General features: G+C 41.8%; 3 protein-coding genes and 4 long non-coding RNA genes across 9 annotated transcripts; 4 read left to right on the top strand and 3 right to left on the bottom strand.

Annotated features, from left to right (window-relative positions):
* Positions 1 to 18,431: 18,431 nt before the first annotated feature.
* On the bottom strand, positions 18,432 to 89,250 carry LOC309699832. Its single transcript, XR_014274500.1, has 3 exons — positions 88,964 to 89,250; positions 65,052 to 65,171; positions 18,432 to 18,515 (listed from the first exon to the last, which is right to left on the bottom strand). It is a non-coding gene; the product is annotated as an uncharacterized lncRNA (long non-coding RNA).
* On the bottom strand, positions 24,305 to 24,687 carry LOC309699796. Its single transcript, XR_014274474.1, has 2 exons — positions 24,595 to 24,687; positions 24,305 to 24,513 (listed from the first exon to the last, which is right to left on the bottom strand). It is a non-coding gene; the product is annotated as an uncharacterized lncRNA (long non-coding RNA).
* On the top strand, positions 29,290 to 32,004 carry LOC309699714 (uncharacterized protein). Of its 2 annotated transcripts, none has more exons than XM_082522859.1 (5): positions 29,290 to 29,795; positions 30,654 to 30,755; positions 31,163 to 31,337; positions 31,482 to 31,647; positions 31,800 to 32,004. In XM_082522859.1, exons 2-4 carry the CDS (start codon positions 30,701 to 30,703, stop codon positions 31,645 to 31,647), a joined length of 396 nt encoding a protein of 131 aa, XP_082378985.1. In that variant the 5' UTR covers positions 29,290 to 29,795; positions 30,654 to 30,700; the 3' UTR covers positions 31,800 to 32,004. The 2 variants fall into 2 exon arrangements, with proteins under 2 accessions (XP_082378985.1, XP_082378984.1); XM_082522858.1 differs by having other exon boundaries at positions 29,291 to 29,795; positions 30,609 to 30,755.
* Positions 56,145 to 58,767, top strand: LOC309699790. Its single transcript, XR_014274473.1, has 3 exons — positions 56,145 to 56,344; positions 57,288 to 57,345; positions 58,283 to 58,767. It is a non-coding gene; the product is annotated as an uncharacterized lncRNA (long non-coding RNA).
* Positions 61,910 to 63,950, bottom strand: LOC309699778. Of its 2 annotated transcripts, XR_014274468.1 has the most exons (5): positions 63,874 to 63,930; positions 63,420 to 63,600; positions 62,829 to 63,321; positions 62,227 to 62,352; positions 61,910 to 61,985 (listed from the first exon to the last, which is right to left on the bottom strand). It is a non-coding gene; the product is annotated as an uncharacterized lncRNA (long non-coding RNA). The 2 variants fall into 2 exon arrangements; XR_014274467.1 differs by having other exon boundaries at positions 63,420 to 63,950.
* Positions 89,251 to 97,495: 8,245 nt separating the features above from the next.
* LOC309703128 (NLR family CARD domain-containing protein 3-like) lies at positions 97,496 to 110,387 on the top strand (the record flags this gene model as incomplete). Its single annotated transcript, XM_082527838.1, has 8 exons — positions 97,496 to 97,500; positions 97,934 to 98,012; positions 99,141 to 99,336; positions 99,481 to 101,329; positions 102,618 to 102,794; positions 103,842 to 104,015; positions 109,642 to 109,688; positions 109,864 to 110,387. 8 exons carry the CDS (start codon positions 97,496 to 97,498, stop codon positions 110,385 to 110,387), a joined length of 3,051 nt encoding a protein of 1,016 aa, XP_082383964.1.
* Positions 110,388 to 122,644: 12,257 nt separating this feature from the next.
* LOC309703127 (E3 SUMO-protein ligase ZBED1-like) lies at positions 122,645 to 124,951 on the top strand (the record flags this gene model as incomplete). Its single annotated transcript, XM_082527837.1, has 3 exons — positions 122,645 to 124,043; positions 124,324 to 124,474; positions 124,580 to 124,951. The coding sequence occupies exons 1-3, from the start codon at positions 122,773 to 122,775 to the stop codon at positions 124,949 to 124,951; spliced, it is 1,794 nt and encodes a 597-aa protein (XP_082383963.1). The 5' UTR covers positions 122,645 to 122,772.
* Between the last annotated feature and the right edge of the window lie 3,442 nt (positions 124,952 to 128,393).

Here is a 128,393-nt window from a genome sequence, read left to right as displayed (position 1 = left end):
AGCAACCACAGCCTCCCAGACACTGTTCAGAGAGGTGTACTGTTTTCCCTCCTTGTAAATCTCACATTTGATGATGGACCACAGCTTCTCAATGGGGTTCAGATCAGGTGAACAAGGAGGCCATGTCATTAGTTTTTCTTCTTTTATACCCTTTCTTGCCAGCCACGCTGTGGAGTACTTGGACGCGTGTGATGGAGCATTGTCCTGCATGAAAATCATGTTTTTCTTGAAGGATGCAGACTTCTTCCTGTACCACTGCTTGAAGGAGGTGTCTTCCAGAAACTGGCAGTAGGACTGGGAGTTGAGCTTGACTCCATCCTCAACCCGAAAAGGCCCCACAAGCTCATCTTTGATGATACCAGCCCAAACCAGTACTCCACCTCCACCTTGCTGGCGTCTGAGTCGGACTGGAGCTCTCTGCCCTTTACCAATCCAGCCACGGGCCCATCCATCTGGCCCATCAAGACTCACTCTCATTTCATCAGTCCATAAAACCTTAGAAAAACCAGTCTTGAGATATTTCTTGGCCCAGTCTTGACGTTTCAGCTTGTGTGTCTTGTTCAGTGGTGGTCGTCTTTCAGCCTTTCTTACCTTGGCCATGTCTCTGAGTATTGCACACCTTGTGCTTTTGGGCACTCCAGTGATGTTGCAGCTCTGAAATATGGCCAAACTGGTGGCAAGTGGCATCTTGGCAGCTGCACGCTTGACTTTTCTCAGTTCATGGGCAGTTATTTTGCGACCCTGTTGACTATTTTGAATGAAACGCTTGATTGTTCGATGATCACGCTTCAGAAGCTTTGCAATTTTGAGACTGCTGCATCCCTCTGCAAGATATCTCACTATTTTTGACTTTTCTGAGCCTGTCAAGTCCTCCTTTTGACCCATTTTGCCAAAGGAAAGGAAGTTGCCTAATAATTATGCACACCTGATATAGGGTGTTGATGTCATTAGACCACACCCCTTCTCATTACAGAGATGCACATCACCTAATATGCTTAATTGGTAGTAGGCTTTCGAGCCTATACAGCTTGGAGTAAGACAACATGCATGAAGAGGATGATGTGGACAAAATACTCATTTGCCTAATAATTCTGCACTCCCTGTGAAATGACTTTATTTAAAGATGTTTCAGAGTTTTACACTTGTTAACACAATCCTTCATCATTTCAAGAAATACACACAATATTGAATCTGTTGGTTTATTTCTGGAAATGAATTAGTCCTCCCTATGATATCAGGCTGCTTTTGAATTCTTTGAAAATTTAAAAGAACCAACAAGAGAAAAACACACAAACACCAAAAAGACAAGCAAATAAACAATTCCTCTAAATTAAAACATGGTAATGCATATACTTTAAAACCTATATTTTAATCAAATATAACAGCTTATGTAGTTTATAAGATATACAAACTGGGTGTTTTACATTAAATCGCTATGCAGATCGATCACTTATAAAGTACAAATTTTTTACAGAATTTAAAAGAGGCTGTATTTTTCTCTGTTCAGTGAATGGCACGTTTCCTGAGTTGAACAGATACATTGAAATGTAATTACAGATTTCTTTTTTAAAACAAAACAAATCATTAACTAGAAAACAAATAATAACATGTCAAAGTAGGACCCATAAAGTTTTACTGACAGGTGAAGAAACAGCACATCAATGATCTCTGAGTAACAACAATGTTGACCGAAGATAGTGGTAACTAAAAAAACAAAAAAACCCGTGTTAACCATCTGTCCTTCAATAATTTCCATCTATTTCAGTTTAATGAACTCTGCGGTGTCATTGTCATAATAAAAGAACCGAAGTCCAGCATAGAGCGGCTGAGTGAATGTGGTCTGGACTCTGTGGAGGAGAGTCATGGTTTCAGAGACGCTGTAGAAAGACAGAATACCTGCTCTGTGATCCAGGTACACTCCTACTCTGGAGGACCGAGGACCTGAGAGGACAGTTTGGACTTCATTGTGCCAAAACTGAAAACCATTTGAATCATAACGTAAAGACCAAGATTTGTCATTGAATCCAAATTTACATTCATCTAAGCTCCCTTTTCTGTCAATATCTTTGTATGCAACTGCAAGACCAACCCCTCCCCCTCTCCACTCCACCTCCCAGTAACAACATCCAGTCAGACTCTCTCTACTCAGAACCTGAAGCCATCCAGTGAATCTGTCTGGATGATCATAGTAAGACTGCTTTTGTCTCATTATTGTTACTTTTCTGCTGTCCTCAGATAGTAACAGATGTGTTTGTGCTGTGTTTGGATCCAGTGTGATTTCATGCGAGTATTTTAAGAATCCAGCTCTGGTCTTTGGCTCTGGTGGTGACAGTAAAACATCCTCTTCAGTGACTGTCTGTGAGATATTTGTCCATTTCTCTTGTATCTCTGAAACCATGCAGATGTTCTCCTTGAGCTTCTTGTGGGAACCTGCAGCTTGGGGTCCAGTCTTCTTCAGCTGCTCCACTAAAGCTGCTAACATGGCGTTTTTCTCTAGGACAGGCCTCGATTGGAAAGTCATCCTGCACTGAGGGCAGCTGTGGATTCCTGTCTTGTCCTCTTCATCAAAGTGACTTTTGATACAGTTCATGCAGTAGCTGTGTCCACAGGGAATAGTCACTGGATCCTTGAGTAGATCCAAACAGCTTAAACAAGAAAGTATTTCATAATTCATTTTAATTTCCTTCTTCGCCATTTCTCTTCTTAGTAACAATGACTTGCAGTTTTGTCTTTTGTAGAAGTGAAACTAGTCTGAGCTCTGATCTAATCAGCAGGTGTTTATGTAGTAAATGGAGGCTTTCCGCTCGGACATGTCACCAGATGTTGGTTACGCCCATCTTCAAACTGTAGGCTGAATGGGAGGGAACAAGGAGGCAGGGACAAAGCTGAGGTGCTGCCTTTCAGGTAGTAGGGGGAACAGGTCAAGGTCAAGGTAACTTTATTTATACCCAAAGGCAAGGTAAATTTGCTTTACAGAAAAATGACAGCATTTGGCATCCCTTTAAAAAACACACATACCTAGTAAATATATACCCAGTTACCCATATCTGATCTATTCTAGGAAAAGGAGTGGTTTGAAGCAGACTCTGTTTTTATTTTTATACACACTACATTAAAAAGTGCTGGTATGTTTTTAGGTGGTAAATTCTTATCAGTCATTATGGAATCATTGAAAAACTTGTAAAATCATCACTAAATGGAATCACAATTGGCTCTCTGATAGGAGACTTAAATTAGTTAAATAAACCCATCAGTGCAACATATTACAGTAACACCTTCAAATAAACAAATAACTGACTCCTGAATGAAACTACAAAAACATCTACAACCACTGCAACAAACACTAATCAGAACAACATCTGCAACTAAATTTGCCACTGAATTTTCAAAAACTACTTTTCAACAATGCCTACAGCTACACAAGGCAACTCCCACAACCAATACAACACTATAGCTAAACTAATCTGTGTAACTAATGCAACACCTACAATGAAGAATACAACCACTGACAGAATATGTCACGGCCAGACAGTCCTTGCTGGTCGACCTGCTGGTTTTGTATGTCACCTCAACAGCTGCTGCTAATCAGCTGCCATCTTGGGCAGACCTACTTAACAGTGCGGACGGGTAACAGTTAATGCTGGATCAGAGGAACAGGCAAGTGACCGTGTGTGTTTCTGTGTGCACTTCTCACTAGGAATCGGGATGGAGAAGGAACAGGAAAAAAGGAGCACTGAGTTTTTGGGACATTGGTGGTAACAGGAATGAAAGGTATGTTGCAGCCACCACTGGGGGCAAACGGGCATGCTCCACCATCATCACCAGCCTCACCACCTCCAATTCAGCAAGAACACAATGCCAGGGTCAGAGACATTTTATGGGGATCTGGATAAAAGTAGAGGGTTCTTAACACAATGTGCGTTGATCTTTAGGCAACAGACTCAGGCATACGCCACTGACAGGGCTAAGATAATGCTGATGGTGGAGCTAATGACTGGACGAGTTTTGCAGTGGGCACAGGCAGTATTAAACACCCAACCACTAATTTCTTACAATGACGTTTTGAGCAAATTTTGGTGTGTCTTTGATAAAGCACATCGCATGCTCACTTTAAACCAGGGTTGGAGGAGTGTAGCTGACTTTTCTGTGGATTTTTGGATCTTCACCGAGTTAGCAACAGAAAAATTACCAAAGACACTGAACGCTTTAATTAATATGCGTTTAAGACTGATCAATATTAATATACTGCTGCATGGGCTGAGCTGTAGTTACATCGTAAGGTTTTAAAAACTGAGATTCAGCAGTAATAAAAACTGAGAGAGGCTGACAGTAGGGGCTTGTTGAGATTAAATAGAACAAGAATAGAACAAGATACAAACATAACCAGGATTCATCACGTCATCGCTTAAAGACTGGTTTCAGGGAACCAGACATTCTACTAGTTTGGGGTTTTCCATGGATCAGGCAACATCATCCCCAAATTGGACTCAGGGACGTGTGACAGGCTGGAGCGAGTGGTATCATGAACATTGTTTGCATTAAGCAGTTTCTAGCTTAGCCTCTTCAGACATTGCGGAGTCGGCTGAGACACCAGACCCTTTAGCTGTTCTGATAGAATACTTTGCCCAAGTGTTTAGCAAAGACAGCGCTCGGTCGCTTCCACGCCATCATCCGTATGACTGCGGGATTGAATTACTCCCTGGCACCTCCTTTCCTACAAGTAGGCTGTACAGTACTTCTAGACCAGAGCGTGAGGCAATGGAGCCCTATATTACTGAGTCACTGGCTGCTGGGATAATTCGGGGAAAGGTCATACACTAGGCTCACACAGCAAAGTTCTCTTGTCACCCAGGTAAGAACCACACAATCATTTTTGTTTTGGTGGCTTTCTCTTAAGGATGTTCAGGAGGACGTCGCAGCCTGTCTGACACGTGCTCAGAACAGGGTTTCCAGCTTGCCTCCTACAGGCCTCCTTTCACTGCTGCCCATCCCTAAGCATCCCTGGTCATATATCGCTCACATTTTGTCACTGGCCTCCGCCCTCATCAGGTAACACCACAATACTCACCATCAATGATCGCTTCTCCAAGGCTGCTAACTTCGTGGCACGGAGCATGCTGTGCATATACATATAGCATAAGATAAGATAAGATATGATAAATAAGTAAATTAAAAAGAAATGTTAAAACAAATTGAGTCAACCCCTTAAAGAGTGCCAAAGGCTTCAGGAAATAAGTATTTTTTTTTAAAATGTATTTATTTATGCAAGTTTCAAACTTTTTACACAGTCACAAACAGCGGGACAGAAGAACTCAGACAATAAAGACCAAAACCAAAAACAGACCAAAATAAAGGGCACCAAACCCAACAACAGCATACATGGCCAGCACTTATTAAGAACAGCAGAGAAGGAAAAAGCAAGTGGTATAACATGTCAGACAACTCATAATCCAGTGAGTCCAATCCACATTGAAGGTCGAATCCAGAGATCCAACACTAGGAGGAGCCAATTCATAGCAGATATGGGCAACAGTGCAGGATAATAATAGTTAAAACAACGTAGTCAGGACCCAGGGTGTGGACTGTCTTTCTTAATGTGATATATAAAGGGACCCCATATGTTCTTGAACTTCTCCATGGAGTCAAATGTAGAAAACCGAATTTCTTCCAGGTATAAACAGGAGGCCATCTCTTTGAGCCACCTCTTGAAGCAAGGGGGGAGGCCAATTTCCACTACTGAAGGATTAGACGTTTGGCAATAACCATACCGAACATGAGGGCCTGTTGCACAGCAAAGGGAAGTGCCAAGGAGTTGCTGGAGCAGCCCAGGATCACTATAAGACAGTCAGGATACAGTTGCCTTTTGTAAAAAATGCTATAGAGACTAAAAATATGAGTCCAAAAGGCTGTAAGCTTAGAGCAGGACCAAAAAAGGTGGCCAAGAGTTCCGTCCACAAGTTTGCATTCATCACATTTGGGGGAAACGGTAGGAAAGATTTTGTTCAATTTGGTTTTGGAATAATGCAGCCTATGGACTACTTTAAATTAAGAGGGGGCTGCTGAAGAAAAAAAGGTTAACAAGTTGAGAGATCAAGTGAGGTGGGAGGTTCATTCATTATATTGTAAAAGACATGATGTATGGTGATAGTATCTACATTTGAGAATGCTTGCTTGACATAATTCCCAATTTGTAAGTACCGAAAAAAAAAAAGTCCTGTAGGGAGGTTGTACTTGGTCTGAAGTTGAGCGAAAGAGGCAAAATGATTGTCAATATAAAGATCCTTGATAGCAGTTAACCCTTTAACAGGCCATTGTTTGAAGGCAGCATCCATTGTGCTTGGCCTAAAACTAGGATTTTGGCAGATCGGGAGAAAGTTGGCATTTCCGGGAGGTTCAAGATTCTCTTGATTTGATTCAATTTTTTTTTAATTCTGTTGCAAAGAAAAAAGTTATCACATAATGGTATGCTTTTAATAACCGGTTTTGAAGTGTGCTCAATAGCGTTGCTGAGCTCCATTTCGAGCCATTTAGGGCTGGGCCCGCATTCCACAGCATCACCAACTATAGGCTGATTCCAGAAAACCGAGGATCTGGCATTACAGGCCCAGTAATAATGCTTAAAAACTGGAAGGCCCAGACCTCCCTCGTCCGTGGGCTTTGAGAGGCAGGGGGGCTTGTAGGCCCAAACAAAAGGCATGATAATAGTATCCAGCCCTTTGAAAAAGGAAGACCTGAGAAAGACGGCAACATTCTGAAATAGGTACGTGAATTTAGTGAGCACGACCATTTTAATTATATTGATACAGCCAATCATTGAAAGTGGGAGAAGTTTCCATTTATCTATCATACACTTGAGCGTATCAATTAGAACCGTATAATTAAGTCTGAAGAGGAGTTTTGAATTCATAGGGATGTTAATTCCCAGGTATGAAAAATAATCATGGGTGACCTTAAAGGGCCAACTAGAGAGGAAATCGGGGTCCAGACCGGACGACAGCGGCATAAGTACAGACTTCTTCCAATTTATAGTGAACCCTGATAGGTGGCCAAAGCTGTCAATCAGTTTAAGACGTGGTGGAAGGGAGATCTATAAATCTGAAAGCCAATATGATATCATCTGCATAAAGACCGATGGTGTACTCTGATGTGCCGCAATTTATACCAGAGATATGGGAGTCGGCTCTGATGGCAATGGCCAACAGCTCAACAGCTAAAGCAAAAAGCATTGGAGAGAGGCAACAACCCTGCCTGGTCCTACGGTGTAAGAGGAATGGGAGCGACCTCTCATGGTTGGTAAGGACTGAGGAACGCGTAAAGCGTAAAGCCACTTTACTATATTCAAAAACTTTGACCCAAATCCAAGTTTGTCAAGAGTAGCAAACAAATAACTCCACTGGTGAAAAGTCTGCTGGGCATCAAGTGAAATCACAGCAGAATTGGGCAGTGTTGTTGAGTACTTTGCATTTAACAGACATCTAGTATTTAAGAAAGAAAATCTATTGGGGATAAAAACCCGATTGATCAGGATGAATTAAAGAGCCTATATGCTTATTTAACCGGTTGGTTAGGACTTTAGCAATTATTCAGAAGGACACATATATGGGCATCGTGGAAAGAGTGAGGGAATGTGCTATTTAACACTGCAGAGTTTTCCATCCGAAGTAAAAGGGGAGCGATAACACGCTTCACCGTTAGGAAAGGAGCAAATTGCATTTCTAATTTCCGTAAAGTCTGCATTGAGTGAGCCTCGCACAGTCTCCGATAGAGTTGGGATGTCTGAAGCATTAAGAAAGTTAGTGATAAGGGCTAGGAGGAGTTGGCCGTCCGACTGCGGTCTGGGGTGTGGGGCCTCCCTGCTGCTACGGAGTCGGGGTGGTCTGCCTCTCCCCACCGCAGGGAAAAGGGTAACACCACCTGGGTCTGGGTGCAGTTCCCCCCTCCAGGGGCAAGGGTACCTAGACCTGGTTTGTAGAGTACGTGTGGCGCCCTGAGTATTTTGAGCATTAAGAACAAGTCTCAGATGTGTTCCTTATGTGTTCGTGCCCACCCCCCATCATCATTTTTTGCTATTTGTTGTGACAATAGTTTGCATCATAACACAGAGCGAAAAGCTCATTTGCTCCCACCTGATGTGATGTTAGGGCGATATTTAGTTTCGCCAGTGGGTGGCAGTGGCGGCTCAGCCAAACGGGTAACTGGCAAAATAATCCTTCACAAAAGTAACGCAGGCCAGTTATTACAATGGAAGCCGCCAGTAACACTGAATTGTTTTGCTGTGTTTCAGGTGAGAGCAATATACGAGAAGTACATACATTTATGTAAAGTTGATGCTTATTTAACATGTTTGGAGTGTAATTCTTGTTTATATGGTGTTTAATGTGAGCGAATAAGGGAGTTGTTTCACGTTATCTGTGGGTAATCCTAGTAACATTTGTGCGCTAGCTAAGTCATGTTAGCCTCCTGCATTAATCTCTGTAACCGTGTTGTTCCATCAGTAAGGTGAAAGGAAACTGTTAGCGGGTTTCAGTTAAAGTTATAGGAAATAGACCAGCCAGTACATGTCATGTTGTCTATTGTTTACTGGTCATTTTCTCTGTGTGTTAAGGGCTGATTAATACGTGGCCATTACACGTAATGCCACAAAAGTAACGCAGGCCAGTTATTACAATGGAAGCCGCCAGTAACACTGAATTGTTTTGCTGTGTTTCAGCGCAATAAATCTTCATGTGCACCTGAATGAACCCTGTCGTCCTTCAGTGTGTAACATACGCTTGGGGAGTGTGATCGTGTGTACAGCATCTCTTTATGTCTGTCTCCACGTTGGTTGAGTGTGGAGTAAGTGCACATGAGAGCATGAGGGTGGGAATGAATGTTTGTGTCTGTGTGTGCCTGTATGTCTGTGTCTATATGTCAGGTTGGGTATCAGACGCCACCTCTCTGGGGACACCTCAGGCCCTCCAAGGTTTGGAGGCCTATCTCCACCCACCACCACTTCCCCTGCCGGTGGCGGACTCCCTCAGGTGTCGGTGCGTTGGTGGTTCTTTGTGTCTGGGGGTGGGTGTCCAGGTACACACCGGCTCACTCCTTGGCGGCCGCTTATCGGGGCCTGGAGCCTGGGGCTCGCTCGGGCCCCTTCGGAGGTGGGGTGCCCCCGGCCTCTCGGCCTGGGGCTCGGTCACTCAGGCACAGCTGGGGGCCGGCGGAGCTCATGGGCGCGTCACTGCAACTCCCCCTGGCTTCTGCTCCGCGGCTGCTGAGTGAACCCTCATCTGGGACTCTCCTCAGCTCTTACTGGAACAGTGGCGCGGCTGCCCCTCTGTTGGTCTTCCATGGTCTCTTGTGTTCTGGGGGCCTCTGGATGTCTGGAGTTTTGATCTCCTCCATACCCGCTTCACACCCTGGAGGACGGGGCTGTGGCCCCCCCACACTCCCTAGCAGATCGTTACATGGAGAAACCTTTGGAATACAAGCGCGCTGATCCACACAGGTATGCACACGGGTGTTCACTGCTCGTAGACCCAAATTACACCCTTCTTGGCCACTACTTCGAAGCACATCTGTCCTGCGTGCTGCACAACAACATTGAATATTTAGTATTTACTGCTGTTTACACTTAGCTAGATTAATGCGATGGTGTTGTGTTTAGTATGTTGCTTTGTTTTTTTTTGCTTGTTTTCTATTTTTCTCTCAACAGGTGATCCAGGAGATTTTTTTTTCTCCCCCCCTTTCTCACTGTCCCTCTCCCCTTCTGTTTTTCCTTTCCTTCCTCTTTCTTTCTTCCTTTCCTATCCCTCACTCATGTCTGTCCCGTCTGTAACATCTGAAAATAAAATATAATAAATAATAGAAACAAAGATTGACCAAATGGACCAATACGGCAATGCCACGATGATCCATTTGGCAAAGTAAATCCATTGGGTATCCTTGTTGGTCTTCAGACAACAATTCTGATGGCTAAAGAACCAAATGGGACAGGCAAAAAAAAAAAAAAAAAAAGAAAGTTAGTGATACCGGTAACTGTGGCTGTGGTACTAAATGTATATAACTGACTGTAAAAACTACGAAATCTGTCATTTATCAGTTTGTGATCAGATAGCAACTGACGAGTCGAAGAGAGAATTCTGTGTATCGCCCTATCAGCTTGAATGCCTTTCAGTTGTCTGGAAAGCACCTTGTCAGTCTTTTCACCAAACTTCTGTTTTAATCTCCGAATATAATTCATGACCTGGTCCCCCAACATATGGTGTAGTCATATCTCAGTTTCAGAATGGTATTAAGTGTGTTAACAGCCCCAGTATCGCGATACTTCTCCTCTAACACAGCCAGTTCTGCCTCAATATTAGTACACAGCCTGAGTTTGTCCCTTTTATGAGAAGCTGGATAAGCAATGATATGTCCTCTAATAACGACTTTAAAGGACTCCCACAAAACAGTCTGAAACCGCACCGTTATCATTGAATTGTAAAAATTCTGTAATTTTAGTAGATAAGTAATCCGTGAAAGAGTCATTTGGATATAAAGAGGGGTTGAATTTCCAATTGTATTGGGGTGTGTATAGATTAAAGTCCATTACCGTTGAGAGAGGTGTGTGGTCCGAAATAAAAATACTGTGATAAGTGGAACTAATCACTTTCGAAATGAGCCTGGAATCAATAAGACAATATTAAATTCTACTGAAACTGCCATGGACGTGGGAGAAAAAAAAGAGTATTGCTTTTCTAATGCTAATGCTGGTGCCTCCATATGTCAACCAAGTCTAAAGATTTAGTGTCATGGTCCTGGGTCGGTGACCCAGCACTTTTAGTTTGTTATCATTTTCTAGATGATTGTTTAAAGTTCTGTGTTATTTTCGATCTGCCTCTGAGTCTGCGTCTGTATCTGTCTGTCTATGGTGTCTCCCCATCTGTTTGTGAATCTGTCTGTTTAGTTCAATGTCTTGTCTGGTTCCATGTATCTGAGTTTCCTGTTTTATTGTGAAGGTCCGTGTCATATGTGAGTGTGATCAGTTTACGTTTCCCCTTTCCCGTCAGCCCAGATTCCTCCCAGCTGTGTTGCCCTCCTGTCTCTCATCCCCTGATTACTGCTGTGTGTATTTAAGCCCTGTGTGTTCTCCTGCCTGTTGCCGGTTCGTCTGTGTTCCTCCGTGTCAGTCCGTGTAACTCCGTGTCAGTCTGTTACCCTGTGTTCCACGGTGTCCCGTTCCTCGTCTGCGTCTCTCTGCTATTCATCATCCGTTGTCATATGCTCCCAGGTCTGTTATTTTTAGTTCTCCCAGTTTAGGTGTCTTTAGTTGTTTGTTATGCCCCACTGTTTGTTTGCCACTACACCTCTGTAAATAAAACCACCGGTATCTCATCCACTGCCTGCATCTTGGGTCCTCCTTCTAAATCCACACAGCTCGCCTCGGCAGCCGTGACATTTAGTAAGAATTTTGAGTACAGAAACAGCTTTCAAAGTTGGGGCCATGGACGCAGAGGACCTATCCAACAATGGATCGAAATAACACTTAATATCTCCACTGATAATGATATTACGGTCATTGTATTGTGAGATTGAATATTTTACTAAAGAAGTCAGGATTGTCAAAAGGCATAGATGTTCAAGAGGACTACGAGGATGGAGTTGACCGTACCTGTAACAAGTATGAACCTCCCACTTGGATCACATGTCTGAGATTTGAATGTAAAAGGAATGGTTCTGCGAACAAGAATAGCAACCTCTCTCACCCTGGAAGAGAAGGTGGACTGGTACACCTGTGACACACACACTGCTCTCAATCGCCTATATCAGGAGACAGAGATAAATGGTCTGTATTTGTATAGCGCTTTACTTGGTCCTAAGGACGCTTTACACTATACACAATCATCCACCCATTCACACACACATTCACACACTGGTGATGGCAAGCTACAGTGTAGCCACAGCCGCCCTGGGGCGCACTGACAGAGGCGAGGCTGCCAGACTCTGGACCTCTGACCACCACCAGTAGGCAACGGGTGAAGTGTCTTGCCCAAGGACACAACAACCGAGACTGTCGGAGCCAGGGCTCGAACCGGCAACCTTCTGATTACAAGACAAACACCCAACTCTTGAGCCACGATTGCTCCCGATCGAGATTTTAAATGAGAAAATACTTTAATACTTTTAAGAGTCTTGCCCATACCCCGACAATTCCAGGTCGTAAAATTAATGTGGCTCATCCCCAGTTTAAGTGAGTGGATGGCGTAAGACTATGTAGAAGGACAAAGTAAAGGATTTGACATTTTACAAATAAAGAGCTGGCACTTACAACAAAAAACGAAAACGACACATAATTAGAAACATGTAGACCCCTCAACAAACCGTGGAGAGAAGAAAGCGGAACACCCCCAATATCCACAGGGAGCCTCCCTGTGGATAGTGGGAACCAGGGCCAGCCTAACTGAACACTAATACTCCAAAATACAGTAGAGCCCTGTACGCACCTCTTATAATCTATTTAACCATTTAAGACCTATCATAGAACCAAGTCCGCCAGAGCTAATATTATACTTTTACATGCTGTAGTGCCATTTTTGGGAGCATTTCAAGTTGCTATACATCAATACAACCATTATAGCCCAAATTTTAATAATATGTATGCATTAAGTGCATAGTAATTACATAAATTGCAAAAAAGTGCAATAAACTACAAAAAAATTTAAAATCGTTTTTGTTTTTTTAACATATATTTCTAATTAGAGAAATTGAATTGGCTTATCCCTCAAAACTGTAAATCCAAAAAAAGTTGCACAAAATAGTATCCTACCACAAGAAATTTATTTTGAGAGTCTTCATAGTTTTATTTTTGAAATACACCAATTTTCATATACTGCAGGAAAAACGAAAATAAATATTATACTGATAATTTGCAAAAAAGCAGCATATGCATCAAAATAAACTATTTCCAGCAGTGCAATATGACTCCTAAGCATCCCAGAAACGACACAGAAAGTCATAAAGTCAAAGATAACTTTTAAAAACACAATTATAGGCTCATGAGGTCCTGATGGTAAAAAACTACATTTCCGCGAAAATGAAGTCACTTCCGGTTTCGGGCAGGTAATGGCGGACTTGCGAAAGTTCGCTCTGACGTCTATTCCAACGTAGAAAACCTTTATATTGCACATTAATCAACTGAGGACAAAGATGTTGGATCTAAACGGGTGCAGCCGAAGATAGCGTAGGCCCCACTAGCTGTTCCCCGGCAGACCCCAAGCAGCTGGGGAAAAAGGGCGGCTGGGTGACGGTGAGGAGGAAGCATAGTCTTAATGTATACTTTATTGATCCCCGTGGGGAAATTCCTCTCTACATTTAACCCATTCACTCAGTGAAGAAGCCCCAAGTACACCACCAACCTGTCCATGTGTCTAACCGTTTTTGCCCACTCGGCGAAACACCCGCTGGGGGTCAAACTCTGGTAATTGGGGATTCTGTTCTGAGACATGTGAAGCTAGAGACACCGGCAGCCATAGTCAATTGTCTTCCAGGGGCCAGAGCAGGCGACATTGAGGGAAATTTAAAACTGCTGGCTAAGGGTAAACGTAAATTCAGTAAAATCATAATTCACGTCGGCAGTGATGACACCCGGTTACGCCAATCGGAGGTCACTAAAATCAATATCGAATCGGTGTGTAACTTTGCCAAAACAATGTTGGACTCTGTAGTTTTCTCTGGTCCCCTCCCCAATCAGACCAGGAGTGACATGTTTAGCCGCATGTTCTCCTTAAATTGCTGGCTGTCTGAGTGGTGCCCAAAAAATAATGTGGGTTTCATAGATAATTGGCAAACCTTCTGGAGGAAACCTGGTCTTGTTAGGAGAGACGGCATCCATCTCACTTTGGATGGAGCAGCTCTCATTTCTAGAAATATGGACAAATTTATTAAACCCCCCAAAATATGACTATCCAGAGTTGGGACCAGGAAGCAGAGTTGCAGTCTTACACGCCTCTCTGCAGCTTCTCTCCTCCTGCTACCCCCCCAAAACCCCATTTCCATTGAGACTGTGTCAGCTCCCAAACAGACAAAAAATAAACTAAAAACCAGCAACAAACAACTTAAACATAAAAAATCACAAAGAAAGAACAATACAGTATCCACATCTGAACCAAAGAGTAAAACAGTGAAATGTGGATTATTAAATATTAGGTCTCTCTCCTCCAAGTCTCTGTTACTACATGACTTAATAATTGATCGACAAATTTACTCTGCCTTACAGAAACCTGGTTGCAGCAGGATGATTATGTTAGTTTTAATGAATCAACACCCCCGAGTCATTCTAACTACCAGAAATCTCGAAGTACGGGCCGAGGGGGGTGGCGTGATAGCAATTTTTCACACCAGCCTACTAATAAACGAAAGACCAAGACAGACTTTTAATTCATTTGAAAGCATGATGCTTAGCCTCGTCCACCCCAGCTGTAAAACTTAACCAGTCTTACTTGTTATCATCTATCGTCCACCTGGGCCTTACACAGAGTTTCTCTCTGATTTTTCAGACTTTTTATCTGATTTAGTTCTCAGCTCAGATAAAATAATTATTGTGGGTGATTTTAACATCCATGTAGATGCTAAAAATGACAGCCTCAACATGGCATTTAATCTGTTATTAGACTCAATTGGCTTCTCTCAAAATGTAAAAGAACCCACCCACCACTTTAATCACACTCTACATCTTGTTTTAACGTCTGTGAAGGTTCTCAGTCATCCAGGTCATCGTAGTCAAAGGAGCTTGCAAAGAAAAGCGTCTGGACTTCTTTAAGTTACTTGAAGACGTTTCACCTCTCATCCGAGAAGCTTCTTCAGTTCTAAGGTCAAATGGTGGAGAGTCCCAGATATAAACCTAGTGGGAGTAACCCCCCACAGAGGGACAAAAGGACCCCCTGATGATCCTCTAGTCGCCTGAGGGGTTAGTCTCTCTCTTCACTTGCATACCCACCACGCAGGCCGTGGAGACTGTCAGAAAACGACTACAAGAAGACAGCTCCTTGGAGGACAGGACCAACTTCACACCCGATCAGATCTGCACACTGTTAGACCTCTGCCTCACCACTACATATTTCAAGTACAACGAAGGCTTTTACAGATAAAAACATGGCTGTGCCATGGGCTCCCCCGTGTCACCTATTGTAGCCAACCTTTACATGGAGGAAGTGGAAAGGAAGGCTCTTGGCTCTTTCAAAGGAAGAGTACCCAGCCACTGGTGCAGATATGTAGACGACACCTGGGTCAAAATGTTTGCCTTTCCTGGACTGCGCCGTGCACATTGAAGAGAATGGCAAACTCAACATCGAAGTTTACCGGAAGCCCACACACACGGACCAGTACCTCCTCTTTGACTCCCATCACCCTTTGGAACACAAACTTGGAGTAATTAGGACCCTACACCACCGGGCAGAACATGTTCCCTCTAAGCCTGAAGGAAAAAAGAAGGAACACACACATGTAAAGGAAGCACTCAAAACGTGCGGCTATCCTAAATGGGCGTTCTTAAAGTCAGCAAAGAGGCAGAGAAAAGAAGACCAGACACCAGCGAGGGAGGATAAGAAGGACAGACGCAACAACATTGTCATCCCCTATGTAGCCGGTGTATCAGAAAAACTCAGGAGAGTTTTCTTCAAGCATGACATCCCAGTGTATTTCAGACCCAGCAACATGCTCAGACAGAAACTGGTTCACCCGAAAGACAAAACGCCAAGACACAAACTTAACAATGTGGTGTATGCTGTACAGTGCAGCGAGGAATGCCCAGACCTCTACATTGGAGAGACCAAACAGCCACTTCACAAGCGCATGGCACAACACAGAAGAGCCACCTCCACAGGACAAGACTCAGCAGTCCATCTGCATCTTAAGGATAAAGGACACTCTTTCGAGGATGCCAATGTTCACATTTTGGACAGAGAGGGCAGATGGTTTGAAAGAGGAGTGAAAGAAGCCATCTATGTCCACTGTGAGTGACCATCTTTGAACAGAGGCGGTGGTTTACGACACCAACTCTCTGCCATCTATAATCCAGTTTTGAGATCCCTTCCCAGACGCCTTAACGCCCACTCACATCCTGGGCCATCTGACCTCAGGAATTCGCATGATAAGGTGGGTCCAGGTTTCACAATGAACACACCCGAAACTCTGGCTGATTTGGACCCACACCCAGTTTCACACCTTGGCTCAGGCGACTAGAGGATCATCCTGGGGTCCTTTTGTCCCTCTGTGGGGGGATACTCCCACTAGGTTTATATCTGGGACTCTCCACTATTTGACCTTAGAACTGAAGAAGCTTCTCGGATGAGAGGTGAAACGTCTTCAAGTAACTTAAAGAAGTCCAGACGCTTTTCTTTGCAAGCTCCTTTGACTACGATGACCTGGATGACTGAGAACCTTCACAGACATCCCTTAGTTATGCTGCAATAGACGTAGGCTGTAGGGGGATTCCCATGATGCATTGAGTTTTTCCTTTCTCACTTAGTATGTGTTAATAGACCTCTCTGCATTGAATCATATCTGTTATTAATCTCTTTCTCTCTTCCACAGCATGTCTTTATCCTGTTTTCCTTCTCCCACCCCAACTGATCGCAACAGATGGCCCCGCCCCTCCCTGAGTCTGGTTCTGCCGGAGGTTTCTTCCTGTTAAAAGGGAGTTTTTCCTTCCAACTGTCGCCAAAGTGCTTGCTCATAGGGGGTCATATGATTGTTGGGTTTTTCTCTGTATCTATTATTATACTCTCTACAGTACAATATAAAGCGCCTTGAGGTGACTGGTGTTGTGATTTGGTGCTATATAAATAAAATTGAATTGAATTGAATTAAGTAATTGACTTTCAAAAACAGGTCTGTTGTAGATACTGCACTCCATGCTGAGGTATGGCACGTTTGTGGCTAATAGCTCATTGGGAATAACTGTGCTGATCCAAAATGCTCATAACCCCGTCAAACTGTTTTATTATTGTCGTACTTTTTAGATTAACCTACAAAATTCTTCCAATAGTAGACTGAATGAGAGGGAACGAAGCGACATGGACAAAGAGGAGGTGCTGTCTTTCAGATGGAAGGGGGAGGAGTTTTCAGTTTCTGATCTATTCCAGGAAGAGGAGTGGTTTGAAGCAGACTTTGTGTTAAACTTTTTTCATGCTTTGTCCCCCTGGAGTTTGAGCCTGCACATAAAGATGTATTAGAACTAACAAAACAAATGTTTAGTTCCCTTGTTTTTCCCCACACTGCACCACTACACTCAAGCTTAGTTCCCACAAGATTCAAATTTTACTTCAACTCTTAGTTATGATCACAATCGATAGAAAAATATCAGTTACAAGTAGCACACCGACATCAATAAAAACCTTGTTAACATTTGTCAAACAATCTCAAATGTCTTCAAGTACATGACTTCAAGTAAATGACTTTACTTGAAGACGTTTCAAAATGTTACACTTGTTAACACAATCTTGCATCATTTCAAGAAATACCAACAATATTTAATCTGTTGGTTAATTTCTGTAGATGAATTAGTCCTGCCAATGATATCAGTCTGCTTTCATCAGACGGGTCCATACATGTATCTACTGCAGTGATGGGTTGGTCGCAAACAAAACGGCTCTTAGAGCCTGCTCTATGAAGTGAACGACAGGAGCTGGCTCCGTATTGGGAGCTTTGTTTTTTTTCCTTTTCTTTCTCTCACCCTCTCTCACTTTTTTCTCTTACTTGTGCTGAGCAGAGGGGGGAGGGGCGGTATATACTTTCGCAGCATTACACAAACACAGCAGGAGGGAGCAAGAGAAAGAGAGCTAGGGGCAACAACAAGAGACAACATCGACACATTAGAAAGATATAGTAAAGAAAATTACTCACCAAGAAGCAAAATCTGGAACCATTTCAATTTTATTGACAATACAAAGGCAGAGTGTAGAGTCTGCAAGAAAAGTATATTGTATAGAGCTGGCTCCACAAACAATCTCCACAGGCACCTGAAAACTGTCCACCCATCAGTGCAATGGGAAAATAAAACAGTCAGTGGAGTGTGATATTAATGAAGGTGCCAGTGTGTCTATTGCAACTGTTGCTGCTGCTGCATAATCATGCAGTATACCACAATAACCACTTAAACCAACCCAGAGCTCTATGAGACAGTTTTTGCAGGAGTCTATGACCTCAGCAAGACACAACTCAATCGACGAAGAACAGGTAAGAACGGTTGCACTTGATTTCCAACTACTTTTAGTTGTGGACAGTGTTGGGAATAGGGATGGGTATCGTTTAGGTTTTATCCGATACCGGTGCCAAACCGGTACTTTTGAAACGGTGCCGATGCTTAAACGGTGCTCAAACCGGTGCTTAAAGAATGGAGAACACAAAATCAGTCCAAAAACCTCTCATGTTCAGCTGTTTTTTTGTAAAAAGATAACAATGTTAGCCTTTTCTGCAGCTATGGGGCATATATGGTATCACTCTTGGCTGGAAGCAGTGCTTAAACAATGGAAAAAACACAAACTTTGTCCAAAAACCTCTCATGTTTAGCTGTTTTCTGTCAGGGTTCCTGGGTTGGTAACCCAGTGTTTTCAGTTTTGTTCATGTTCAGTTTATTTTGCCACTTCCATGTTCTCACTTCCTGCTTTTCCTGTGTCAGTTCGTCTCGTGTCTGTTAGCGTTTGTATTTTTGATTGTCATTTATGCTTAGAAATATTTACTTATATATGCTTGGAGTTTATAATTAGTTGTAGATTGGTAGAGGTTTGATCATACTTAATAATCTGCAAACTTTGTGTGTATTAGACAGCACTTTGGGAGCATGAGAGGTCATACCGTGTCTTATTGTTTTATGGTAGGATTAACGTAGTTACGTCTGTTCTAGTCTAAGTGCTCTTTGTTTAGATGAATTGCAGGACTTCCTCACCGTGTTATCTAGGATGAACCATCTAGGGTGAGGGGGAGGCTACCCTCTTCCTGACCAAGGATATTTGACCCTTTGATCAGCAGTCCACACACACACACACACACACACACACACACACACACACACACACAGGCAAGGTACTCTTTGTTTGTATGTAGACGTCATATGTTAATGAACCTATGCATATTCATGTAACCTCAATAAAAGGGCAGTGGTACGGGAGAACGGACGAGAGCAACTGGGGTCAAGTGAAGGAACGGCACTCTGTCCGGTCTCTCCCGTGCACGAGTAACATGAAGAGCTTTGCCTACTTGTGTCTTGCTTTGCAGTGTAATTAATTCAACGTTCCAGCGGATGGGTTCAAGCTACAAACCTATCAGTGTCATTAGCCAGATTATGTTCAGCTGTGTACTCACCGGTCTCTCATTATCATCCTCATCAGTCTGTGTATTTAAGCCCTCTGTTTCTACTCGTTCACTGTCGTGTCATTGATGTTATGTTGTCGTTTCCGCCTGCGTTCAGTCAGCCAGCCATTCAGTCAGTCAGTCCTTTGTTCATTCAGTCAGCCGTCCAGCCAGCCATTTCCTACCTCTGTTCTGTTTGTTCACTCCATCGGCAATAAACACCCACCTTTACCTACCTACCTGTGAGTCCACGACACAAATCCTGACAGAATGACACGACCCCGCGTTGTGGACCCAGCAGACTCGGACCTTTTTGAGCGGCAGGAAGGCAGTGCTCTCCTTGTGGGCGGAAAAGCTTAAGGAGAGACAAGTTTGAGAGCACGTATTCGAGGGTACTTGCTTGGCTCTGGGCGGGCCTCGGAGACGCCATGTTCACCCACCTGCTACCTCCCATGCACCGGAGCATCTGCCGCGGAGAGTGGGCGTTTCGCGCCGTGCTTTGGCGGCTCCCTCCCTTCGTGGGTCCGCTCCTCGCTCACACGCCACCTGCCTCATTCACTGGACCTTCAACCTCGCCATGGCGCAGCGGCTCCGCCCCCCACCTCGGCTCAACAGAGACTCCCGCGCCAGAGGCTCGGCTGTGTACCCCGCCCGCTTCCTCTTCCCGGAAAAAGCGGCGCACACGCCGCCATAACAAGGACTATTTTCAGCAACTCCCGGTGGTGAGTTCTAGTGACTGTTTTCCACCCTCCTCATTTGATTTTTCACCTCAAATAACTAATAGACTCATCTCTGATTCATGGGGAGTCTCCCTCCTAGACGAGGACGTGAACTGGGAAGAGTTTTTCTGCTCTGCTCCCCCAAAGACTGTAAATAGTGGTGGCAGAAAAACCAGAACAATCCCCGATAAACCTGCCAGTATCACACACCCAGTCACAATTTCCACACCCATTACTCAGCCATTTCCCACCAGCACGGCGGCCCAGATTCGGCCTTCCCCTTCAGCCCTTTCACCTCCTCAGATGGCTAGGGCCCAGTCTACACCCACACCAGTGCCAGCTCCCAGGAGGAGGGCAGCTGCGACCCAGTCTACCTCCACACCCGCTTCTGTTTCTCGGGTGGGGGTGACTGGTGTCCAGCCACCTCCGGTGCCTGTCCCAGCGCCCAGGCTGAGGGCAGCCAGAACCCAGCCTGACCCCCCTAGAGGCTTGGAAGAGCTAACCGGTTCACCTGCTACTTCACCACTTCATCTACCTCCTGACCCAGCCTTTCACGCCCTCGCACTATCCCTAGTTAGATTAGCTGACCTGTCCCCTGCCCAGGCACCTGCTGTAGCTGTAGCTTTATCTCTGTCACTAGCTCAGTCTGTAGCTCAGCCATTAGCCACACCAACCTCAGCTCCGTCGTCAGCCTCGCCTACTTCTGTTCAGCCCTTAGCATCTCCACTCCAGTCAGTTCCCTCATCTGCTGTTCAGCTTCCACTCCAGTCAGTTCACTCACCTGCTGTTCAGCCTTCACTCCAGTCCCCTGTAGCTCAGTCTCCTCCTGTCCTCCTGTCCACTCTAGTTCAGTCTCCTCCTGTCCTCCAGTCCATCCAGTCTGCCCCTGTCCAGTCTGTCCAGTCAGTCCAGTCTGTCCCCGTCCAGTCAGTCCAGTCTGACCCTGTCCAGTCAGTCCAGTCAGTCCAGTCGGCCCCTGTCCAGCGTGTCCAGTCTGTCCAGTCAGTCCAGTCTGCCCCTGTCCAGTCTGTAGTCCAGTCGCCTCCTGTGTCCCAGTCGCCCGTCCACCATCTTGTTCAGTTCCCGGACCTGCAGCCACAGCACCCGGAGCCAGCTGTGAGCTCTCCTGCTCCTCAGCCAGGGGTTTTCGCGCCCGCTGGCCCGGCCGCTCCTCAGCCAGGGGTTTCCGCGCCCGCTGGCCCTACCTGTCTCCAGCCAGGGGCTTCCGCGCCCACTGGCCCTGCCTGTCTCCAGCCAAGGGTTTCCGCGCCCGCTGGCCCTGCCTGTCTTCTTTTGGCCGTCGGGTGCCAGCCTTTGAAGGGGGGGGGGGGGGGGGGGGGGGGGGGTACTGTCAGGGTTCCTGGGTCGGTGACCCAGTGTTTTCAGTTTTGTTCATGTTCAGGTTATTTTGCCACTTCCATGTTCTCACTTCCTGCTTTTCCTGTGTCAGCTCGTCTCGTGTCATTAGCCAGATTATGTTCAGCTGTGTACTCACCGGTCTCTCATTATCATCCTCATCAGTCTGTGTATTTAAGCCCTCTGTTTCTACTCGTTCATTGTCGTGTCATTGATGTTATGTTGTCGTTTCCGCCTGCGTTCAGTCAGCCAGCCATTCAGTCAGCCAGCCATTCAGTCAGTCAGTCCTTTGTTCATTCAGTCAGCCGTCCAGCCAGCCATTTCCTACCTCTGTTCTGTTTGTTCACTCCATCGGCAATAAACACCCACCTTCACCTACCTACCTGTGAGTCCAGCGTTTGGGAAATCCTCCTCCTCTCATCCACGACACAAATCCTGACATTTTCCACTTTTTCTTTGGTCATTTTAGCCTTTTTGGCCAGGGTGAAGGGAGTATCTGCCATCAAACAAGAAGACAGCCGCATGTAGCTATGATGATGTTTGCTAGTTTACCTTACATGCATTAATGTAATAACGTGGTTAGCCTACTCAACGTAAATTACACACGAACAACATTAAGCTACTCACGCAGAGAAGAACGGCTGCTGCTGCCATCATCATCCGTCATCATTTCTGCTACACTGGCAGGGCTAGGGGCCAGGACTCTCCTCTTCGGGTTTTTGGGGGATGTTGCTAACTCCGGGTCCAATAATAGGCACAACACCCGCAGTAGATGTGCCGGTGTGAGGTCTCGCAGCAAGCTATCAAATACGGCGCATTTCTTGGCTTTTAAAAAAAACGCTATGCGTCGCCAGGTGTTTCATCGGATTTGAGGTGTCACCTCCTTTGACTGTATCACAGTATCACCTTAAAGCACTTGTTGCAGGCTGCTGAGTTTGCATCTTTTGCTGTAAAGTACAGCCAGACTTTTGACCGCTTCGCCTTGGGCATTTTTAATCTTTAGCTCTGCTCTAAAAGAACATACGTACTTGGACCCGCCTACTATCCTCGGAAACGTAAAATGATTGCCTAGAATCTAAAGTGTATCACAGCTCAGGGAAAAAAAGCACCGAAATAAAGCACCGAAATGTCACGGGTAATGGGGAAATACAGACTCAGTCGCGGAGCTCTGGATGCGAAGCAAACAGTGCGTTTATTTACAGTGCTCAAAAACAGTCTCAAAACACAAAGCGAAGTACAAAAATCCAACGGTGATCATCTCCAAATTCCCAGTGGTGTGCAGGTGAGTCTCCCAAGTGATTATCTGAGTGTGTTTCTCCTCCGAGGGCTTAATCCAGCGGACTCCTTCTCTCCAACCTTCTGCTCCGTATCACATCCTCCTATAAACAAGTGACGACAGCTACAGGTGAGAAGGGTAGCCGGCTAAGGCTATGTTAAAAGTAAGAAAACACTCTTTACTACCGAGCCTCCAGTACAATCCAGCGTCGACTGCCATCCGGACACATAGTTAAGTACCTCAGTCCACAACGAGGATGATCAGTGACAGCTGGATGGCAAATTAGGTGCAGGTGTGTCAGCCACTGGGTGGAGGAGGAGAGAGAGAGACACACACATATACACACAGACAGGTCGCTCCGGGAAGGACCGTCCGACCATGACACGAAATGTGCAATGCTTTTCGGTCTGGTTACTACCAGTACCCATCCCTAGTTGGGAAGGTTACTTTTAAAATGTATTCCACTACAGATTACAGAATACATGCCCCAAAACGTATTTTGTAACGTATTCCGTTACGTTACTCAATGAGAGTAACGTATTCTGAATAATTTGGATTACTTAATATATTATCATGCTTTTTACAACTACATGAATGTACTATTGCTGTGTGATCTATTACTATTACTGAAGGTCCGCAGCTCCGAACTGTAGTAAAGGGACCTCTGGCTAAAACATCGGGTTCCGTGTCGGGCTCGTAGCCGAAAACTAGCTTTACTTTGTTGTCTGGGTCAAGTTTGCTAGCGAGAGACAGAGAGAGGCGTTGAAAGGCTGCTCCAACGGAACTTATTGTTTTCGGAGGAAAACACGAACACAGTGTACAGTCGAGTCTTAATAGCTTACTTACAACTGGGCTTGTCAAGCACTCTTCTTGGCTGCAGTGGTTATTATTATATTTACATGCTTCCAGCTCCCGTTTTTGCTCAATGATAACTCGTACTTTTCCACTCTCCTTTTTCTCCCTCCTCGCGCTCACAGACACATAACGTGTATGGCAGTCCATTCTCCCTGCAGCACGGACTACACTGCCCATGAGGCTACATTCTTTAGGGCTATGTCTGTAACACTCTGCCTATTAGCTTAGCACAACAACAACAAAAAGGCGCTCTCTCACCCAGGAAATACACTCGCAAAGAGAGCGCACGTCACCATCTAACCATGGCAACCGTAACGCTGCTGCCTGGAACAACAGAGCATAGCTGTCAAACAAAACCCAAATAATCCTGACAGTACCGCCGTGTAATCCATTTATTTCAACAAAGTAACTGTATTCTAAATACCACCTTTTTAAACGGTAACTGTAACGGAATTCCGTTACTCCCCAACACTGGTTGTGGAGGATAAAGGATTCATGAAGTTTATTAATGTACTGAATCATATGTACGCAATTCCAAGCAGGAAAACACTCTCCCAGAAAAATTATCCCAGATCTAGCAGCTCGTCTTCTGACACGTACTAAAAGATGTGAACACATTTCCCCAGTGCTTGCCTCTCTTCATTGGCTCCCTGTCCGCTTCAGAATTAACTTTAAAATTTTATTGTTGACTTACAAAGCACTGAATGGACAGACTCCCGGGTATTTGTCTGACCTCTTGCAGACTTATACCCCCTTTGTCACGGTTCGCTTGAGGACTCACACGCAGGACTCAGAGGCACAGTCAGTATTTATTACAGTTCCACCAGGTGTATATACAAACAGTGCAGGGGATAGTGCTATATACAAAGCGGTGACAGGGAAAAGGCTCCGGGGAAATCTAGGTAGGGAAAAGACACTTGCTCCTCTTCTGATTCTCTCTCCAAACACTCACACAAAAAGGGAATCCGCTCGGGGAATGCAGAGTCGGGTCCAGGGGATCTATGTACAGAAGGAAACACACGTTAGAGGTTTTGCACAGGGAAGCAAAAGAGAACTTGCTCAGAGCCGGGCTGCACTGACGCGAGTCACACACAACGATCCAGCGATGAGTAGAAGCCACTCCCTGGCTTAAATGCTGGCTGCACTGATGAGGCCCAGGTGTTTCCTCTTCAGAGGGGCATGGGCCGAGGGTGTGAACCCACCATGAGTTCCGCCTTGGCGAGAGAGAGAGCAAGAGAGAGAGAGAGAGAGCAAGAGAGAGAACACTACTAGTCAGCGGCCTGCTGATCCCCTGGCCGTGACACCCTTTAGATCTCTTAGATCAAGTGATCTTTTGCTTTTAGCTGTACCAAGGTCGAGGCTGGTTCATATAGGGAGTGCAGAATTATTAGGCAAGTTGTATTTTTGAGGAATAATTTTATTATTGAACAACAACCATGTTCTCAATGAACCCAAAAAACTCATTAATATCAAAGCTGAATGTTTGTGGAAGTAATTTTTAGTTTTAGCCATTTTAGGGGGATATCTGTGTGTGCAGGTGACTATTACTGTGCATAATTATTAGGCAACTTAACAAAAAACAAATATATACCCATTTCAATTATTTATTTTTACCAGTGAAACCAATATAACATCTCCACATTCACAAATAGACATTTCTGACATTCAAAAACAAAACAAAAACAAATCAGCGACCAATATAGCCACCTTTCTTTGCAAGGACACTCAAAAGCCTGCCATCCATGGATTCTGTCAGTGTTTTGATCTGTTCACCATCAACATAGCGTGCAACAGCAACCACAGCCTCCCAGACACTGTTCAGAGAGGTGTACTGTTTTCCCTCCTTGTAAATCTCACATTTGATGATGGACCACAGGTTCTCAATGGGGTTCAGATCAGGTGAACAAGGTGGCCATGTCATTAGTTTTTCTTCTTTTATACCCTTTCTTGCCAGCCACGCTGTGGAGTACTTGGACGCATGTGATGGAGCATTGTCCTGCATGAAAATCATGTTTTTCTTGAAGGATGCAGACTTCTTCCTGTACCACTGCTTGAAGGAGGTGTCTTCCAGAAACTGGCAGTAGGACTGGGAGTTGAGCTTGACTCCATCCTCAACCCGAAAAGGCCCCACAAGCTCATCTTTGATGATACCAGCCCAAACCAGTACTCCACCTCCACCTTGCTGGCATCTGAGTCGGACTGGAGCTCTCTGCCCTTGACCAATCCTTTACCAATCCAGCCACAGGCCCATCCATCTGGCCCATCAAGACTCACTCTCATTTCATCAGTCCATAAAACCTTAGAAAAATCAGTCTTGAGATATTTCTTGGCCCAGTCTTGACGTTTCAGCTTGTGTGTCTTGTTCAGTGGTGGTCGTCTTTCAGCCTTTCTTACCTTGGCCATGTCTCTGAGTATTGCACACCTTGTGCTTTTGGGCACTCCAGTGATGTTGCAGCTCTGAAATATGGCCAAACTGGTGGCAAGTGGCATCTTGGCAGCTGCACGCTTGATTTTTCTCAGTTCATGGGCAGTTATTTTGCGCCTTGGTTTTTCCACACGCTTCTTGCGACCCTGTTGACTATTTTGAATGAAACGCTTGATTGTTTGATGATCACGCTTCAGAAGCTTTGCAATTTTGAGACTGCTGCATCCCTCTGCAAGATATCTCACTATTTTTGACTTTTCTGAGCCTGTCAAGTCCTTCTTTTGACCCATTTTGCCAAAGGAAAGGACGTTGCCTAATAATTATGCACACCTGATATAGGGTGTTGATGTCATTAGACCACACCCCTTCTCATTACAGAGATGCACATCACCTAATATGCTTAATTGGTAGTAGGCTTTCGAGCCTATACAGCTTGGAGTAAGACAACATGCATGAAGAGGATGATGTGGACAAAATACTCATTTGCCTAATAATTCTGCACTTCCTGTAGAGGCGATCGAGCATTTGCAGTCGTAGCGCCTAAGCTGTGGAATAATTTACCCCTATACATCGGACAGGCTCCCACTGTCAATCTTTTTAAATCTTCAAACGCATTTTTATTTACTGGCTTTTAATACAGCATGAGAGTTATTTCTTAATTCATATTTGGTGTTTGCTATCAATACTCTAAAGTTAGTTTATTAGGTATGTTGTATTCTTGTACAGTTATTTTATTATGTATGTTGTATTCTTGTACAGCACTTTGGTCAACGCTCCTGTTGTAATTAAATGTGCTATATAAATAATTAAACCATTAAACCATATGACAGAGACGTGCATCACTGCAAGAGAGAGTTAACAAAGCCACAGCAGTCTGTCTAACAATCAACAGCTAGACATCCCAAACCATCACATCCTTCTTGTCAGTTACATGTCACTTTATTGAAAATTATATAATGGTATCGTGTCTTCTGGATTGTTTTGAATACAGCGACAGAAACACTTCTGAGAACTTAGCAGAAGAGCTGCTCAAAGTGGCAAAAGAGTGGGATGTGGTAAAACAAAGTGGTTTGCTGTGTTACTGACACTGCAGCTAACATAACAAAAGCAATTAAAATCCTGAAATGGATCCATCACCCATGTGTTGCACACACAACTAACCTGGTTGTAAGAGATGCTTTGAAGGTGATGAAGCCTCACAAGTGAGGTGATAGCGGAATTTTTCCCCAGGAGCAAAACAGCCTCACACAAGCTCAAATCTACCCAACAACTGATGGACATGCCTGAGCTGAAGCTCAAACAAGAATGTATCACAAGGTGGAACTCCACCTTTCACAAGCTAAAATGCATTCTGGAGTCCAAGGATGCAGTCATCTCTACCCTGGCAGTTATCAATGCACCAATCGACCCTGTGAGCCAAGAGGAATGGGAGGTACTGCAGGAGGCATACACTGTTCTGGAGCCATTTGAGCAGGTCACTGTGGAGATCACTGCAGACAGGTGAGAGTGCAAATGTTATTGCATTATTATTATTATGATTATTATTAACATTATTAGTAGTAGTAGTTCCTTTTCTTGTTCCCTTTGCTTTAAGGTATGAAAAGCAGATTAGACATGATCATAAATAATAATATACTGCTGATTGTTAAAAAAGCATAATTTTGAAACTTGTTATTTACTCTTTTTCAACCATGTCACAGCCTCTAAAATGTTAATCCTGTGCAAGGGTCTGCAGAGAGTGACAGCTGAGCACCAAACCAGAGTAACTACAGGAAAAGTGAAAGAATTGGTGAATGCTCTCTGTGCATCAATGGACAGAAAGTTCCACAAAACGGAATATAACGCTCTTCTCTCTGAAACCACCATTCTTGATCCAATATTCAAGAAGTTGGTATTTAATCACAACAGAGCGGTGGCACAGTGGTTAGCACTGTTGCCGCACAGCAAGAAGGTTCTGAGTTCAATCCACCATCAGGCCGGGGTCTTTCTGTGTGGAGTTTGCATGTTCTCCCCGTGTTTGCGTGGGTTCTCTCCGGGTACTCTGGCTTCCTCCCACCGTCCAAAGACATGCAGCTTGTGGGGATAGGTTAATTGGATAATCCAAATAGCCACTAGGTGTGAATGTGAGCGTGAATGGTTGTCTGTCCCTGTGTGTTAGCCCTGCGACAGACTGGCGACCTGTCCAGGGTGTACCCTGCCTCTCGCCCTATGACAGCTGGGATAGGCTCCAGCACCCCCCGCGACCCTGAAAAGGATAAGCGGAAGCGAATGGATGGATGGATGGATGGATGGAGAGCGGTGGATGAAGCTCTTCAGAGAAGAGCTTCATCCACCAAAGATCGAGCCAACCAACTCCACTGCCAGGGGACCAGAGAGAAGAGGCAGAAGAGGGTGAAGAAAAGGAGCAGCAAGCATCTGCTGTTTTGAGGTTCTTTGAAGAACGAGCAAGTAGAGACACTACCAGAAGGAATCCCTCAGCAGATGTAATACTGGAAGTGAGATCCTAAATAGATAACGTGCAGACCCACTGAGCTGGTGGGAGACCTGGGCACGTCTTACCCAGGTGATGACACGGAGACTGTGCATTGTGGCAACATCTGTCCCCTCTGACAGAGTGTTCTCCAAAACAGGGCAGATAATTACTCACAGAAGAAACCGGAACAGCTCCTCAAAGCTCAGGCACTTGGTATTTCTAAATGTCAACCTTTACCTTAATGAAAGACCTGGGTGTTCATTTTTTTCTTTTTGTTTTGCATATTTTGATCTATATTTTATTGTGTTGTGGTTTGCAGTGTTTGGTGTTGTTTCACTTTAAATGCTTTTAGAAGGAAAAAGCTGAAAATTTAAATAGTTAAAAGCTGAACTGTAAATAGTTTTTTATTTTTTTTATTTTATATGTTTAAATAATATATATATATATATATATATATATATATAAAATCACCAAAAAGACAAGCAAATAAACAATTCCTCTAAATTAAAACATGGCAATGCATATACTTTAAAAGCTACACTGTTAACCTTTGCTGTATTTTTCACAGTAAAATACCACAAAATGCCCAGTAACTTACCTGAAAACATTTCTACAGTTAATTACTGTAATTTGCTTTGCATTATGGGTATATTAAGGTTATTTACATTTACTTACTGTATTTCTTAAAATTGCGGTACTGTTATACCTACCGTTAACACATTAGCAGTAGTGCTACTGTATTATGTGATTTGAATGGTTCATCATACTGTTTGTGTATTTTTACTCTTTGAGTGGTCGGTTGCAATAGTGCATTACATTTTAACTCTTTCACTGCCACCCATTTCCAGATTTTCCTCCAACCTATGCCATTTGTCAGTATGATACCAGTGAAAGTATTATGGTTTTGACTTTTTAGGGGACTTGCCTGTGTGTAAGGTTCAAGAATTCTGATCATCTAATCTGCTGCATGCAGTTGTATGCACATGCACAGCTGCTGCAAGTGTGTGCTTGCCACTGCGTTGCCAAAGGCGAACTTCAGTCAGTGGAGAATATTGTAATAATTTGGCGGAGGCTTCTCAGTCGAGCAGTAACTGAATTGCTCATTTACTGAACGTGCAACATGTACAGAACTCTTCTGGGAACTAGTCAACCCAACTTAGTGAAACACACACTGAATGCTTGCTGGCCCCGCCCACCCAACCACCTCTACCAACCACCACTCCATATCCTGACTGACATGACCTGTGATCCAGTGATTGACAGGAGAGGAAAGACAGGCCAACTTTGTTAACTCTTCGTTACGATATGCTCGAGAGGACAAAAGATTTTGCACCTCGTTATTGTTGGACCTCTGTGTGGAAACTGCAAACGGGACGTCATAAGGTAATGCAAAGGACTCTCCTACCTAACATACTCGTTTATTAATTCTTAAGAGCATATATATTTTTTGTGTGTGGGAGGGAGGGGGGGCTTAAAATCGGTGTTAGCTTGGTCGGAATAGCACATTAGCTGAATTATTCTGGAAAAAATAGGTTGTGTGTGTTTTTTTCTTTTCTTATTTAAATATATATTTAGATATATATATTTTCCACGGGGAGGGGCGAGGAACACAGGCTCAACGACAGTCTTTGTCTTTTTCCCGCCGAGTGTGGTGCATTGTTCTCCTGCGCTTCTGTTCTATGACTATTGAGAAGCTGGCCACGCTAACAGTGGGACATTTAGCTTCAGCTAAAGCAGCAGGTAAAAATACACATTTAATAAGAATAAAGAAAGACAACTTTTTTTTTGGAAATTTAGAGACTGCTAAAACAATCTTATCCAGTTTTGAGCTTGCTCATGTAGGTTAGCCTGCTTTATTGAATTTTGTGTGAGCTGCAGTACACAACATTAAAAAGTTAATATAACATTAGGTTGGTGGCGCGAGGAACTCCAACCTAAGTTTAATATTTATTATTTTTTTAAGTGGGAAGGGGAGCATGTTTTTTTTCCTTTAATACAACGTCTTCCAGGGTCTTTTTCATAGGAAAACCATGTAACGTCTGTGTTAGGTTGGTCAAAAGAGCAATTAGTTGAATTATTCTTGAAAAGATGGGTTGTGTGTTTTTTTTCTTTTATTTACTTATGTAAATATATTTTTCAAGGGTTAAATAAATGCAACATTAAATTAACAATGTCTCTCTGTCTTTTCCCGCCCAGTGTGGTGCATTGCTGTTCTCCTGCCCTTGCTGGCTGCGCTGACAGTGTGATGTAGCCTCAGTGTTTGTGTTTTAAAGGCTTTTTCCACCAAGATGTCTGTTGAGAGAGAGATGACCTTACCTATCACACCAAGGGTAATAGCGCTTGGTAAGTAAATAGTTTCAATCCTCTTGTAATATTTTTGTAAAAAATCTATGTAATTATTGTGGTATTTGTACCCACAACAACTTACTTAACAGGGGTTTGTCTGTTTTATATTGTATAAAAATAGAATCCACACAGTTTGCTGCTGTTTCTCTTATTATTTATTATACACAATGACCAACAGGAAAAAACAGCCTAACATTTCAGCACAGGCCAAAATGCCAAAACATTAGGCAGTTTTTTCCTGTAATTGATCATAATTTTCATTACATAATAAATAATAAGAGAAACAGCAGCAAACTGTGTGGATTCTATTTTTTACAGTGTGAGGCCTGCTATCCAGCATTCTTGTGGAAACCTTATTTGTAAGGGTGAGCACATTGTCTTATTGGACTCTTGTCTGTTTTTAGGGAATAATTTCATGTCTGCAAGCCGCTGGATGATCAGTTTGGAGGGCAAGGTATTTTATGAGCCTGAGCAGATGCATGACTTTGCCAGCACCCTTGCTGTCTTCTTTGCGTCATACTACGTTTTCAACCTTGAGTATCAGGAGTCAGCGTCCATCACACAGGAGATGATACAGAGGTAAATACTTTACACCATTAAAGCTTACACCATTTAAGAATGAAATATATGTGATAGCTTGACTACAGTTGCAGAAACATATAGGCGATTGCTGTAATGTATGTTTTAATTTTGAAATTAAAGCAGCCTTTTTTCCGTTAAAAGGTTCTTTGTGAGGATCAATCCAGACATGGGAACAAAATGCCCTGCAAAACTTGGTACAAGCTGCAAGACAGGTCGTGTCGTAAAGAGGAAGGTTACAAGCATCAGCCCTCGGATCACCACCTTCCTCCAGCGGCTCTCTGAGTTTGAATGGAGAACTTCCAACTAGGTAAGAATACAGAGATGATAATATCTTTTACATAGCTGATAATTATATACATACTGTACACACATCCATACAACAGTATGAATGATCTCAGACAGATGTGAACAAGTGAATAACCTGAGCAAACATGAATATTGATGATGTGTCTTTGACAGGTGGTGATAAAGACTACGCTGAACCCGACCATCCTGGTAACGGAAATCTAAATCCCATGTCACATTCTATTTCCTGGGACCCACTGATAATTATTACATTTTGTAAATGATTTTTGTTTTACAATTGTAATAGTTTATTTAATGTTCATGCTGGTGGGTTTGTCCTGTTTTTAGTGGAATGAAAAACTGTTTTCCTTAAAAAAATCAGACAAAGTGGTTGAACTGTAAAACATCACAACAGTAAAGATACTGTAGATCAGTAATTACAGTAACTTACTGGCAATAGTGTTGCCAGTAAGTTGCTGTAAAAATACAATAAAATGTCTAACAGTGTATATTTTAATCAAACATAACAGCTTGTGTAGTTTATAAGATATACAAACTGGATGTTTTACATTAAATCGCTATTCAGATCGATCCCTTATAAAGTACAAATATTTTACAGAGTTTAAAACAGTCTGTATTTTTTCTCTGTTCAGTGAATGGCACTTTTCCTGAGTTGAACAGATACATGTAAATGTAATTACAGATTTCTTTTTTAAAACAAAACAAATCATTTACTAGAAAACAAATAATAACATGTCAAAGTAGGACCCATAAAGTTTTACTGACAGATGAAGAAACAGCACATCAATGATCTCTGAGTAACAACAATGTTGACCGAAGATAGTGGAAACTAAAAAACTAAAAAAAACCTGTGTTAACCATCTGTCCTTCAATAATTTCCGTCTATTTCAGTTTAATGAACTCTGCGGTGTCATTGTCATAATAAAAGAACCGAAGTCCAGCATAGAGTGGCTGAGTGAATGTGGTCTGGACTCTGTGGAGGAGAGTCATGGTTTCAGAGACGCTGTAGAAAGACAGAATACCTGCTCTGTGATCCAGGTACACTCCTACTCTGGAGGACCGAGGACCTGAGAGGACAGTTTGGACTTCATTGTGCCAAAACTGAAAACCATTTGTATCATAACGTAAAGACCAAGATTTGTCGTTGAATCCAAATTTACATTCACTGAGGCTCCCTGTTCTGCTGATATTCTTGTATGCAACTGCAACACCAACCCCTCCCCCTCTCCACTTCACCTCCCAGTAACAACGTCCAGTCAGACTCTCTCTACTCAGGACCTGAAGCCATCCAGTGAATCTGCCTGGATTATCAGAATATGACTGTTGTTGTTTCATTATTGTTACTTCTCTGTTCCCCTCAGATAGTAACAGATGTGTGTGTGCTGTGTTTGGATCCAGTGTGATTTCATGTGAATATTTTAAGAATCCAGTTCTGGTCTTTGGCTCTGGTGGTGACAGTAAAACATCCACTTCAGCAACTCTCGGTGAGATATTTGTCCATTTCTCTTGCATCCCTGCAACTGTGCAGATGTTCTCCTTGAGCTTCTTGTGGGAACCTGCAGCTTGGGGTTCAGTCTTCTTCTGTTTCTCTACTAACTCTGCTAACAAGGCGTTTTTCTCCAGGACAGGCTTTGGCATGAAGTTCGTCCTGCACTGAGGGCAGCTGTGGATTCCCGTCTTGTCCTCTTCATCAAAGTGACTTTTGATACAGTCCATGCAGTAGCTGTGTCCACAGGGAATAGTCACTGGATCCTTGAGTAGATCCAAACAGCTTAAACAAAGTATTTCATAATCCATTTTAATTTCCTTCTGCGCCAATTTTCTTCTTAGTAACAATGACTTGCAGCTTTGTCCTTTGTAGAAGTGAAACTAGTCTGAGCTCTGATTTAATCAACAGGAAACAGAGGCTGTTAGCTCTTACATGTCACCACATGTCGGTAACGCCCTTCTTCAAACTGTTGACTGAATGGGAGGGAACGAGGAGTGTCTACAACCACTGTAACAAACAAACACAAACACACTCAGAACAAGTCCTAGAACTAAATTTGTCACTGGAAGTTCAAAAACGACAAAAAACATGTTTAGAACAATGCCTACAGCTACACAACACAACCCCCACAAGTAATACAACACTATAGCTAAACTAACCTGTGACAATAATGCAACACCTACAATGAAACAAGCAATCACTGACAGTACACCTGCAACTAACAATGGCAATGGCAGCATTAGAAACAGAAGCGCTGCACAAAAAAAAAGATCACTTTTCCAATTGAGATGTAGCAACTTTGAAAAAAATGCAACCAAAGACTGCAACTTGTATAAGAAATGTAAGAATTTTTAATCTGTAGCTCTGCTCTAAAAGAATGTATGTACCTGGGCTCGCCTACTACGCTCGCAAAGCGTAAAAATGATTGGCTAGAATCCAAAGTGTATGACATCTCAGGAAAAAAAGCACCGAAATAAAGCACCGAAATGTGCGCTGCTTTTCAGTCTGGTTACTACCGTTTGTGTCAGAACCGGTGCCATAATGGCACCAGATACCGGTACCCATCCCTAGTCGCAACTACACAACCTTCAAACTACAGCGGCATTTTCTACTAAACATGGTTGTTAGAGTTTGTATTGTTGATTGTCATTTATGCTTACAAATATTCAACCATGTATACTTAGAGGCATATAATTAATTGTGTGTGATCTTTAACAGGCTGTAAAGGCTTGGTGTGTATTCCACACTAGAATGCACACCCACATCCTGGGAGCACGAGAGAGGTCATACCTTCTCTTATTGTTTTATGGTAAGATTAACGTAGTTACGTCTGTTCTAGTCTAAGTGCTTTTTGTGTATAAATGAACTGCTGGACTTCCTCACGGTGTTATCTAGGATGAGGGGGGGTCTACCCTCTTCCTGACCAAGGATGTTTGCTTGTGTGCTTTTATGACCCTTTGATCAGCAGTACCCACACACACACACACACACACACACACACACACACACACACATTCAACACACACACATCCAACACACACACACATCCACCACATAGGCCAACACACACACAGGCAAGGTACTCTTTGTTTGTATGTAGACGTCATATGTTAATGAACCTATGCATATTCATGTAACCTCAATAAAAGGGCAGTGGTACGGGAGAACGGACGAGAGCAACTGGGGTCAAGCGAAGGAATGGCGCCTGTCCGGTCTCTCCCGTGCACGAGTAACATGAAGAACTTTGCCTACTTGTGTCTTGCTTTGTAGTGTAATTATATTGTCTTCAACGTTCCAGCGGATGGGTTCAAGCTACAAACCTATCAATGGTAACTTCTGCATTTAAACCAGCAACTGAAACTACATATAGCAACTCCAATCAGTATCAATGACTGAAACTACAGCAGTTCATCAGAACATGTCACCCAGAAAACAACAACCCCTACAACTAGACACAGCAACTTTTGTACCAGCACATTTATCCCATTGTTGCATTATTTCCATTTGTTCCATGATGACTATGAATAAAAACTGTAATAACTGCTTGTTGTAAAAGATTTTCTTTTTAACTTTGTGACCAAATACTTATTTTCCACGCTGATTTACGAATGAATTCTTTACAAATCCTACCATGTGAATTCATGGATTTTTTTTTCACATTCTGTCTCTCACAGTTGAAGTGTACCTCTGGTGCAAATTACTGACCTCTGTCATCATTTTAGGTGGGGGAACTTGCACAATCGGTGGCTGAATAAATACTTTTTTGCCCCACTGTATTTAGTCAGCTTCCTTACTGATATAATTTGTAATAAAAATAGTGAACAGATTTCTGATATACTATATACTATAATATCACATCATGAATTATTTATTTATTTATTTATTTTAAATAGAGACATTCACTTAATTTCAATATTTTCCTTTTCTTTATAGTTTGAGAAGATCATATTTTTATAACTCTTTTTTAACAGTTTTATGTTTGGACATTGCTTTAATTCCATATTCAGACTGTTCCATAGTTTCACTCCATGAACAGAAACACAAAAGCCTTTTCTTGTAGTACGTACCTTCCCTGTTTTTGTCATGGTCCTGGGCCATGTTGGCCCAGTATTCTTAGTTTTCTTGTATTTTTGTATTTCGTTCCCTATTTAGGCCATGTTTCCTGAGTTGCCCTGTTGTGTTGTTCCCTAAGTATTTTCCCTTCGTGGCTTTTACCCCCTGTGTGCCCCTCTGTGTATCTGTGAGCCCTCGTCTCTCCTTATGTTTTATTCCATGTTTCCCCTGCCCGTTATGTCTAAGTTCTCCCCGTGCTCTCTCTCCCCCCTGTGTGCCCTCTGTGTATTTATGAGCCCTCGTCTCCCTTTGTGGTCTGTGTTTTCCCCGTGCTCTCTCTCCTCCTGTCTGAACCTCTGTACTTCCTGTTTGACTCTGCCCGTCTCCCGTCAGTGTTATGTTCACCCCGCCCTGTCTCATTATGGTTATCTGTGTCAGCTGTGTTCCCCGTGTATTCCCACTTTCCTCGTTAATCCTCTGTGTATTTCTGTCTGCGTCTCCCTCTGTTCGGCGTCGCGTTCTCCCTCATGCTGTGTGTGATTCTCCCCGTGGTTCCTGGTTTACTTTATGTTTAGCTTTCCCAGTTTAGTTTAGTACTGTTTTCGTGTTCCACTTTTTGCCAGCATTAAAGCTGTGTTTTTGAGTTTATGTTTTGTCTCCGTGAGTTTGCGTTTGGGTCCTCTCCTTCCTGCCACACAGCCGAATCATGACAGTTTTGAAGTTACAAAAAACCCTTAAATTATAACTTCCTTCTTTTAAAAAAAAACATACTCTGAATATTACCTGACAGTTCTTTATTTTTTGCTTTGAATAGAATTTGTGCTGTTTGGAATTTCACTAGATCGTCAATTTTCAATATTTCAGACTGCAAAAATAGTGAGTTTGTATGTTCCCTATAACCTGCATTGTGGATGATTCGAATTGCTTTCTTTTGAAGAGTAAAAAGTGAATTTAATGTGGTTTTATAGTTATTGCCCCAGACCTCTGCACAATAGCCTAGGTATGGTGTAACCAGTGAACAGTAGAGAATATGAAGTGATGTTCTGTCGAATACCTGTTTTGCCTTGTTTAGTACTGCAATGCTTCGTGATACTTTGGAATGAATATATCTTACGTGAGCTCTCCAGTTAAGTTTTTCATCTATTATTACCCCCAGAAATTTATTTTCACTGACTCTTTCAATATCAACACCATTTATTTGAATCTTCGCATTTGTATTTAAACTATTATTTCCAAATAACATAAGTTTAGATTTATTCAGATTTAATGATAATTTGTTTTTATCAAACCAGAACTTCACTTTACTTATTTCATTAGTCATATCCTCCAAAAAATTCTGCAGATCGTCACCAGAGCAAAAAACGTTTGTATCATCAGCAAAGAGAACCATTTTTAATACTTTGGACACTTTACAGATGTCGTTAATGTACAAGTTGAAGAATTTTGGACCCAAAACTGACCCGTGGGGTACACCCCAAGCAATGTCCATACATAAGGAGTGTCAAGACATGTATTCTAAGACACTTCTTCAGCTGAGAATCAGAGAGGAGAAACACACAGTTTTTTAATTGCTGCAAGGGCAGTCACAGAGCACCCGCACGAGAGTGAGAGCTCAGGGACTTATGCTCTGCCACTGCCCTGGTATTTATTTATAGACATCAGTGGGTGTTTGTTCCTTTCATTGGAATGTGGATATTTATATGTGTATACGTTGGAATGTGGATGTTCATATGTATGTGTGCGCATGTGTGCGTGTGTGGGGTCAGAATGTGACCCCATAAAGACTTCCCTAAACCTGCTGGTCTGGAAGTCCAGCAGTTCATCTAAACAAAAGGCACTTAGCCTAAAACAGACATAGATACATTTATCCTACCACAAAACAATAAGAGAAGGTATGCCCTCTCCCATGCTCCCAGGATGTGGGTGTGAATGCCAGAAAACTCTGGAATGCACACAAAGTCTTGTAGTGAACAACAGCCTAAGACATCAAAAGGTCAACATGCAGTATTCTACCATATGCAAACTTATATTATTAAAAGATTATACTGACTACTAAGTACAATTTTCCATTGACAAGGAGCAACCACCATTTAATTTCACAAACTGCTTCCTGTCACCTAAATAACTCCAGACCCAATCTAAAACTACCTCTCTGACACCATAACGTTCCAGTTTTCTTATTAATATATCATGATCTATAGTGTCAAATGTCTTTGTCAAGTCTATGAATAACCCAGCCACATATTGCTTTTTGTCTATGGAATTTGTGATGTATTCTATTGAATCTAACAGTGCCAATGATGTTGATCTGAATCCGTACTGACTCTCGGTGAGTAGTTTATGTTTATTTATAAATTTTTCCAGTCGGTTTTTAAACAGTTTTTCAAGAACTTTTGAGAATTAAGGTAGTAAAGAGACAGGCCTGTAGTTTGTGAAATGGTGTTTGTTGCCAGATTTGTATAGAGGTATAACTTTTGCTATTTTCATTCTGTCTGAAAATCGACCAGTTTGAAATGATAAATTACAGATTACATGGTATAAATCAGTAAGAGAATGTATGACCTCTCTCATGACCTTAAGATGTGTGTGTATGCCAGAGTGCTCTGGGAGGCACACAGAGTCTTTGCAGACGACTAAGGATCAGACCTCTATCATTATGCAATCGATTGTAAAACTCTAAGCATATATGTCACGGGGTGCCGAGGAAGGCCGTGTGGATTAATAACGGACCCAAGATGCAGACTGCTTAAGTGGAGGGTGAGCTTTATTAACAACAGGTGAAGTACAACAAAAAAGGGTGGCGAGAAACAGAACGGTAAAAACTCTAAACTGGGAAAACTAAAACTAAACACAAAGCCAGAACACGAACGAGGGTACCTTGCAGGGAGAATGACCAGGAAGCCGGAGGAATAAACACAGAATGACGGCGGGGAATAACGCAGACGAACCAGCAACTAACAGAGGCAGACACGAGGTTAAAATACACAGAAGGATAACGAGGGGATGAGACACAAAAGGAGGGCACAGCTGGGAGTAATCCGACCTGACGAGACAGGGGAAAAGTAAACTGAACACACTGAGAACAGACACGGACCTTCAAAGTAAAACAGGAAACACATACACATAATGACATAACACACCAACTTAACACAGACTGGGGGACACAGAACATAGGAACATGAACCATGAAACAGAAGAGTACAAACACCCAAGGTAACCAAAACCACAGAATAATAATAAACTAAACAAAAACACGGAGTCACAGACTCCGGACCATGACAATATATTTCTAAGCATAAATGACAATCCAACAATATAAACCTAACAACGTCCTCGCTAACAATGGGTGATAAGGGATGAGGATGTGGTGCGGTTTGGGGAAGGTCTCGAAGGGGAATGGCGACGGCTCTCGGGCTGGGCAGATCCCCATGTACTAACGAGAAATGAATGAAGAAAAGGAAGAGAGGAGAATAGGAGAAGAGAGGGAAAAATAGGGGGGAGGGTGGGGTATAAAAATGAGAACAGCCAACACGTTCTCACTCCCAACTCGTCAAATGTGTGACGCATGGTCAGGCTCCCTCTGCTTCACTTATCGACGCGCAGGGTACCCCCCTCGCGTCGAGAATTGACGTGCAGGGTCCTCTCATTGAATACTATAGAGCTCCCTAAACGTTGCTTATTGACGACAAGAGATTGCCGCGGAAGAGCCCGTTGTCCATATATTTATACATTTCCAAAATCACATTGTAGTGACGTATACAGAACACAATAAATTATATAATGTAAGCAACTACCTGAGAAACAGCAGATACAGCAGAGAAATTAATTATAGGCTGTTACTTTTGTATTGTTTATTGCATTTATGGAGGGAGTGGTGTATGCTGGGTAATGGCACAGCTAGCTACTGGGTGACTTTATTCACCCGCTTCGGCTGTTATCAGTCCATACAATGGGCGTTATTAGGACAAATCAGTCCCATAGATATGGGCCATCTCCTGCTAGATTGTTCAGAAGGTTGTTCTCATCCATCCAGATGGAGGATCACTAACAGGAGCGTGGAAGACTCCAGAATCCACTCTGGCTGCAATCCGGTGAATACAGCAGTACAGGTAAGGCCATTTAAACGGACAGCATTTATAGAATGACTTTTAAAAGTCAGCGAGTGTCAATAATGTTAATGTGGTTATGTTAGTAATACACCGAGTGCTAATATAACAGCTTTAAGATGCATTTGTAGATATTATTACGTGTTTTACCGTCTTTATGGTGCTAGCTTAAAGTTACGGTCTAAACGTTAGCTTATATTGGAGGAAAGCTATTACTGTTTAAACGATGTTAGCACAGAAATATTAGCTTCTGTCAATTCAATTCAATTCAATTCAATTTATTTACTCATTTCATTCATTCTCCACATGATGTTCATTTACAGAAATGTTTCACAGGAACTGATTCCTCCCAAAGGGTGAACTAGTGTGTTTCCATAGATTACCTCTGTATGAATGTACTTCTTAAATGAAGGCAAGTGTTTGTCCTTTTTTGTTCCTCAGGTACAGTACGTGATATCAAGGGCAGGCGGTCAACACTGGGGGTAGACAAGAAGCAGACGTACTTCCAAGAGGGAGCTGCAGTGAGGACACAGCCAGGTCACTCTCACACACACTACTGAAAAATTTTACCTCTCACACACACTACTGAAACGCTCTCACACACACTACTGAAAAATTTTACCTCTCACACACACTACTGAAACGCTCTCACACACACTACTGAAATTTCAGTAGTGTGTGTGAGAGCGTTTCAGTAGTGTGTGTGAGAGCTAAAATTTTAGTTGTGTGTGTGAGAGCGTTTCAGTTGTGTGTGTGAGAGGTTTCAGTAGTTCAATTCAATTCAATTCAATTTTATTTATATAGCGCCAAATCACAACATAAGTCGCCTCAAGGCGCTTCATAGATACAGGGAAAAAAACCCAACAATCATTTGACCCCCTATGAGCAAGCACTTTGGCAACAGTGGGAAGGAAAAACTCCCTTTTAACAGGAAGAAACCTCTGGCAGAACCAGGCTCTGGGAGGGGCAGCCATCTGCTGCGACCGGTTGGGGTGAGAGAAGGAAGACAGGATAAAAGACATGCTGTGGAAGAGAGACAGAGGTTAATAACAGATATGATTCAATGCAAGAGGTCTATTAATACATAGTGAGTGAGAAAGGTGACTGGAAAGGGAAAAACTCAATGCATCATGGGAATCCCCCGGCAGCCTATGTCTATTGCAGCATAACTAAGGGAGGATTCAGGGTCACCTGGTCCAGCCCTAACTATATGCTTTAGCAAAAAGGAAAGTTTTAAGCCTAATCTTAAAAGTAGAGATAGTGTCTGTCTCCCGAATCCAAACTGGAAGCTGGTTCCACAGAAGAGGGGCCTGAAAACTGAAGGCTCTCCCTCCCATTCTACTTTTAAATACTCTAGGAACAACAAGTAGGCCTGCAGAGCGAGAGCAAAGTGCTCTAATAGGGTGATATGGTACTACAAGGTCATTAAGATAAGATGGGGCCTGATTATTTAAGACCTTGTATGTGAGGAGCAGGATTTTGAATTCAATTCTGGATTTAACAGGAAGCCAATGAAGGGAAGCCAAAACAGGAGAAATATGCTCTCTCTTTCTAGTCCCTGTCAGTACTCTTGCTGCAGCATTTTGGATTAGCTGACGGCTTTTCAGTGAGTTTTTTGGACATCCTGATAATAATGAATTACAGTAGTCCAGCCTGGAAGTAATAAAAGCATGAACTAGTTTTTCAGCGTCACTCTGAGACAGGATATTTCTAATTTTAGAGATGTTGCGCAAATGGAAGAACGCAGTCTTACATATTTATTTAATATGTGCATTGAAGGACATGGTCCTGGTCAAAAATGACTCCAAGGTTCCTCACAGTGTTACTGGAGGCCAAGGTAATGCCATCCAGAGTAAGAATCTGGTTAGATACCATATTTCTAGGCTTTTCAGGGCCGAGTACAATAACCTCAGTTTTATCTGAATTAAGAAGCAGAAAGTTAGCGGCCATCCAGGTCTTTATGTCTTTAAGACATTCCTGCAGTTTAACTAATTGGTGTGTGTTATCTGGCTTCATGGACAGATAGAGCTGGGTGTCATCAGCATAGCAGTGAAAATGTATGCTATGTCTTCTAATGATACTGCCTAAGGGAAGCATGTATAATGTAAACATAATTGGTCCTAGCACTGAACCCTGTGGAACTCCATAATTAACCTCAGTGTGTGAAGAGGACTCTCCATTTACATGAACAAACTGGAGTCTATTAGATAGATATGATACAAACCACTGCAGTGCAGTACCTGTAATACCTACAGCATGTTCTAATCGCTCTAATAGGATATTATGGTCAACAGTATCGAATGCTGCACTGAGGTCTAGCAGGACAAGCACAGAGATGAGTCCACTGTCAGAGGCCATAAGAAGATCATTTGTAACCTTCACTAAAGCTGTTTCTGTGCTGTGATGAACTCTGAAACCTGACTGAAACTCTTCAAATAAACCATTCCTCTGCAGATGATCTGTTAGCTGTTTAACAACTACTCTTTCAAGGATTTTTGATATGAAAGGAAGGTTGGAGATTGGCCTATAATTAGCTAAGACTGCTGGGTCTAGGGATGGCTTTTTGAGTAAAGGTTTAACTACAGCTAGCTTGAAGGCCTGTGGTACATAGCCGATCATTAGAGATAGGTTGATCATATTTAAGATCGAAGAATTAATTAATGGCAGTACTTCTTTGAGCAGTTTTGTAGGAATGGGGTCTAAAATACACGTTGATGGCTTGGAGGAAGTAATTATTGAAGTTAACTCAGAAAGATCAATTAGAGAAAAAGAGTCTAACTTAACATCAATGATACTAAGAGTAGCTGTAGATAATATTACATCTGTGGGATGATTAATGGTAATTTTTTCTCTAATGATATAAATTTTATTTGTGAAGAAGTTCATGAAGTCATTTCTAGTTAACGTTAAAGGGATTGTTGGCTCAAAAGAGCTCTGACTTTTTGTCAGCCTGGCTACAGTGCTGAAGAGAAACCTGGGGTTGTTCTTATTTTCTTCAATCAGTGACGAATAGTAAGATGTTCTGGCTTTGTGGAGGGCTTTCTTATAAAGCAGCAAACTATTTCTCCAGGCTAAATGATGATCCTCTAAATTTGTGACACGCCATTTCCTCTCCAGATTATGAGTCATCTGCTTTAGGGTACGTGTTTGAGAATTATACCACGGAGTCAGGTACTTCTGATTAGAGACCTTAGTTTTCACAGGAGCTACAGTATCCAGAGTCGTACGTAGTGAGGAGGTGAAATTATTAACAAGATAATCGACCTCTGTTGGGGTAGCGTTCAGATAGCTGCTCTGCTCTATGTTGGTACAGGGCATTGAAGATGATAACAGTGGGTGGATTATATTCTTAAACTTAGTTACAGTGCTTTCAGAAAGACATCTACTGTGATAAAGTCTACTCTCCACCGCTGTGTAATCAATTATTGTAAATGTAAATGTTATCAGGAAATGATCAGACAGGAGAGGGTTTTCAGGAAACACTGTTAAATATTCAGTTTCTATGCCATATGTTAAAACAAGATGTAGAGTGTGATTAAAGTGGTGGGTGGGTTCTTTTACATTTTGAGAGAAGCCAATTGAGTCTAATAACAGATTAAATGCCATGTTGAGGCTGTCATTTTTAGCATCTACATGGATGTTAAAATCACCCACAATAATTATTTTATCTGAGCTGAGAACTAAATCAGATAAAAAGTCTGAGAAATCAGAGAGAAACTCTGTGTAAGGCCCAGGTGGACGATAGATGATAACAAGTAAGACTGGTTTCTGAGTTTTACAGCTGGAGTGGACGAGGCTAAGCATCAGGCTTTCAAATGAATTAAAAGTCTGTCTTGGTCTTTCATTAATTAATAGGCTGGTGTGAAAAATTGCTGCCACACCGCCCCCTCGGCCTGTGCTTCGAGGTTTCTGGTAGTTAGAATGACTCGGGGGTGTTGATTCATTTAAACTAACATAATCATCCTGCTGCAACCAGGTTTCTGTAAGGCAGAGTAAATCAATTTGTTGATCAATTATTAAGTCATGTACTAACAGAGACTTGGAGGAGAGAGACCTAATATTTAATAATCCACATTTCACTGTTTTACTCTTTGGTTCAGATGTGGATACTGTATTGTTCTTTCTTTGTAATTGTTTATGTTTTAGTTGTTTGTTGCTGGTTTTTAGTTTGTTTTTTGTCTGTTTGGGAGCTGACACAGTCTCTATGGAGATGGATTTTTGGGGGGGTAGCAGGAGGAGAGAAGATGCAGAGAGGCATGTAAGACTGCAACTCTGCTTCCTGGTCCCAACTCTGGATAGTCATATTTTGGGGGGTTTAATAAATTTGTCCATATTTCTAGAAATGAGAGCTGCTCCATCCAAAGTGGGATGGATGCCGTCTCTCCTAACAAGACCAGGTTTCCTCCAGAAGGTTTGCCAATTATCTATGAAGCCCACCTCGTTTCTGGGACACCACTCACACAGCCAGCAATTTAAGGAGAACATGCGGCTAAACATGTCACTCCTGGTCTGATTGGGGAGGGGACCAGAGAAAACTACAGAGTCCGACAGTGTGTGTGAGAGCGTTTCACTTGTGTGTGTGAGAGCGTTTCAGTTGTGTGTGTGAGAGCGTTTCAGTAGTGTGTGTGAGAGCGTTTCAGTTGTGTGTGTGAGAGCGTTTCAGTAGTGTGTGTGAGAGCGTTTCAGTTGTGTGTGTGAGAGGTTTCAGTAGTGTGTGTGAGAGGTTTCAGTAGTGTGTGTGAGAGTGTTTCAGTAGTGTGTGTGAGAGCTAAAATTTCAGTTGTGTGTGTGAGAGCGTTTCAGTTGTGTGTGTGAGAGCGTTTCAGTTGTGTGTGTGTGAGCGTTTCAGTAGTGTGTGTGAGAGCAAAAATTTCAGTTGTGTGTGTGAGAGCGTTTCAGTTGTGTGTGTGTGAGCGTTTCAGTAGTGTGTGTGAGAGCTAAAATTTCAGTTGTGTGTGTGAGAGGTTTCAGTAGTGTGTGTGAGAGCGTTTCAGTAGTGTGTGTGAGAGCGTTTCAGTAGTGTGTGTGAGAGCGTTTCAGTAGTGTGTGTGAGAGCGTTTCAGTAGTGTGTGTGATAGGTTTCAGTAGTGTGTGTGAGAGCGTTTCAGTTGTGTGTGTGAGAGCTAAAATTTCAGTTGTGTGTGTGAGAGCGTTTCAGTTGTGTGTGTGAGAGCGTTTCCGTAGTGTGTGTGAGAGCGTTTCCGTAGTGTGTGTGAGAGCTAAAATTTCAGTTGTGTGTGTGTGAGAGCGTTTCCGTAGTGTGTGTGAGAGCGTTTCAGTAGTGTGTGTGAGAGCGTTTCCGTAGTGTGTGTGAGAGCGTTTCAGTAGTGTGTGTGAGAGCGTTTCACTTGTGTGTGTGAGAGCGTTTCAGTAGTGTGTGTGAGAGCGTTTCAGTAGTGTGTGTGAGAGGTTTCAGTAGTGTGTGTGAGAGGTTTCAGTAGTGTGTGTGAGAGTGTTTCAGTAGTGTGTGTGAGAGCAAAAATTTCAGTTGTGTGTGTGAGAGCGTTTCAGTTGTGTGTGTGAGAGGTTTCAGTAGTGTGTGTGAGAGTGTTTCAGTAGTGTGTGTGAGAGCTAAAATTTCAGTTGTGTGTGTGAGAGCGTTTCAGTTGTGTGTGTGAGAGCGTTTCAGTTGTGTGTGTGAGAGTGTTTCAGTTGTGTGTGTGTGAGCGTTTCAGTAGTGTGTGTGAGAGCAAAAATTTCAGTTGTGTGTGTGAGAGCGTTTCAGTTGTGTGTGTGTGAGCGTTTCAGTAGTGTGTGTGAGAGCTAAAATTTCAGTTGTGTGTGTGAGAGGTTTCAGTAGTGTGTGTGAGAGCGTTTCAGTAGTGTGTGTGAGAGCGTTTCAGTAGTGTGTGTGATAGGTTTCAGTAGTGTATGTGAGAGCGTTTCAGTTGTGTGTGAGAGCGTTTCAGTTGTGTGTGTGAGAGCTAAAATTTCAGTTGTGTGTGTGAGAGCATTTCAGTTGTGTGTGTGAGAGCGTTTCCGTAGTGTGTGTGAGAGCGTTTCCGTAGTGTGTGTGAGAGCTAAAATTTCAGTTGTGTGTGTGTGAGAGCGTTTCCGTAGTGTGTGTGAGAGCGTTTCAGTAGTGTGTGTGAGAGCGTTTCCGTAGTGTGTGTGAGAGCGTTTCAGTAGTGTGTGTGAGAGCGTTTCAGTAGTGTGTGTGAGAGCATTTCAGTTGTGTGTGTGAGAGCTAAAATTTCAGTTGTGTGTGTGAGAGCGTTTCAGTTGTGTGTGTGAGAGCGTTTCACTTGTGTGTGTGAGAGCGTTTCAGTAGTGTGTGTGTGAGAGCGTTTCAGTAGTGTGTGTGAGAGCGTTTCAGTTGTGTGTGTGAGAGCGTTTCAGTTGTGTGTGTGAGAGCTAAAATTTCAGTTGTGTGTGTGTGACAGCGTTTCAGTTGTGTGTGTGAGAGCGTTTCCGTAGTGTGTGTGAGAGCGTTTCCGTAGTGTGTGTGAGAGCTAAAATTTCAGTTGTGTGTGTGTGAGAGCGTTTCCGTAGTGTGTGTGAGAGCGTTTCACTTGTGTGTGTGAGAGCGTTTCAGTAGTGTGTGTGAGAGCGTTTCAGTTGTGTGTGTGAGAGCGTTTCAGTTGTGTGTGTGAGAGCGTTTCAGTAGTGTGTGTGAGAGCGTTTCAGTTGTGTGTGTGAGAGCTAAAATTTCAGTTGTGTGTGTGAGAGCGTTTCAGTTGTGTGTGTGAGAGCGTTTCAGTTGTGTGTGTGAGAGCGTTTCAGTAGTGTGTGTGAGAGCTAAAATTTCAGTTGTATGTGTGAGAGCGTTTCACTTGTGTGTGTGAGAGCGTTTCAGTAGTGTGTGTGTGAGAGCGTTTCAGTAGTGTGTGTGAGAGCGTTTCAGTTGTGTGTGTGAGAGCGTTTCAGTTGTGTGTGTGAGAGCTAAAATTTCAGTTGTGTGTGTGTGACAGCGTTTCAGTTGTGTGTGTGAGAGCGTTTCCGTAGTGTGTGTGAGAGCGTTTCCGTAGTGTGTGTGAGAGCTAAAATTTCAGTTGTGTGTGTGTGACAGCGTTTCAGTTGTGTGTGTGAGAGCGTTTCCGTAGTGTGTGTGAGAGCGTTTCCGTAGTGTGTGTGAGAGCTAAAATTTCAGTTGTGTGTGTGTGAGAGCGTTTCCGTAGTGTGTGTGAGAGCGTTTCACTTGTGTGTGTGAGAGCGTTTCAGTAGTGTGTGTGAGAGCGTTTCAGTTGTGTGTGTGAGAGCGTTTCAGTTGTGTGTGTGAGAGCGTTTCAGTAGTGTGTGTGAGAGCGTTTCAGTTGTGTGTGTGAGAGCTAAAATTTCAGTTGTGTGTGTGAGAGCGTTTCAGTTGTGTGTGTGAGAGCGTTTCAGTTGTGTGTGTGAGAGCGTTTCAGTAGTGTGTGTGAGAGCTAAAATTTCAGTTGTATGTGTGAGAGCGTTTCACTTGTGTGTGTGAGAGCGTTTCAGTAGTGTGTGTGTGAGAGCGTTTCAGTAGTGTGTGTGAGAGCGTTTCAGTTGTGTGTGTGAGAGCGTTTCAGTTGTGTGTGTGAGAGCTAAAATTTCAGTTGTGTGTGTGTGACAGCGTTTCAGTTGTGTGTGTGAGAGCGTTTCCGTAGTGTGTGTGAGAGCGTTTCCGTAGTGTGTGTGAGAGCTAAAATTTCAGTTGTGTGTGTGTGAGAGCGTTTCAGTAGTGTGTGTGAGAGCGTTTCAGTAGTGTGTGTGAGAGCGTTTCAGTAGTGTGTGTGAGAGCGTTTCAGTAGTGTGTGTGAGAGCGTTTCAGTTGTGTGTGTGAGAGCGTTTCAGTTGTGTGTCTGAGAGCGTTTCAGTTGTGTGTGTGAGAGCGTTTCAGTTGTGTGTGTGAGAGCGTTTCAGTTGTGTGTGTGAGAGCGTTTCAGTAGTGTGTGTGAGAGCTAAAATTTCAGTTGTGTGTGTGAGAGCGTTTCAGTTGTGTGTGTGAGAGCGTTTCAGTTGTGTGTGTGAGAGTGTTTCACTTGTGTGTGTGAGAGCTAAAATTTCAGTTGTGTGTGTGTGAGAGTCTTTCAGTAGTGTGTGTGCGAGCGTTTCCGTAGTGTGTGTGAGAGCTAAAATTTCACTTGTGTGTGTGAGAGCGTTTCAGTTGTGTGTGTGAGAGCATTTCAGTTGTGTGTGTGTGAGAGCGTTTCCGTAGTGTGTGTGAGAGTGTTTCACTTGTGTGTGTGAGAGCGTTTCAGTAGTGTGTGTGAGAGCGTTTCCGTAGTGTGTGTGAGAGCTAAAATTTCAGTTGTGTGTGTGTGAGAGCGTTTCAGTAGTGTGTGTGAGAGCGTTTCCGTAGTGTGTGTGAGAGCGTTTCACTTGTGTGTGTGAGAGCGTTTCAGTAGTGTGTGTGAGAGCGTTTCAGTTGTGTGTGTGAGAGCTAAAATTTCAGTAGTGTGTGTGAGAGCGTTTCAGTAGTGTGTGTGAGAGCGTTTCAGTTGTGTGTGTGAGAGCGTTTCAGTAGTGTGTGTGAGAGCATTTCAGTTGTGTGTGTGAGAGCGTTTCAGTTGTGTGTGTGAGAGCGTTTCAGTTGTGTGTGTGAGAGCTAAAATTTCAGTAGTGTGTGTGAGAGCGTTTCAGTTGTGTGTGTGAGAGCGTTTCAGTTGTGTGTGTGAAAGCGTTTCAGTAGTGTGTGTGTGAGAGCTAAAATTTCAGTTGTGTGTGTGAGAGCGTTTCAGTAGTATGTGTGAGAGCGTTTCAGTTGTGTGTGTGAGAGCGTTTCAGTAGTGTGTGTGAGAGCTAAAATTTCAGTTGTGTGTGTGAGAGCGTTTCAGTTGTGTGTGTGAGAGCGTTTCAGTTGTGTGTGTGAGAGCAAAAATTTCAGTTGTGTGTGTGAGAGCGTTTCAGTAGTGTGTGTGAGAGCGTTTCAGTTGTGTGTGTGAGAGTGTTTCACTTGTGTGTGTGAGAGCTAAAATTTCAGTTGTTTGTGTGTGAGAGTGTTTCAGTAGTGTGTGTGAGCGCTAAAATTTCACTTGTGTGTGTGAGAGCGTTTCAGTTGTGTGTGTGAGAGCATTTCAGTTGTGTGTCTGTGAGAGCGTTTCCGTAGTGTGTGTGAGAGTGTTTCACTTGTGTGTGTGAGAGCGTTTCAGTAGTGTGTGTGAGAGCGTTTCCGTAGTGTGTGTGAGAGCTAAAATTTCAGTTGTGTGTGTGTGAGAGCGTTTCAGTAGTGTGTGTGAGAGCGTTTCCGTAGTGTGTGTGAGAGCGTTTCACTTGTGTGTGTGAGAGCGTTTCAGTTTTGTGTGTGAGAGCTAAAATTTCAGTAGTGTGTGTGAGAGCGTTTCAGTTGTGTGTGTGAGAGCGTTTCAGTAGTGTGTGTGAGAGCATTTCAGTTGTGTGTGTGAGAGCGTTTCAGTTGTGTGTGTGAGAGCGTTTCAGTTGTGTTTGTGAGAGCTAAAATTTCAGTAGTGTGTGTGAGAGCGTTTCAGTTGTGTGTGTGAGAGCTAAAATTTCAGTTGTGTGTGTGAGAGCGTTTCAGTAGTATGTGTGAGAGCGTTTCAGTTGTGTGTGTGAGAGCGTTTCAGTAGTGTGTGTGAGAGCTAAAATTTCAGTTGTGTGTGTGAGAGCGTTTCAGTAGTGTGTGTGAGAGCGTTTCAGTAGTGTGTGTGAGAGCATTTCAGTTGTGTGTGTGAGAGCGTTTCAGTAGTGTGTGTGAGAGCGTTTCAGTTGTGTGTGTGAGAGTGTTTCACTTGTGTGTGTGAGAGCTAAAATTTCAGTTGTGTGTGTGTGAGAGTCTTTCAGTAGTGTGTGTGAGAGCGTTTCCGTAGTGTGTGTGAGAGCTAAAATTTCAGTTGTGTGTGTGTGAGAGTGTTTCAGTAGTGTGTGTGAGAGCTAAAATTTCACTTGTGTGTGTGAGAGCGTTTCAGTTGTGTGTGTGAGAGCATTTCAGTTGTGTGTGTGTGAGAGCGTTTCCGTAGTGTGTGTGAGAGTGTTTCACTTGTGTGTGTGTGAGAGCGTTTCAGTAGTGTGTGTGAGAGCGTTTCCGTAGTGTGTGTGAGAGCTAAAATTTCAGTTGTGTGTGTGTGAGAGCGTTTCAGTAGTGTGTGTGAGAGCGTTTCCGTAGTGTGTGTGAGAGCGTTTCACTTGTGTGTGTGAGAGCGTTTCAGTAGTGTGTGTGAGAGCGTTTCAGTAGTGTGTGTGAGAGCGTTTCAGTTGTGTGTGTGAGAGCTAAAATTTCAGTAGTGTGTGTGAGAGCGTTTCAGTAGTGTGTGTGAGAGCGTTTCAGTTGTGTGTGTGAGAGCGTTTCAGTAGTGTGTGTGAGAGCATTTCAGTTGTGTGTTAGAGCGTTTCAGTTGTGTGTGTGAGAGCGTTTCAGTTGTGTGTGTGAGAGCTAAAATTTCAGTTGTGTGTGTGAGAGCGTTTCAGTAGTGTGTGTGAGAGCGTTTCCGTAGTGTGTGTGAGAGCGTTTCACTTGTGTGTGTGAGAGCGTTTCAGTAGTGTGTGTGAGAGCGTTTCAGTTGTGTGTGTGAGAGCTAAAATTTCAGTAGTGTGTGTGAGAGCGTTTCAGTAGTGTGTGTGAGAGCGTTTCAGTTGTGTGTGTGAGAGCGTTTCAGTAGTGTGTGTGAGAGCATTTCAGTTGTGTGTGTGAGAGCGTTTCAGTTGTGTGTGTGAGAGCGTTTCAGTTGTGTGTGTGAGAGCGTTTCAGTAGTGTGTGTGAGAGCGTTTCAGTTGTGTGTGTGAGAGCGTTTCAGTAGTGTGTGTGAGAGCATTTCAGTTGTGTGTGTGAGAGCGTTTCAGTTGTGTGTGTGAGAGCGTTTCAGTTGTGTGTGTGAGAGCGTTTCAGTTGTGTGTGTGAGAGCTAAAATTTCAGTAGTGTGTGTGAGAGCTAAAATTTCAGTTGTGTGTGTGAGAGCGTTTCAGTAATAATGTCCCTTACGGCACCTCATATAAATGTGTGAGCTGACATAGAGGACAGCTACATGCAGTCTGAAAAACCTTTGTTGTCAAGTTTGCAAGTCTATCAGCATGAGACATTCTTACATAGAAGAGACGTTAAAGTCTCTAACTCAGTGAAGCATTATTGGTCCCGTCTGTTTGGATAAATATAGTAAGTTGATGTTTGTCCATTTATTGACACATTTTCTTTTTTTTCTTTTTTTTCTTTTTTTTTTTGGCCTGTCCTGTTTGGCTCTTTTGCCATCAGAATTGTTGTCTAAAGGCAAAGAAAGATGCCCAACGGATTTACTTTACCAAACTGACCATCCCAGCCTTGCCGTAATGGTCCATTTGATTCACCTTTTATTGTTTATTTTATTTTCACTTACTGAATACGGGACAGACTTGACTGGGGGAAAGAAGGGGAGAAAGAAAGAGGGAAAGAGAAACAGCTGAGAAGAGGGACGGGGGAGAAGGGCAAAAGACAAAAACCAACAGAACGGGCAGAGGAAAAAAATGCATATATCAATCACCTGGATCACCTGCTGAGAAAGAAAAAAGAAAACAAGCAGAAGAGAACAAGAGTAATAGAATAAACAACATCACAATGATATATGGGAATATGACAGTAAATACTAAATGTTAAACATTATTGTGCAGCACATAAGATCAACAGAACACAGTGTGCTTTGAGGTAGGAGCCAAAAAGGGTGTAGTTTGTGGGTGTGATCACCCGTGTGTACACCTGTGAGCATGGACGCGCTTGTTTTTTGTTTTTTAAAAGGTTCCTTCATATAATAATCTGCTAGAGGGTGTGGGGGGGCCACAGCCCCGTCCTCCAGGGCGTGAAGCAGGTGTGGAGGAGATCAAAACTCCAGACATCCAGAGGCCCCCAGAACACAAGAGACAAAGGAAGACCAACAGAGGGGCAGCTGCGCCACTGTCCCGGAAAGAGCTGAGGAGAGTCCCAGATGAGGGATCACTCAGCAGCCGCGGAGCACAAGCCAGGGGGAGTTGCAGTGACGCGCCCGTGAGCTCCGCCGGCAGCCAGCTGCGCCTGAGTGACCGAGCCCCAGGCCGAGAGGCCGGGGGCACCCCACCTCCGAAGTGGCCCGAGCGAGCCCCAGGCTCCAGGCCCCGATAAGCGGCCGCCAAGGAGTGAGCCGGTGTGTACCTGGACGCCCATCCCCGGACACAAAGAACCACCAACGCACCGATGTCTGAGGGGGTCCGCCACTGGCAGGGGAAGTGGTGGTAGGGGGAGATAGGCCTCCAAACCTTGGAGGGCCTGAGATGTCCCCAGAGAGGTGTCACCTGACACCCAACCTGACATATAGACACAGACATACAGGCACACACAGATACAAACATCCATTCCCACCCTCATGCTCTCATATGCACTTACTCCACACTCAACCAATGTGGAGACAGACATAAAGAGACGTTGTACACACGATCACACTCCCCAAGCGTACTCTACAAACCGGGTCTAGGTGCCCCCGCCCCTGGAGGGGGGAACTGCACCCAGACCCAGGTGGTGTTTCCCTTTTCCCTGCGGTGGGGGGAGGCAGACCGCCCCGACTCCGCAGCAGCAGGAAGGCTCCACACTCCAGACCGCAGTCGGACGGCCAACTCCTCCTCCTAGTCCTAGCCCCCCTGCTCCAGCAGGTCGCAGAGAACGGGGGTGAGAGAAGACTCCAAACCTCCCTCCACCCGCTCATTGTAATGTTGATGCATGTGTGTTCTAAGGTGCATTTAAAACCCAGGAGGGCTTGGAGCTACCTGCCAGAGAGCAGCAGGTAAGCGCATGGTCCCTCCTGATGGCCCTCAATGTCTACGTGTATTTAAAATTGAGAGGTGGGCAACGATGCCAGGGGTGGGGTGTACACCCTGATGGTACTTTGGACTCCGTGTATCATGCCCACCCCCAAGATCCTATATGTATGTGTAATGAGAGTGTGAGTAATGTGAATGTCTAAGTTGTGGGATAAAATTGAGGCAGAGGCAGCCAGAAGGGGACAGAGGGGGGGGGGGGGGGGGGGGGGGTAGCCTCCTCTGCACCCTGGTGACATACCCCTACTCCAAGGCCCTGCATGTGTGGGTGGTTGTGGTGGAGCGGGAAGAGGGAGGCAGCTAGAGATGGGGAGGGAAGGAAGGGAGGGGCAAGTGACCCCTCCCTGGGGCCAGCTCCCCCGCTGACCCCAGTAGGCACCCCCATACTCCGCGACCCGCCAGGGAAAGGGGGCCCAGGCCCATCCAGACCGGGCCCAGTGCAGCAGCGCCGCCCGGCCCCACAGAGCCCGGGACAGTCCACCCAACCCCACCACAGAGAAAACTGCACCCACCCCACCATCCACTCATCTTCCAGACTACATAAGACAATAAACACCCAGGCTGAGATCTTCCTCCACCTCTCCTGTATCTCCCCCTCCTGCAGAGGGAGCTCCTGAGGAGAGGAAAGCTCCTGCAAGATGTGACAATCTCCCCCACCAGTTGAAGAGCCCCCCAGGTGGCTCGACGCACCGGCGGCACCCTGCTCCAGGGCTGGGCCCCCATGCACCCACCCGCCCACAACCCCGGCAACACACCAACCAGGACCCAAGCCCCCGAGGCCCGGTCCGGGTCCCAGCCCAGAGACGGAGCGCCCCCAGAACCTCACGCCCATCCCGGACCCACCCAGGGGCAGCCAGGCTACCAGGTCAGTAACCCACGTCCGTCAGCACAGACCCTCCCCTAGCCCCGCTGCACGCAGCCGCGAGGAAACAGTCACCGGAGAGCCAACAGAGCCCCTAACCGGACATGACCGCTACCCCGGGTTGAGCCCCCCAAGGAAGATGCCTCCGGGGAACCCCCCGACGCCCTAAGCCTGTCCCTACCCCCACACCAATCACAACAGTGAAGGCGGGACCAAACTATGACCCCCCACCCCCACTAGGTGATGGAGCTGATCAAAGGAGCCCAGAGCAATTGATCTGATGTGGTGGCAGAGGCTGTATCAAGACTAATGTAATCTAATAGATAATTTCTATATTGGTTAGAATTAAGATTATTTTTATTTTTCCAGTTCATGAGGACTGTTTTCTTGGCTATGCATAGGGCAGTGAAAACCATATGGGCGATATTCTTTTCTGAAGTGACATTATCTAAGCTGCCCAACAAACACACTAAGGGGGAAGTTGGAATGTTACATTTCAGACACTTCGATAAGTCTTCACATATCTCGCACCAAAACTTCTGAACTGGTGGACAGAACCAAAGAGCGTGGATATAATTGTCCGGTGAATTGGTTTGGCAGTGTGAGCAGTTGTTGGTAGACGTAAAGCCCATCTTGAACATCCGATGACCTGTATAGTGCACTCTATGTAATATTTTGTATTGAATTAATTGAAGACTGGGATTTCTAATTAGATGAAAGGTTTTTAAGCAAATCTGAGACCAGAAGTTTAGGTCTAAGTTAACTGATAAATCCGCTTCCCATTTTGCAATAGGAAGTGATATTGATTCATCTGTTTTAGAAAGCATTCTGTATATTTTGGATAGTAATTTGGGGGGTTTAAGAGTAAGAAATTGAACCACACTTGGTGGTGTTTGTAGTTCAACTTGACCCGGTTTAAATTTCTTTTTTACTATGGATTTAATTTGTTGATATTCTAAAAATCTTTTCTTGTTGATCCCATATTGTGTAACTAGTCCGTCAAATGAAATAAATTCTGTTCCTTCTAGTATATGTTCTAAATATTTGATTCCTTTATCACTCCGATCTGAAAAGTTTATCATATTATTGTTTTGTAATATGTCAGGGTTGTTCCAGATAGGTGTACGTTTGCATGGGATTAATGAAGACGCCGTCAATTTTAGAAACTCCCACCATGCTGTCAGAGAAGAGCTGATGTTGATGCTTTTAAAGCATTCATGTCGTTGGATGTTTGAGCTGATAAATGGTAGGTCTGAGATCTCTAGATTATTGCAGAGTGCTTGTTCTACATCTAGCCAAGGTTCATCTAAGAGGGTGTGTTTTAGCCATCCTGAGATAAAGTGAAGCCTGTTGGCTAAGAAGTAGTGCTGAAAGTTAGGCAGTTCCAGTCCTCCTTTATCCTTGGTCTTTTGTAGTGTTTTTAAGCTTATACGTGGGGGTTTATTTTTCCAAAGGAATTTGGACATACATGAATCTAGAGATCTGAACCAATCTTGTGGCGGTTTAGTTGGGATCATTGAGAATAAATAATTTATTTTTGGTAAGACCATCATTTTTATAGCAGCAACCCTTCCCATGAGTGATATGGGTAGACATTTCCATCTAGATCATCTTCTACCTTCTTTAAAAGTGGGATATGGTTTAATTATTTAGATCTGCAAGCTTGGCAGAAACATTAATACCTAAATATTTTATATTTCCCGATTGCAGTGGTGTAGAAGAGGAATTATGGAAGGAGCAATTAATCGGTAGGACTGTAGATTTTGACCAGTTAATTGAGTAATCTGATATTCTTGCAAAAGAGTTTATCAATTCAATCACCCCAGAGATATTGGTTTGTGAATTTTGGAGAAAGAGTAACACATCATCCGCATAAAGGCTGATTTTATGTTCCACGTTCTTGCATTTTATGCCCTTAATTACTGAATTCTGTCTAATTGCTGCTGCTAGTGGTTCAATAAAAATTGCAAATAGTGAAGGGGAGAGTGGGCATCCCTGCCTGGTGCCCCTCAAGAGACAGAAGCTGGAGGATGTCTGGTCATTTGTTCTAACACAAGCTGTTGGGGAATTATATAATATTTTTAACCAGTTTATGAAAGAGGATCCAAAACCAAATTTGTGTAAAGTTGCAAATAGAAATTTCCAGTTAACTCTGTCAAATGCTTTTTCTGCGTCTAAAGAGAATATTGTAGTTTCTAGGTTTTTACTGTATGAGTAGTCTATCAAATTAAGTAATCTACGTGTATTTGTTGATGAGTGCCTACCTTTTATGAAACCAGTTTGGTCAGGATGAATTAAGAGGGGGGTTATTTTCTCCAGTCTCTTTGAGAGAGCTTTGCAGATTATTTTAAGGTCTACATTTATAAGGGATATTGGACGATAGCTTGAGGGATATACAGGGTCTTTGCCTGGTTTTAGCAGGAGATTAATGTTTGCAGAATTCATATTTGATGGAAGTCTGCTCTTTTCTTTAATTTCCAACAACGTTCTGTAGAAAACTGGTGCTAGAATCGACCAGAATTCTTTGTAGAATTCTGCAGGAAAGCCATCTGGACCTGGAGCCTTATTATTGGGCATACTTATCAGGGCTTCCTGGAGTTCACCTGGTGTCAGTGGTGAATCCAGTGCCATTGCTTGACACATAAGAAAATGTGCTATTAACACATTTTCTTAAGTGCTTATCCAGTTCAGGATCACAGTGGAGCTGCAGCTGGATATGTTCAGTAAATAAACCTTACAAAAGTCAACAATAAACCTGCATCTCTGTACGTTGTTGTCCACAGGATGAGAAAATCAAGCTGGAAGGCTGTGGAACATGTTAATAAATGTTTGTGTGTTTATGCCTGTGTCTTTCACAGGAGGCGCTGGAAGGTTTCCCTAATAGTTCCTGGTGAATCAAAGCAGAACCATAAAGGTTGCTGGACTGCATGATGGCCTTACCCCTGAGCAGTCATCCTGTTAAAGGAGGAACCAGTTAGAAGCTGTTTTCAAAGTAGCTGAGCAGATTTCATCTCAAGTAAGCGATTAACTGTTTGTTCGTTTGTTCTGCCACTTAAAGGACATTTAAGGACATCTTTTGAGTGTCCATGTCATGGTCCATGGTCATTTCTACCTGTCATGAGTCATGTCTGCATGGTTATGTTTAGTTCATGTCATGTCTAATCTCCATGTTTCCTGTTTTACTTTGAAAGTCTGTATTCAATGTCAGTGTATTTAGTTTCACCTCTCCTGTCCTGTCGTTAGGTTCATGTGTGTCAGCTGTGCTCCCATGTGTGGCCACTTCCCCTGATCATCCCTCATGTGTATTTAGTCTCGGTGTTTCATGCAGTCTGTGTCGCGTCGTCTGTGTTCCCACCCTCCGTGTTTCCATGCCCAGTCGTTTGTATTCTCAGCCATAGCCTTACCATAGTTTGTTCCCAGTTTAGGTTTCTGTTTAGTTACTGCTCTTGTGCTGCCCTCATTCTTGTTTGTTTCTTTTGTGATTATCAGCCACAATAAAAGGCTCGCTTTTGTTTAAGTTCACTCCCGTATCCTCACTTGTGTCTGCACCTGAGTCCTCCACACACTCTCCACACGGTCTGCCACTGCGGACCGTGACAGTCCAGTTGAATTAATTCTACTGGCTCTCATGGTCATTTGTGATTATGGACATATTTTTCATGTTCATCCAGCTATTTAGTAAATTCTATCTATTTAGTAATATCTGTCAGTTATAAACTGTAATATAAATATAAAAATATCTAAATATCTCCTGCCCTTTATGTTTTAATGATGTAAGTCTGTTATCGTGTTACATTAGCATTCCTCACATATCAATGAGATGCTGTACAGTACAATCCTACTGACACAGCAGAGGGATAACGACAGCTATTCAACATCGTTACACGACACATTCGAGCTGCATGACGCAGACAAAGTGACTAAATCATCTTTTTTGTGGTTTATTGTCCTCAAACCAGCAGACAAAGCCGATTGCAGAAGATGTCAGAGAAGAACTTCAGGCCGTGGACTGAAAAGGTATTTTTTTCTTGTTATCAAAAGACATTTGGAGTGACGGCTTCTACAACTGGTTGTGCTAAAGTAAAGCTTACAGTCTAAGAAATCACAGTGTTGATATTCAGCACAAAGAGAAAAGCTCACTTGTTTGAATTTATTTACAATCATAGTTTTATAAATTCTGACTGTAAACAGCTTTTACAGCTTTGATATTGTTTGACACTCGATATCAGGTTTAATTTAAAGGTTTCTGTGTCCCTATGAGCCATTTACACTGATCAGTGTCAGTTTAACTGTAACACATTCATTATTTAGTTCCAACAGAGAAATAACTGAATGTAAAAATGGCAGCCCTCAGGCAGGTTTATAGAGATATATGCATACATTATGAAATTTATGTATCCCAGATAATTGTTTTACATCTAGTCATGGCAGACCTACCTCTTCCTCCCAAGTTAACTGCAACCCAAAAGAACTAGTGGGGCTATTTACACACTCACAACCAGTGTGGGGTAAAAAGAGCCACCAAAAAGCTGTCAGCCACAGATGTGCTAGAAGAGTTAGAAACTCTACTTATGGAGAAACTTTCTAAGTCTAACAGGGGACAGGTACTCCTGCCCAAATAACATGATATAACCCCACATACAGCCCAGCCATAAAGTGAACCAAGTCATTTAGGTAAAGACAGCATGGGACCAAATGCATGTAACCAGCCTGCATCAACCTGACATTTCTTCCTCCTGAATTAAATGAATGAATGGATGAAAGTTAAATGACTACAAACCTAAAGCCACTAGTTCCCACACTGGAGCTCCCTGACACTGTGTGTTAACCGTATTTAGCTTGTATCAACAGTTGTAACAGGCTAAGCCACCTGAGACACTGCATTGAATTTGTTCCTGTCTTAATGGTTTCAGCTGACTGGTTTCAACTCAAATGTTCTGCTTTTTCCTTTCAGTAGATCAAAGCAGCTCGTGCTCCTTCTGCTTCCAATTTAGAAGAAGAAGAAGAAGAAGGCGAAGGCTTCAGCGAAGTGGCGTTCATGGTCTCAGTGAACAGTCATGGTCACACACTGCATGTGGTTTTAAAAGCAACATGTCTGTTCACCACAACAATGGAGATGTGTAATATTAGTGCAGCTACGGTTTGTTCTTGAACATCAGTTCTGTTTTCTACTTTGATCACTTAGACCAAAAAGTGTTGTTTTCAGATTCTTTCTTTTACATCTATAAAGCACCTGTTCATTTTTTTATTACAATTAGTTTCACATAAATGTTAGTGTTTCCTTTATGATCTTTTAATGCTTACACTACACTGTACATGTCTACATTAGAGACATTTCTGTTTCCTGTTTCTGTTGACTCAGAGTTGTGAAATGTTCTTTTATTTGATGCACAATATGAAGCTCATAATTTTCTTACAAATAAAACTCTAATGACAAACATGAACAGCTGTGCTTATTTCTAAGACATGAGCTTTTGAATGTGTTCATATTTAGACAGTGTGCATCTGTATGCTGAAACTGTGATGGTGAACCTGAGGTGATGGTCAACAGAAGGCAAACATATATAAATATAAAACAATATTGAAGTACTGTCTTTACCCTCTGCAGCGGGTGCACGCAATCACCTTATTCACTGTAGTAAACGTGCACCGCTAGCTCACGTGACTGACTGTCTCCACAGTTACATCGTATATTCTTAGCTATGTAAACAGCTTCCAAAGATACCGCCATAGCTCTCTGCAGCTGTAACACTTTCACACTTTGCAAATCATTTCACGTGTTTGATAGTTATGAAGACAGAATATGTTTTTAAGGTCATGCTAGGCGGTTGCTATGGTGGTTGCTGTGGACTTGGGTGGACCGCGTCCGATTCCTGTTATTAGCTGTCCGCCGCAGGAAGGCTGCGTTCCATTTACAAGTAGTGACAGTCTGCCGCAACTCGAACTCAAACCCCGCTTTGTTCTTTAATTATAGGCCTTTTATAGCCGTTCATGACACGCACACAAATAAAGCACTTTGCCTCACCATGAGAATGCAAGTTTACCTAACCTAACCTTAACGTATCTGATATAGGATAGAAAAATGAAGCAACCAGAGATTTAATGATGAAGACTCTGGGTTCTGTAGTTCACGTTTTACAGTCCTGAATGACTCTTTGCATATGATTTATTGAAGAGCAGTTTAGAATGCACTTTACATTTAGACTGTTGCTGTTTCATTTTTTACATTGTTGCCGTGTTATGTCATGAATAAGGTTCACCTGCTGGGGGTTTGATGGATCAGCTGGACAATACAGTCAAGACAGACTTCATTCATCATATGCAAGAATCCTAGTTGGATTTTTGTTGTCACTCATGTTTTTGAACCAAATATTGAAAACAATTCTGACAGACTGGATACCTGGTCAGGGTCTACATTACCTTGTACTCAAGCATCCCAGGACAGAGCCCTGCCCCACCATGAGCCTGGGTGGATATGTGGTTATAATATAAAAGGACCAATACTGAATATGAATATTTCATGAAATTCCTAGGTGTTTGTTATATCCAGTAAGAGTAATATTGATTACATATGTCTGAATTGCTAACCCTAACCCTAGCTCAACAGACCACAATGCCCTGGACTGTCAGTATTATTACATGCTGTGAACATAAGTACCTTTGATCACAGTTTATGTTGTAAAAGAAAAGGAATATTTAAAAAAAGATCAAAATTGTGATATTATTTCTTCCAAACTGACCAGAAACATGCTTGTCAGACTCTCACAGCAAAGGATCAGACTCACTGTGCATGACGGCTCAGGCCAATGATGTCTGTTAGATTGTCAGTTGTTTAGTGCTTCTGTACAGTTAGAGTCACCGTCCCTATTTCAGAATAATTAATATGCGGAAAACACTAAAAGTTGATTGTCTTCCAATATTCTAGCATAATTAAAAAACTTTGACTTTGTAAGTACATATTATTAGTCCTAATGCCAGTATGAGTCTTCATAACTCCTGCTTTGAAATACTGAACTTTGAAATTGACCTGATGAAAGATAATTCACAGTGGCACTCTGTCAGGATAATTCTGACTATAAGATCACTGTATTAATCTGAATCCTTCTGAAATGTGCTGTGAATGAATGCTGATGCAACTCACTGTGGGAAAGCTGTTAATAAAATGAATCTGTGACACATGCAACACATTCACAGAGGAAGAGGACACAAAGGGAGGACACGCAGAGGCTGTGTTGAAGTCAGAAATCCAAATCTTTATTAAAAAACAGGCGGCGGTTACAAACAGGAAGACAAGCAGTCCATCAAACAGTCTACAGGGTCAAACATACAGAGAATTCAAACAGCAGTACAAAAAAAATAACTGGACACTGAAAAACTTAAAGCAATGTGTGACGCAATAAAAGGAAGCAGCGCAGTATATTCACTGAATTATCATCAATTACAACAGAGAAAAAGAGAAAAGGAAAAAAACGATGATTTCTAAGAAAATAAACCTTGATGGAAACATACAGAATGTAAACCGTGTGAGTTTGGTGAACTTTGTTAGTAACAAATGAGGTAAAAAAACAAAAAAAACAAAAGAGAGACAAAAACTCAGTATTCATTAATAATTAGAAAGCATCTAAACATTCTGGTCGTGGATTTTTACAGTCTTAGTTCCGCTCGCTGTCATCATTATAATCATCATGATCAATGGTCAAAGGTCCTGAGGTGGGCGGGGCTGTCTCTGGTGATGTCACCATGAAGGAACAGCATTTCAGTACACTGGTGTAGTGTCCTCTCCAGCTGTTTGACATGTGACACTTCAACATTAAGGGGAAGAAGAAGAAACAGTGTTAGGTCAGGTGACCACATGGTTTCTAAAGTAACTGACAGGAAGTAACCAGGCCGTTAGAAATGGATGGCATGTGTTTAGAGTTACTGGAGTTGGGTAACTCTACTTACCAAAAGCAGAAGCACACAGATGAAGGATCAGATGCTGAATGTTGCAGGAACATGCTCATGTGTGGTGGTCATTCAGTGCTGCAGGTTAGACAGTCCAAGACTGATATCCTATGTTGAAAGATTTTGAGTTTTGTGTTATGTTTATTTGTAGCTTCATTTAAAGGAAGAAGAGCTTGTGAATTGAACAATTGCAGGAAAAGGGAGTAAGACACTGTGTGCAGAAAATATGTGCTGTGTCAGCTAAACAGCTACCTCCTGTTTCAACAGATAAGCTGCGGTTTCAACAGATAAGTTAACGGTCTCTCCTTTTAAGGAGTTGTTGTTGAGTTCTGTACATGCCACACCTACCAGTTGTGAAAGTGTTTGAGTATAAATAAAGGCTGTACTGAAAGCCCCACGCGATTCCCTCTGTGACAGGGCATCGTCCATGTACATGTAAAAAATCTTTGAGTCTGTGTTTCTTTGCCTCCTAATAATTTTCTCCTCACATCCTGCCCATCTGAGAGTTTGAAAACACACATGCAAAGATTTATTTTGTATTACAGTCAAGGTTGGATGTTCATTTTTGTCCTTTAAAAATGTTTGTGTATTTGAAAGCACTAACATTTAAGGATGACTTGGATCGTCTCCTTTAAAGGGGAGTCAAGTGTATCCACTGATCTACGTCACTTTACCTGGATGATGACTCCTCTCCCCCTCACTCAGAAACACTCCTAATATAACCAAGAAAATGAATAATATTGAAGATTTACTTACATCATTACAAAAACATCAAAAACATCTCCCTTTGATTCTATTTCTCCATTCCTGCTGAACATCAGGCAACAAATATCCCAGTAAATCACAGTAAAATGTAAAGCTTTCTTTGTCTAACCTCTGCAGAGCCTCTGTCAAGAAAAACATAACTGTAAGCATAAAACAAATATACATTTCATAACATGTCACCGGACAAACCTCGGTCAGCTGATTTCCTCTGTGCAGTGCAGACGAACATCAGTCAGCAAGTGACTCTGCTGGTTCTTCTGAGGAAACACCACCGTCTCTCCACACCGTCACCATCTGTGAGCACAAACTGCTGCTCTGCCAGCATGTAGGAAATCACATATCACACACAGGGGTGAAGAAACATTAGAGCTCAACTTTGGATACTTTAGATCTAAACAGATCAAAGCAGCTCTTAGTTTCAGCAATCAGACAAACAATGATACCAAACTGATTCTGTATGAATACAATATGGTATTTTCAATACAGGTGTCAAATTAATTTATTAAAACTAATACAGATATATGTATATTTTTTTGATAAATTAGTTTGCTAAATTATAAGAATATATATTTATTTTTTTCATTTAACAATTGCAACTGAAAGAAATTAAATATTGAACAAAAAATATATTGTCACATTCTGAGCATGCTCAGCACGCTGACAGACTTGAAGTTGCTACAGATTTTAAGAAGTGATAATTATAGGGAAGAAACTTCTCTTTTTCATCCGTTTAATCAAACATTTGATGCCTCAGCTGTCTCAGTCTATAGCGTTCTGCAACTACAACTAACCTGAGTCTTGGATTTGGCTGCAGGTGCCCCTGTACATCCTTCTCAGCAGCACACATGTGGGTACCATTTAATCCCACTTCTTCCTGAGCTTTGCTTCATCACAAGACCAAAGGTGGCATCCCGTGTCACAGTCTTATCATCATCCAGAACAAACATTTGAAGAAACATCATGGAGAAGAAACATTTACGTGCCTCCTGGTTTTGTTTTCTGATCCTGCAAAAAGACTGAGGACAACAAAGCCCAGAGAACACGAGATACACAACATCCAACATTCAGACTCAACAGCCTCCATAAATGAAGAGCACCAGGTTGGTTCAGTTATAGTAGATATGAGCATACTTCACATTACTGGGTATGAATAATAATGAGGAGGCAAACTTTGAAGATGCAGAGCATGATGTCCCATCATCAGACTGTAAACAAACATCCACCAGGCTTCTTTGTTGCCAAAATTGATGATTCTCCCATCAGGGATCAGTAGCGTGTATTAACCTGTGGTATAAGCAGCAGTCAATGAAATATTACTCTTTCAGATAAGAAATCTAGGACATAAAAGCCAGGGTGGGAGGGATCTCTACAAACTGACTTACCTCTGCAAGTGTGAAGCTCAACAAAAATCTGACTCTCCAGTCACAGACAAACAAAACCTCCAGCTGGGAGATAGAAAACGCTGTCTGGGTCCTGCTGGATGTTGCTGGTCAGAGTCCACACATTAGCAGAGTGCTTCTTGGTCCCACTGACCCATGTGGACAGCGACTGTGGAGAACTGTTCTGGAAAACAGAAAAGAGAATTAAAATAACAAAAAGCCAAACAGGATTTCCACAAAGACTCTCTTGGAATCAGCAATCAAAAAAATCACTGGTTCATATTTCAATTAAATATGAACAGGTTCCTCAAATGTACACAGTTCAGATCTGATTTAATTTAATTTCCTTCACACAGCACATTCGTCCAGGCTGACAGGTAAACATAGAATTAATCTCAGGTAACATGACTCATAGTAGAGATTCAGTAAGAAAGATTGCAGGCTCTAATATTATTACCACACAATCCAAGGACACACCAACAGCTCCGATTTCTAGAACTATTTAAACAAATGTCTTCTGAATATTCAATTCAGGCTCACAGTGGGAGGGGGGGGGGAGGTGTCCTGGAATTTTTTAAATAAAGTCTGCAACACAGAAAGAGCTGTGATCAAGCTATTTATTACTGCGCCAACACACATCAAACATCACAGTTCACAGTCAGCGCTGCCACAGAAGTTGTGCTCCTCCTCCTTTATGCATTCCAAGGAAGAGGGAGGAAGTTAAACTGATCCTACCACACTTCACGTGTCTCGCTATGAAACCTAACGGATCAATGGTTAAGCTGTTTTGTGCCCTTGGCCTTATCAGCACCTGTAAAGGGAGTTGTTTTCTCAAACTGCTGACGCTGAAGTAAAGTCATCTAGTTTTAGAAACTTTCACTGAACAGTAACAGTGTCACAACTAAGCATATGCATAATCACTTAAATACTTTAAATGAGAATAACAGAAAAGTTCTATTACAGGAGCTAGAGCCTGTCCCAGTAGTCATAGGTAGAGCACACCTGGACAGGTCACCAGTCTGTCAGAGGACTAACACAGAGACAGACATCAGAGTAACAAATCTATTTAAAATTAATGTAAGTTTGCTGCAGCTGTATGTATGAACATGTGTTTCTGTGCTCACAGTCCACCTCTCAGGAACCTGCAGTTCACTTTTAGTCTACTTTAAACAGACGTCACAAAAGGCTGATGTGGCTGGATCAGTAGTCTGATTTAAGTACGATACCTTTGGCCAGGGATTAATCTGGTGCATCGCTTCACTGCAGTCTTACGTATTTTCCCCACACCTGAATAAAAAATACTGATATATACAAATAACAGCTTCAGCTGATGCAGCCTGACTCAATCCTAAATGTTCAGCACACAGAGACACAGAGCCAGGAAGGGCATTTACAGGGAAAAGGGGGCACAAAGCAATACGTTTCTTTCTTATTGTTATTTAAAATGTCTAGCTTTTAATAAATAATTATCTGAATCTTAGAACCAGTTTTTATCTTTTGCAAAATTAGGGATGGGTATCGTTTAGGTTTTATCCGATACCGGTGCCAAATCGGTACTTTTGAAACGGTGCCGGTGCTCAAACGGTGCTCAAATCGGTGCTTAAAGAATGGAGAACACAAAATTGGTCCAAAAACCTCTCATGTTCAGCTGTTTTTTGTAAAAAGATAACAATGTTAGCCTTTTCTGCAGCTATGGGGCATATATGGTATCACTCTTGGCTGGAAGCAGTGCTTAAACAATGGAAAAAACACAAACTTTGTCCTAAACCTTTCATGTTTAACTGTTTTCCACTTTTTCTTTGGTCATTTTAGCCTTTTTGGCCAGGGTGAAGGGAGTATCTGCCATCAAACAAGAGGACAGCCGCATGTAGCTATGATGATGTTTGCTAGTTCACCTTACATGCATTAATGTAATAACGTGGTTAGCCTACTCAACGTAAATTACACATGAACAACATTAAGCTACTCACACAGAGAAGAGCGGCTGCTGCCGTCATCATCCGTCATCATTTCTGCTACACTGGCAGGGCTAGGGGCCAGGACTCTCCTCTTCGGGTTTTTGGGGGATGTTGCTAACTCCGGGTCCGATAACAGGCGCCACACCCGCAGTAGATGTGCAGGGTGTGAGGTCTCGCAGCAAGCTATCAAATACGGCGCATTTCTCGGCTTTAAAAAAAACCGCTATGCGTCGCCAGGTGTTTCATCGGATTTGAGGTGTTACCTCCTTTGACAGTATCACAGTATCAGCTTAAAGCATTTGTTGCAGACTGCTGAGTTTGCATATTTTGCTGTGAAGTACAGCCAGACTTTTGACCGCTTCGCCTTGGGCATTTTTAATCTGTAGCTCTGCTCTAAAAGAACGTACGTACCTGGACCCGCCTACTATCCTAGGAAACGTAAAATGATTGGCTAGAATCTGAAGTGTATCACAGCTCAAAAAAAAAAGCACCGAAATAAAGCACCGAAATGTGTGTTGCTTTTCGGTCTGGTTACTACCGTTTATGTCAGAACCACCGGACACCGGTACCCATCCCTACTCATAAAAATATAAAAGCAGAATTCAAAGAGCTTTAAATAACTCATAAATACGACAAAGCTTCAAAGCTTCCATCAGTCTGTGCTGTGGCTCTTTATTCTCACTGTCAGAGGAATAGCGAGGACAGCAGGTGTGACAGGTTGAATGACTATTGCATATAAAACCGTTCAGTTAATACTAATTCATATCTGTTGATATAAGGATTAAAATAATGTAAATATGGTAAGAAAATGGCTAAGAGTTTATTATTTTTCATGTTATATTAATGGCTTTCATGTTGCTTAAGAGAACTGCAATCTATACATCAGTGATCGGCTAGTAAGCCTTTTCTGGGATCGATTAGTAGTGTCTCTATTCTCCACTAGGGGGCTTTCGCGCGTTCTCCTCACTGCAATAAACTACTGCATGAGAGACGCAAGTCATAATCACTCCCGTGATTCTTTTCCCCCTGTTTTCAGGGGTGTAACATTTGGAGGCACCGCTGGGATAGCTGCTTAGATGTCCGGTGTCCACAATCTGCACATCGTAGTCCAAGCCAGCTAAATCCCCCCACTACAACCCAGGCAGACTGCAGTGAGGAAAGTGTTGCTGTCGAGGCGAACTGGTAGCTGTGTTTTAGCGCATGTTTCCTGAGGCCAGCCAGAGATCATCAGGGGCTGCAAAAACGACTCAGCTCAGCGTCACCTGTACATGCGACATTCTTCCTGCCTACTGCCACAATGTCTTCGGTGGAAGAGCTGCGAGAAGAGGTTGTGCGTGAAATGCACACTCTGTCCAAAGATCAGCTAGTGTCAATCTGCGAGTTCCTTGGCATTGCAGAGAAAATAGATGTTAGCAGAAAAACACGACTGTCACTGCTAACACACATCCAAATACACATTGAGAGAGAAGGTATAACAGTACTTGAGGATGAAGGAATGTCAGAACTGTTATTGCTTAATGATAAGATTGCTGAAGTAATGAAAGAGACAATTGTTGAGACTGAACCAAATGCAAATGAAGAGGGTGATTCAGGACACAGAGAGCAACCAAACACTGCAACCTCACTGGTAACAGAGACAGCTAATGCAGTTAACACAGCGGTTGTTTCTCACTCCCAAGGTAATCGCTTTGTCCCTAACTCATCTGTGTCAAGTACCCCCCAACGACCAAGCCCTTACTGGCAGAAAGATTTCAAAATATCAGGCCAGATTGGCGAACCAGGTCCAAAAGATAAATTGACATTTTCCAGTCTTGCTCACCAGATCGAAAATGGACTGAGCAGAGGCTACTCAGAGCTTGACATTGTAGATGCTGTCATCAGAGCTATCTTGCCAGGTCTACAACTACGCAGCTATTTGGAGGGAAAAGCTCAACTCACCCTTCCGACTCTACACCGCATACTGCGCTCCCATTTCCAGGAGAAGAGCGCCACCGAACTATATAAACAACTTGCCTCTGAGGTACAGACCCCAAAAGAGACTGCTCAAAGCTTCCTGATGAGAGTTTTAGATCTAAAGCAGAAAGTCTTATTTGCTTCCCAAGAATCTGAGTCAGGACTCAAATACGACCCAGCTCTAGTCCAGCGTATGTGTTTGCACACCATACTCACAGGCTTCCAGAGTGACAGTGTCAGGATAGATATGCAGCCACTCCTGTTAGACTCTAAGACATCTGATGAACTCCTGTTAGAGAGGTCAAATATGGCTTGTGCCAATGAGGCAGAAAGGAAAAAACAAGAAGAGATGTTTAGCATCACAGACTGCTACAAGTGTGAGTGCAGTGCAGTCAGATGATGTGTCACCAGCTAAGAACCCTGTGAAAGAAGTTAAAGCTAAGATACCACCCGAGCTTTTAACTGAGTTAGCGGAGCTTAAGACAGGTGTAGCCTCCCTGAAAGGTCTCAGTGCAGAGATAGCTCAGATTAAAGAGACTCTACAACAGCCGGTGGCTGGTCCTCAGTCATATGCCCCACCACCAGTTATGCAGTATGATAGGGACCAGCAGTATTATAGCTTCCAGGGCCCCCGTCAAAGGCCACCACCACCTCAGTATCCTGTACAGCACTACACAGGTAGTCCAGCCCGCCGTGAGAGGAGGTGCCACATCTGCCAGCAGAATGGAGTCAACGAGCGCTGCACCCACTGCTACCTCTGTGGGAGTAGAGAACACTTTCAGGCTGGATGTAGAAGCAGAGGTATGAGACCATATAAAGAGAAACATTTAAACCAGCAATGGTTACCACCGAGGGACGAGTGTTAACCATGCCCATCATCCACAAGTCCCAACATTGCTCCAACTGTAAACAAGAAAAGTCAGGCATGAGACAGTGTTCAGCATGTAAAAACGCACTTTATTGTTCAAGACCATGCCAGAAACAACACTGGAGACAACATAAGAGACAATGCACTGGCTTAAAGACTAAGAAAGAAAATGAGACTGTCCAGGTACCACTGTCGCCAGCTCATGTAAATTCCCTTCACAAAGTCACATCTCTGGTGGGCAGGCAATGTCTGGTTGAGTGTTTCCTGGACGGCCACAGGCTTCAAGCTCTATGGGACTCAGGCTCACAGGTATCAATCATCGATGAGAAGTGGAAAAAGGACTATCTGCCACACACAGAGCTGAGAGATGTAGCAGATATTATGGACACATCTGAACTCACCCTGACCGCAGCAAATGGGACCAACATGCCATATCTTGGGTGGGTTGAGACAACCTTCCAACTTGTTTCCGGAACGGAACAAACTGAGAAATTGACCATCCCCATGTTGGTAATGAAAGGTTTTCAGCTCACATGCCCCATTATAGGCTACAATGTAATTGAATACATTGTGAATAAGACTGACCAAGCTAAACTGTACAGCACAGTGAGAAAAGCATTTCCCAGCCTCAAAAGACACAAGGTGAAAGCTTTTATACAGGCTGTTAGTGCAGATGCAGTTGACGAGTACAAAGTGATGACAAAGAAAAACTGTATTACTGTACCTAAAAAAAGCCACATGCATGTTGAGGGTCGTATAGCAGCAGGACCATTTAAACAAGACATGGTCATGATATTTGAGCCAGACTTAAACCCCCAGTGGCCAGACAATCTTGAGTTTTTTGACACTGGTTAAAGTTAAGAAGGGTACTTTACCCGTCATAACAGTAGGTGTTTCTAACCCAACTGACCATGAAATTGTCATTCCAGGCCGTACATTAGTTGGCTCGGTTCAGACTATTACAGCTGTTTTACCTGCCCAGGTGTTTGAAAAAGCCACATCTGTAGCTACTGTTAACCAGACAAATACACAAGCCCAGTGTAGCGCTAGTGAAGAGTGGGACCCACCTGTAGATCTTAGCCACCTGGGTGAAGAGCAGAGAGTATTAGCAAAACAGATGCTCAGAGAGGAATGCCAGTCTTTCTCTAAAACAGACAATGATATAGGCTGTATTGAAAAACTGAAAATGACCATATCACTCAAAGACTACGAACCAGTCAAACGCACATACCTGTCTGTGCCACGGCCGCTCTACCAAGAGATGAAAAGTTACCTGCATGATTTAATAGCACAAGGCTGGGTCAGGAAGTCAGACTCGTCATACTCCTCACCAGTTGTTTGTGTTAGAAAAAAAGATGGTACTTTAAGACTGTGCATAGACTACAGAGACCTGAATCGGAAAACCCATCCTGATCGCCAGCCCATCCCACGCGTCCAGAACATTATGGACAGTTTGGGTGGAAACTCCTGGTTTTCGCTTTTAGATCAGGGGAAAGCGTACCACCAGGGGTTCATGTCAGAAGGAAGTCGTCCACTCACTGCTTTTGTGACCCCCTGGGGATTATATGAGTGGATTCGCATCCCCTTTGGACTTATGAATGCCCCTGCAGCATTTCAGCGCTGTATGGAAGAGTGCCTGGATGGGCTTCGCGACAACATCTGCATCCCCTATCTGGATGACACATTAGTTTACAGCAAAACGTTCAAAGATCACTTGGAGGACGTGAGAAAAGTGCTCCAGAGATTGAGAGGCTTTGGTATAAAGCTTAAGCCAAGTAAGTGTGACATGTTTAAGTCTGAGGTGCGCTATTTGGGCAGAATAGTGTCTGCAGAGGGCAGTAAAGTGGATCCTGCAGATTTTGAAGCAGTCAAAGCACTCAAAGGTATAAAACCACAAAATGTTGGTCAGCTCAGAAAAATGTTAGGCCTTCTCTCCTACTACAGACAATACATAAAAGACTTCTCCAGAAAAGCAGGTTGTTTGTATGAACTTTTAAAAGCTGACAAAACCACAGAGAACTCAGACACCACAAAAGGGACAAGGGCAAGACCAAAGAGAGCCAGTCAAGTTGTGCCCTCCTCAAAACAAATCGTGTGGACTGACCAGCATCAACGTGCGCTTGAGGAACTAATAGACTGTTTGCTCCACCCACCAGTGCTGGGGTTCCCAGCTTTCACACAGCCGTTCATCGTACACACAGACGCCTCACACAAAGGGCTAGGCGCAGTGTTGTACCACTGGAAATGTTTCATACAGCTTTGTTTGACAGAAATGAAGGAGAACATATTTTGTTAATTTGTTTGTTTGTTTCTACATGACCTTTGTGTGATTTGATAATTATCTGAGGCTGAGCCCACGGGACTGTAAAACATGATTGTTGGGCTTCATTTCTGTACTGAACAGTCATTTTAAGATTAGCTAGTAAATAACAATTAGCTAATGTTGTTCATCAGACTAAAGTCATCTCACTTTGGTAATGTAAATATAATATGGCCAATATTACATTTAGTATATTAATCATTATTAGTTATTACAGCAGTGAACTTGAGCTTCAGTAAAGATTCAAGTTGCAGTTATTTATATTTCCTATCACCTTAACTCTTCACTCAAAGACAAGTTTCTTTGACAGTGTATATATAGATGTATTATATATAAGAGACAAATATTGTTCGTTCAATATGCATTATTACATTTGGCTCAATGTGTAAAAAGAAAATATACAAGCTGTGATAACTGTTTCTGATAGAATGAAGAGTAGACTGATATATTAAATATTCCTTTATTGGGTGAGAAAATCAGACCGTGTCATAACTGCTTTAAGTCATACAGAACAGATATCAGAGCTTTAAACAGGCTGACTTCTGCTAAATGGGTCAAACTGGTCAGAAAGTCTACAAACACATAACATCCTTATAGAATATGATGTAACACTATAGATCAACTTAGCTCAGAATATATAAAGCATATAAACAATTACAGCAATATGATGCAACAAACACAGCAGTGCTACTAATCCAAAATACTCAAAGCTTCATAGAACTTGTTACGGATTCAAATATTGGGGATGGATACAAGAGGAAAAACCACAATAACAACACTGGTCCGGCCGGGTTGAGTCAAACGATGATTTTAATGATCACACACGTGGGAGATGGACACCGTATGCAGACAGCATCAGATCTCAAAATGGTGGAGCATTGATCAAACTCTTATAGCCTCTGGTGCCCCCACCTAATCATAAAAGCCTAAACATTCACATGCTTTCTCTCACACAGCGCCTAAGCTACGACCTTGGCTCCATGTTTATCTGCTCCTGCTGAGATGGGGCAGAAAACTCCAGTATATTCTGTTCTCTTCTAATCAGACAAATAAGGCGATGACTTTCTGCGAACAGTATTTCTTATAACTCAGCAGTATAATGCATCATAAAACAATATCATTCATTCACAATAATTCAGCAGTCTAATGTAATGCAAATCAGTTTAACAAATGCAATAGTTATCAGCTTCTTCTAATTCAGGAGAATAATGCAAACTAAAACTACACCTACACCCTGTAATCCAGTGTTCATTTTCTTCTCACCCCTGAGGCCCTTTGTCCCCCTGTTGGGTGAACCATATGTGAGATGACCTCTGTGTTTGCGCAGTTCAGATGCAAGAAAACTATTATTACAACAATAGCAGGTACAGATGACACTCCCCAGTTCTCCCACAGCTTTATTTTGGTGCTACCTTATACCCTTCAGACGTACTCAGACTAGAACCTCTGTCCAAGGAGCTTTTAGCCTTTATTTTATTGCTGCAGCTACCAGTGTCTTCCAGTCAGGTGATCCTCTGCTCTTCTTTCTTCAACCTCAGGGGTTAGACAACCCTTCAGTCGTTGCACAGATCAGGGGATTATTCTGCCCCGATGTCAAACAACGATCTGTGTATCCTCGGGTCCTGTGTATCCTCCAGAAAAAGGGATAGGAACGTGTCCCGCTTTTGCCCAAGAGCCTCTCAAACCTCGTTGGTCTGGTGTTCCTGGATTTCCGCCAACCCCTTCATGGTTATTGCTGTGTTTATGGGATCCATCCTTTTGAGGTGACTAGCTGGAGCCCAAACGCCATTACACTTGAACCCAGTTGGTGTCTCGGCAGTCACTGTGTCTGTCTCTGCTGTGAAGGATCCTCGTATATCTGTGACCTCGTCTGGTGTCTGTTCCTTTCTCTGTAAGAGACAGAAAACCAAAACACCTCTCTGCCTAGCTCTAATAATCTAATGTTGTCATCTACTGGTCTTCTGGCGATTCAGAATTGGTTTAGAATATTCAGAATGTCCCAGGGACTTATTCTAATCATATCCTATGTGTGTGTAAGCGTGTTTGCATTTAGCCCTCTGCACTCAAAGTCAATACCTGCAATATATCAGTCCGGACCATCACGCCGAACGAAGCTTATGACCTTCAAAAGACCGAGTGCCAAGTCATTATAAGCACATTTGCAAGGTGTGTCTGAAAATTATTACAACCACTCATTTTAACAAAAGACATCAAAAACAAATTAGCCATGTTTAATCCTAACATTTGCCCCCCAAAAATCATGTGTTTGCTTCCGCCTACTGGCCCACGGTTTCCTCTCCAGTGTGGTACTCAGCTTCTCGTGAACACAGGCATTTTATCATCTAACCGCTTTTCAGTTCATTTTAATGATTAATGCTTAAACATGGAAATAATGATTTATGCTTCTCACTGATTCTCTAAAAAAGCCCGGAAACCTCTTGGGTCACTACTAGCTCAAGTTTTACCATACCTAAGTTATTAAAACACAAATGAAGTCATAAAAATGTTCATATAATCCCTGTTTGATGTTAAAACTCAACTTCCCCCCTTTTTTGACACATTCCCATGTGTCAAATCAACGGAGCTAGAAAATTAAAAGAAAAGGTTAGTGACCTCATATCTTAGAAAGTATATGACCTTCTCCTATCCAGTGTCGTTGCTCCAGTCCTGTCAGCCTGTGCCAGGGAATGAAACCAATTTAATTGTCATGTTAGATCTGTTCAACTCCTGGCTCTGCCCAGAGCCTGCGTCTGCAGAATTGTCAAGAAACAAAACCTGTAATAATACGAACCTCACTTGAATATGAACTTGTTGACTACTTTTGACACAGCAAAGGAATATTCTCTCCTCCTCGAGGACAGGCACTGACTCCCACTTATCTCCTGGAGCCAACTGTCCCTTATGGAGACACAATATTGCAGCTACAAGGTTTTGCAGATTGTTAAGTTGATCTGTGTGTAATGCTCTGAATCAGGTATGTAATATTAAATGAATGTTGTTTAATCAACTGCCACTACTTAAAACTTAGCAAAAGATATAACTGAATAAAAGATCACAAAGAATAGCATGATATCAGTGTTATGTAAGCGCGTGCGGCCTTCTATGCTCGAAGTCACACCAGTCCAAACATCGCGTTGACTGTAGCTTTTAACCCTTATTAACTTGAGCACAACTCTATAATGAGCAACAAACTGCAATATGTATAAAAATGATCATGGTTACACCTGCAATGAAAGATCATATGATTATCCTGACAGCTGTAAATAGAAGATTAACCTGAGGTTATAACAATCACTGGAACACAAATGTTAGTACAATGTCAAAAGCTTCAATAAATGATTAATGCAATGCTTGTTATATGATTCTGATGTAACAATAATGCTGATGCTAAAATAACAGTAAAACACCCCCTTTTGTCCTGTTTATAAACGTTTATAAATGCCTCGTTTAAATTTTCTTTCCCCTGTTTTTCCCTCACTGACCACAGCAGGGGAATCTTTGTCTTGATTCAGCCATGAATCCAGCTCACCTGATTCATCAGTGAGCCCCACCGTCACTGGCATCTGACAGGGTGGCGCTGGATATTCTTCCTTTAATGTCACTATTACCAATCTGTTAATTAGAGTGCTTAAACATGAAGTAGACTACGTCCACAACAAATCAATACAGCTGTTAATGTGGCCAATTATCAATCTATTACCAATCAATAACGAAAAATAGCTTTTATTTTATGTATGCTTTTAGTCAACCACTCACCCAGAGGATCTCCAATCCCAGAAAATTCCTTCTCCTCATTTAATGAGTCTGTCCTCCTTCCATGCCCTGGTAACTGGTCCATCCAGAGCCAAATCATCTTGAAATATACATACAACAAGCCAAACCACACCTTGGTCACACCAACCCTTTTCCGCCCTGAAGATGTCCAACGCCAGCTTAGTCTGGACCAGGGTTTTAATAGTTTTGCAATTTTCATTATTTTTTATTTTTATTTAGCTTCGATTTCAGATTTTCAATTTTATATCAGTTGTAATTAGTTTTACCAATTGATTGCTAGTTTAGTTTAGTTTTTATTTTTTGAAAATCCTTAGTTTCAGTTTAGTCTAGTTTTGATTATTTTCAGTTTAGTTTTGGTTGTGTTTGCAATAATTAAGCGTAACAAAATCCCACTCCCATCATATCAGTCATGCTCTTGTGCTTATCTTTGGGTTTGAGACTATTAACTCTTGCAGCACCGGGTGTTCGCAATTTTGGTTCAAGTGAATTGATAAACTTTGTGAAGGCAATTGACTCGCACAGTCATGTAGATATCCCAGTCCTGTTGTCGCAGGATGCATCACGCTGCCTTGCCTGGGGTTAGCTTCTGTTTTCTGGGGATGAGGGTTGAGTGTGCTCCCTTACCTTTTCAAGGTAAGCTAGGTTAGCCTTCTTGTGTGAGCTTTTCAAGTGTACTTTAAGGTTTGTGGGATTTTTTCCCTTTAGAAATGTCCCTCATAATTTGTCTCTTTCCACTACAAGACACTTGCTTTATCCAAAACACAGTCATATTCAAAGTAATCCCAAATTGGACTCTGGCGCTTTCTCCCGACTTTTCCTGGCATGATTCTGCGCGTGGACGGAGCAGCAACACAGACGACTCGACTAACGTACTTGCCACCTGCTGGCATAATGAGACACAGCAAGAAAAAATCTGGAAACTAAACTTCATTTTCACCCTTGACTATTGTAGGACACGCACACATCAATGAAACTAAACACACTTTTGCTACAAATTCATTTAATTTTAGTTAGTTTTGTGAACACTCATTACAGTTTTAGTTAGTTTTCCTTTTTTGCTTTTTATTTCTGTTAACGAAAATGTTTTTTCACTTCTATGTCTGTGAAGGTTCTCAGTCATCCAGGTCATCGTAGTCAAAGGAGCTTGCAAAGAAAAGCGTCTGGACTTCTTTAAGTTGCTTGAAGACGTTTCACCTCTCATCCGAGAAGCTTCTTCAGTTCTAAGGTCAAATGGTGGAGAGTCCCAGATATAAACCTAGTGGGAGTGACCCCCCACAGAGGGACAAAAGGACCCCCTGATGATCCCAGATGAAACCATGGTGTCCTTTGATGTAGTCTCTCTCTTCACTTGCATACCCACCACGCAGGCCATGGAGACTGTCAGAAAACGACTACAAGAAGACAGCTCATTGGAGGACAGGACCAACTTCACACCCGATCAGATCTGCACACTGTTAGACCTCTGCCTCACCACTACATATTTCAAGTACAACGAAGGCTTTTACAGACAAAAACATGGCTGTGCCATGGGCTCCCCCGTGTCACCTATTGTAGCCAACCTTTACATGGAGGAAGTGGAAAGGAAGGCTCTTGGCTCTTTCAAAGGAAGAGTACCCAGCCACTGGTACAGATATGTGGACGACACCTGGGTCAAAATCAAGACACAAGAAGTGGAATCTTTCACTGCGCACATCAACGCTGTGGATAAAAACATCAAGTTCACCAGGGAAGACACAAAGGACAACTGTTTGCCTTTCCTGGACTGCGCCGTGCACATTGAAGAGAACGGCAAACTCAACATCGAAGTTTACCGGAAGCCCACACACACGGACCAGTACCTCCTCTTTGACTCCCATCACCCTCTGGAACACAAACTTGGAGTAATTAGGACCCTACACCACCGGGCAGAACATGTTCCCTCTAAGCCTGAAGGGAAAAAGAAGGAACACACACATGTAAAGGAAGCACTCAAAACGTGCAGCTATCCTAAATGGGCGTTCTTAAAGTCAGCAAAGAGGCACAGAAAAGAAGACCAGACACCAGCGAGGGAGGATAAGAAGGACAGACGCAACAACATTGTCATCCCCTATGTAGCCGGTGTATCAGAGAAACTCAGGAGAGTTTTCTCCAAGCATGACATCCCGGTGCATTTCAGACCCAGCAACACACTCAGACAGAAACTGGTTCACCCGAAAGACAAAACGCCAAAACACAAACTTAACAATGTGGTGTATGCTGTACAGTGCAGCGAGGAATGCTCAGACCTCTACATTGGAGAGACCAAACAGCCACTTCACAAGCGCATGGCACAACACAGAAGAGCCACCTCCACAGGACAAGACTCAGCAGTCCAGCTGCATCTTAAGGATAAAGGACACTCTTTCGAGGATGCCAATGTTCACATTTTGGACAGAGAGGACAGATGGTTTGAAAGAGGAGTGAAAGAAGCCATCTATGTCCACTGTGAGCGACCATCTTTGAACAGAGGCGGGGGTTTACGACACCAACTCTCTGCCATCTATAATCCAGTTTTGAGATCCCTTCCCAGACGCCTTAACGCCCACTCACATCCTGGGCCATCTGATCTCAGGAATTCGCATGATAAGGTGGGGCCAGGTTTCACAATGAACACACCCGAAACTCTGGCTGATTTGGACCAACGCCCAGTTTCCCACCTTGGCTCAGGCGATTAGAGGATCATCAGGGGGTCCTTTTGTCCCTCTGTGGGGGGTCACTCCCACTAGGTTTATATCTGGGACTCTCCACCATTTGACCTTAGAACTGAAGAAGCTTCTCGGATGAGAGGTGAAACGTCTTCAAGCAACTTAAAGAAGTCCAGACGCTTTTCTTTGCAAGCTCCTTTGACTTTTTCACTTGTAGTTTTCGTTATTTCATTTGTTTTCGTTAATAATAATAACCTTGCTCTGCACACTGGAATAAACATAATCAACATGATCAACATTTTACTGCGTGTTATTTCACCATCTTATTGATTCAAATGCTCCATCCTTATGTGGTTTGCGACATTATGTTTATCCACTCTGTCTCTAAATGTTTGAAGAATTTTCAAGTTTGGGGTCAAATTTTGAGAATTTGACTATAAGTGAAAGTTTTGGTGTTATCACCCCCTTCGGGGATTACCTTTCCCAGTTTTGATGATATTCCTCCCTATTCTTTGCAAGTACCCCCTTTTGGTGGCGAGAAACTGTTGGTGTGGTCAAGTGGGTGCTGTAAAAACAAAAGCTCAGGACAGAACAGTTATCAGTCATGTACTTCATACAAAATTTGCATATATTTGATTTCATATTGATCCTCTGAGTGTAATGGTACATTTTAATTTGAATTTATCAAAGCTAAACACAATAATTTTTCTTTATTTTGCTCTTGTTCTTGTGCAGCACCACCTCTCAGCACATGTCCCTGTTGGTTCTATCCTACTTTTAAATTGCTGACTATTTCAAGAAAGCACCTAAACGACGGGGACCAGTGTTTATCATTACATATCTCCATTTTGAGTGTGACAAGTCTATCATTCCCCTGTTATCCATAGATATTAATAGAGGGTTTTTTTGGCTTTTTTTTTACCTCTATAAAAGTTGATTGACTCTTTACAGTGGCCTGCTATGGTTAATAATAACATGTTCAGTCATGAGTGAAATCAAACCTTTTCTTTACTTTAGCATTTAACATCCCCAACAATATAATGTGATACATTAATCGAAACACAGCTACTAAAACACAATTTTCTTAATGCAAACATCAGTAACTCAAAATTAGCAACCAAAGGGTTCAGTCTGCAGTTCACACTCCTGTGCAGCTACAGCCTCCCCCCTTAGTCTCTGTCATCCTTCTGTTCTTGCAAAAACAAAACAAAACAAGACAAAACATCCACCCTTCTTTTGCAGGCTGGGTGAATTGTTTGTGGACATTTACTAATCCTAAAGTCGGTACCGTTTTTGTCTCAGTATCAAGTCAGTTAAAACTTTTAGTTGTCAGTCCATCACAGTTCAGTCAGATGCACACATCCACAGACATTCATAATGGAGTCTCACGCGCAACCTATTCGAGCCTCCCTCACCAGCAAGATGACGTCATCATTTTAAAGGAAAACAGTTCCTTGTTTTTTGGACTGGATTGACGCGCTGCAATCCTTTTAGGCTCAGGACTTCTCATGTGATCAATGTCCCATATAAGTGAATTTCTCCCAAGCCCATTATAACTGCATGACTTTTCACTGTGGCAGTATTTTAAAAATACTTTGCGACTGTTTCCAGTAAGAATATTTTATAGCGCTTTAAAGTTCAATCTCTCAAGCCTGGATTAAAGAGCTGATTTGTTAAATCAGGAACTCACAAAATACCAAAATATCACCACCGGTGGATCACACCTCTCTGATGTTCTTATTTCAGTGCACTGTAACAAAAGCAAAAACAAACGTAACCAATAAAATACTCATATAATAACAAATACTGGGGCCCATTGCAAACATGTCCAAGCATAAAACCATCTTTCTCTCTCTTAGAGAAAGAAAACAATCCAAACCTCACTAATAAAATCAACCTAGTGTCAAACAAAACCCAAAGATCAACCAAAGCTCCACCAGAAAGTTTTTCTCCCTCCCGGGACAATATTGTGTAGGAATACAGGTACCGTAACTCCTCTTTACACTAAAAAATGTTGGATTTACTTGATTCAATAGTGGACACTGGTTGCACACAAATGTTTTGCTTTGGCAGAAACTTAAACAACTGAGTTAAATCAACACAACCTTTTCATATTCAGTAAACCCGTGCATTTTGTGTTCATAAAACACGATTGAAACATGTTCAGATAAAGTAAGTTGAGCTCCTGGAATATTTTAATCCTTCAATTCTGTCAGTTTATTTCAACACTATTCAGAAACTTTTATCCAAATACTACATGTTGTCTTCATATTGCATGCGGTTCAACAAAGCCTAGATCCTGGTTACCATAAAAATTGAAGGGGTCTACAACAACTACCATCCTCCTATCTTTATAACAGCAGGGCTGGGAAATAACCCTGAAGTGAACCCCGGACAGCTGACCAGTCTATCAGATAGAAATAAACAGCCGTTTACCCTTACATTCATGGATAATTTAGAATCATCAATTAACCTAGCTCTAATAACTGCATGACTTTTCACTGTGGCAAGAAACCAGAATACCCAGAGAGAAACCACTGCAAACTAGCCAGACTGCGGACTTGCACCCAGGAGCTTCTTACTGTCAAACAACAGCACTAACCAGCATGCCAACAATGTAGGAAATACAGGAAAGCTATGATTTCCTGTATTTGAGGCAGAATTCTTTTGTTCTTGCCCTTGACAGGTTAATCCACAATAAATGGCAATAGCTCCTTCAGGGCTTGCTCCTGCTGTTGGAGCTTTTCGTCAGGTTTGGCGACCTCCTGCTCCAGCAAGCTCCGGCCTGATTTCAAGTCCTGTATCTGGGACTCCAAGCCTGACTGATGGGTTCGATTATCAGCCAGCTCCTCCTGAGCCATGCTCAGTCTCTGCTCTGGTGCCTTGAGCTCTTACTGAGGGCAGAAACCTCAGAGTCTTTTCCGTACACATCAGATTGAAGTTTATTGATGTTTCCCTTGCTTTGCTCCACGGCCCTCTGCAGCTCTGCTGTTCGGCTCTTCTCAGAGGTCAGCTCCTGGCCGAGCCACGAGACCTGTGCCTTCAGCTTATTCTCTTCTTGTGCTTTTGTCCATTTTGAGGTGCCTCCTGACCTCAGTTACTTCTCCTGTCTCTGGCACGCCCTTTTTGCTGCCCGATCATCCGTGTTGGTCACTGTCCTGCACAGTTTTAATGCAGAGTTGTTAAGGTCAGCATTCTTTTGCTCGGCCTCACTTTTCATCCGGGCTTAATGGGCATCTCGTCACAGCTCTGTCAGCTGAAGCTGTCTGGAAATCTCCCCCGTGTAGTGAAACGGGCCTTGGATTTAACGCTCTCCGTCTCCGCTGCATGAGATCGTTTTCCTGCAGCACTGTTGACATTTTCAGGTTGTTGTTGTGGGTCCAGCTGCTGTAGCATTTGGTCAGGGTCACATCAAAGATGGTAGAGGAGTGAGCAAAGATGGTAGAGGGGAGAGCAGGAGTCCAGGGTCAGCCTCGGCTTTCCGGGCCGACAAAGCAGCCTGTAATCAAACATAAAGAGAAAAAACAAAACAAAAACAAAACAAAAACAAAACAAAACAAAAACGGACGAACAGGAAAATGATGTTGTGTTGGCTGTGTTATTCAGAGAGGGGAGAAACAATGGGGCCAGGCCCTGTGTCAGCCTTCTCTCCCCCTTTTTTTGTTTTTTCTCACCATATAATCAACTCCTAACCCACCAAGTTGACAGGACAACACAGGCACACGTTAAAATTCTTAAGATTATGTTTAAAAGCCCAAAAAAGGAATTTTCTTTCATTCAGTAATCATTTATATTAATCAATCAGCAGAAAACATGTCACAATTCGAATCTTCTAACCACTAAATTTGTCGTGTCATCACTGGTTGGTCAGACCAGTGTCTTCTTTTTTTTTTTTTTTTTGAAGTTAAGTTGTTGTCCTGCAACCCAGAGAGTTTATTTGTTAGTAGTGGATAAACTTGATCATTTAACAACAGGTGTATGTTAAGTTTCGCTGCTTTAACCTTGCTGGAAAATCTTCACGTGTTCATGAAGCTGTTTCTTCATTGCATGTGTGTGCGTTTGTAGGTGGGTTAATTTAACTTTTTTCTCAAACGAGGCATTCCTCTAACACGTGTCTTTCTCATACATTTCTCCAGTTGTGTGTGTGTTTTTGTTTTGTTTCCCAAATTGTGATTTCCCACCTTAAATAACAGCATTCCATGTCTTCAGCCAGGAATTAGAGCTTGATTGTGAGATTCAGGGACACATGGTGCCAATAACAATTCAGCCAAAAACTTGCCTGAAAATTTCCAGTGATGGTAACCGATAACTGGAGGAGAAGATGTCCTTCAAGCTTCTTTTCCGGGTGGGGACAAAGTGAGGTCAAGCTGTAATTTTGAGCCAAAGCTTGGCCTGTCTGTCGTCCCACTTCTGTTAATTTATCCTTTTGCCGCTCAGGTTTGTACTCAGGTTTCCAGGTTGAGAGAAATCCACCTGTATTAAAACACTAAAACATTCACTTAGTATTTCTTTTCTGAAAACATCCATTCGCTTCATCTGCCTAGATTTTACTCTCTCTCTCTCTCTGGGTGCATACTTCACACAGTCAGGCAGTTGCCTTCTATGGGCATGCAGAGTTCCTGTCACACACACAGCTACTCACTCCAGCAGCTGCAAAGCTGTCTTCACGTCCTCTCTCCACGCTCTCCGCCACAATCCTCCATCCTCAATATGAATGTATAAAACCAGTAATAATTATCCCTAGAAACACACAACTTCAAGAAAATTCGCTGTATTTAATCATCTATTCGTACTCACTGTGACAAATGCAATTCATGGAAAGAAGATCCCCTATATGTGAAATTTTAATTTGGCACGACCCCAAAATAAGCATGCCTTTTATCTAAGTAAAATGAAATTACTACACCACCTCTAGTGCTGAAATTCGTGCTTGATCACACCCTATATTATGATAAAACTAAAAGTAAATCAAATGTAACTGCCTATATTATTGAGCTGAACCAAGAGTCACTTCAAAATCTTATAAATCCTGCTTCACACCACAAAACTGAAACAAATCACAGCTGTATTTATCACTCAATCTTACCCTGCCGACTGAAGTGCCGGTCTAAATCATGCACGATTTGTCTCTTCTATATCAAAACCCAGCCAAACATCAAACATTCACCCTAGTCATTCAAAACCTTATTTGTAATATTTTAATCAGCAAAATCAGCGTTTTAATTACAGGCATGTATCATTGTTTGCAAATCATAATTATAAAACTCAAAAACACGCTAAACAGGAAGTAAAAGTCCTCTGTGCGCTTCACAGCAGCCACCTCATTTGCATGTTCACACACCGTCTAAAAATAGCTCGCAGCGCTGCAGCTGCACGTCACACACAGGGTCACACACAGTGACACACACTCTCAGGCCTGACAGCTTTAGCGCCTACACAATTTCGACAAATTTAAGTTAACGTGTCCAACCGAAGAAAGTCCAACTTTTTTGTAATCAATTAACCAGTATCAGACTCTAACTGTATCTGGCCTAATCTCTAAAATCCCTAACTCAATTTAAAAGTGTCCAACACCCAAGGTCCAACCTTTGCTGCCCAAAAAAGCGCAGATACCGTTCCAAACGGCAAAGTGGTGCAACCACTAGTTATTCTGGAGTGCCCCAAGCTCCACAGTGACCAACTGACTATCCCTCAAAGAGGACAAGGCCTAGGCGTCCCCGACCTTGGCAAGCGTTACCTCTGAGCACTGCGCTTCCTAGGAGACTCTAACTGCCGTCCTATAATAATTTATAACACTTTAAAACAACAGTCAACGCCCGAAAACAAGAGTCTGACTGAGGCAGGTGCAACCTAGAGGTCAATGGAGACTCTAACTCACAACATGACCACCCAGGTCCACTCTTATAACCAATTTGGACTCTAACCAACAAAATGACCAATTCCCTACCAAACTACTTGAGACTCTAACTCAATTTCTTGGGACTCTAACCCAGTATTTAAACTTTTAGCAGACTCTAACTGCTTCAACTCATGAGGTTTTTTCATCAAAATCAAAACAGACATCCACCAGTAATTTCAGTGAGTAGACTTTAATTTTATCATGTCCAATTTGGCACACTTTGGAAATAATTCAACAGGTAGTGCCTTACCTTTGTATAAGCCGGCTTATGCCCACTCACGTCAGACCACTGGCTTGTGCCTGTCCGTTCGACAACCTCGGACCGTCCAATCCTCCAACTTCCACCCCAATACCAAAGGACGAGCCCCCAAACTGTTACGGATTCAAATATTGGGGATGGATACAAGAGGAAAAACCACAATAACAACACTGGTCCGGCCGGGTTGAGTCAAACGATGATTTTAATGATCACACGCGTGGGAGATGGACACCGTACGCAGACAGCATCTTATCTCAAAATGGTGGAGCATTGATCAAACTCTTATAGCCTCTAGTGGCCCCCACCTAATCATAAAAGCCTAAACATTCACATGCTTTCTCTCACACAGCGCCTAAGCTACGACCTTGGCTCCCTGTTTATCTGCTCCTGCTGAGATGGGGCAGAAAACTCCAGCATGTTCTGTTCTCTTCTAATCAGACAAATAAGGCGATGACTTTCTGTGAACAGTATTTCTTATAACTCAGCAGTATAATGCATCATAAAACAATATCATTCATTCACAATAAATCAGCAGTCTAATGTAATGCAAATCAGTTTAACAAATGCAATAGTTATCAGCTTCTTCTAATTCAGAAAAATAATGCAAACTAAAACTACATAATAATTCACAATCTTTAATTAGGGGTATAACATGGCATAAAATAATATTATAATCCCACAAACTGAAACAAACATTTATTTTTAGGTCCATTCTGCTGCTGATACATACTTTAGGTTTCTGAACATTAAACTTGTTGCTGCCTTTCATAGTGTGTAACTTGAAGGCCCTGAGTACTTTCTCCCACACTGAAAACACTGGAATGATAAAATTATTTGAACATTACCTAATAAGACTGATTCAGGACAGACAATTAGTTATGTTAAACTTTTCTAGCAGTCCTTCACAAACAGGGAACAGTCTGTCTATTCTCTCCATCTGTCAGCTGCTGCTGGCTCTTCCTCCTCCTCTTCCTCACACACTGCTGAGTTTGTCCTGGTGGATCATCAGGGGTGCAACGCCTCACAGATGATGTGCAGCAGTGGGTCCCTCAGTCTGTCCTCACTCTGGACACTTGCAGTTGTCACACATGGAAATCAAATGTGTGATAAGCTGCAGGAAACACAAGTGTAACTTATAAACACATGTTCATACTTTTATTCCATAATCAGAGAGAAAGAAAAAGAGAGAGAGTGCAGGACAGACAGACAGGTGACAGTCTCAGGTGTATACACTGCTACACAACAGCACCAGAGAAGCAGGATTTAGTGTTTGTGTTATTACGAGTGTAAACAAGAAGAGTACCAGATGGTGCAGTGGACACATGTGTGACTCCTGTGATTAAAGCATCTTTCTTTCAGCTTAACGAGTGAACCGTCAGCTCGTTCAAACACACGTTAAAGTCTGTTTGGCTCGACACCACCGAGCAGAGGCAGCAATATAACATAGCTAACATTAACAGTGCAGTGAATCCTGCTTGTGCCGTGATATTCAGGACTGCAAACCGAGCAGCATCACTGACTTTCAGCTTGTTGTGTTTGTGGATATATTATATATATATATATATATATATATATATATATATATATATATATATATATATATATATATATATATCATATATTACACACAAACAATCATCACATTCTCTGTAAGATTAAGGTTGACTATTGAAGGCGTATATTTTACAGTAAAGGCTTTAAACCCAAACTAACGCTGAACGTACAAACATCACCAATGTCACATAACTTGCCGACATGTGGCCAACAGTAATGTTTTAATGTTCTTCATTATTAAACATTTGCACATAAATAAGTGGCATACGATTCAGTACTTACTTTTGAAAGTTTACTTTTCGGCCACAGTTTTTTTTGAAAAGTTATGCACACCCACTGTTGTGCTATGAATTCTGGGATATGTTGGGCAATGAAGGATACACCCGACTCATCCTTAAAATTTGGGGAAACGAATGACGGTTTTTCGGCCACATATGGAGCATTTGTTTGGCCATCAGTCTAGCTCAGTAACTGCAGCTTACCCTCTCAGATCACAGATGAACTCGCCTCTGACCTTTCATCACATTCATACATGTGAAAGAGTTTGAAGGGTCAGATTGTGCTGAGCAGCTTTTCCTGTGCACTCTGACTGAGTTAAGGGGCTCTTTGGGAATCTACAGTACTGTGCAAAAGTCTGGAGCCAGCCCTCATTTGTTTCTACTCTGCTGTGAAATGCATGCAGCAAGTCACTGAAATGTGCAAACACACATAGAAATACAGAAAATCCAAATTCAGAAACAGTCAGTGTTTAGTTTTTTCACAGCCTGAACGTGTGGACATGAAGTCAAAGTAAAGTCACATTTTATTTATAGAGCACCTTTCAAGGCGAACTTCACAAAGTGCTTCACCACAAAAAAGCAGAGGATTAAAAAAAAGGGTGAAATCAATAAAAGTGTACAAAGATGAGCATCACACTGGTTTACCCTGAAGTTAGAAGCCTTTTCGTGTTTGAATCCTTCAGAGGTCAGAGTTCAGAGGATTCACAAAGAATCTGAAACTGGAGCTTCTCAGTCATCCAGGTCGTGTTAGTCATCGATGACCTAGTCATCCAGCTGGATGACCTAGCCAATCCAGCTAAAAAAACATGAGATGAGAAGAACAGTCTCATGTTCTGACTCCTGATTATTCACAGTGTGCAACATAGCTTGCTGAAGTAGTTGATGTACCCCAATGAAAAGTAACTGCCTTTATAAACCTAGAAAAAAAAAACCAGCTCACAAAGTTAAACCTGAAGTCAGTCTGAACTACAAATACTTCTTCTTAGTATGCTGCTGATGTTTAAATATGTACACCTCCCCTGAAATCAAAGCTCAGTGTGAATGGAGCTCTCTCTGACTGCTGATACTAACACTGTTATCAACAGTATGTTTTTACTCCAAATAAAGTAAAGTAAAAGTAAAATTTTATTTATATAGCACCTTTCAAGATAAAATCACAAAGTGCTTCACAGAAGCAGAAACAGACATAAAACCTCAAACAAACAAAATCAACCAAAAGCAAGTTTAAACGGATTGGTTTTTAACTGCTTTTTAAAAGAAATGACTGAGTCCACAGATCTCAGACTCAAAGGGAGCAAGTTCCAGAGTCTGGGAGCCACTGATAAAAACGCTCTGTCACCTTTTGTTTTTGACCTTGTATGCTGGACAATGTGGTGGCAGATTTCTTTTCTCATATATTAATCACATATTTAATTATATCACATTAGTTATAGTAATATCACTTTCTCACTTTCCCATAGTAAGATCACTCCTGTCACTACTTTACATGCATGTGGAAAGTTAACACAGTGAGGCCATTGTAATGGGAGACATTAAACAGATAGTGAAGCTCCTTCTGCTTATCAGGGATGTAAAGCTAAGCTAAGCAGAACACAAGGTCATAATTTTCTCTGTGAGGGAGAAGGTATAGCCCCCCCCGCCCCAAACATTATTGTTAAAATTTCCATAACAACAACCAGCAAGCCCTGGTCACAAGACCTCAGGGACCTGCTGGGGGGGTAAGGAAGAAGAAGATCATGGATGTAAGTTGGAGCTACACTGTGCAGGGCCCTATAGGTCAGGATTATAATCTTAAAATGGACCTTGAACTTGCCAATGCAGTTGAATAAGGGAGTGGCTTGGGAATATTTGGTATGCTTTTGGAAGCCTAGCAGCAGGCTTCGGTAGCTCCAATTTACATCAGTGATAAGTGCTTTCTATTTTATATAGAGACACAGAATGATAGAAAAACTCTGTTTGGATTTCTTTATGGGATCATGTCAGTACTGGAGTTCAGAGGAGACTTTGTGAAGTGAAGCTGTCTGTTTCTTGAACCTGATGGTTTGTGAGAAGTTGTATGGCAGATTTAGAGGAAATTAACCAAGAAAGTATAAACAAAAATGATCCTGTATCACATGGAAAGAGAAAGGGGAAAGAGACAAGAAGGAAGTTTCACTTTTCACATCAGAGTCTGTTTGTCAGGAACGTGAAGGATGTTGTTAAATTAACTCGGGTGCGGCTCCTGCTGAGCCCCCTCCCACCTGTCCTGCTTCATTCCCGCCTCCTTTCAGGAAGCAGCTCACCTGTGTGTCTGTGTTTGGTGTCCAAGTGTGGAGTGGAGCTTGTTCGTGTGTGAAGAAACTGTAAGTGTGTTTTGTTTCCTCCTATAACAGTTTGACTGTTTGTTTCTGCTCTGTGATGTTTGGACCAGATGTTCAACTCTTATTTCAGGACAAACTTTGATCACTCCTCTGTTTGAAGACAGATCCCCATGATTATAGATTATTGATTGACTGAATCCACACTGGTTATCAGTCAGTAACTCTGCACTGAAACATTTGTTACTGTGATGAAGTGTTTAAATTAATCTGCATGAAACTTTAGACACTGATCAGTAATGTGATGGAACAATAATCATCCCTTTAACTGGAAACAATCAGATAAAATCAGTTTGTTCTTAAAAAGTCAACATTCAAGTTTTACTGAAGTGATGTTGAAAAAACAGGAAACAAAGCAGCTCAGCTCAGTTCAGGGTCACTGCAAGGAATGTCACAAGAAAATATATTGTGGCAAGTTCAGACAAGTAGGAGTCAGAGTTCTGTTTAAACCTGTTATTTCAGCCTTAGCCATAATGCCACAGCCTTTATTGGGAATGCCCCTCACCCACAACAGCAGTGAGAGGTGGTGCACGGGCACTGCAGTTTGAATCACGGAGCTCTGCTAAACACAATAAACACAGAACACATACAGCTGCAGTAATGTTACACCCTAGCAACAGCAAAGGCAAATCAACACACAGTAACCGTAGCAACCATAAAGCTCTGGCCCATAGAAAATGGTAATGTCAGGTAAATAGTTCCATAATCCCTTGAGCCAGTGGCCCCTCCCCCTGGCTCGCTACAATACATTCTCACAAACAACACAAACATTTAAAGCATGTTTTAAATCAGGTACCTGCTGATAGAATCTGTATGTGGAGGCTGTGACTTGAGTCGTGTATAATGTGCAGTATTTTAAGTATTTGAACTTTTCAGCTTTTTCATGTCTTTGTATCGCTGTCATGTTCACCTTGTAATTTTGTTCTTAATCGGTGGATTTGACTTTTCCTCTTTAGCGTTTGAAGCTTTTAATCATTAATAGTTTGTCTCTTGCGCTTCTCTCTATTTCGAGGTCCCAAGACTTAGAATTTTTTGTTAAACGCTTTGAATTTTGGTCATTTTGAAATGCTTTCAGTCTCAATATATGCTCACTGGATCTAGTTAATTTACTTGGGTTTGGTTACAAATTTCTGCTACCTAATGCCAATAATCTTGTGTTAAATACATCTATGCTTAAAATTAAATACACATTAACTTTTCAAGAAGGTTGTTAGTTGTTTTGTCCCTTTGAGACATTTTATTCTATGGATAAGACCAGAGACTTGTTGCATATTCTGTCTGTGCTCTGTTCATTGTTCTCTACAAACACTGCCCTTTTAGAGCAGTGTAAAGATTAACATCTATGTTACTGTCCATCACTACACAAGACACAATCTGAAGCACAAAAATTCACAAGTAAACATTACTCTGTCCTAGGGATGGGTATCGTTTAGGTTTTATCCGATACCAGTATCAAACCGGTACTTTTAAAACGGTGCCGGTGCTCGAACCGGTGCTCGAACCGGTGCTTAAAGAATGGAGAATACAAAATTGGTCGAAAAACCTCTCGTGTTTAGCTGTTGTTTTTTTTTGTAAAAAGATAACAATATTAGCCTTTTCTGCAGCTATAGGGGATTTATGATATCACTCTTGGCTGGTAGCAGTGCTTAATCAATGAAAAAAACACCAACTTTGTCCAAAAACCTCTCATGTTTAGCTGTTTTCCACTTTTTCTTTGGTCATTTTAGCCTTTTTGGCCAGGGTGAAGGGAGTATCTGCCATCAAACAAGAAGACAGCCGCATGTAACTACGGCGGTGTTTGCTAGTTCACCTTACATGCATTAATGTAATAACGTGGTTAGCCTCCTCAACGTAAATTACACACGAACAACATTAAGCTACTCACGCAGAGAAGAACGGCTGCTGCTGCCATCATCATCCGTCATCATTTCTGCTACACTGGCAGGGCTAGGGGCCAGGACTCTCCTCTTCGGGTTCTTGGGGGATGTTCCGATAACAGGCACCACACCCGCAGTAGATGTGCTCGGTGTGAAGTCTCACAGCAAGCTCTCAAATACGGCACATTTCTACGGTGGCCCTGAGAGGCCAAACGGACTGCAACTTCAGAAAACACTTGCAAAAAGAAAAAACGCTGCAAAAAGAAAAACGCTGCAAAAAGAAAAACGCTGCAAAAAGAAAAACGCTGCAAAAAGAAAAATGCTGCAAAAAGAAAAACGCTGCAAAAAGAAAAACGCTGCAAAAAGAAAAATGCTGCAAAAGCACACAAAGCACAACGGAAATAGGAAAAAAGACAACGGAAATAGGAAAAAAGACAACGGAAATGTTTCTGGGGAGACAATAACCGGACGGAAAAGTTGCACGAACCAAAACATGCTAACAAGTGCACTGGGACTGGGAGACACTTCAAAGAAGTGGAGCGGCCAAAGAGTAAACTTTCAAAAGTAAGTTCTGAATATTATGTCACTTATTTATGTGCAAATGTTAGCCGTTAGATAGTCGACCTTAATCTTACAGAGAATGTGATGATTTTGTGGATAATTAAAGTTGGTAATATTTCCACAAACACAACAGGCTGAAAGTCAGTGATGCTGCTCAGTTTGCAGTCCTGAATATCACGGCAAAAGCAGGATTCACTGCACTGTTAATGTTCGCTATGTTATATTGCTGCCTCTGTTCGGTGGTGTCGAGCCAAACGGACTTTAACGTGTGTTTGAACGAGCTGACGGTTCACTCGTTAAGCTGAAAGAAAGATGCTTTAATCACAGCAGTCACACATGTGTCCACTGCACCATCTGGGAACTCTTCTTGTTTACACTCGTAATAACACAAACACTAAATCCTGCTTCTCTGGTGCTGTTGTGTAGCAGTGTGTACACCTGAGACTGTCACCTGTCTGTCTGTCCTGCACTCTCTCTCTGTTTCTTTCTCTCTGATTGTGGAATAAAAGTATGAACATGTGTTTATAAGTTACACTTGTGTTTGAATCCTGCAGCTTATCACACATTTGATTTCCATGTGTGACAACTGCAAGTGTCCAGAGTGAGGACAGACTGAGGGACCCACTGCTGCACATCATCTGTGAGGCTTTACACCCCTGATGATCCACCAGGAGAAACTCAGCAGTGTGTGAGGAAGAGGAGGAGGAAGAGCCAGCAGCAGCTGACAGATGGAGAGAATAGACAGACTGTTCCCTGTTTGTGAAGGACTGCTAGGAAAGTTTAACATAACTAATTGTCTGTCTTGAATCAGTCTTATTAGGTAATGTTCAAATAATTTTATCATCCCAGTGTTTGCAGTGTGGGAGAAAGTACTCAGGGCCTTCAAGTTACACACTATGAAAGGCAGCAACAAGTTTAACATTCAGAAACCTAAAGTATGTATCAGCAGCAGAATGGAGCTAAAAATAAATGTTTGTTCCAGTTCTATGAAGCTTTGAGTATTTTGGATCAGTAGCACTGCTGTGTTTGTTGCATCATATTGCTGTAATTGTTTATATGCTTTATATATTCTGAGGTAAGTTGATCTATAGTGTTACATCATATTCTATAAGGATGTTATGTGTTTGTATACTTTCTGCCCAGTTTGACCCATTTAGCAGAAGCCAGCCTGTTTAAGGCTCTGATATCTATTCTGTATGACTTAAAGCAGTTATGACATGGTCTGATTTTCTCACCCAATAAAGGAATATTTCATATATCAGTCTACTCTTCATTCTATCAGAAACAGTTATCACAGCTCGTACATTTTCTTTTTACACATATATGTAAGCATTGAGCCAAATTTAGTAATGCCAACATATTAAAAGAACAATATTTGTCTCTTATATATAATACATCCATATATACACTGTCACAGATACTTGTGTTTAAGTGAAGATTTAAGGTGATAGGAAATATAAATAAATGCAACTTGAATCTTTACTGAAGCTCAGTGTTTGGCACAGAGTTCATGTTCACTGCTGTAATAACTAATAATGATTAATATAATATTGGCCATATTATATTTACATTACCAAAGTGAGATGACTTTAGTCTCATGAACAACATTAGCTAATTGTTATTTACTAGCTAATCTTAAATGACTGTTCAGTACAGAAATGAAGCCCAACAATCATGTTTTACAGTCCTGTGGTCTCAGCCTCAGATACTTATCAAATCACACAAAGCTCATGTAGAAACAAATGTACAAAATATGTTCTCCTTCATTTCTGTCAAACAAAGCTGTATGAAACGTTTCCAGCTGTTAGTATCATGGTTGCTAGGCAACCTGGGCAGCGCGACGGAGGCTAGACCATCCCATTTCACAAGCCTACAAGCCTCGCACTTCCGGCCTCAGCAGTCTTTGAGTACGCGGCCCTTGAGGACCGTTAAGGCTGCGTACTTTAAGGCTGCAGACCCTGAATTGGGAAACAGTCCCTGAATTGGGATACAGCCATACCTACATGTTTTGGTTCGTGCAACTGGTCCGTTCGGTTATTGTCTCCCCAGAAACATTTCCGTTGTCTTTTTTCCTATTTCCGTTGTGCTTTGTGTGCTTTTGCAGCATTTTTCTTTTTGCAGCGTTTTTCTTTTTGCAGCGTTTTTCTTTTTGCAGCATTTTTCTTTTTGCAGCGTTTTTCTTTTTGCAGTGTTTTTTCTTTTTGCAGCATTTTTCTTTTTGCAAGTGTTTTCTGAAGTTGCAGTCCGTTTGGCCTCTCAGGGCCACCGTACATTTCTCGGCTTTTAACAAAATGCTATACGTCACCAGGTTCGTCGTCAGATTCGAGGAGTTACCTCCTTTGACAGTATCACAGTATCACCTTAAAGCACTTGTTGCAGGCTGCTGAGTTTGCATCTTTCGCTGTAAAGTACAGCCAGACTTTGACCGCTTCGCCTTGGGCATTTTTAATCTGTAGCTCTGCTCTAAAATAACCTATGTACCTGGGCCCGCCTACTATCCTTGGAAACGTAAAACGATTGGCTAGAATCTAAAGTGTATGACATCTCAGGAAAATAAAGCACCGAAATGTGCGCTGCTTTTCGGTCTGGTTACTACCGTTTATGTCAGAACCGGTGCCATAATGGCCCCGGATACCGGTACCCATCCCTACTCTGTCCTGATTAGAATACTTCTACATCACACTCAGTGAACTGAGTCTGTTATGTTAGTTGAAAATATTCAGATGTAAAGATCTGAACCATTTTAGCAAGGATGAGCTGGTTGTGTCCAGATGATCAGGTCTGAAACTTTATTGTGGCCTGGTCACCAGAGGTGAGGACCTACAGAGCAGGAAGAGTTTGATCCACACTGTTCATGCTTTCCTTCAAAAGCAACTCACATTTATTCACACACACACACACACACACACACACACACACACACACACACACACACACACACACACACACACACACCTAACCCTAACCATTAAAAATGAATGCCTAACCCTTACCCTAACCCTAACCTATGCCTTTAAATGCCTTCAAAAATGTGAGGACCGGGTTGTGTGTCCTCACAAGTGACTGCTGGTTCTCACAAGTATAGTAGAATGCAGATTTTGGTCCTCACAAAGATGGCTAAACAGGAACACACACACACACACACACACACACAAAACCAGAAGAATGGGTGTAAAACAGAAAGAACTCAGTGGAATATAATTTGATTAACCTGGTCAACAGTCAGTCGCACACGTACTGTGGCACACTCAGACATAAAGAAGTGTTCAGGTAAACATTCCTCTGCTGACAGCTGATGGTTGAGGCGTCACAGAAACTGATGGAGCTGAAAGAGCAGAACAGGACGTGAGACATTTTGTTTTTCTCACGAATATGATGGAAGATAAAGGGAACTAATGCTGACTTGAGTGAACAGCTCAGGATCCACTTCTACTCTTCTATTGTAAATATTTTAGATTTCTCTATGATATTTTATACCTCAAAGGTTTTTCATATCATTTTTTTGTATGTGTCCATCAATTCATTTAATTCTGTAATGTGAATAACTTGTGTCTGCACATGAATTATTTTTCTATCAGTAATTCTGATGGTGTTATAGGTATTCTTGGTCTGTCTGTCTGTCTGCTTTATATTTAGCTTTCTCTACCCACAACTGGTTAATATTGCTAAAGGTTGTATTTTAATCTAAACCACAATGATGAAATAGAAATCACAACCAAAACTCTGTCTCCTCCTTCCTGGTCTGTTCAAAAATACTGGTTGATCACCTCTAATTTTCTATGCCATTAAAAACAAAACAAAAAAACAACAAAAAAACCCAACTGGATTAGAGTAAAGAGACGATAGAAATTATTATTTTGAATTTTGAATCATATAAAGTTACTCAAATCATTAAATCCATTAAAATGCAAACCTCTGTTTTGAAAGAAACCTCAAACATAATAGAAGTAAATAAGACTGTATTTGCACAATGAAAGCAAACCTGTCCTGATCAACTAGAGCTGAAAATCATTGAGAATAAGAAAAATCTATTGACAGATTAGGCAGCTCTCATGTAAAAGGGCAGGCTAAATATAATGAGCCATGAACTCTTTCACCTCTGCTTTTGAGCCCAGGTATAGAAAATTACTTACTCGAGAGAGTAATTAAGTACCATTCTCCATTACTTTGAAGAAAAGGAACCAGTAAAACTTTGCTTTGTTTTTGAGTATCCACCATAACACAGCACGTGAACTTTGCTCTGACTGAGGCTCAGTCTGAGCGGTCAGACGACATATTTAAAGAATGAACACATGAAGCTGTGGCGGTTGATCTTGTACTAATATTACTGGTAATCATGAATTTGTTAAAAGATACAAAGTCATTTTTTTTATTTTAATAAGAACAAAAATCTGTCAGAGAATAACATAATGAAATGAGACAAGTTTGAATCTACTTTAAATCTCACTCACAAAGTTAAACATTCAGAAGCTCATCTGAAAATCTGCCTCCTCCCCCCTCCCACCTGTGCTGAGCTTCAGGTAGAGTCCCGCCTCTTTCCAGGAAGCAGCTCACCTGTGTGTCCGTGTTTAGTGCCCAGGTTTGGAGTGGAGCTTGTTGTTCGTGTGTGTGTTTGAAGAAACTGTAAGTTTGCTTTGTTTTCTCCTGTAACAGTTTGTCTTTAGGAACTTTACTGTTTGTTCATCTCATGATTGATTTCTTCACACGACAAACTGTGTGTGTTTTTATTTCCGGACTCTCCATTATAGTCAGCTTGTAATATTTTCCTGGCTAACGCTGACACACTAAATGCAACAAGAAAAAGTGACTTAGTAAGTTAAAGTTTTTATAGCTGTATCTTGGTTATAGATCATAGATGTTGTCCTCTGCTTAAAAGTGCTTTGTCAAAAACGCTGGTCCAACAGAGTATTCACAAACAACTAGAGGGCGGTGGAACCGGTTTTACATTTTAAATGTGACTCAGACTGATGGAATTACACCAAACAAAAGTTACTATATTTAACTTTCTGCTGTTGTTTAATCACTCAAACTATTTAAAGATGATTACATAGCAACCAAATTAATATTCCTGTAGAAGTCAAAATAAATGTTCACCCTTTCTTTGATGTTTATGACCATTTACTAGCATCCATGAGTATTTAGAAAATATTGTTAGTTTTAGAAAATATTGTACCAATGTGAAATAATTGATTTGTACAATTTAATTGATTTAAATGGTAATACTTACAAAAAAGCACTTCTTTTGCTTTTTAAAAGCACTTCTTTAAATATAGCTTCAAACCAGAAATCTTACAATGTTATTTGATCTCTGTATTTTAGTGTGAAAAAGTAAAACTGAACAGTTTACAACAGAAATATTTCTAAACTGTACCTCTTAATTTTGGGAAATTAAATTGACTGTTATCCTTTTTCATAGGAGAGTTTAGGAAAGCAACAGATGAACAAGTTGCTGTTCTGGGGGGAAATGTAAACAAATTATTTTGAGAATATTTTATTAAGGAAATAAGAAATATTCTGACTTTAAGGAACAGCCCAGGAACTGCTTCTTCTAACCTGACTGTGTTCAGGGATCTCTATAATATTTTCTACCTTTGAGGTTTCTGACTAACTTCTTTATGTCTGTGGTGAATAACTTTGTGATCTCTGCACGTAAATAATAGACTGGTAATTCTAATGGTGTTATGTCTTGATGATCTTGGTCTGTCTATCAGCTTTCTGTTGGTGCAGTCTGACTTGCTATTAGACTCAAACACTAATCATCATAAACACCCTGTGTGAGCTACTTCTTTTCCAACAGACTTTGGATCTGAGCTTTGACAGAGTTAGAAAGTTTCAAGTTTTTACACATCAGAATGTGAACTTTAAATTCCCTCAAAAGTATTTTCACTAGACAAACGTGTCAGTGCAACGTACAATACAGAGTACTTCAGAATTCTCACATTATGGTTACCTCCCTGACCATTAAATAACAAGTAATTGGCAGCCAGATGCCCAACTAAACAAGACACAAAGAAAAAGACCGGAACAAAATGAACTGAACCTGATGCAGTAAAATCCAAAATGTTTCATTCAGGCTGTAAAATAATGACTGCATTTAGATTATTCTTTCTGGTATATTAGTTCAACCTCATACTTTGCTGAATGCATTAAGCTCTGAGCTGTACTTTAATAGTTTTCCATATGAGTCTATGCAGTTAATGAGTCTAAAATCAGGACTAACTTTTATTTATAACTGTTTGTTATAAATAATTCTACAGAAGCTCTGAGAACGTCTTTGATCAACATTTCTATAAATCCTCCTCTAACTCCCTGATCCTGATCACCATTGTTATCCAGACCTGTTGTCCTGTTCATGATCTCAATAAAGTTTGTTTGAAAAGAAAAAAGCCTGCAGCTCTCAGCCTGCACATTATCAGCATCAAGGGTTTTGAATACCAGCCAGAAAATTAACTTTTGGTTCAGTTATCTGATCAAACACACTTTGAGTGTGTGGTTCTTTGTACTATTGTACCTTACAGTGTAAAAAAAAAAAACCTTCAGGGAACTGTATTGATTTAGTGCTATATCAAAAAAAAATCAACTGAATTTGAATAAAATTTAAATAAATGTAAATAATTTTTCCATCATCAGTGAATGCATCCTGTGTGCTTCATGGCAAATCCATCTATTGGACTGATAGTAGAAGTAGAGCAGCTGATGGCAGCTTCCTCTGCCTCACACTGCTGTCTGACTACATTCAGCTGACACTGAGATGAAGCAGGAAAGAAGCAGCTGATATTTGGACAGCACACATGATGGAAAGGAGGATTTCAGTTGATGTGCACATGAATGATTTGTGTTTCCTCTGCAGGTGAAGGTAGAAGGTTTGTGTGAGCTGACGTGGATTTGAATTCAGCAGCATGGATCAGTGTGAGGACAGAGAGGAGGGAGTCCCTCCCTCTAAAACCACTCTGTGTGGGGAACATGAGAGCCAGACCAAAGCTCAGAGGTGAGATGACCATCTCTAACTGTCCATGACTCTTCTCCATGTCACAGCTCAGCACTCACATCACTGCTCCATCATTATTCACAGGAAGAAACGAGGAACTAAACGGAAACACGAACCTGAACCCAGCTGTGTGTCCTTAAAGAGTGACCAGTCAAAGGGTTTTGAAATTCCCTTTAAATCAGGCACCTGTTCTCCTGCAGAGAGGTAATGTGTGTCTAAATGTTGTTGTGACTCAGTGTCTGTGAATAAATCCTCCATCATGTTAAATGTCAGCTCAGCTCTTTTTCACACACATGTCTATGTTCATATGTGACGCAGTGTGTGTTGGAGTGTTTCCCCAAACACAACAGTCAGAGTGTAAAGAGTGGATGTTGTAGGTGTTTCTGTAGTGAAGAGGCTGAGTGTCTGTAGGACTCCAGCTGCTCCAGCAAGTGTCTCCTTTGTGCTTTGCTTCAAACACAGTGTAGGCAGGAGCTTCCACTCAGGTGTTTCATGTGTGAACTGATTCATATAAGACATTCATACCAGAACAGACTGTGAAATGCTTTAAAAATCTGAAAAATTATTTAATAATAAAATAATTTAATTTAATGGACTTTAATTTAATCATCTAAAGTCCATTTAGATGACTTTAGATGATTGTGTGACTGATGGTGTAACTCCATCTGTCACACCAGAAATATTTTAAGGTGACTTAAAGTCAGAATTAGTGACACATGAGACCTGAAATTGAAATCTGAGTCACAGACCACTCCCAGGTCTCTTACTTTATGGCGTTGGTTCAGAGGAGATCGGTTTTATGTATAGTTTCTCTCTCCAAGCTTTAGACCCTTGCTTGTCTTGACCGATTAGTTTAAAAAAAAGTCATCCAAAGTCTTTGATTGCATTGCTGTTCACTTATGTATATTTTTATAGCAGTATGTTTTTAAAAACATACTGACATGACAGAACAATAAAACAAAAAATGCCTGTCATGTTTGATTCAGGGAGTTTGGATGGAGACCATTATTTAAGTTGTGTGTTGCTGGTGTTAAGATAATAAGAGTATATTTGAGAGGAAGTCGCTGACCTGTCTTCATAGACCACAGAGAACCTTCTCAGAGCCAGGTGGAAGTGGTTTTTGTAGGACATCAAGGACCAGCATTCCCATAGGTAGCTGTTTATACTGTTTTGTTGTATTATTCATGTTCTTCATGTTTCCTCCACAGATTGGACCAGGAGCACTCAGAGGTTCCCAGTAGTCAGTCTGCCCAGGAGCATCAAACACAGCTGGACTCCATATTTAGGGTTTGTGCATGTTCAACAACTTTTACATCTTTCACAGCCAAGTCCATGTTGTGACTTGAGATGTCAGTTGTCCTTAAAAAGAAACTTGGTGGTCAGATCTCTGCCTTCTCTAATCATTGTGCTATAATATGTTAGATTTATAGTTAATCCTTTTGGCCCTTAGCAGTAATGGTCCATGTGAATGGTTTTTTTAGTACTGGTGGTGGAAAACAATTGTAAGCACAACTCAACACTGTGTAGAAACAAAACATAAAAATTGAAACTGCCAAAAGAATGCTGGACTATGCTGTTGTATCTGTACCAGTGCCTACTTTTACATGTTATCCTTCAACTGGTGCATGTGTTGGGAGTGTCCACTGAATTATGTGGGCCACATAGATAACTGGAAAACACTGAAAACTTGGTCTTTGGAAAGCAGTCTCACTTTGGTCAGCTGCAGCACTGATATCAATATATTTCTGATCTTTTCAAAAGGAAAATATATAGCCCAGAGTTTACATTGCACTGAAGGATTGTGGGTACAGTTTAATCAATACTAATGACCTCAGCTCTTACTGTCGACAGTGACAGTAATAATTGTGCCACAATATAAAAAATGTTCCAGCAGCTGCATATTGGAGGTCATAGTACCTTCTTATCCTAACAGAGCACTTGTCTCTCAGACTGATGGCTTACTTGTATTTCCTAAAGTTTTCAAAAACAGAATGGGAGACAGGACCTCCAGCTGTTAGGCCACTGTCCTTTCAAACCAGTTTCTAGTTCTGATTCAGGAACGAGACCTCTAACTTTAGGATTAGTCTTCAAACTTTCCAACTTCCCTTTAATAATTATCGCGTGAGCTTATTATTAGGGCAGTTGATTTAAAACCACTCTCTATTTAAATTATGCTACTATAAGCTAAAGCTGCTGATGGATTCCACATGATGCACTGTGGTTTTCCTCTGTTGTCCTCTTTTTTTTTAATACACACATCTCTCTATGTCCTGAAAATTCGTAGGTTTTTTTTTCTTTTTTTCTTGTTCCTTTTCGTTTGTTCTGCTTTGTTTTAGTTTTTTCCTGTCTTTTTTCACTGCCTAACCAATCAATGTTTATGGCTGATTAAGGTTTTCATATCAAATTCTGTTCCAGGTCCTGGAGGACAACATCATCACTTTTGTGAAAAGTGAACTGAAGAAACTCCAGAAGCTTCTAAATTCTGATTACCCAGAACAAGAGAGTCTAAAGCAGGGTGAGGAGAGGAGCAGCAGAGAGGCTTTTGTGAACATCACACTGGACTTCCTGAGGAAAATGAAGCACGATGAACTTGCTGACCTTATAAAGACCAGTAAGAGGATTTCTGAGTTTTTAAGAAGCTGGCTAAATTTGATTATTTTTTTAAAAAAAGAATAGAAGTGATAGACTAACGTGTAATCAAAATGTGCATTTGATTTTTCCATGAATGATTATTTTTATCCATTGTTTATTTTAGAAACTTTCATTAAGGACGCCCATTGGAGCCAGGTTGAACTCAAATCTAAGCTGCAGAAGAAGTTCCAGTGTGTGTTTGAGGGGATCGCTAAAGCAGGAAACCCAACCCTTCTGAATCAGATCTACACAGAGCTCTACATCACAGAGGGAGAGACTGCAGAGGTCAATGATGAACATGAGGTCAGACAGATTGAAACAGCATCCTGGAAACCAGATAGACCAGAAACAACAATCAGACAAGAAGACATCTTTAAAGCCAAAGACAAAGAGACCAGAGACAAACCAATCAGAACAGTGCTGACAAAGGGAGTGGCTGGCATTGGGAAAACAGTCTGTACACAGAAATACAGCCTGGACTGGGCTGAAGACAAAGCCAACCAAGACATCCAGTTCATATTTCCATTCACTTTCAGAGAGCTGAATGTGCTGAAAGAGGAAAAGTTCAGCCTGGTGGAACTTGTTCATCACTTCTTTATTGAAACCAAAGAAGCAGGAATCTGCAGCTTTGATAAATTCCGGGTTGTGTTCATCTTTGATGGTCTGGATGAGTGTCGACTTTCTCTGGACTTCCACAAAACTGAAATCCTATCTGACCCTAGAAAGCCCACCTCAGTGGATGTGCTGCTGTCCAACCTCATCAGAGGGAAACTGCTTCCCTCTGCTCGCCTCTGGATAACCACACGGCCTGCAGCAGCCAATCAGATCCCTGCTGACTGTGTTGACATGGTGACAGAGGTCAGAGGGTTCACTGACCCACAGAAGGAGGAGTACTTCAAGAAGAGATTCAGAGATAAGGAGCAGGCCAGCAGGATCATCTCCCACATCAAGACATCACGAAGCCTCCACATCATGTGCCACATCCCAGTCTTCTGCTGGATCACTGCTACAGTTCTGGAGGATGTGCTGAAAACCAGAGATGGAGGACAGCTACCCAAGACCCTGACTGAGATGTACATCCACTTCCTGGTGGTTCAGGTCAAATTGAATAAAGTCAAGTATGATGGAGGAGCTGAGACAGATCCACACTGGAGTCCAGAGAGCAGGAAGATGATTAAGTCTCTGGGAAAACTGGCTTTTGATCAGCTGCAGAAAGGAAACCTGATCTTCTATGAATCAGACCTGACAGAGTGTGACATCGACATCAGAGCAGCCTCAGTGTACTCAGGAGTGTTCACACAGATCTTTAAAGAGGAGAGAGGACTGTACCTGGACAGGGTGTTCTGCTTCATCCATCTGAGTGTTCAGGAGTTTCTGGCTGCTCTTCATGTCCATCTGACCTTCATCAACTCTGGAGTCAATCTGCTGGAAGAGGAACAAACAATCTCAAAGTGGCGTAATTCCCATAACAAACCAAACCTACAATCTCTCCACCAGAGTGCTGTGAACAAGGCCTTGCAGAGTCCAAATGGGCACCTGGACTTGTTCCTCCGTTTCCTCCTGGGTCTTTCACCGCATAACAATCAGAGTCTCCTACAAGGAGACTCTACAAGTAGTTTCTACAAGGAGACATCCTGTCTGCTGCCACAGATAGGTAGCTCACAGACCAATCAGGAAACAGTTCAGTACATCAAGCAGAAGCTCAGTGAGAATCTGTCTGTAGAGAAAAGCATCAATCTGCTCCACTGTCTGAATGAACTGAATGATCATTCTCTAGTGGAGGAGATCCAACAGTCTCTGAGTTCAGGAAGTCTCTCCACAGATAAAGTGTCTCCTGCTCAGTGGTCAGCTCTGGTCTTCATCTTACTGTCATCCCAAGTAGATCTGGATGTGTTTGACCTGAAGAAATACTCTGCTTCAGAGGAGGCTCTTCTGAGGCTGCTGCCAGTGGTCAAAGCCTCCAAGAAAGCTCTGTGAGTAAATATCTTGCCTATACTTTCATTTCTTTAAATGCTGATTCAAATTGACAACACACTAGGCCAAAACAATTAGAAATAGATAAAGTGATCAATTAATTAAAACACAAATGGTATATTAGGTTACACAAACTGTGACTCTGTTCAGTGAAATGATTGTCAGATCTCAGTTGTGTCAAGTGCGTGAATGAAGTTCCCCCGTGCTTAGTGTTTTTATATTCATAAGAGAAAAGATTTTAAAGAAGAACTTAGATTCATGAATTTAAAAATAATGGCGGTGGCTGGCAAGTCCCACTCTGCTGCAGGACAAGTTCTGCCAGGTGAATGATCCTGCTCCCATCTGCAGCTGGATCACTTGCTTCCTGTGTAACTGAAGGCATCACATGAGACTGGTGTTGTGGAATTTTCTGTTTATAAAGTCTGCAGTGCGATCAGCAGCGGTCAAGCCTTTTATTTCTGCATGCATGAGAGCAAAAAGACAGCAAACATCACAGTTATACGGTCATGAGAGCTCTGCCCTTGAGATGCCACAGCATGTCTTTTATAACATCACACAAAACTCCTGCGTCTTCCAAGTTACAACAAAGCACCACTCACCCCCAGCAGACCCCATCTTCCCATCTTCCTTAATCGAGAAGGTACAGCAAATCACTGCCAAGAATATGGACACTTTGCACCCTGTGAATTATTCTGCTGAGAAGGTGATTAGGTTCAGTCCACCTTCCCTTCAAGACCTGAGCACCCCCAAGATTCAAGAAATGTATCAGTATATACACTGCAAAACACAAGTGGTTACACATAGCAATGAAATTCTTACTTTTTGAATTCCCTTCACACATCTAAATAAACAGCTAACTAAAATAAGGAATAAACTTAACTCTGAGCATAGAAAATATTAAAGTAAAACAAGTGCTTATGTAGCACTTGTAGCTTATGTAGCTTATGCATGGGTGTAGTCAGAATTTAAAGTGTAAGACTGTCACAGTGGTAAGATATTCAGTATATGCAATATTAAACTTGTTTATATTGTATTAAGTTGTATTATATTGTATAAATGGCTTGTTGAAAAAAAAGCCATTTTAGCTCCTGCTGATCAAACCAAATTACTACTATTTAACACTAAAACGTTTGGCCCTTCATTTATTTAAATTTAGACAGAATAAATGTTGCTTTTACTAACAATCTTTAAATTTTAAGTTCTTAAATAAAATATGATGAGATATTCTGTTGTGTGTATGTTCAACAACTAAAGCGATTTACTTTGATTAAAAATATTGTCTTTCAGACTGGGCAGCTGTAACCTTTCAAACAGAAGTTGTGAAGCTCTGTCCTCACTGCTGTCCAGCTCCCAGTCCTCTACTCTGACAGAGCTGGACCTGAGCAACAATGACCTGCAGGATTCAGGCGTGAAGCTTCTTTCTGAAGGACTGAAGAGTCCACACTGTGCACTGGAAACTCTCAGGTGAGATCAAGCGTTTCATTCTTTTTCTGACAGAATTAACAAATTAGTAATAGGTTAAGAAAATAAATGGATGATGAAAAAGCTTTAATAACTGCTGATATTACACACCCCATTCATCTATTCTCTTCCACTTATCCTTGTCAGTGGGGGGATCCTTTCCCAGCCAGCTAGTGAGAGAGGCAGTGCGCACCCTGGACAGGTCACCAGCCTGACGCAGAACTAACACATAGAGACAGACAACCATTGGCATTCAAATTCACACCTATGGGCAATTTAGAATTAACAACTAACCTAACCCAACTAACTGCATGCCTTTGGACTGTGGGAGGAAGCCAGAGTACCTGGAGAGAACCCACACAAACATGGGGTTAACACGCAAACTTCACACAGTAAGGAATATTAACCAAAAATTCAGAAATAAAATGTCACAAAATTAATAGCTTGATTTATATTCCATTGAGGGAAACAAGTATTTGATCCCAAATCAAAACAGTTGGACTACCTATGCTATCCTACTAGGGTCCAGGTATCACCTCATGATACCAGAAGTAACCATAGCCAAAATGCAAAACTAGTGGGAAAAAAAAGACAGTCATAAAAGATGATGAAGGTTCGTGGTGGTGTCACTGACAAGGTCTTTAATGGACTGGATGCGACGCTCTAATTAAAAAGTGTTGCTTTCATTCATTTATTTGAACAGTATGCACAGATACAGCTTCTTAGAATTGCTACTGCCAAACATCTCTGTAGATAAAGTTCCATAGCACTCATGATACATGCTCAAACTTTAGACCGTAAAGGTTTTTTCTGAAAATCGGAGCTAGTTGAGCAGAAAATGTAAAAATAAACATTAGGTAATTTGAAATGAAATGACCCAGATGTGTATTATTAAACAAGTTCACACAAGAGGCGTTATCAGGTGTGACTGGTCACTTTTCTTTTAAAAGCTAGAATGAACTTCATGGATGGTTGGATAACATTGTATCTCCACTAAAATAAATAAATAAATTGTGAAAGTCTTTAATGAAGTGTTTTGTGTGTCTGCAGTCTGTCGGGCTGTCTGATCACAGAGGAAGGCTTTACTTCTCTGGCCTCAGCTCTGAGCTCCAACCCCTCCCATTTGAGAATGCTGGACCTGAGCTACAATCATCCAGGTGAATCAGGAATGAAGCAGCTGTCAGCTGGACTGAAGGATCCACGCTGGAAACTGGACACTCTCAGGTAATGTCTGATAGAAGAGGAGGAGCTGGATACATTTCCTGTGTCCTTCACTGAGTTACTAATTGACATTATGTTACAAATTACAAATGCAGAACCATTTTTTGTTCATTCTGAATAGGACACTAGTTTAAAAAACACAAGTAAATTATTTAATTAATTAATAATGAGATATTTATGAAAGTGTACTGCAGTAACTTTTATAAGAGCAGTGATAAATGTAATTTCTTTCTTTCAATATTTGGGTAGATCTCTTTGTAAGTTTTAAAAAAGTAAGTAAGTTTTAAAAAATTATTTTTCTTTAAGAAAGTACCTTTCTTAAAGAAAAATAATTTCTTCATCACACCTTTCTGCTTCAGACAGGTGTGATGAAGAAAGGGCTGCATAAGAAATATAATACACTTCCCAAACATGACAAATCCCAACAAATTACAGCTTTGGTTAACCGCCTGAATAGATATACCAGAGAGAAAGAAGCTGGGAAAATAAACCAGCTGTTCTTGTCTGAGCCATCCAAGGTGGCAGAAGATATTTATGAGAACAATCCCATCAAGACTGGAGATTGTTCAATACTGAAAAACCATATGAAGGACCAGTGTAACACATAACAACATAATGACAGGAAGTCATATAATGTTCCAACACACCTTTACTCACAATATTTCATCGAGTGATTGTGGATACAGTTTACAAAAAAAGAAAAGATAAGGGAAACACAAAAACTGTTTACATTGAATACAAAACAGAACTGTTAGAACAAAGGTTAAAAGAAATTTACAAAAAAAACTACAACCCAGGAGGGAGATTGATACAAGCAAAAACTTTCCTTACAAACCACACAGAAGTTAGCTGCAACACATTCCCATAAACACAGACACACATCAAACCTCTATGGAAGAAGAAAATCTGTTAGTCAGCGGAATGTTCTTAAATTGAAGGTTAGAGAAGTTTGTCAGAAAAGGACCACAGATTTTATCAAATGTGCCCTTTTGGTTCTGGGTGGAGCAGTGGATCTTTTCAAGACTGAGACACGACATTAGATCAGCAAGCCACTGAACATGGGTGGATGGGGCAGCAGTCTTCTACCTCATCAAAATGGCATGCCTAGCCAGGAGATAACCAAAGGACAGCACCCGATGATTTGCCCCAGTAATATACTTATCGATCCTGACCCACTGTACCAAAGAAAGCAAGTAGGGGGTTGAGAGTCAGGTTTCAGGCTGGTAGCCTTGTTCAGAGTGCACAAAATCTCCTTCCAAAAATTTGGCAAGGCAGGGCAGGTCCAAAACATGTGGGCAAGATTGGCATCATCAGACCCACACCTGTAACAGTGAGGGTCTTAGCTAGGATAAATCTTAGCTAATTTGGATTTAGATAATTGGGCCCTATGGACTACTTTCAATTGTAATAGGGAGTGGTGAGCGCAGAGTGACGTGGAGTTGACAAGAGTAAGGACAGAATCCCAAACGTCATCTGACATAGATATCCGCAACTCCTCTCATGTGGATTTGAAGCCTTCAAGGGGAGCTGAGGTTACACTGCACAGTTTGTTATAGATGCGAGAGATTAGGGGCGATCGTGGCTCAAGAGTTGGCAGTCCATCTTAGTCAAAGGAGCTTGCAAAATAAAGCGTCTGGACTTCTTGAAGTTGCTTGAAGACGTTTCACCTCTCATTCGAGAAGCTTCTTCAGTTCTAAGGTCAAATGGTGGGGAGTCCCAGATTTAAACCCAGTGGGAGGGACCCCCCACAGAGGGACAAAAGGACCCCCTGATGATCCTCTAATCGCCTGACCCAAGGTGTGAAAACGGGTGTGGGTCCCAATCAGCCAGAGTTTCGGGTGAGCTCATTGTGAAACCTGGCCCCACCTTATGTGAATTCCTGAGGTCAGATGGCCCAGGATGTGAGTGGGCGTTAAGGCGTCTGGGGAGGGAACTCAAAACTGGATTATAGATGGCAGACAGTTGTTGTCGTAAACCCCCGCCTCTGTTCAAAGATGGTCGCTCACAGTGGACATAGATGGCTTCTTTCTTTTTGGTCCTTTTGTCCCTCTGTGGGGGGTGTAGGGTCCTGATTACTCCAAGATAACATTCAGTTCCCTTCAGTCTGAAATTAATTTACTGTTTCAAGGCAGTAGCAAATAACCCACATTTGTCTTTTAATATGTGGTGCTAGTAGTAGTAGTAGTAGTCAATGTTCCCTCTAAGCTGCGCACGTGTGCAATTGCGCACTGTTGGCACGGTCTCTGCGCACAGAAAATCTGTGTTGCGCACAACAAAAACCTGAATTGAAATTAAAATTAATACTTTAACAATTCTGTTTTGCAGTGTTAGTCAGTAAGTGACTGGCTGCTCCCATATGGGATTAGAACGATGCCACCTTATCCCATAGTCCAGTCAATGATTCGTATATATGCAGCTAATCAACGTGGTTGACAGGCTATGACAGCGTCCTTATGTGCCGACACCGGTGTTTTAGCTAGCAAAGCGGCTGATGTGGAGTGAAACCACGTTAATGACAACGTGTACAACCATTGGAAATGTGAGCAGGACAGACGGAACAATTAACGGAAAAAGTGTGGACTTTATACCAGTTTTTAAATTGTGTTGATAGGCCACGTAAAACGAGAGTTGTGATTAAAATATATGCAATGTTTGGTTTTCTTCCTGAATACTATTGTTGTTTATATTTACTGCAGGAGTAAACGGTAAAAACTGCGTTTTATAAGAAAAAAGGCTCGAAAGCACTCTCCACCTGTGAGCAAAACCTCCACGCCCCTATCCCTTTCCTATTCGTCCAAAAAAGTATGTCGACCAATCAAAAAATGATATGGCAACGTGGCATCTAGTTGTTAAGAAATGGGGGGAAGTTTTAGGAGTGACGGCGGTGCTTTGAGATGTGAGAGATTTGAGACGTTTAGTGCAAATCTTGTGTAGTTAGTGTGTAGTGTAGTCAATAGTTTCGTTGGTGTGTCAGAACAATGAGGCGACTGCTGAATGTTACAGGTGTTACAGGAGTGATACATCTCCTGTTGTCAGGCCTGCAGGTATCAGGCTGTTGTTCTTTTCCTTTATCTCATAGTGGACAGAAATTATTTTTTGCAGTGGCACAAATGATTTGTGTGGCATCGAATTTAATTCAGAACAGCTCATTGTTCTGTAAATAGTTTGAAATGTTTATTTAAAAACGCCTTGGCTGCATTTAAAAAAATAGCTGCAAAAAACTTTGTTTGCCAAACTGAGTTACTTTTTTGAAGTAACTATATAATTAATTGCCCAGCATTGGTCATTATATACTATATTTGGCAGACAGAGAGTTACAGGACTCTCTCCCAGACCACAGACTCATAATACAAGTCAGAGCTTTTTTTAAAAAGAAAGAAAGTTGTGTTTTCAAAGTTGGAGTTCAAGTTATTTTTACTTCCAATAGTTTTAACACACTACACAGGTCATGAACAAGATATTTTTTTAATTTTCATTGTAAGTGGGCTAAAGAAGTTAATTAAAAGTAGTCTAACATAAATGTAAATGCTGTAATTTGATTATTTTAATAAACCATGTAACTTGGATGGATTCGATGTTGGCGTGACCACAGTCACACGTCTGATGTCGCTCACAGTGGTCCACGGGACCGCTCAGGGAGTTTGTGTGTTCGCTCAGACACGTGAAAAATTAGAGGGAACATTGGTAGTAGTACTAGAAATAATAATAATAATAATAATAATAATAATAATACTAATAATACAAATGATTCCCCTCCAGTTGAAGCACATCTCACTAAAAGTACACAGCAAATCCAGCATGTCCAAATTAACACTGTCGGATTTGATTTCAACACTATTAAAGTGTCTATATGGGTCCACACCAGAGAGTGTTAATTTAACACTTTTTGGAGAGTTGGTACGTTAACTCTGATTTAGTGTTAAACACCAAATCTGTCTGGAGTTGATAATTTAACACTTGGTGTTAAGAGTTTATATATTAACTCTCAAAGAGTATTTTAGTTTAACTACGTAAGAGTTATCTTCTAATTCATTCTAAAAAGCGGGAATTTTACTGTTCTGAACTTCTAGAAATTTCTTTTGGAAATAAACATTTACTAAAAAGATGCAATGGTTTTTGAAAAACATTTATTCTGAACTGTGCACCACAATTTCAAAACATTTTCTGAAAGATGTAACAGTGTACATGTTCTCACTTTCATTAGAATTTTGTTTATCAAAAGGTCTGACATGGTAAATGCAAATAACAGCATTCTCATCACTTATTTCTTCAATACAATATGCATGTCCTTCATTCATCCCTTTGTGGAACTTCAACGCACTTCCACTCTCCCCCATATTCCATCTTCACAAGCATATCCTGTGTGGAGATCGAATAAAAATTAGTTGACACTAATTAATGGCACAAATAATCCAGTAAACAATTGCAGCACAGTAAAAAAAAAAAAAAAAAAAAAAAGGAATCCTCTTTTAGCCATTACTTGTGTAAAGTATTTTCCCAAAAGACAAAGACACAGACAACAGGTAATACTGAACTAAATGTAAAACCTCAACCTTTTTCATTTTTACCTAAACCGTGTGCACAAAACTCTGGAGGGATCTATGCTAACGTAGAACCCAGTCAGGACGCCTGCTACTGCTGTTTGCTCGTTTTTTTTTATGGGCGATCGTTTTCAGGCTTCAAGTAGCACCATTATACCAACATTTCACATTCTAGACATTGTTTTAGGTGTATTTGACCAAAGGTTTGACTGAAAATTCACATGCGAACTTTTTTTCAAGGCTGTGGTATTTGCCCGCAGACAATACCTTTCAGCTAGCTAAAACAGAATATTATGCTATCACCGAGCAACATGGCTAATGCCTTTCACACAGCTTTGTCTCAACTCCAAAGAGCCACAGAAGTAAAAGCTCATAATAATAATTGAAACAATCTTTGAAAAAATGACTTACCAAGCATGGCAAACAACTCAAATATGTAGAGCAAAATGTTCTGAAACGGCTTCACTTCAGCTTCGATTGGAGCCGTGCTGAGGGCGGAGTCTGTGAATTTACTCTGTTGGTGTCATAGCCCCTGTAGGAGTTCAGAGTTAAGAGGTCAAGAGTTAATGTTTCCATTGTAACACCTCCAGATTTGACAGAGAAACACTCATTTTTAACACTCGATTTTAACTACTATCATTTTACACCTCAGAGTTACATTAAAAGAATGTGACTCTCCTTAGAGTAAAATTAACTCTACTTTTGCAAGAAGACTATTAACACCAAAAAATTTAACACTTTTGAATTTGCTGTGTAGTCAGGAGAACTGAAGGATTATCATGGTCACAAAATATATTTTCAATTGAAATGCTCTTCTTATTTTTAAGACACTGAACACTAAAGTAGTGGAGCCATGCTTTGAATCTATGGATTTATTGTTATCTCAACCAATCCAACAACTTCTTCAAAGAACAGACAGATCCAGGATCAGTCCAAATCATCAGCAGTTTGATCCACGTATGGATTGAAGTGTATTTGTGAAAATGTTGGACTGTTCCTTTATCTGTGTGTAAATAACAGTATGTGTATGAGAACCATGTAATGTCCATGTGTGCATGCTGAAAGTCTGACCATCTTCCTCCTTTCAGGGCGGAGCCTGCTGGAACCCAATGGTTGAGACCAGGTCTGAGGAAGTGTAAGTGTGCTTTTAATGTGATTCATGAAAACAAAGCAGCACACATTCAACCATCTTCAAACTGTCACATAACTCATTCACATCTCTCATGTCAGGAGTCATCATCAAAGTGTCAGTCAATGAACAGATGATGGATCAATAACTGCAGCTGGATTGTGTTTGTTCTCTCCATCAGATTCCTGTCAACTCACAATCGACACAAACACGGTACACCCAAACCTCAAACTGTCTGACAACAACAGGAAGGTGACACGTGTGGACGAGGTTCAGTCATATCCTGATCATCCAGACAGATTTGATGTTTGTTATCAGCTGCTGTGTACAAATGGTCTGACTGGTCGCTGTTACTGGGAGGTCGAGTGGAGAAGAAGGGTTGAGATAGCAGTGAGTTACAGAAGTGTCAAAAGGAAAGGAGACAGTGATGACTGTGTGTTTGGAGAAAATGATAAATCCTGGAGTCTGAGGTGCTCTGATAATGGGTCTCATTCTGTCTGGCACAATAGCAGCAAAGTATCCTCTGCCTCCTCTGTCTCTAACAGAGTAGCAGTGTATGTGGACTGTCCTGCTGGCACTCTGTCCTTCTACAGAGTCTCCTCAGACACTCTGATCCACATCCACACCTTCAACACCACATTCACTGAACCTCTTTATCCTGGATTTTGGTTCAGGTCTTCTGGTGCCTCAGTGTGTCTGTGCTGAGTTAAATGTAAAGAGTGTCCTCCTGTTAGGGAAACACTCTGGCTGTTCAAGAGATAGTTCAGTCTGTACATGTCTGTCTCTTTCATTCAGAAACATGATTTCAGATTCATGGATTCAATCCGTTCATGTTTTAAACTGTTCTAAATGATTCCTTGTAAACTTCTTCCTCTTCGGTCCTTTAAAGATAGAAGCTACCATTGTTCCAGAATCCACATGTTGTTTTTTTGTCTTTTTCCATTCAAAGTTTCACAGTAAGTAAAATGTATTTATGTAGCGCTTTTCACAGAGAATATCAGTATGTTGTGTATTTCTGAAGCTCAGTTCACAACCAGCTCCTCTGTATTATAAACAAAACTGAACTCAATAAAATGCATCCAAGTGTTTGATTTCTCTTTCTTAATGAAATTTTACCATCATGACTGATTAAGTGGACATCCAAAAGTACTCAGTGTATAAAATATTAAAGATATTCAGCATCTCTCATGTTTCTGTCATTCTATAAAAACACCTGCTTTTAAAAAATGATCCAATCACAGAAACATGAACTTCCATGTCAGATCAATACGTACGGCTCTGATGTCACTAACATCTCTAACTAACTCTAAATCAATGTTTCCCAACCACTGTGCCGCAGCACATAGGTGTGCCGTGAGAAATGATCAGGTGTGCTTAGTACTCTAAGCCACTGGCTGAGTAACGGGCAGAACAATGACATTATCTTCCACTAGAGGGCAGTACAACTATCTGATCTAATTGAATGGGTTCCCAACTGCCAGTAAAACAAAAGAAGAAATTACATAATAGTCATGCTGTGAGAAAACACAGTGCGTAACAACAACAGATAAATAGTTGAAAAGAAAAAGTAGTCAATGTGACCTCAGTCCTGGAGAAAATTCTGACCCAGATGACGGCCCTAGCATGAGTAGTGGTCAGAAGAAAGCAAAAAAGGTATACTGAGGACAAACTGAGCCAACTCCACTATACCTGGTGTGTGGGGGGAAATTACATATTTGTCTGGTGGTGTGCCATGTGTGGACTTGGAGAAGGCATTCGACCGTGTCCCTCGGGGTGTCCTGTGGGAGGTGTTGCGGGAATATGGGGTGTCTGGCCCATTGCTACGGGCCATTCGATCCCTATACAACCGTTGCAAGAGCTTGGTTCGCATTGCCGGCAATAAGTCGGACTCGTTCCAGGTGGGTGATGGGCTCCGCCAGGGCTGCCCTTTGTCTCCGGTTCTGTTCATAATTTTTATGGACAGGATTTCTAGGCGCAGCCAAGTGGCGGAGGGCTTTCGCTTTGGTGGCCTCAGAATCTCATCTCTGATTTTTGCAGATGATGTGGTTCTGTTGGCTTCATCGGGTGAGGGCCTCCAGCTCGCACTGGAACGGTTCGCAGCCGAGTGTGAAGCAGCTGGAATGAGGATCAGCACCTCCAAATCTGAGGCCATGGTTCTCAGCCGGAAAAGGGTGGAGTGCCCACTCCGGGTCGGGGATGAGTTCCTGCCCCAAGTGGAGGAGTTCAAGTATCTCGGAGTCTTGTTCGCGAATGATGGGAGAAGGGAGCCGGAGATCGACAGACGGATTGGGGCTGCAGCTGCAGTAATGCGGACGCTGCACCGGTCCGTCGTGGTGAAGAGGGAGCTGAGTGTAAAAGCGAAGCTCTCAATTTACCGGTCGATCTACGTCCCTACCCTCACCTATGGCCACGAGCTGTGGGTAGTGACCGAAAGAACGAGATCGCGGATACAAGCGGCAGAAATGAGCTTCCTCCGAAGGGTGGCTGGCCTCTCCCTTAGAGATAGGGTGAGAAGTTCGGCCATCCGGGAGGGGCTCAGAGTAGAGCAGCTGCTGCTCCACATCGAAAGGAGCCAGCTGAGGTGGTTCGGGCATCTGACAAGGATGCCCCCTGGGCGCCTCCTGGGTGAGGTGTTCCAGGCATGTCCCACCGGGAGGAGGCCCCGGACACGCTGGAGAGATTATATCTCTCGGCTGGCCTGGGAACGCCTTGGTATTCCCCCGGATAAGCTGGAGGAGGTGGCTGGGGAGAGGGAGGTCTGGGCCTCTTTGCTTAGGCTGCTGCCCCCGCGACCCGGCCCCGGACAAAGCGGATGAAGATGGATGGATGGATGGATGGATGGTGTGCCGTGTGATATTTCTAATGTGAAATATGTGCCATATAAATAGTAAAAAAAAAAAAACACACACACACACACACACACAAACGTGAAAGAGTTGGGCAGATTTTTAGAAAATGAAATGGCATGAAATTCATGGACAGATGCAAGGTTATCAATGATTCCACCTTTGCGTAATAAAGAGGAATGCTGTATCACTAGACAGCTGATCAGCTTGTTTCACTAACTCATCTACACAAGGCATTTTGTAGAGGGTACAGCAGCTGTGGCAGTTTTTCTTGAAACAACAACTGTAATCTGCACATTTCCAATTTCATCTCCAAATTTCCACTGTATTCTCCAAATGATCAGCAACAACTTTGTGTCTTAATGTGGCCCTAGTACTGTGTGGTAGACTCAACATGATAGATTTACAAACTGTGGGCTCTGCTCCAGCAGACTGGTCACAATCAAACAGAGACAGGACGACTGCTAAAACAGCTTTTACATTTCTTCTGTTAGGATGAGACACAACCAAAGTTCCTGTATTAAACTGTCTGTTCATAACTCACAACATTTTAAGCTGCCTGCATATCACTCACACTATTTCTATATTATAAGTCGGACGTCGAGCTGTCACACGTTCATTTAGCTTTCTTTTCTTGCGAAGAATAGTAGTTTAAATATCTCTTTAAAATAATAATATATAATCATTTATGGTACATATTATACAGTAATACTTGTAACTGTATAAAATAGATGTGATTTAATTCAAAGTGCAGGTGTTCCAGATGTTTTCAGTCTCTCTGTTTTTCAGTGTGAAAGAGGAAGAAATGAACAATTGGGAGCAAACAAATATTAACATGTAGATGTTGTACTAAAGTAAAGCTTTTGATCTGACTGCAGTGAATATAAACTTTGATTTTTAGGAAATGAACCTTTTTCCTCTCATCATCTTATAATATTAGAATATTTCAAATCAATCAAATGTGTTTGAAATGTCAGATTTAAAGTCAAATTGTTGAAATGTTTGTTTCCAGCTGTAAAACGTGCACTGTAAGATGTGAACTTCAGGAAAACTCAGTATATTGCATTAAGCTCTTACTGTACTTTAATGTTAATGTCAGCCTGTAGATTTCCATGTGAGCCCATGTAGTTAATCAGAGTTTCAAATCAGGACTTTATGTCACGAGCCGCAGGAAGGACTCAGGCGCAGACTTGAATCAAAAAGATTAGTTTATTTATTTTACTCTCCACTTGTGATATATACAAGTGAGGGAAGAAGGGTCTGAGGTCACCAGGGTTCACGAAGGGGTCAGGAAAACACAGGGGAACTTCTTCACACAGCTAGCTTTCTCCTCTCAGGGATTCTTCTCCACGCTGACGACAGGGTCACAACAACAAATTGTCTGGCTGGCATGTAGAATCCAGCAAAAGAACAGGAGAATCAGTGTCAGGAAAAACTCAAAGAGAGGTGTACAACTGAAGTAACACTGACGGGATTACACATTAATCCAGCAACGAGGTGCTCCCAGCTGCTGCCTTAAGTAGTGAGCTTGAGTGAAGAATCACAGGTGATCACTTGCAGGTGCGAGGGCCAGAGGCGGAGCCCGCAATGAACTCTGCCCAGGCAGTGAGAGGGAAGCGAGAGAAAAAACACAAACATATGTAGCCATACTGGGCCAGCCAGTCAGACATGGGGACCATGACACTTTTCCACAATTTACAATCCTGCTCCTCACATACAAGGTCTTGAATAATCAGGCCCCATCTTATCTTAATGACCCTTTAGTACCAAATCACCCCATTAGAACACTTCGGTCTCGCTCTGCAGGCCTACTTGTTGTTCCTAGGGTAATTGAAAGTAGAATGGGAGGGAGAGTCTTCAGTTTTCAGGCCCCTCTTCTGTGGAACCAGCTTCCAGTTTGGATTCAGAAGATAGACACTATCTCTACTCTTAAGATTACTCTTCAAACTTTCCTTTTTGCTAAAGCATATAGTTAGGGCTGGACCAGGTGACCCTGAATCCTCCCTTAGTTATGCTGCAATAGACGTAGACTGCTGGGGGATTCCCATGATGCACTGGGTGTTTCTTCTTCACTCACCATCACTTTAATTATGAGTTATTGTATTATTGTGGCATCTTTACAATATAAGGTATAAATAAAAAGCACCTTGAGCTGACTGTTGTCGTGATTTGGTGCTATATGAATAAAACTGAATGTGTGTGTGTCCTGGGACTGCCTGCAGTACTGTAAGACAGATATAAAAGTTACTGGACCAGTTCTAGGTTGGCAGGAGTGTTGGAGCAAAGCACAGTGAAGAGCCCAGAACAGGAAACCTTTAAATGAAGAGCCGGCATCTTTAATAAACATAAACATAGAAACAAAACCAAATCAGTGACAGTTAAGTAGGTCACACTTAACCTTCCATAGTTCAAGATCATTTTAGTTAACCCAACTTTGTTCTAATGACCCAGCGAGGTTATTCTTTAAGTTTTAGTTCTTGATTTAGAAATCGGATTTGATCTAAAACCTTCAGTTTCACAATTGACTTATTTAAAACAATCTGTCCTGCAGGGCTAAAAAAGCCATCTTAGTGCTATGAGCTCATTGGACTAATGCTCACTACTAATCACTCTGAATAGTTTCTGTCTTTCCTTGCATGAGCAATTAATTGTTACCAACCCCAGTTTGGTGCACTGGCCCTTTAGCACAGAGTTCCTATAGAGAAATCCAGTTTGGCTCCAAACAAGAAAATATCATCAGCATATAACATCAGTCAACAGTCCCAATAATCACACTTTCAGTTCAGTTCTGTGTCAGTTCAAATCCACCATCCTGCTGATAAAGCATTATAATAGTAAACTGTCTGTTATGAGCAAATCAAAGTATGTGCTGCTGATCTGGTTGCTGCAGTGTCTTTAAGTTCAGTCTCGTGGATCAGGCTCGCCATCTTGTGTATGTGAATGTGTGTCTCAGTACACATGCAGAGGGGGAGAGGGGGAAGTCTGAGCCTCATCCAATGGGTGAAAAGTAGAAAAAACCCTGGCCTGCACAAAACTGACTTTATGTTTACACAGGGTTGCCAACCGTCCATTGAAAAACGGAATTGTTCCATATTTATAAACAAAAGTATTGTGCTGAAAAGGGATGAACTTTGTCAAATGGTTAAAAAAATAATTTCACACACAAAAAAAATTGCAAAAAAATTTCCCACACAAGGGTGAAGACAATCGGGTCGCCCAGCCCTGGCAATGAGGTGTCCCTTATTTATTTTTCAGGGAGTTGGCAACCCTATGTTTACAACACAAAAATCACAGTAAAGAAACAAAACAAACCGTTCGTGACTCTGAGGGGGAAAAGAAAATGGAGGCAGTTTTTCCTCTTGCTGTTGCTTCAATGTGACACAAATGCAAGTTCAAATCATGGAGCAAACCAAATCTATCTGCATTTGATTATTTACATGAACTGAAAACACACTTCACAGTCTTTGTTTGCTTTTTCTACTTTTACCCATTGTGACAGCCAGTGGGCTGGCTTTGTTTTCTTGTTGCCTGCCTCTTTCAGGTATGCGGTAGGTGGAGTTGACCCAATTATAGATACAGCACACCAGAGAAGTCCAGTCCCAGTATATAAAGCCACCTTAACTGAACCTCTGTCTCTCTCTTCATCTGGAGCTCATCATGCTCCTTTGGTTATGTTCAGTTATGGCTGTTGTATCTTTTAACCTTTGTTTGTGTTTCTTTACTTTATTTCATTAAAATATCTTACAGCCTGTGTGTGGCCTCCCACTTACTTGTTGCATATTCAATCCGGGTTGTGACACCATGAATGGAGTTTTGGTTAGTCGACACACATTTTGAGACTGATTTGGCTGATATGGATGAATATTGTGCAGATAATGATAATGTAAGATACTTACTGACATGTATAGTTGGATTTTCTAAGTAAAATCATATTTTGCCACCCCAAGGGCCACCTTTGTTTTGCATACACAGTGCTGTAAAATAGCGTTAACACTTTGAGCTTAGTTACAGTTAACACTGAATATAAATTCTAAAACTGAAAAACTTGCATAGTGTTACCCCGCCCCACCACCATTAACAAATGGTTTAGCCCATAGCGCGAACGGCTTTTTTCTTGTTTTCAGTAGCAAGCAATTCCTATGATTGTGCCAGCGCACATTTCGAACACCATGGGAATTTCAGATTTCACACAGATGGTTGGTTGTTACAATCTGGAAATGGAATGAAGGTGAGTGTTATTACCACTCTGGGGTCCACGGACACGCTGCACCTCAATCACATGACTGATTTAAGCTGACATAGCAACAAGCTGCAGCCACACTGAGTGTCTGTTTCAGCCCGTGTTGACAGTATACATCAGTTTTTAAATTTTAATTACAGGCCAGTAAATCCAGAGTTATGATAAAAAATAAAAAAATACATATATATTCAGTATTTTTCGGACCCTAAGTTGCTGTTGTTATGCAGTGTATCGCCATGGCGGCACCTCCTGTTTCATGACTCGTGTGTCACCCCTTTTTTGTTCCTCTTCGCACCATGTCTGTAATGGATTCTTCCATGTCTACGCGGACTAGTGTGCTCTCAAGTAATGTGTGGTAGAGGTAGCACTTTTATTTTTGATATTTTAAATAAATCAGTACTTGTGGAAAGTTAGAAGCTGTCGCTCATTTGCTATCCACCTGCACACCTCTGCGGCTGGCTTCATCTCCACTGCATGTTACAACCAGTGTTGGTCAAGTTACTTGAAAAAAGTAATCAGTAACTAATTACTGATTACTTCCCCAAAAAAGTAATCCCGTTACTTTACTGATTACTTATTTTCAAAAGTAATTAATTACTTAGTTACTTTTTAAAAACACGATTTACAACCTGAAGAGGTGATAAAGCGATAGATCTCTCAGCCCAATTCTACATTTTCTACATAATCCATCATACAAAATGTAATCAAATGGAAAAGTCTCTTTTTAAAACTTGTTTTATTAGTTTTAATCTTTTAACTTTATGCATCAAGCAAAAATGTAATTATATGCAACATTCTCTGACTGGAAGAAATTTGTTTAATATTTAAACCTATTTTCTTCACATTCCAGCACATAATTTTTTTTTTTTTGTGTTTACACTCAGTCTTTCAAATAGATGCAAGTAAAACACAGCAGAAAATAAATAAAGTCAAAGACTAGCGGTCCTTTTGCTCTATTTTCACCTGTGAAGCAAGAGTAGGGTAGGCGGAGGTTTACCCTGGTGCAGGTGTGCCGCAGCGGTCAGTGGAAGGATACGGCAGTGTCTCTGTGAATTTTCCATTACGTCATAGCGCACTCGGAGCTTGCTTGGAAGTTTAGGGGTTTTTTTTCGCTGTAAAAAGACATTTTCTTCCCACGCACAATGCTAATGGACGCTAATGTTTTTGTCACTTTTCATGGAATCAAACTTAAAGTAAGGTCAGTACTTCCACGCTTTAAACGCTGCACACTCATACTCTCTCCCGTACTCGATATATGATCCATTGTTGATCTGCACACAGCTGTTGTCACGAACGTCGCACTTGCTTACGTCACTGTCGTGAGACATTCTCACAAAAAAATCACGGTTTTAGTAACACAGTAACGCAGTGTTCCTACGGGACAGTAACGGTAATCTAATTACCGTTTTTGCAATAGTAATCCCTTACTTTACTCGTTACTTGAAAAAAGTAATCGGATTACAGTAACGCGTTACAACTGTCGATGAATGATTCTATTTTCATAATTGAGGTGCACTGGAGTATAAGACGCATTAAGCAAAACAAAAGAGTCAGATAAGTCAAACTTTACTCATCATTAATTGATTAATGTTGAATTCTCTGGCAGCTGCTCTATTCCCATGTTGTTGCAGTATATTAATGACTAACCTCATATTGTGGATGGATTATCTCAGTTGTTCTCCTGACTGAAGTTTGGTCCGTTTACAACATCCTGCCATGTGATTGCATTTGTCCATAACCATCGGGAACCTTAACGTTAACTTTTATCGAGTGGAAAAGTGTTAGTGTACATCCTCCAGCTTCACTGTGTTTATATTGTTACACCTGGTAAATCAGCAACGCTGATCATTTTATTAAAGGTGAAAGAATTTAGACAGTTTGTAACTCCCAGTGATGCTGCAGTGTTCATTTGACTTTACAACCTGAAGAAGATGGAGTTTTGGACCCAGATTACTCCGCGAGGCTCCTGACTACGGTAGCCAGAATTCATACATAAGGTGCACCGGATTATAAGCGGCACTGTGGATTTTGGAGAAAATTAAAAGGATTTTAAGTGTGCCTTACAGTGCGGAAAATACGGTAAGCCATGCTTTTTTTCTAAATACTAGTGGATCTATTTGTGTATTTCAGACCCAGCAACACACCAACTGTCTGCCATCTATAATCCAGTTTTGAGATCCCTCCCCAGACGCCTTAACGCCCACTCACATCCTGGGCCATCTGACCTCAGGAATTCGCATGATAAGGTGGGGCCAGGTTTCACAATGAACTCACCCGAAACTCTGGCTGATTGGGACCCACACCCAGTTTCACACCTTGGCTCAAGCGATTAGAGGATCATCAGGGGGTCCTTTTGTCCCTCTGTGGGGGGATACTCCCACTAGGTTTAAATCTGGGACTCCCCACCATTTGACCTTAGAACTGAAGAAGCTTCTCAGATGAGAGGTGAAACGTCTTCAAGCAACTTAAAGAAGTCCAGACGCTTTTCTTTGTAAGCTCCTTCGACTGTAGTAAACAGTGTGTTAAATAGCAGTGGTGGCTTCCAGCCCAGGCAGATTTGCATGTAGTAATGAGAGGAGAGTGAATTGAACTGCAGCCCCTTGTGGTTTCTGTGCCGTGGCTGCTGGGTGACCCCACGTCTGGGGCTGTCCTCAGCTCTTTCCAGGAGGGTGGCACAGTGGCCAAAATTAATGTGACTTCTCTATGAAACTAAAGCAATGTCTGCAACCAATGTAACTAAAAACACCAAGCAGAACAACTTCTGCAACAAAACATTCCACTAAAATTACAAAAACAATTTCTACTGTAATGTTTACAACACAAGCCGACAACCACAACTAAGACAACCATCAACACTTTCACCTGAACTAACCTGTGGAAATACAACACCTACAGTGAAGCAAGCATCCACTGACATTGGTGTTGTTAGTTAGAGGTGTTATGCTACATCAAGGATAGCAGATATCAATTCATATTTCATGTGATTATAATTTTATACCAGGTTTATATAATGATTGGAAATCAGTCATATGTTTGCATCACTTTATTTATTGCATTTACAGAAAGTGTGCAATAATTGTTTAAACCAAATCAGGCAGGTGCATTAATTTGTTCACCACAAAAAAAAAAGAAGAAATGAAATCAATATTTAGTATATCCGCCTTTTGCAGAAATTACAGCCTCTAAACGCTTCCTGTAGGTTCCAATGAGAGTCTGGATTGTGGTTGAAGGTATTTTGGACCATGTGTCCATGCGTCCCTCAACTTTGACAAGATTCCCAGTCCCTGCACTGGCTACACAGCCCCACAGCATGATGGCGCCACCACCATATTTTACTGTAGGTAGCAGGTGTTTTTCTTGGAATGCTGTGTTCTGTTTCCTCCATGCATGACGCCCCTTGTTATGCCCAAATAACTCAATTTTAGTTTCGTCACTCCACAGCACCTTATTCCAGAATAAAGCTGGCTTGTCCAAATGTGCTTTAGCAAACCGGCTCTGTTTGTGCTGTGGGCGGAAAAAAGGCTTCCTCTGCATCACTGCACAGTGACTCCATCTGCTGCAAGATGATGTTGTAGGTCTTTGGTGCTGGTCTGTGGGCTGACTCTGACTGTTCTCACCATTCGTCGCTTCTGTCTATCCAAGATTTTTCTTGGTCTGCCACTTCGAGCCTTAACTTGAACTGAGCCTGTGGTCTTCCATTTTGTCAATATGTTCCTAACTGTGGAAACAGACAGCTTAAATCTCTCAGACAGCTTTCTGTATCCTTCCCCTAAACCAGTGGTTCCCAAACTTGTTTTTGCTAGGCCCCCTTTTGTTTTACAAGAAAAATGCTTGCGCCCCCCCCACACACACACACACACACCATGCGCGCGCACACGCATGCACGCACACACAAACACATCCTCCAACCACACACACCCATATTCTGCCCCATTGCGGTTTATTTCACACCTCAAACATTTAGTAAACAATTAAGCAAATACAAGTAATCTGCAGGTAGTAATAAAATAAACTACTAGTGATGGGTCGTTCGCGGACGAAATGGCTCTTAGAGCCGGCTCTTTGACGTGAACGACGCGAGCCGGCTCCTTATCGCGAGCCGTCACGTGGGTTTTTTTTTCTTTCTCTCACCCTCTCTCTCTCGCACTTTTTTTCCGCTTCACTCTGCACGCGAGCCTTGTGCTTTACGCTGGGCAGAGGGGGGAGGGGCGGTAGTTACACTCAGTAGCACACGAACAGAGCCAGAGGGAGAGAGAGAGAAAGAGAGCCAGGGACAACAACGTCACATTAAAAAGGTATAGTAATCATCCACAACTATTTTTGGTTGCAGATGATAAAGGATTCAGAAAGTTTATTCATGCAGGCCCATATGACAGAGAATATGCATGTTCTTTTTGTTTTAATATTATAATTTATATTTAATTGTGTTGTGGTTTGCAGTGTTTTGTGTTGTTTTCACTTTAAATTTGTAAAAGGAAAAAGCTGAAAATTTAAATAGTTAAAAGTTGAAATGTGAATAGTTGATTTTTGTATTATATGATTTATTTATTACATTTTATGTGGAGTGAATAAATAAAAGTATATTTACGGTGGCCCCTAGAGACAAAGCACATATAAACTTCAAATCACGTACGAACTCTGAAGCATGTACAAACTCCAAAACACGTAAAAGCTCCAAAACACGTAAAAACTCAGAAGCACATAAAAACTCAAAACACGTACAAAAGATAACAGAAGTGCTCCAGGATGCTGGGCGCAATGTTGAGCTTTTGTTGTCTTGTGGCTACACAAGCCAGCAAGTACCAACGACCGGATTTGGTGTGTGGTAGTAACAGGTAAATGAACTTTTTTTTAAATTATTTGAATATATATGAGTGCCTGTGTATAAATACACAAACAATACACACATGCTTTCAATTGTGTAATTTAAGTGATCTAGTAGCTCTGCTTTGGAAGTTCAGTTCATGCTAGAAATGTGTTTTGGAGTTTGTACGTGTTTTGTCTCTAGGGGCCACCGCATATATTTATATAAAAACATATATAAATAAAACCACTTTTTTTTACGTTAGTAATTCCTTTTGTGTATAATTTTATATTATTGTTAATAATAAATTAATTAAAGCAACAAAACAAGCTGAAGAGCCGGTTCGGAGCCGAAAGAGCCGGCTCTTTTTAGTGAGCCGAACCGAAAGAGCCGGATCTCTAAAAAGAGCCGGAAATCCCATCACTATAAACTACTAACTCTTTTACGCTACGTCCGCACCTACACGGGTATTTTTAAATACGCAGCTGTTTCGTCCACACGTAAACGGCGTTTGGAATCACCGAAAATAAAGATTTTTTTTAAAAACTCCTTTTTTGCGTTTACATGTGGATGAGGAATACAGAGTTCATCACGCAACACCAAAGGTATTCAGATTAACAGTATTTTGTCTCTATCTGCAGGTTTTACAGGCTTACACATATACACATGGAGTTACTGTCCCTCCATTTACAAAGGCAGAGGCATCACGGTGTAATTATTTTACATGTAGTTGTTTTTTTTCCTGTGTAATAATATTCAACATTGCTATCAATACATTTGTCAAAAATGCCTCTCTGTGCAAAATGGGTTTAAAAACATAAACAGCTGTGGGATACTGTTTGTCCGTGATTTGAACCGGGGGAACAAATCGTGGCAGGATCAGCCTGATGTTATTTGTATCCCGCTGTAACTTTACTGTATAAAGAGCTAACATGTCCAAAATGTCAGGAGTAGTTAGAGTACAAGTGGTAAATGGACTGGTTCTTATATAGTGCTTTTCTACTCTACTGAGTAGGGGTGGGTTTAAAAAATCGATTCATTGATTAAAATCGATTCTAACTGGAATAAAACGATATCGATTCATTAAATCCTGAAATCGATTTTTTTTTATACATATGTAGTTTGCCGCGTATGAAACTTGCAAGCGGTTAACATGAGGAAGTCACGCGAGAGTTAAGTGACCTGGACGCATGAACCATCATGGCTACTCCCGGGAATGTGCCACCGAGCCTAAAGGCAGATGTCTGGCAACACTTTGGATTTAAGAACTGTGAAGACAGTGAAGAGCCGGACAAAAGCAAAGCCGTATGTAAGATGTGCAAAATGGAGGTAAAGCACTGTGGAAATACCACAAATCTCAGAAATCATTTAACGAGGCATCATCCAGATATCCTGCTAGCAAAAACGGCCGACACCAAGCAACGCTCACTCGAAAAGGCATTTGCAGTGAAGTTTGAATCCACTTCTCCACGTGCCCAAAAGATAACCCAGTCTGTGGCAACTTTCATATGTAAAGATATACGTCCGTACAGCGTTGTTGAAAATGATGGCTTCCAAAACCTCATTAATACGCTAGAACCACGCTATGTTTTACCAACACGCAAACATTTGAGTGAAGTGGTAATCCCAAACATGTATGAAAAAGTGAAACACGATGTTACAGCCTCTCTCAAGTCAGCAGAGAGAGTCGCTATAACCTGTGACAGCTGGACATCCAGAGCAACAGATAACTACCTGACTATCACCTCACACCATATCGACCAGGAGTGGAAACTCGTGTCTCATGTCTTACAGACAAGAACCACTGAAGCAAGCCACACAGCAGCTAATTTATCTGAAATTATGTTCAAAGCAATCGAAGAATGGGAGCTTACAAACAAAAATCCAGTCATCGTAACTGACAATGCTGCAAATATGGTGCGAGCTGTAGAAATAACGGGCTGGTTGCACATTGGTTGTTTTGCCCACACACTCAATTTAGCTTCACAAGCAGGACTGAAAGTTCCAGCTGTTGCTCAGCTGCTTGGCCGAGTGAGACGCATAGCATCCTTTTTTCATCGCAGCACTGTTGCAAGTCGCAAGCTTAAAGAGAAGCAAAAGATACTGAATCTACCTGCCCATAAGCTGGTGAATGATGGGGTGACCAGATGGAACAGCACATTGGAGATGCTGGAACGCTTCCTAGAGCAACAACCAGCAATCTCTGCAGCTCTACTCTCACCTGAAGTGAGGAGAAATGACAGTAATCTCTGTAGTCTTACAGAGGCTGACATAACTGATGGAGAAGATATAGTGAAAGCTTTGAAGCCGCTGAAAGCAGCCACACTGGTTATGTCTGAAGAAAAGTCCCCGACCCTTTCCATCATTGCACCTCTGCATGCACAGCTGCTGGAGAAGATGATCAGTGTCTCTCACGACTCCTCACTGATTAAAGACCTCAAGACTGCTGTATACGACAACTTGAAGTCAAGGTATATGCCATGAATGAGTGTAACTGTATGGATGCATGTATTACATGAAAATTCTTATTATAGTGAAAAAATATATATATATTATAAAAATGTTAGTTAAGCCCTCTTGTCTAGTAATAGGCCTTTTGATTTTATATCTATCTATCTATAGATGTTTATATATAAATTATGGAAACAAAGTCGTATATTAATGTTTCTGATCTTGCATGAGTGTATGTAACCATGCACATGTATATCCAACATAATAAACTGAGTTAAATGTGCAAAATCTCTTTTCAAGATATGTGGCCCTAAAGGACAAGCTGTACATTGCATCAGCATTAGATCCTCGCTTTAAGGCCCTGCCATTCTTGTCCAAAGAGACCTGTAACAACACATTCTCTCAGTTGGTGTTGGAAGCAGCAGGTTTGGAGAACGTGGACACAGCTATTGTGAGTTACAGAAACAAAAACAAAAAATTATTGGTTTTTTTGCACTACTCGAGTTAGAATATAAATAGTAATTTCTTTATTAATTAAGTTTTCATTTTTCTACAGCGACAGTCTGATGGTGACACATCTGAGGAAACTGTCCCTGACATCTCTCTTGATGGTGTTGATGAAGTGGATTATGCCCCTCCAATTAAGAGGTCAAAGGACTCTGCATTAATTTTTCTCCTTGGGCCAGCCTACTCAACAAAAACCACAGCACCACAGAAAACACCAACTCAGAAGGCAAAGGAAGAAGTGAATCGATACAGGGACGTTGAGCCTGTTGCACTTTCTGAGGATCCTTTGATCTGGTGGAGGGACCATGAAAGGGAATATCCTCTCTTGGCTCTACAAGCAAAGCAGTATCTTTCCATACCTGGGACCAGTGTTCCTTCTCAACTGCTGGTGACATTGTTACCGCACAAAGGAGCTGCCTGACTCCACAACATGTAGACCAGCTTCTCTTCTTGCAGAAAAACCTTACAGTCTCAAAGAAGTGAGAGGGTAGTTATAAATAAGGCTAAATTGCATTAGTTTCACAGAGGTTTTACAATACTGTTCAGTATGTTTTCATTTTTTGAAGTATTTTAAAAGGCAGTTTTTCATTTTCTGATCGGTCAGTTTCTGTCAGTTCACTTGTACACGCTGTGTTATCCTGTGTGTCTCCAAAACACAATAGTGGATTTCAGAAAAGCTGTGTGAGACACTAACAGCAAAACTATTTCTCTGAGGTTTTACTGATGTTTACAAAAGATGTGTTCTATTTGCACTGGATCCCTGATCCACTTGAAATGTATGTATGAAAAAAAAAATATACTAATGTTAATTAAAAATTACATTATTTAGTATCTGTTCTTAATTTTGAAATTTATGTAATTCATTCACAAGGCTTAGAGGGTTCTTTTGACAGTACATATACAAGGTGAATTATCATAATTTTATATATACTCATATGGAAAAGATATATATAAATCTTATAAAGTTTTTATCTGTCTTGTATGAAACTTGTATGAAAAGCATACAAGAGTGAAAACACATATATCCCTTGAAAAATTATATAATGAAACTTGTATGTTTTGTATACTTACTAAAAAATATATGAAAGTAATGAGAAAGTGGCCACTTTCATGAGTAAATCATGTATGTTTTTACTATTTCTTTTCCATATGGGTATTATGGTTCATATAATAATATTTCGGACTGATTCAAAATCGAATCGATTCTAGAAATCAGTGACGATACCCAGCCCTACTACTGAGCACTCAAAGCGCTTTACACAACTTGTGCATTCACCCATTCGCACAAGCACATTGTTCTAAGTGCTTTCTAATTCACACACATTCATACTCCGATGGATGCATCGGAGATGCATTGGGGTTAATATCTTGCCCAAGGATATCTGGCATGCAGTCTAGGGGAAGCCAGGAATCGAACCACCAACCTTCCGATCAGTAGATGACCTGCTCTACCGCCTGAGCTACAGCAGGGGAACCACTTCCATTTTCTCAATATGTTCCTAACTGTGGAAGTGTTTGTGAACTAAAAATCAAGAATGTGGGATACTGTTTGTCCGTGATTTGAAGAGCCCAGCGCTGTTCCTGACGAAGGGAAAACCACTTCTGCAGGGGAGACCTACCTTGGCACTTGTGCAGGTGAAGCCAAAGGGAAGATAAGCTTCACCATATTTTCTAGTCTTTGGCTTAGAATGAAGTTGGTTTGGAAACATATTCAGCCTCCTGCTTTGCGTTTGTATAGGCGCCCCATGATAGCAGTGTCCAAGCGTTGTTGTTTTTTTGTTTATTTGTTTGTTTTTCCTTTTTATACCGCGCCCCCCTGCAATGGCTCTGCGACCCCCCTGCTCGGGGGGCACACTTTGGGAAAGTCTGCCCTAAACCATGATGGTGAACAATCTTTGTCTTCAGGTCATTTGAGAGTTGTTTTGAGACCCCCATGTTGCTACTCTTCAGAGAAAATTGAAAGAGGAGGGAAACTTACAATTGACCCCCTTAAATACTCCTTCTCATTATTGGATTCACCTGTGTATGTAGCTCAGGGGTCACTGAGCTTACCAAGCCAATTTAAGTTCCAATAATTAGGTCTAAAGGTTTTGGAATCAATAAAATGACAACGGTGCCCAAATGTATGCACCTGCCTGATTTTGTTTAAACAATTATTGCACACTTTCTGTAAATCCAATAAACTTCATTTCACTTCTCAAATATCACTGTGTGTGTCTCCTATATGATATATTTAACTGACATTTTCTATTGTAAAAACCAACGATTTATACAGGAAAATAATGACTATTAACAAGGTTGCCCAAACTTTTGCACTGTATCTATGAAGCTGCAGTCACACACTCTGGTCCTTTACCGCGTAAAAAAAAAAAAGCTACAGCGAAAGGGGATTTCTCTGGGTGTGTGGTAAAGTAAGGAGAAGAACAAGGTGTCTGACTTTTCTTTTTCAGAACAGAGGGGTGTTGTGGCAGACAGGAGGGCCGACAGGTGAGTTTTCGGACTTACTCTGGGAAGCCGAGAGAATGAAGAGTGGCAGCGAGCAGGTAAGTTTCCAGCAGGCGGTGAACAGATGAAGAGGACCAGCATCAAAATGCCCCCTCAGAGGTGAACAAATATCATAATTAAGAAGTCTTTAACAGCTTGAACAAGACAACACAACAGAAGAAGGAGACTTTAATGTGGCTGATACACAGAGGTGCCAAAACTACACACGTTGTACTTAAGTATAGAAGTTCAGAAACCCCTATTAAAAAACACTCCAGTAAAAGTTCTACTGATTCAATATCTTTACTTAAGTAAAAGTGAAAAAGTGCTGGCTCTGAAATGTACACAGAGTAAGAAAGTAAAACGGCGCTCTTTGGAGGACATTTCTACCAGCTGTTATTGTGTAAAGCTAACTGAACTGATTGTGCTACAGTAACTGATAATAAAATAATATTAGTAGATGGGAATACAAGCTGATGGGAATACAAGTGTGTGAATGTGTGTGTGAATGGGTGGATGACTGGATATGTAAAGCACTTTGGGGTCCTTAGGGACTAGTAAAGCGCTATATAAATACAGGCCATTTACCATTTACAAGCTTTATTTTTGTTGTCGCAGCCATGTGGATGGCTGAGAGAAAGGACCCAAGTGCAGGCACTGACGAAAGACTTATTGCAAGTGAGGTTTACTAACAGTGGTGAGATACAAACAGAAGCAGGGCAGGGACAAAAAACTAAAACCTAAACTGGGAAAAACGAAACATCATACAAAGGAAAAAAACACTTGGAACCAGAAAACAGAAATGTAAAAACCTGAGACAGGACCCATGGAGAGCTACAACAGGGGAAACACAAGGGATGACAAGCAGACAGACCAGCAACAAACAGAGGCAAACACAGGGCTTAAATATACAGGCAGTAATGAGGGAGTGAGAAACAGGAACTAATAAGACATAATGAGTAACGTGAAAAACAAAACTAGACAACCTACACACGGGATGGGACTATCAAAATAAACCAGGAAGCATGACATTCATAGAGACACAGACTAGACACCGAGACGTGGAGACATGACAGACCTGGGAACAGAGTACACATGAAGCACAGAAACAAAAGTAACCAGGCGTGGAACACAGGGAAGGTACAGAAACAGAACAGAGAAACCAGAAACTATAATTGCAATACAAACAGAACACCATAATTCAAAAAGCATAACTTAAGCCAAAAAAACACAAAACACTGGGTCACAGACCCAGGACCAGGACAATTTTTGTCTTATTTGTAATTCTAGCTGAACTCAGCTTGAATTAGTGAAGTGGAGCATGAGCAGAAAAAAAGAAGGAAATGAAATCAATGGCTCCATTTCCTGTTGCCTACATT

This window comes from Aulonocara stuartgranti (genome assembly GCF_965226115.1).
Source record: "Aulonocara stuartgranti genome assembly, chromosome: 3".
In the NCBI taxonomy this organism is placed as follows: domain Eukaryota; kingdom Metazoa; phylum Chordata; class Actinopteri; order Cichliformes; family Cichlidae; genus Aulonocara; species Aulonocara stuartgranti.
The sequence above is the reverse complement of the archived record's forward strand: the minus strand, read 5'-3'. Positions and strand labels throughout refer to the sequence as shown.

Coding starts and splice junctions, on each gene's coding strand:
- LOC309699714 (XM_082522859.1), top strand. CDS start 30,701: ATGTCTGTTGAGAGAGAGATGACCTTACCTATCACACCAAGGGTAATA. Junction 30,756..31,162: donor ACCAAGGGTAATAGCGCTTG/GTAAGTAAATAG, acceptor GTCTGTTTTTAG/GGAATAATTTCATGTCTGCA. Junction 31,338..31,481: donor ACACAGGAGATGATACAGAG/GTAAATACTTTA, acceptor TTCCGTTAAAAG/GTTCTTTGTGAGGATCAATC.